Source organism: Acanthochromis polyacanthus, chromosome 19, assembly GCF_021347895.1.
Source record: "Acanthochromis polyacanthus isolate Apoly-LR-REF ecotype Palm Island chromosome 19, KAUST_Apoly_ChrSc, whole genome shotgun sequence".
Lineage (NCBI taxonomy): Eukaryota > Metazoa > Chordata > Actinopteri > Pomacentridae > Acanthochromis > Acanthochromis polyacanthus.
Window position 1 is genome coordinate 2,008,238 of NC_067131.1, and position 142,830 is coordinate 2,151,067.

The 142,830-nt window shown below is 40.8% G+C and overlaps 6 protein-coding genes and 1 non-coding gene across 14 annotated transcripts in view; 2 read left to right on the top strand and 5 right to left on the bottom strand.

The window, feature by feature from the left end:
- Nucleotides 1-6,652, bottom strand: part of rpl38 (ribosomal protein L38) — a 1,167,099-nt gene extending 1,160,447 nt beyond the window's left edge. Inside the window, exon 1 of the mRNA XM_051939342.1 lies at nt 6,642-6,652. The gene's annotated coding sequence lies outside the window, so the exon portion shown is untranslated. The remainder of the gene's footprint in view (nt 1-6,641) is intronic.
- Nucleotides 6,653-41,179: 34,527 nt separating this feature from the next.
- On the bottom strand, nt 41,180-49,577 carry fbxw10 (F-box and WD repeat domain containing 10). 6 transcript variants are annotated; one of them, XM_022191360.2, is made up of 12 exons: nt 48,999-49,562; nt 48,515-48,661; nt 47,989-48,119; nt 47,410-47,514; nt 47,202-47,308; nt 46,885-47,088; nt 46,674-46,795; nt 45,442-45,596; nt 43,090-43,235; nt 42,858-43,016; nt 42,471-42,751; nt 41,180-41,888 (listed from the first exon to the last, which is right to left on the bottom strand). In XM_022191360.2, exons 1-12 carry the CDS (start codon nt 49,498-49,500, stop codon nt 41,275-41,277), a joined length of 2,673 nt encoding a protein of 890 aa, XP_022047052.2. In that variant the 5' UTR covers nt 49,501-49,562; the 3' UTR covers nt 41,180-41,274. The 6 variants fall into 6 exon arrangements, 5 of the variants coding, with proteins under 5 accessions (XP_022047052.2, XP_051795040.1, XP_022047053.2 ...); XM_022191361.2 differs by having other exon boundaries at nt 41,717-41,888; nt 42,574-42,751; nt 48,999-49,571; XM_051939080.1 differs by lacking the exons at nt 48,515-48,661; nt 48,999-49,562 and adding an exon at nt 48,205-48,417.
- A 1,716-nt stretch (nt 49,578-51,293) lies between these two features.
- Nucleotides 51,294-51,364, bottom strand: trnag-ccc (transfer RNA glycine (anticodon CCC)). The gene has a single exon. It is a non-coding gene; the product is annotated as a tRNA-Gly (tRNA).
- A 227-nt stretch (nt 51,365-51,591) lies between these two features.
- On the top strand, nt 51,592-57,766 carry prdm9 (PR domain containing 9). Its single transcript, XM_022191365.2, has 7 exons — nt 51,592-51,751; nt 52,100-52,207; nt 52,298-52,390; nt 53,424-53,701; nt 53,810-53,877; nt 55,323-55,513; nt 55,598-57,766. Exons 2-7 carry the CDS (start codon nt 52,111-52,113, stop codon nt 57,550-57,552), a joined length of 2,682 nt encoding a protein of 893 aa, XP_022047057.2. The 5' UTR covers nt 51,592-51,751; nt 52,100-52,110; the 3' UTR covers nt 57,553-57,766.
- Nucleotides 57,767-57,768: 2 nt separating this feature from the next.
- Nucleotides 57,769-89,831, bottom strand: ppp1r9bb (protein phosphatase 1, regulatory subunit 9Bb). 2 transcript variants are annotated; one of them, XM_022191366.2, is made up of 11 exons: nt 89,692-89,831; nt 88,042-89,425; nt 71,620-71,752; nt 69,017-69,137; nt 68,632-68,736; nt 64,296-64,428; nt 61,873-62,025; nt 61,732-61,785; nt 61,423-61,652; nt 61,241-61,337; nt 57,769-59,290 (listed from the first exon to the last, which is right to left on the bottom strand). In XM_022191366.2, the coding sequence occupies exons 2-11, from the start codon at nt 89,326-89,328 to the stop codon at nt 59,240-59,242; spliced, it is 2,364 nt and encodes a 787-aa protein (XP_022047058.1). In that variant the 5' UTR covers nt 89,329-89,425; nt 89,692-89,831; the 3' UTR covers nt 57,769-59,239. The 2 variants fall into 2 exon arrangements, with proteins under 2 accessions (XP_022047058.1, XP_051795044.1); XM_051939084.1 differs by having other exon boundaries at nt 88,042-89,828.
- Nucleotides 89,832-89,972: 141 nt separating this feature from the next.
- Nucleotides 89,973-99,441, top strand: sgca (sarcoglycan, alpha). The gene is made up of 11 exons (XM_051939085.1): nt 89,973-93,616; nt 93,850-93,978; nt 94,073-94,224; nt 95,381-95,447; nt 95,529-95,727; nt 95,804-95,972; nt 96,632-96,840; nt 97,214-97,240; nt 97,685-97,864; nt 99,094-99,120; nt 99,219-99,441. The coding sequence occupies exons 1-11, from the start codon at nt 93,580-93,582 to the stop codon at nt 99,223-99,225; spliced, it is 1,203 nt and encodes a 400-aa protein (XP_051795045.1). The 5' UTR covers nt 89,973-93,579; the 3' UTR covers nt 99,226-99,441.
- A 1,657-nt stretch (nt 99,442-101,098) lies between these two features.
- On the bottom strand, nt 101,099-122,675 carry col1a1b (collagen, type I, alpha 1b). Of its 2 annotated transcripts, none has more exons than XM_022191367.2 (51): nt 122,453-122,675; nt 120,955-121,149; nt 120,282-120,301; nt 120,099-120,128; nt 119,246-119,338; nt 118,671-118,739; nt 118,526-118,570; nt 118,331-118,384; nt 117,950-118,003; nt 117,685-117,738; nt 117,402-117,455; nt 117,263-117,316; nt 117,122-117,166; nt 116,949-117,002; nt 116,748-116,792; nt 116,508-116,561; nt 115,445-115,543; nt 115,302-115,346; nt 115,118-115,216; nt 114,959-115,012; nt 114,749-114,856; nt 114,503-114,556; nt 113,039-113,137; nt 112,899-112,952; nt 112,074-112,172; nt 111,751-111,804; nt 111,589-111,642; nt 110,864-110,917; nt 110,702-110,755; nt 110,415-110,459; nt 110,237-110,335; nt 108,385-108,492; nt 107,805-107,912; nt 106,876-106,929; nt 106,660-106,713; nt 106,449-106,556; nt 106,241-106,294; nt 106,100-106,153; nt 105,846-106,007; nt 105,629-105,736; nt 105,378-105,485; nt 105,227-105,280; nt 105,000-105,107; nt 104,854-104,907; nt 104,629-104,736; nt 104,344-104,397; nt 103,949-104,056; nt 103,577-103,856; nt 103,309-103,493; nt 102,538-102,780; nt 101,099-102,438 (listed from the first exon to the last, which is right to left on the bottom strand). In XM_022191367.2, exons 1-51 carry the CDS (start codon nt 122,532-122,534, stop codon nt 102,292-102,294), a joined length of 4,332 nt encoding a protein of 1,443 aa, XP_022047059.2. In that variant the 5' UTR covers nt 122,535-122,675; the 3' UTR covers nt 101,099-102,291. The 2 variants fall into 2 exon arrangements, with proteins under 2 accessions (XP_022047059.2, XP_051795555.1); XM_051939595.1 differs by having other exon boundaries at nt 118,671-118,766.
- Nucleotides 122,676-142,830: the final 20,155 nt, after the last annotated feature.

Below are 142,830 nucleotides of genomic sequence, written 5' to 3' on the forward strand. Positions count from 1 at the left end.
TGTGTGTTGAAATGCCTGCGTCTAGACAACATGGAATAGTAAAGTGGTGGCAGCGGGCCAGGTAAACATTAACCGGAGCTCCCAACACACAACCTAAGTTTGGGTCGGCCCAAAGACTGGAAAAGTACTTATCTCTGTAAACGGCACAATATCATTTTCCACCATCCTGGGAGTTTTTATTACAGCTCAGGAACTCTGGGGCGCTAATTACAACAGAGTCCAGTCAGCTGATTTTTTCTCTAGTCGTGTTGTCTTCTTGTACGTCTGTGTTTTCTCCATTACCCAACATAAAGGTCGCTTTTTAGCTGTATATAAATATATGGTCCATGGAGATGTTTATAATGCTTTGAGAGCTCATGAGCGATGCCACGAGTTCCTTTAATGAAGCTTTTTGCTCTGACTTTCTTTTTATAGGAAACAACCAATAGCAAATAATTAGCTGAAGGACCATCAAGGGAACATCGTCCTAACGGCATCTGTTAAACTTATCAAAAACAAATGATTGGTTTTAGGACGTTTTTACAGATAGTTTGTAGCAGAGCAGTGAAGTAGGAAGAGTTATTCTGGACGTCCTGGAATAAAAGTGCCCTCTTTCCAGTGTATAAACAGAGTTAGGCGACTGGAGGTTTAACTACTTCTAAGGTTCTCTGACTGAATCAACAATATAAAGGTCGGGCAGTAGAAAGTACTCATTTCTTTGATTAAAGGTGAAAACTGAAGGCATGTGTAAACGAAAGCATGAGGACAGAAATCAACTGTGGCCAAAAAAGGCAAAAGTTTAAACACAAGTGCAAAAGCTACACATTAGATTATAGAAACTAAATTAAACATTCAGCAGCTTCAGTCATGTTAGCTCAGTTTTGTTTTATTGAGCTATTCTACAGAGTTTTGTTTCTATTTCCATATGAATCATGACTGGTTTCGTCTCTGTATTGTTGTATATATGCTCATTTATTACACCTATCTCACTGATTCAGGTTCTGCTCTGAAGGAAAACCAATTATACTCCATCTTAGAAGTATTGATACTGCACTGCAAAAGTAAAGTAAAAAATTCACATTTTTACTAGATAGATTTTACTAGATAATGTCTGCAATTTAACAAAAAAGAGGTCATCTGTTAAATAACAGTTTAAGAAATATTTTACTTTGTTATTTACTTTTTTGAATAAAGGCAAATATTTGTACAATAACTATACATTTTGCTGATTTAAGTACAGTAAAAATAGTGTAAATTTGTGGTAAAATTTTGTCAAAGTGCAGATTACCATTTTCAAAAACACAGATTTTTGATGTGGAAATTATTTACGTTTGTTGTTTTACAATTAACTTGTCAATTGATGATTTTTTCTGGGATTTTACTAGATTGTATCTGTAATTTCACAAACAATTGGATTGCTATAACACACCAGAACATTACACTTAAAACTGTTAAAGCACTTTCACTTTTTAGATGTAAAAGTTCATAAATAAGGTTTTGAATGACACTCCAAATATGAGCCGGCGTTATTTTAGTCTGTTGGATATAAAAAGGGAACATTTTCCACTGCTGGCTCCACTGCTTCTGAGTGTTTAAAGCTATTGCAGGTTTAACAGAAAGTATGAACCTTTCAATCCCATAATCCCTTTTGTTGGTGATTCTTTTATTAGGAAGTCTGTGCTTTTGGACTATGCTTTCCAAATTTTCAGGCCTGAGAAGCACAGCTCCATAAATTCACACTATTTCTCTGTAAACACACTGTAAAAACTTACTGTGGGGAGAAACACTTCCAGAAAAAGTTGATTTCATTATCTGAAAACGCACTGACTGAGGCAGAGAACGGGCCTCAGACGGAGGAGGTGTTTATGTGAAAGAATGGTTTTCACAACGTCATTGATTTAAAAGCAGCCGTGGTTGTGCCGTTAAGAGCCTCGGGGCTGAATCTTTTACTGCCGCGTGAGATAAAAGGATGTGCCATTAATCTGTTCCATCTCCCACTTCTAGGTCATGAAAAACAGCGAGCTCTACAGCGGCAGTAAATGAGCAATTACCCAACAGCCTTGTTTAGACAAGACCTGCATATGACTGACGTTAAGTTTATTAGGCCGTCCGCAAATTAAACTGTCAACAGTTTAAAAATCAAATCACCCACAGCGACGATGAAAAAAAAATAGAAGATTTTCAGACATAATCGCGTGTACGCCGAACACGCAGAGACCAGACAGCTGTTATTATATCTTTCCTGTGATCCAGAAGCTTGTGGTCTGATGAAAACTCAAAATGATCTCACCTGTGTTTGTTTACACTAATAGGACCTTTTTTTGCAAAATGAAATCTCTCCCTAAAGTTGGTTTTCTGCACAGGCAGTCTTGGTTTTCTTTGGTGGGTTTCTTGTAGCTGCGATGAGATCAGAGCATGGATTAACAAATCTGTCTCTGCTGTAGGGCTGAAGCAAATCCTCGAGTTATTCGAGTAATTCGATTGTTAAAATTCCTTGAGGCAAAATTCCCTGAATCGTGGCTTCGTTTAATCAACTACATGCTAGACCCCAGGTCACGAAATGGAGGACCCAGACTTCATTCGATATAAACCAGGTCCTTAAATTTGAAGGGACTCTCCAATTTAACCAGCGCAGCTTTTCTATTGTTTACGGCAGGAGTGTCCAACCAGTCTGCGGTCTAAACGGTCGTCTAAACTAGCTGTCGGTGATCTAAAACCAGGACAGATTCAGCTGCTGCACAGATTATTTCTCACCTCATATGCTTTCAGAAATACTTTTCCCTGAAGTGTTTTTGAAATAAAAGAGAAAGTTTGCAGCCAAGTTGTTATGTTTATCTGATGGACTGTCAAGCTGAAAGCTCGGTCACGTGACCACGTAGCGGCCCGCTGAAGCTCAGCGCTGTCATGTGACCATGCTGTGGTCCACTAGTGACCGCCCAGCATGCGTGTGATTTCAGATGTGTATAGAAGCGGGAAAAACACATCTAGCGGACCTTCACTGTGTGTTTTCTGTAAGTATTCAGGCACCGTGCCAGAATTCCAGCGCCGCATGCCGGACTACAAGATTGTCAATCGAGTCCATCTACCAATGGGACGAGGGGAACGCAGCTTTTGTCCTCAAACAAACTAGTATCAGTAGCCAATGGGAAGTAGAGTGGGGGCGGATCTTAGAAAGACGTTGAGATCCAGCTGCATTTGAGTCCAAACCGACACTCAGAGAGAGCAGTATTCCACCAAGGCTTCTTAGTCGTCGTATAATTTCCGATTGATAAGTCCACAGTCGAATCCGATTACTCGATTAAGCGCCGGAGTAATCAATAGAATACTCGAGTACTAAAATAATCGATAGCTGCAGCTCTACTCTGCAGAAGCAGGTCAAGGTGTAACCTGTGGAAAACAAGCCGTATTTATGATTCTGTGTTTTTGTCAGGTGGAGGATAATGAAACCCTGATCTGTTTTATTGCTTTATTACGCTCCTGTCCGTCTCCTGCCGGTTAGCCTGACATCATTTGATTCTTTTTCACATCACACACCAGCTGCTCCATTTACTGTAAAAACGCAGAAACACCGACTCAGAGGATGCAACCGAGCGATTAGAAGGGCAGGGACACGGCGTGATGAGGGGGATGACAGGAAAAGGCTGCTTCCTGTCCAGACGGCGTGGATGTGCTGGTGTGGAACAAGCCTCCGAGGCACATCTCAGCCTCTCCACACGGCGCCCATTATCTCCCATAGGGTACAAAGCAGCCCCGCTATGGCGAGCATTTCCTGCTTCCTCTCCTGCAGCACGGCCAGGTACATGAACGAGGCGGTTACACGACTTCCCGCTGTAACCCAGCTGGACAGCAGAGGAGCATCTCGCTGGGTTGAAGCCTCCAGATTCAGAGGGCAGGAAGCATTGTTAAAGAACAAAGCTGCTCTGTTCTGGAGATGCAGCGCTGCGAGGAACAGCCTCAGCGAGGGAAGTTCCCTGAAGAGTCCAGTAAAAGTGATGCTGCTGTTTGTGGTTTATAACTGAGATTTACTGGGATTATACAGATGTTCCCTGATCTGATAAATTTACAAAAAAAATAGTAAAATCATAGAAAAAATGTAGAAATTTAAATGTTGATTGACAAAAATGTAAATGGTATTTAATTTTTCTACAAGGTCTGACTGTAAAAATATTTGATCTTTTATCTAAATCACCAGAAAATTGTCAATATTTTACAGATATTTGCTTTTATTTGACAGGAAAAAAAATGTAGATGAAGGATTTAAAAATGGTAACTAACAAAACAAGGGAAATCTGTAAAATGGTCTAAATTAAATTATAGATAATATTGAGCAAAAATAGAAAAAATAAAACCAACTGTAAAGAATTCCCATTTCACAAACTGTACATTTACAAGTGGTATTTAGTTTTTGTTTTACCATAAAATTATTATTTATAAATATACTTCATCATATTTAAATCAGAAAACATGTCATTATTTGACACATATTTGGCTTTATTTTGAAAGAACAAATAAGGGTATTAATAATTTTTAAAAAAAGCTTAAAAAATGTCCTTGTTTTGAATTTCAGGTAAGATCACAGACAAAGATATTCTTTTACATGCTGGCTGCAAAAAACAACTGTATACAATGTTTATATAAAAAAAAGTATATTTGAAAATTGTATTTACTTTTATTTCACCATAAAATTACTTTATTTTACATTATACATATTTTCTCATATTTAAATCAGCAAAAATGTCACTTTATTTGAAATAAAGACAAATATGACTCAAATAGTAAGCATATTAATCATTTATGTTGCTTAAAAAATGTCTGTTTTAAATTACAGGTCGTATCACAGAAAAAAAATAATTTACATGTTGACTGTAAAAACAAATAAAAAATAAACAAACAGGCCAAAACTGTAATTTTCACTTTAAAAATCTGTATTTTTACAAAAGTCTTTTCTTTTGCAATAAGTGACTGTAAAATAGCATTATTATGGTTTTATTATATAATTTAAATCTGCCAGATATTTGTCAGAATTTATTTATTTATTTATTTATTTTTTACAACTTTTGTGATCACATTCCATTTTTTTGTAACATTTTCTGGCACCCTTCCTGCCAGATTTCAGTGTTTTATTTCTAATCTAATTCTCTTTTTAAACAGCATACTGGATTCAGTATTTGCAGATACAAAAATGGGCGTTGTTTTTATTTTACGGTGTCCGTTTCAGCTGAATTAACGAAAAAGAAAACACTTCTCCATATTGACTGCTGACATAAAACTCAAACTGCTCATCTTTCCATCTTCTAGATGACGGCTAAATAAATAACGGCTGTTGTGTGCGGTTCAACTCGTGCATCCGAATCGCAGCAACAAATCTGAAGAACCTCTCCCAAGCGGGAGCCACAAAGAAAACTCAGTTGACCTTAGTCGCCTCCTGCTCAGTGAGTTCATGTGGTTTCTGTCTGGTCGCAGATTTAATCCCGTCAGATGGAGGACTGATAGAGTTCTGCTGCAAATGGACCTTTAAATAACATGACGAGGGCAATCGAGGCTGCTTAGTGGTTGAAGATCATGTCATGTGGGAGCGAACGCCCTGAGAGGAGGATCTCCGGTTTGGTTGGATGTTATTCTCAAACTGTCTCTCCCAGATTCATGTCTCCTCTCCACTGTCTCTGCTACACAAACATCCACGTTTCTTAGTGTTTTAATGTTGGTCATGGCTGTATTTACCACTAGCTGTGCATCACATTGTTCCTTGGAGATTATAAAGTTTGTAAAGTAATTTTGTAATTCGCACAACAGTGTGTAAACCAATGGAAACATACAGGCGGTTGTGTAGCCGCTGTCATAGCTCAAAAAATGGCCATAATCAATAATCATGTCACCTATTGGTTTGCATTGGATTTAATTTAAAAACTGCACAGTTGATGCCTTATTTTCCCATTGGAGTCAAGACCTTCTAAGTTTAGAACAAAACATGAATCAAGGAGAATTTCACCTAAAAACTGTTCATAACTCAATCAGATCAGTCAAGTCAGTCATGCCCCAAGAGATGGCTCACATCAACCCAATTCTGGAATTATTCTCAAAATGATCACCTGTATGCTCATCAGAGGTCATGATGATGGTGTATAAAGTGTATTTTTTGGTGTTTTATTTAGCATTTCATTGGAGAAAGACATTTTTAAAATTAAAATCTATTGGAACCAGAGAGTTTTTGGAGCCTACACCACATGATCCTCACTGGACTTGAAGTTTCTTTGACGTTAGCTCGAGTTTGAAGCCACGGCTGCCACTCAGTGACAGCGCTGGTTTAAGAAGTTTCAACTCCCATTCATCACCGTACAATAGGAAGAGACACTGAAGTTAAAGAAAGAACCCAGGAGAGCACGGGAACTTTAAGAAGTGTTTGCAGAAGTAAGAAAACCTCATTAACCCCGTGAACCCCCAACTAGTTTCTGGGCTTTTATTGTTCTGTCACAGTTTGACTCATTGTGGGCTCATTTTTCACTGCATTCAACACAAGAACTCAAAATAAATCATAAATAAAAAAGAAAATTTTCATTTCTGTGATGGTGTATTTTGCATCAATCGAAAAAACAAATCAAACTCTCATGTGAAACTTTTTTTTTCTCCAAATACTGGAAACACTATGGTTTTAATTTGCTTTTTCAGTCTGCAGTTCAGTCAAAAAGTCCATGAATTTTTGTCACTTTACTAGTGGTGGCAGTTGAGTCACTAATGGCTCTACGGTTGTGTTAAGAAGCGCAAAATTTTTTGTTTTATACAGAATCTGGACAAAGCAAATGGTTTAATTTTTAAATGAGATATCTAGAATACAATGATTTTACTGAAATATTACAATTTTAAGCTAAGTTTTATCATTCCCAACAGACCCACAAGTAATTTGTTAAAGTACTGCATATTTTTTGATAAGAGAAGATTAACCTTTGTGAATCCTAATGTCTACATACTATGCGGGGTCCGAGACTTAGAACCAGTTCCTACGGTGTGACTTAAGTCGATTTTCGGCGTAAGTCAGGAATCTGGTGAAAATGCAAACCAAGCCGTTACGTACATCACGATATCGATCGGTTTACATATTTGTGCAACTACAGCAATGAAAACAAACAGTAGCTCACACTGAAACACAACTCAGTAGGAAAATACCGGCAAAAATGTAAACCAAGCCCTTATGTGCATCACCAAATCAGCTAGTTTATTTGTACAACTACAGTAACAAAAACAGTCATGAGCTCACACTGAAACACAACTACCAGCGAAAATGTAAACCGTAAGTCTGATTTATGCTAGGGAGCCGTAATGAAGTTAGTGGATGTAGCATAATCCAATGTGGCGGCAAATGTAAACAAAGCCGTCTTACAGCGCTGTGTGACGACTCTACATACAGTATTCATCCGCCCCACTCACCAACTAGTTCCACTGAACCAGTTCCAACGTAACGGCAAAACGACATAAGTTAAGGACGTCGTAAACCGAGGGCCTTCTGTATTGTTTTTAAAAATTCTCTATAAGAAATTGCAGTGAGATACGCAAGTTAGAGGAACAGAAGCTAACTAAGATATGAAGTCTGAACTTTGATTATCAATAGCAGAGATAATCGGAGTTCCTTGCCAGTTAAAACTTCCGCATTGTGTTTTGCATTAAAACTTAATTTGTTTCATACTCTTTCAGGTTTTGTGATGCTGGTTGTGCTGCTAAACTTTTGGGAGGTTAAAGGGGAACTTCGGTTTTTTTCAACCTGGGGTCTGTTTTCATATGTAATTTCATACACGTGAGTGATGGAGAAATGAATTTTCGACATAGCTCCAGTATTTAGCCAGGCAGGCAGCTTAGCAGCTCAGCTAGCAGCTCAGCTAGCAAAAAGTATGGGGCAAGTGGCCCCCCCCGCGTCAAAGTCCGCCCTAACGTGCTTTTTCCCCCCACACTGACCGGCTCAGATAGTCTCAATGAGTGTCCCACAACATACTAGAGATGAGAAGTGAACGAAAACCTCCACATTACCTGGCGATCGCCATTTGTCGTTCACTTCTCATCTCTAGTATGTTGTGGGATACTCATTGAGACTATCCGAGCCGGTCAGTGAGGGAAAAAAAGCACGTTAGGGCGGACTTTGACGCGGGGGGGCCACTTGCCCCATACTTTTCGCTAGCTGAGCTGCTAGCTGAGCAACTAAGCTGCCTGCCTGGCTAAATACTGGAGCTATGTTGAAAATTCATTTCTCCATCACTCACATGTATGAAATGACATGAAAACAGACCCCAGGTTGAAAAAAACCAAAGTTCCCCTTTAAGCTTCAAAAGTTTTCAATGTACAAGCTGCTGTACCTGTATATGATACAAACTTTGTGGATGCCTTTAAAACAATTAACGTGATTGTTCTTTAACCCAGAAGGTTTAACTGTAGAGGTGCTGCACATCTACCGTGGTGCAGTGGAGGTGTGTTAATAATAGAGGCTCCTGGTGCTTAATTTGAAGTCACTAATGATGCGTTTTGTTATTTCGACGGTATTTTGCATGACTGTGTATTTCAATTATCCAAACTGTCAGAAATGTGAAAAGTTTTTTTCTCCGTTCCCAGGGGTTTCAGGTGACTCAGTTCCGCCGTGGAAGCAAAACAAAGAGGATGAGCTGTTCTGCCGAAAAAAATGCAAAACAGTCACTTTGTTTAAACACTTTGTAAAAAAGCACGTCTCTCCCAGATGCACAGCTTGGGACCGAACAAAACATTTTTCTTTTCATGCATCTGACGCTGCCGTCCGTCTGCCGCTTGGCTCGGCTTAGCTTGATGCATCTGTTTGTGGAGGGGAAAAAAAACACCTGCATATCTCTCTCCCAGCTGAATTGCTCAGAAGCGCTGCCAAGTAGAACCGGACAGATGTGGCGACTGGATCTGCAGTAGACAACTCCATCACTCTCCCCGCTCATCCCTGCACATAAATCTCTGTCTATCACGGCTGCTGCAGTCGTCCTTTGAATCCATTAGTGTTTGTCTGCTGCAGAGGGCGTTGGGGAAGGGCGTTGGGATGCAGAGTGGAAACGTAAAGGCTGCTGTACATGCTGTGCTCTATGGGTCTGGAGCAACATGTGTGGTCCATCAGGAGTTCAAGGATCCTGTAATGATGTGCCTCCTCCTAAAAATGTGCTCTCCTTCAGCAGGGGACTGAGTCACAAAAGGAGTCAAGCTATCGAAGGCCATTTCCTCCAAACCGCTCCCGCCTCTGACCGTCCACCGTCACCAGTTAAATGTGGTTTTTCCTCTCGTGCACACAGTCCAGAGGAGGAAAGTGATGTCCACAAACGTTAGAAGTGGGTTTAGGTTTCCTTGGCTTTCTCTCTCAAACACAAACCTACACATTGCAAGTTTGCTAATTAGGTCTAAGTATTTGCTGGAGAGTTGTATACAAAACAGACAATCTCCAAACAATATATGTGATTTTATTGTCTTTGTCTGACCCATCCTGCATCTCTGGCCAAAATTATTTCTCAGGTTGAGCCATGAACATGTAGGTAAGATCTTAAACTTCATTACATGCATCTTAAAGCGAGTTCAGGGTTATTAGGATTGCCATCCATGCTTATTCTTTTACTTTTGGATCAGTTCTGACAGTAAAAAAATAGTCTCCTCACTTGTCTGAAACAGGAAATAGAGGCAAAATATAAAATTATTTATTGCCTTAATTGTCAGTTGCATTCTCTTATTGTCCTGCTTCAACTTTGATGAAACACGTTTTGATTTCATAAACATTTGGGTTTGTGGGTAACTTTTGTTTTGAAGGTCTATGAGCTGGAAAACCATAATTTCTCTTTTAGACCAGTAGCATTATTACATAACTCATTTTTGGAGTGGTTTGACCTGTCACACCTGCTCAATCCATGTTCAGATATTGGCTATAAATGCAAAAAGCATCATTTTTGACCATACTGAAAATTAAGCTTCTATGGTTGGTGGAACAGAAAACAACATTGGCATTTTTGCACCGTCATATAACTGGTTTGTATTGTTCTATCAAAGTGGGGTTTTACCGTTAAAGACCATGTGTGCATATTAATGAGCCTGCAAAATTCCAGGACTTTATATTATTTCTCACATTCTGGCATTTTAAAAATATTGTGCCACAGATTGGTGACCTAAAATCGACATGACCCCACCTTCTTTAAGAGGCTTTAATTCAAAAACTAATGTTCCCCATAACCACAGATTTTACACATGGTCAACTTAATCAGAATTTAACACTACAAAAAAATCTGTCAAATCAAAGACAGTCAGGCGTGGGGCATTCGGTGGATTGACCCACCTGTACTAACAAATATTAATGGTGTAAAACACTAACACTTTTAGATGAAGTTTTTAATACCTCTATTTAAAGGCCTGTCAGTCTGAGGAGGACGACAGCTTATAGTGTTGTGTTTTGGATTTGGTGGCAGAGCAACACTTTTGTTAACCACGCCTGACGTACATCAGTGGGGTTACTGCATTCGCTTCGGTATCTGGCTGGCTGGGTAAGTATGTATGTGTGTGTGTATGTCCGTTCAGATATCTCTGCAAGTGCTGAAGTCAGGATAATCAAACTTGGCACTGAAGATCAGTCTAAGGTCCCCTGCTCAGTTGTGGAGTTAGAGGTCAGCAGATCAAGGTCAAGGTCACAGGGGTCACTTAGCACATTTCTTGCCTATTGCATCATTTGTATAGGAAGGGATATACATAGGATGATCAAAATTGATACAGAGTATCATGCATGGGCGTGACTCTGCCCTCTACTGAGGGCTTGTCTAGTTTATATTCAGATCACAGCTTTTGCCTTTAACCTCCGAGTTCTCCGACCTGAACCATTTCACTCCTTCTCCTGGACCCATGGAGCTGATGGGATGTTTGATCATGTGAACCAGATGTGTGAGATGGGAACACGCCACCGTTAACGCTGCTCACCCGTGAGCCTGCGCAGAGGCTTCGCCAATGAGGTGATGCATTTCACATTTTCTGTTTCACAGTCTATTTGTGAGTCAGTAGGTTTGGCTTTCTCACTGGTAAAAACGCACTTTGGCACTAATAGGGTCCCGCTGGGGCAATAGTTGAAACTCAGTTTCTCGTTACAGTCCTGTGAATTTGACAATGACATTCTTCACGTTGTTGTGCTCCGTTAAAGACACGATTACTTCTCACAAGTTTGGTCACAGCTCAGAAAAGTGTCCGACTCTTTGACCTGTATATTGGTTCTCAGGGCCAATAAGTGGTGTGTAACAGTCTTGGTCACTTCCTTGGCTTGTCACTCAGTACATATTAAATATTGTCCGTGAAGGGTGTGTGTGGTAGGAAGGGAGTGACTACAAAGGCATTATTCACTGTGAGAGACATTGAGGGGGAATGAAATCCAGATTGGACAGAGCCAACGAGGGGTTGTTAGGCAGAGCAGCAGATGAAAGCCCGTTCGACTGGTTCAAGTGTCCACAGAGAAGTGCTTTTTGGACAGATTTTAAATGATATGCGAGGCAATGAAAGTCACAGCTACGGCGTGTGGTTCTGGTCACGCTCATTTTAACTGCCTCCTCCCTCCATGGAGCATGAAAATAAAAATAACACGTCGGCTTTGACAAGAATGTGGGACTAATCAGTGCCAAAAAAGTTGCCGTTCAACACTAGCTGCCTTTACTTAAATGCATAGGAGTGGGTTTTTTTTACCATTACCTGACTGTTTTGCATTTCATATTTGACATTCCTTGTTTTATTCATGCTCATGGGTGGCATAGAAAGGACATTTTAAAAGAATACCAAAGACAGTTCATTGAAAAGTGAAATTAAAACAACAAGTCTATTGTTTAAAGTGATTAAATCCAAATTTAACTGACTGAGCTCTAACTGTACCTACTGTTAATTATCATTGTATATGACATTAATTAACAGGATTTTAGGATACTAACAAGCAAAACCCCAAGCAAAAATGTAGAAGTGCCAAAAACTTCAGTTCCTTGAATGTCCACTAGAGGCTGGCACCAAAAACGATTTATTTCTCATCGACCCCCATGTTAAAATGCCCAACTTTACAATGGAAATAAACGTGTTTACACCTGAGCACAAACGTCATTTTGGTTTCTACAGCTACTTTTCTTGTTAATGACAACTGTGCAGTTGGTAAGTTCTGTTAAGGTTTAAAGTTATGTACACTAAAGGGAACACACAGTTTAAATGACAGATGCATGCTGTTGTAACACAGTCCACAGCTTAGATATGCCTGTTTAAGACGAGTTTTGCCACCAACACTGCCAAAACATTAGTAAAATTCCAACTACTTGCTCATTTTTGAATTAGGAGTCCAGTATTGCCACGACTGTGATCTGAGGTGATCAGAAAAATACTACAAACTAAACTGGTTTTGTTCAATTTATGCAGGTCTGACAAAATAAGGAACAAATCTCTAATAATTAACAGGATGATAAAATGCTAGTCGTAAAACTTGCTAACTGTTAACTTTTCCTGCTAACTAGAACTGATGTACAGTAAATGAGAGCTGTTGCACCTAGTAGGTTTTGTGTGTTTTTATAGCTAGAAAAGTGCATATTTACTCAGTTTCGCACCCATGCACCAATGAAGAAATGTCTCAAATTTAGCTCGAGTCAAGGTGTTAGTCTAGTTTTATTTTTAATTACGAACAAACCATATGAAAACACCAAAACTAAAAACAGCTGACTATTTTCAGCTGCGGAATGATACACATTTGATCCACTAATGAGTATTTAAAGCAGCTGATGACTGCATGTTTATATGGGATGGAATTGAATCAAAACAGACTATAATGTGCACAAAGTGGTTCACTATGGCATAGAAAAAATACATCTTATTGATAGATTAGTTTTTTATACCAATAAAAACACATGAAATCATTCTAGATGTGTTATTTAACTGAAGATCTAATTTTTCAATATCACATTTTTACATTCTAATAATGTTGTTAAAACAGAAGAAACATTTCTATTATGTAATCATTAAGCCGTTGAAGTAGCGCCCTGCTAGCGGTGCTACAAATCTGCGGGACCCAGAACACATTTTCTGACTCACTTATGCACAATGCAAAGAGAATCTACAGCCGAGCGAGGCCCGGGTCCACAGAGCATGTGTAAATCTCATTAGCTGTATATCCAACTGTCCGAGTCGTGCAATTACTAAATTATAAATGTGAAATTAATCAGAAAAAGGGCTTGGTGTTTGTGCGAGGGGATTAATCTTGTCCTTGTTACGCCAACGGCAAGAGGCATTATTCATGAACCCTCCATTTCTCACTTCCACTCCCCCCGTCCTGGAATGAGAAATATAACTCCGAGCCAAGAGCAGGCATTTACTCTCCAACTCCACAGACCCTGACAAAACAGAGTTGTAATTATGTGAAATTATTGATATAAACAAACTGATGAATGGCCTTTGCACTTGGTGTGCATATGTGTGTTTTTTCTGTGCGGAAATGTACAGTATTTGCATGTTTGCATGTGAGAAAGTGATTTTTTTTTTAAGGATAAAGTGGGTGTTTGGCCCGGAGTGAGTGAGGAAATGAATGAAAAGAGCAGGTCTTTGTTTGAGTGAGAGGAATTGTGAGTAATGTGGTGTGAATGTGGGAGCATTTCTGCTTCCAAATCAATAGTAGGTAAATATTATTTCATAGCAAGACTATTATTAGCAAACACAAAGGAGGAGGGAGGGCGGATTACTCATTAAATGTGAAAAAAATAAAGTCACAAATGAAGCATACTAAAAATGTCGAGGTTAGGAGGCACTCGAAACTGTTAGTAGCACTTAATTGAAACCGTACTGTTCTCAAGAGAAAATATCTGTGCCAAACGCAAATCTGCTTGGCAGTAAAGAGGAACAGTTAGGGAATCTTTAACGGGGCACAATCCATTACAGAGAGTCATAAATGTCCTCGGGAATATACACATCATTGCAGAGTGGGATGTGACTGTACTCTTGCAGAGACTCATCCACATTTATGTGTCCATAAGCAGAGCTTTTATGAGGACTCTATAAGTTTGTGAAAGTAAAGCTGGAGCCGTGTTATGAGCTTTTTAAATCTGTGTATCATGTCGTGCACGCTCTTTGGCATGAAACTCCTCGGAACACAAAGTACTGCTACCTGTTTTCTCTTCTTCCAAGAGGCTGTAATTCTTCCATTTCCCGTACATAATAGGAGAAGATATCTCCCATTCCTTCCTGTGGAATGCCGAACATAAACAGTAAGCTCATTGGAGTCCATGTAAACCTCAATCTTTGACTCCACTTCCATCCACGTCAATCCTGGTGATAAATTCAAACCTGTAGCAAATTACTCACTCCCCCAACGCCCCATGGAGGACGGGGGCGTCTCTCCTCTGATTGGTGGGCTTTGCTCTCATTTGTCTTTGACACCCAGCGCTGGTCAGCCAACAGTACCATTCATCTCATGTGTCATTGGCAGAGCAGGGAGTCATGCTGTGAAAAGAGAAGTCTGGTCCTCTTACAAACCACCGTCGGTGCCAAGTATATTTCTTTGTCTCAGTGGTGTGTCAGTTCTGCCTACAGTATCTGCTGTAAAATATGATTGGCAGATTTGTCCAGCTGTCAGACTAAAAAAGACAGGGCCAATATTTGTAAATGCCGTAACAGATCGTAGATATGTCTGTTAAGGTGATTTAGACTTGGTGTTTTCAATAAGCAAAATTCTCCACTGCATACGAATCCAACACTGAAGTGCTAAAAACTGCAATTCCTCAAATGTCCACTAGAGGCGGCCTCAAAAGGCGAGTCAATCTCAATCATAGACATTCATGCTAAAATACCAACTTTACAGCGAAAATTAACACGTTTATAGCCTGGTACAAAAACTATTTTGGTCTCTATAGCTACTTTCTTCAACGATGACAACTGTACAGGATGTGACTTTCTAAATAACTTGCTAGTTCATATTATATTAAGATTTAAACATATACCATCATAGGCCTGTGTCTACTCCAGTTTTACCCACACTCAACTTTATACTCATTTTTGGATTAGCTAAGACTTAAAAGGAGCCAGACACCCAAAGGAACCCACAGGTGACGTTACAGAAGGTTTGTCTATGTTTATATACACAGATTTTTACGGTAATACTTCAAAAAAAATTGCTACAGTTTGATTGCCAGATTCGGCTATACATTACATTTTTGTCATAACATTTTACACCCATTTATTCTAAAAGATTATGAATATCTTATGAGGATATTTCAGCCACTTCATACAGTTGGAAAGAACCGTTAGAAGACAGAGGTTTAGCATCACGTTTATACTGAAAGGATAATTCATGTTAATTACAACTGCAGGTTTGGTCCAGATTCTTATTGTTAATAAAAATAAGAAGAGCTGAGATCTGGAAGGTTGTGAAATCACTAAAAAGAAGACCAATATGGCCAAAAAAAAAAAGGGGGGGGGGGGGGGAACAATCAGGTAAACAAACCCAAGTCGTGAAACATGTTTTTAAAGATGAAAAGTGGAAAACAGTTAATTATTAAACTAAGCTATCTGTTGCAACTACTTGGTTAAACTTTAATCTTGCCGTGGTTGCATACCTATTATTTTATTGATAATAAGAGATTAATATCATAATAATTTACATTTAGATTTGCTATAATGTGATGAGAAGTCCACATATATGAAGGTATTTTTTTAAATTAGGTTTTCTTCATTTGTTCTAGAAAAAAAAAATCTGTTCACATGACAATGCAAAGACACAGGTACAGCAGGTGGTTATATTCCCCAAACCTAGACCTTTGTTGGCCTATCAGAATCCTGCATAAAACCTATTAGGAGCTCCAATGGGCTACTGTGGAACAAGGCTCTGTTTTCAGTAACCTAAAACTATGCTTTTGTGTTAAGGAAAGGTCAAAACACATAGATTTTTTTGATTGATTGATTGATTTCTTTATTTTCGTGTCATGCACAAAAGTGTGCCCAACCCTCATGGGTTTACAAGACACCAATATACCAGCACTGCAGCAGAATACATCCAAAACAACACAATATTCTGCTGCTCGATCCTCGAACAAAATATGTCGCCTTTTATCCCAGGTCGAGCAAAGAAATTCGCCATGAAAAAAATTCATGTTGAAAAAATTCAACATAGAAATGCTGTAAATGTGGACACGGTCCAATCTGTTTTTCTTCCACATTTAGCTACATCAATGCTACACTACATACATGCATGTCTCAATATTTGCTTCTATAAGGAAAATGTTACAATAACTAAGCAAAACAACAGTCAAAACTATGAAGATGTGTGTCTAAACGGAGTAGGTAGGGTTTGGGTTCTACCACTGATTTAGTGTGTGTTTATCTGGTGGTGTGTATGGGGCATTAATAATAAGTCATATTATGTCCTGTATGGCGTTTTTGACCCCGTGACCCCACCCAACCCCCATCACCCAGAGCAGACAGTTTGCCCTTCAGCAGTTTCCACTCTAAAAACCAAACAAATCCAAGAGTGATTCTGAGTCGGTCGCCATCAGACCGCACTCTTGGGCAAAAAAGACGGCTGGAAAAAAAAAAAGGGCAAGTCGCCAAGCAATTCCTCATTCAGCCCCTCATTAATTTTTCATAATAAATAATGTCTTTTAATGGTGACCTTTGGAAATATGGGGGGAAAATGACTAAAGAGACCTTAGCGTGTCCCTTTTGTTCTTTTGTCGTTTATGTGGCACGATGACACAACGGCTCACCACAATCTGAAACTGCCCAATGCTGGAAACGCTGTGAAGCAGCATTAAAGGATCCGTCTGCCTCAGATGCATGAACTGAACATGACTTTAAGCTTAAAAATTAATAGAAAATAACTCTCTCTTTGCTAATCTTATTGCCGTTGACGTGTGTCTGTTCAGCATTATTCTTAAAGCGTCCTTTGATCCCTTCCTGGTGGGGATGCCAACTTTCACAAAAGCATATTTGGGGTTTTTACAGGCGCTTTTACAGGCGCACCTGGAAATCGCCCCACAGGAGTCACAAATTGAAATATTACGAGCGTTACAAACCTGCTCAGCACCTATCGCCTGTGCCAAACAACAATTCCATTGGACGCTGAATGATTTTAACCCTCCTGTTGTCATCATTTACTGGCACCGAAAAATATTGTTTCCTTGTCTGAAAAAAAAAATCAAAAAATTCAGCAAAAAAAATTCCCCAAATTAATGAAAATTTGCTAAACCTTCAGGAAGAAAATTCTAATAATTCCTTAAAAATTTCCCTTAAAAGTTTTATTTTAAAAAATCCCCCAAATGTGGCAAGAAAATTCTTGTAAATATTTTCAAAAAGTGAGTAAAATCTTCCAAAAAAAATCTTAAAAATATCTAAAGTACACACACACACACACACACACACACACATCAGTAAAACATGTAATATTTTAATATTTTCTTTAAGAACATTCACCAAAAAAAATCAACCAAAATCCAGCGAATTTCGCTGGATTTTGGTTGATTTTTTTTGGTGAATGTTCTGAAGAAACACTTAACATTTCTTTTCTTTCACCAAAAAAAGTTTTCCCAAAATTTTGAAAATGTGTTCCACTGTGAAAATATACATTTTCCCACATTTTCAAACTTTAAAGCGGGTCGAGTTTAACCCGCAGGATGACACGAGGGTTAACCGAATTTGTCTCTGACATCCGTGAACAAAACACACCACACCAGCCTCTCTCGCTTCTACTTCAAACCGTTTGCGCCTCCTCATTCTCACTTTGTCTCTGTACGAGGTGACGAAGACAAACTTAAACTGCCCCTCTGGTCTCCCTGCGTCCACTTGGCTCCGGCTCTTCAGCACATGCTATAAAAAGACGGGGTTATCTGTCCTTTTTAGCTGAGTAGTTTATGGTCGCAGCAGTCAGTCGCCCTGGATCTCTGCCACAGACGTCTGAAAGGCTCCACGCTCATGAGGACTTTCTACACAGCCAGACAGAGCAAGAAGTGCATGTTAACATCTCGTCTCCAACACTTCAAAGCTCTCTGTGCATTTAGCTCTGGCTTCAGGAATTCCCTATAATAAATGAGGTTGTGTTGTTTGCAGTGCAGCTCAGAAAGAGTCCAAACAAACATCCCCTGCATGAACTACAGTCCTAATGGGCTGTCCATTAATCTCCAAACCCTATTCATCAGTGGCCTGTTGTCATCACTGTGAGTGTACTGTATTATGGCTCTGGTGTCGCACCGCTGTGGAGCTGCTGATGGCTGGGGAATGATAAGTGGAGGGGGAAACCTTTGTGGGGCTACACGACCGCAAACAAACCCTCAGCCGTCGCTGGGCGTCCAGTTTCAAAGCTTCAGAGGCGCACAGAGTCCCATTGAAAAGCTCTTTCTGCCACAGACTCTCCATGTAATAATGATCACGCTCGTCTTTCACGTGCACAAGTGGCTCAAAGCTGGGATGTCCTTCGCAAGCCGTGGATTAGTTCAACTCTGACTCCCAACAATGGCGTGCATGTAGAGCTAAACTGCTTATGAAAGAAACATATTCTCTACCCGAAAGGTAAGACTGTATTAAAGCGGGAAAGACTGATGGCATCATAAAATAGGAGGGAGAATGATAATATAAGTTAGCAACTGTATTTTTACCCAGAAGAACAGGTCGTTCTTTGGTTTAGGAAAATATTACGCTTTAGCTGACACTTTACAACAGCAACTACTTGTTAGAAGCTTAGTAAGGTTTAAAGGTTATGTTTCAGTAATTATCACTTTCTTTGGAGTTTAGATTTTCCTCAGTTTTTTTGTTACCATGGTAATGAGTCTTGTCCCACCTAATAAATGATTGGTGAGCTCAAAAGAAAGGACAGTAAAACCCTGAACTAAATGCCATGAATATGTTGATATGTAATGCGCTTTTAATTCATGTCACACATTTCCCTCAAACAATATTCATTTTAGTTGCATGTCAACATAATTTTAGGAAACAGGCCTGATTTGGAGTGTTGTTTTCTCGTGAAAAGTGTGTTTTATCTTACGCCATGAAGCTTAGATACAAGTTTAATAAGGAAGATTTGATCTCATACAAATTGCTTTTTTTTTTAAAAAAAAAAGTGAAAATCTGGTAGCAGAGGAGGCCAGAAAATCACATTAAAATATAAAAAAATGAGGAATAATGTAATATTCAAAGAATGTAATAATAACAGCAATAATCCCTAAAAAATAATGGCATGCTCAGATGATTCAAACTGTGAATTTAACGTCACACATGGTGAAACACAGATTTAATATTTAGAAAAATACTGATTTTAGACGTCCACATTACTGACAGTTCTTACGTTGTTGTTTTTAAGTCAATGTGTACATTTAGACTTTTTTCTGTGATTTTGCTTGATAGACAAAAGGACATCCTGAAGCCCATGTGAGTTAGCCTAGCCGCGCTAGACCCATGTTCTGAAGGCGCAAGGGTCTAGGGCAGCTCCACAGGGAGGGAGGCGGGCTAAAAGGTTGTCTTTCAAATCACTCTGCAGCAATTGGGTAGGTATACAACCAATCAGCGCAACGAATAGACTGACGTAGTTCCTAGAGCGCTGGATTGTGGCTAAGTCCCATTAGCTTCCCAACCAGCGGAGCCAACTGGTATATTAATGATTTGCCATATCCCGTCGGCATAAGTCCAAATACGTCTTTCTTCTCAATGAAACACTTCAGTGCCGTCCTTTGTTCATCGTTCAAGTTGAATTTTAGCTTCAAATCTTTAAGGGCTGTGGCCAAAGCCGAGTCGAAAGATAACTGTTTATTGTGCGCTGGTTGTTTCTGTCAGAATCGTCACGCCTCTGTCGTCACTTAGTTACGCCCGCCTTCTGACTCTACACTTCATGGTGATTGGTCCGGCCAGTTTTAGGAGAATCCAGCCTCCAGCCTTATGGAGGGTAACTAGACCCACCCTGGCAGAGAATTAAATTCGTTGCCGTGGGTTGTCTAGTGCGGCTAGGCTACATGTGAGTCATGAGAAGATTGACTAAATAACACCTGACTCTTACTTCCCTTCAAATGACTGCAAATTTTACAGGTTTGCATACTTTTGCCACTTACAGAAATGTAAAATCTGATCATTTCTGCCTGTAAATAAATGACCAAGGATGATACTGTTGAGTCTTTGTTTACCTGCAGTCTCTTTATCTACTTTTAGGGCTTGTGTGATGATGTTTTAGGTCATTTTTTTAATGCAGAAATCTAAAAAATTCTAATGCTTTTATGAACTTCTTGCTACCTGAGCTGACTGGCTGCTGGTTGTAGCGTTCTACTTCCATCCAGACATGAAAATGATACTGGCCTTCCTATCAAACTTAGCAAAAAATGAAAATCTGTTCTTATCTTTTCTGATTCTCTGAGATCTCATTGACAAGCGTGGCTATAAAACATCCATTTTTACATTTAGATGTGTAATGAACCAAAACTTTACTTCTAACAGTGAACAGTCTCAAAGCCCATTCAAAGATTTATGTGTGTTTGCTATTGTTTCATCATGGCTGATTTTGTGAGAGAACACTGCTCTGTTTGGTCCTCCAAGATCTCTGATCCTTACCCTGGGACTTGAGTGCAGCCAAACAATTAAAATCTAGATCTGGATCATCACTTAGCCTAAACAGCTAATCCTTTAAGCCAAGGACCGTTCTCCAAACCAGTCCTGTTCCCTGTTTCTTAAAAAATACTTTGCAAACAAAGAGACAGATGTGAAAATTGAACCTCGCTCCAGCGCTGGAAAAACATTCATTAGGAACCAGATTGATCTTTTTGTCCTGTGTGTTTACCGAGAGAACGGGGAGTGTTCTGAAGAAAAATTCATGACTCTTAGAAGTGACAGGTTTTGCTAAATAAAAGAGCCGAGAAACTCACACTCACTGTTTTTCTACTTTTTTGTAATATTCTCGACTAAAAGGCTAGATTTAATTTTTTTTGTCAGCTGGTGGTTGCTGATAAGCCAGCGATAGATCACAGCGAGACACGTCAAAGTACATTAACTCCGGCTCTTTCATGGACTTTCTCCAGAGTTCTGTTTGGACTTCAAAGGCTCGACGCCATATTTACATACAAAATCTCCAGGAGTATGAAGCCCAAATCTGCATTTACCCACCCTTTCAAACACATGAAAATAATAAAAATGCTAAAGGAAAGGTGGTTTTAAAGTCCGTACAACATACATATGGTAAAGGGTCATCTTCATGTGAACATGCCAAGTTTATCTCCTCATCACTCAGACAGCATCTGATGCCGATAAAGTCTAAAACGAAGCTGGAAACGGGATCTCTCATCATCACCTTTTTAGTTCCCAAACGGTACAACATGCACGTTAGCAATCCTGTCCCCAAAGTGATGCTATCGGAGGCAGTTGAAGAACCATGTCTGCCTATTGTCACTCCAAGTAACTACATTAGAGAATCACTTAATTGGCATTCGCTCTGAACCTCTCCATTTCCGCTCCCGTTGTTTGTTTGTGTCGCTCAAAGGGCTCCGTTGCCATGGCGCCTATCTGCATTTTTCATTTGGTCGCTTTATCGTGTGGTCGTTCCACCCTTTGTGGGTCTGCAGATATAATTTCCTTTTATACAGTCCATTTTATGGTTGACTTTGCTCTCGGCTCCAGCCAGAGGGGTTGTTCCCCTCAGAAAGTGATTGTGACTGTGTTTGTCAGCTGGCTATCTCTAAAAGGAACTGAGCAGGCCGGAAAAGTCGGCACTTAGACAGCTTCATCTGCATAAATGTTAGGGAGGACATGGAGGTCCAGGTGAGGTTCTTTGAAAAAAGTTGGTCTCTGTGACTGCAAGAAGTATAAAGCACAATGAAGAGCCACAAGCATGTGCAACTTGAAATTCTTCAAATTTAGATGTTAAAACTAGGGTGAAGGAATATAAAGGCTCTTTCTAACCCAACTTCTATATTTAATGTTGTATTTAGGGTGCTTTCACACCTGTAGTTTGGTTAATTTGATCCCAGTCAAGGAATAAAATTAGACATTGTTGTCTTTCCGTTCTGGTCTGGTCCAAGTCCAAAATCAAGCCTGACAGAGTAGCACGCCTGGCATCACATTACGCCACTTTACGAGCTTATGCAGGCCCAGCTCCAAAACAAAATGACTTGGGTTCAATCTGAAATCCGTTGGGGTGCACAAGTGCAAACACCTTCAAGTGATTGTCTTCTGCCAAAAACTGGTTATCGCCCAGTTTAGACGTGTCTACAGCTGCTTTTATCCAGATCAAACAGTCATAACGTGCAAATACACACAACTTTTCATCCAAAAGTAAAGTTTTTGTGAAACCAACATTTCTTGGATCCAAATAATCAAAGCCAAAGAGGCTTTATGTGTTTGGAGCTCCTAATATTCTTGTTTAGGGCCTTCTATATTTGGAAGCTAGACGGTGATTAACGTTATTTATGGATGGGTTCTGTTTAAAATCTGACTGGCAAATAGGAATGAAAAATATTGTGTTATGGGTCCCCAATGAGCAGATTTCACCAAAACACAGCTGGAAAAAGTTTTGAATGATAGTGAATGAACACAGAGTTTTGAAATGTCTACAAGCACAACAAAGTACTATAAAGCATCGAGGACTGTCCTTGCAATGCAGTGTTTTTAAATCGCAAACTAATAAATGAACACTTTACCGAATGAGGTGGGTATTCATTTAGACACCTGCACAGACTCCTCTTCACCAAGGTAGTGGTTGCTAAAGCTGAAATGGTTAGGCGAGCTATGGGTGGAGTTTTTATAACTGCTTTGCTGCTGGTAACATCACTATTTTCTCTAGGATTAATCTTGGTGTCTGCAGCTGTGGAGACAGTATTTCTGCTAGTGTTCAATGTCAGCTTCTCCAACCATTTTTGAATATTTATGCAACAGTATCTGGACAATTAGCAAAGACTTTAACACCAAAGATGTCCAGCTGTAGTTGGAGGCACCCAAGCATAAGACAAACACAACGAAACAGGCCTGTGCATCTTCAGTTGCTGTTTTTTTAAGAGCATTGCAAGATGGTGCACTCTACAAATTCATTATTAAAATTTCGCCTGAAGGTGCAAAAGATTAATGTGAGGAGGCAGTGCATGGATTTAAACCCACATAAAAACACACCTGATTTTAAGTATGTTTCTGCTGCCACAAAAAGCTCAACAAGAAACACTAGAGCTTTAATGTATATCAAAAATACAACAAGGGTAGTTTCAGTCATTTCAATGAGTTCTGAGACAAGCTGACTTTAATTCCTAAGGTAAATTATTCATTACAGTATGAAGAATAAACTAGATTATTGACCAGCTGAATAAATAACTGCACCAAAAATATTCAAACGAAATCAATCCCACTTTAATCAAACCCCAAATATTGACTAACAAGCCACAGCACTGTGCTCCCATTACCAATTATCATTTTATTACCATTGTGTTTATATATTCCTTTCCAGATTAAAATTTCTGTATATATTGTGTTGTATTTAATGTTATTACTGCTATTTTTTCCCCTCACTGTTCCCCTTTTATAGATTTTTAGTAGTAATAAAATTCAATATGAATCAATATACACAGAAATTTACAACTAGAAAGGAATATATGAATACAGTAGTGCAAAAATTTATTAGCTAAGTGAGTGGCTAAGCTAATTAGCGTTATAACTGGACTGTGGCTTTCAGTTAGCTAATGCAGCTAGCCATAGAGCCTATCCTGAATTGTTTTCGAGCTGAAACGGCTAAAAACCCCAAGATGCACGCCTGATCAGTTGCCCGGGATTCTACAGAGCAAACTCTTATTGAATGAAGACTGAACAAGACGACATGGTCATCAATATCCCCCGCCACATGTGATGTCTATGAGTCTATATCCAAAATAGTGATAAAGGGCCATAACTCTGTTAAATATTATCGCACAGGTCTCATTTTCGAACTTCATCGAGGTGTCCATGGTGTGAAGCTACACACTAAATTTCGTGATCCTAGCTGTAATAGTTTCTGAGAAAAGCTGTCCCCTTCATCTCGGACGGAAGCACGGACGGACGGACGGAGGGAGGCCAAACCTATATCCCCCTTTTCCACTTCGTGGAGGCGGGGGATAATAACGGGCAAAACCAAAATAAAGAGAGCTACACCTTTGTCCAGCGAACTGTAAACGTCCAGTGACTCCTGCCGTCCTTTAGCCTTAGATGGATGGACACACAGCAAACCCCAACAGAGCTTTCCTCTTCTCTTCCCACGTTGCCAGAGGAACTCTGAGCTTTCCCGGTCACTCAGAGTGATATCTGGTCTCCCTCTCGCCGTCTTCAGTCGTAAACAATCAGGATAGGCTCTGTGGCTAGCTGCGTTAGCTAACTTAAAGCCACAGTCCAGTTGTAACGCTAATTAGCTTAGCCCCTCACTTAGCTAATGAATGAAAGGGTAAACGACAGCACTTTTTTAAATTATCTGTCGCTTACCAAGCGGTCTCATTATATGTCTTTTCAGAGGCTATCTCACCTACAATCTATAGTAGAGAAACATGCAAACATGAGCTTAAAGCTCCAGCATTAGCTCTCACTGTCAGTGTCCCTCTCCCTGCAGTCCGCTCGTCTATGGTCCGCTCTCATGTACGTCACTTCCCCAATCACAGGTCAAAGAAAAAGCGGGATTATATTAAACATTTTAACTATGATATAATATATTCACAATTAAACATTTTAACCATGAAATAAAATATTCACAATTCAACATTTTACCCGTGAAATAAAATATTCACAATTAAACATTTTAACCATGAATTTGACTATTTTAATCACAATGAAAGTTATGGATTTGAACAACCATTTACTAAATTGTTTATTGTAAGCTATTTATTGTTTATTAATTATTTACTCAAATGTACTTTTTATCCCTAAATTTATAAAACCTTAGTCCAACACCATTAAAATATAATGTTTTATTTTTAACCTGGCTAAATAAACAAAGCACTAAACAGCACCAGAGTTCAGTTGAACTAAACTAAACCGGTGGGAAAACACCCAAAAGATATCAGTCGTTTGTTAAAGTACTGTCTGAATACGTCTACACAATAGAATGTATACAAAACATGAGCTCCAATTGTCGATCTGAAAAGTGAAGTCAATGCAGAAATGACTTAAACTTGCATTATCTCCATCAGCCAGCAGGGGGTCTATAAAAGAACTTCAAACTGCATAGAAATCTATGACAAAATGCCACTACTCCTCAAATTGTTTTTTTTACCTTAGTACATATTTTCTGAATTATTTTATAGTTTTATTTAGTAGTTTGAGTCTTCTTCAGCATAGCATTCATGTTAATCATCTTAAAGCACTGTATGCTTCAAGATGGGTTTATCTATGATCGACTAGTGGCTACCATATGAGCTGTTTGGGCTACCTCATGCTAATCACATATGGTTTCAAAAAACTAAGGTGAACACAAACATATTCCAAAAGTTCAGGCTTCAAAATTGTAGTCCACAACCAGTATATTGGTGATCACATGTTCATCTTTATATACAGTCTGTGGTCTGAAGATGAAACCGCCACTTGAGATAAAAACAGGTGAGATGTGATGAATCATACTGAAGAGGATAATGACACATTTTCCTGACAGCCTCACACCCAAATGTGGAGGTAGCTGTGTGAAGGATAAAACACCCAGCCCAGTGCTGTTTAAAGTTGGCGTGAATGTGGGGGTGTTAGTTTAAGAATGTTACAGAAATTGTCAGTTCTTCCAATTACAATGTCGGAAAGGTGTAGGAGGGGGTTTTCAGACTGTGTTCAGCCATCCGACAAGCACTTTGTTTGAGGCATAATGAGGCCTCAGCCTCTTTCTGTCCTATTTTTGCCTGTCCTTAAGAGCACATTTGCTGTCACAGAATATGTGAACTTCTGTACAGTAAGCCTCCTTGGAGTCTGCTAAGTCAAAGCTGCTGTCTTTATCTACAGTGCAGCAATCTGAAACAGTAGTATCTCAGTTTTACAGTTTTATATTGAACAGCACTAAAAAAACAACAATTTTTCTCAGGATCATTTGACTGTAGTAGCTGTTCTGGAGCTTCCAGTCATTTCACGTGGTCTTCATCAGGAGATAAAATTAGAATGTTCAAATCTCCATGTTTAAAAAGTTTGTTTTCTTGTCAGAGTTGAATAAAAAGATCAATACTGCCCTCATATCTGCGCTTTAAGTATGCCAGCTCCCAGGTAGCTTAGCTAAAATGGACCTTAGGCTTTCTGTAGTCTAGGAATTGCTAAGCGCCTTCCATAAACTTTGAGGAACAGTCTGACACATAACGTCCAAAAGCCAAAACCTGACACTATTCTTGCATATATTAAGAAAACAAGATAACCTGTTTAATGAGTTTTATTGCTGCTAGTGGGTGCTCTGATAACTTTTGACTAGTCTATTCAGATCGTTCACAGTCCTCTGTCAGTGCTGGAGAATGTTCTGACTACACCTTGTTATCATTCTGCTAAAGGCTGAAAAACACATAGGCTTGTTTGCATATTTTTAAACTGACGATAATTGTTTTGGGCGGTGCTAAGCAAAGAATATAGCTATGGTGACCTCTCAAATTAATGAACGCAGGAAGGTAAACACTGCCATTAACATGGATAATTCACCGAAGGGACTTCAAAATTTTCCATTTTCAGTGTTTACGTTGCTGTTTGCAGGGTGTTATTATTTCTTATTGTGAAATGTTTTGAAAATTAACATACAGTTTGCAAAAGTGGAGGGGAATTCTAGAATATTACCTGAAGTTTCCCTCTGTCTCCATGTTAAGCTAAGCTAACTGTCTGCTGAACTCATATTTTACAGAAAGCACTTTATGTGGTACCATTTTTCTCATTTCATCCCAAAAAACATGAGCTTCTCCTGTATTTCAGTATATCATAGCAGTAAATCGGCGTCGTGGTGACACACTACTTGTCCAGAGTTTTGAATGGCTTGAGACCAACTGATTGTTGTTTAGTCTCTCTTTATCTCACGGTACAAATCTATGATTTGCCCACAGCAGAAATGAGAAAAAAACCTGTCATTGACTGCTCACGCTCTCTTTTCATGCCCTGGGCCCTGTTAGCACCTTCTTCATCATCCCAGGCATGTTTATATGTGCTGTAACAGAACAAGTGCTGTAGCCACTGACCTACAGCTGATTGTTTACATATCAGAATGGGAATGATAAGTGATTCTTATCCTTCAGTCTGGTCTTGTATATTGCTCGCTGCGGTTTGATATTTATATGATGTGTTATTCTTCGTCTGAGTGTTTGAACCACACGGGTGATGAAATGCCAGCGGGCAACGGTAAAATAAATTAAAAATGATAAGACTGTAAAAAATAATTAAAACCCCGAGTTTTATTTCTGTTGGCTGCCATCAAGGTCATATTGTTTGTGGAGCCATATGGGAGTGAATGGCATGCGTGGCACGCCAAAGCCATAAACACTTCCAAACTAACATCACGTCCTGCCACTGAGCTTTCAGGGAAAAGAGCACTGTTTGAGCGTGAAGTGGATGTGGCGCTCTTCCCTCTGAAAATAAATGGAAACCACAAGCATCACATCAGCGCACATGAAAAGGCTGCGAGGCCTTACATTGTTCTGAACACTGAGAACAGGAACTTGTTGGCACAGTGGTGTTATTGCTGCAGAGAATGAAGAGGGTGTGAGCCAGGTATACAGACTTAGTTCAATAAAGCTTCGACCAAAAACATCAAATTGAGCCGGAAAGACTGAGATCGAGCCAGTTCTGTGTCTGAATGTGCCCTTGAATATTGTTTCACAGTGTATATTGAAGTGCTTGAATGAACATTTGCAGGTATGCATGCAGAACAGCAACAAATGAACAAACTGTGGACAGATAAAGGGTCAGTAGAATTTATCTGATTCCATAAAAGTCAGACTATGGATAATTAAGCTCGTGGCACATTCAATACACTCCCAGTCCAGCTGAGGAAGCAGGAGGAGATAGGAGGAGTCAGTGTCGTGCCAACAGACAGTATCACTCCAAAAATCTCAGGTTTGACGCTTCAGTCGATGCCAATAGTTCCCGGAATGTCTTCTCATTCCATGTGGGAAAACTTAACCTCGCATGAGATTCGAGGGGGATTTGTTTTCACCTACTGTCACATTAAAGTCTCGCCCATTTGGGATGGATCAAGGCTGATGCCAGATCCTGCTGTCACGTCTTCATGCCACTTATGAGACGACTATTTCCAGAGGTAAACACTCGACCCAGTGGAAGCCAGTCGAATATGGAATATTCACATGGATGTTTGGTAGGAACATTGCGGGGCGCCTGCTTTCGTACGGATATCTCGACATCTCCCGAGTGTTTTTCACGACACAGTGATCCCAGATGTGGCCTTTGAGTCGTCGTCCAGCCCTGCACTCTCGCTCTAACCCGACTGGGACGCTCGCCACTGTTTTCTGAGTCCCGAGAATCATGGGTTCCTTTTTTAGGGCAGCAGGCTGTTTATACGGGCCATGCCAGCTGGATCCGTGATTGCAGGCCACTGGTTTATTTTAATTAGCCATGCAGAGCAGTTCCGATGGGTTTTAGTGTGACTCACCCCTTTTTCAAAACATTAGTCTCCACCAAGTCCCACTGTTGGCCTTTGAGGTTGGGTTTCATTTCAGATTAGTAAAAAAATTAGTGACGCTGCACCATGTCGACTATGTGCGCATGTTAGTGCTTTTTGCAAGTTAGAAAGTCAAGAAAAATGCAATGTAAGTGAAGAAAGCGTAATTAATTGGACTTCTTTAAATATTTTCTCATTAGTTCCCTTCTTATCAGCTGTGAAGAACTTTGTTTTGTTGGACAAACCAGACCTCCAACAGCAGCACGGTTTGGTTTCGTAGAAATATTTTCATGTTCTGTGAGGCTTAAACTGCACTCTAGACTGATTCTACTGTGATATCGTTTGTATAAGGAGTCAAAAAGCACTCAAATGGTTGTGTGGACAGTAGAACTTTTCAAAATTTTAGCTTTCTCCTCTCACAAGGCAAAATCTGTGGAGTTTTCTGTTGCTGTTCTTGGATAAATGCACCTTTAATGCTTGACTTTACTACATGCAAGGTGGTCGTCCAGCTCATCCACCACAGCTGTGAGTGTGCAGCTACCCCCTACCCTCTAATCTATGCGTCAGACGTTCACACAAGACCAAAACCAGACCAGCTGTGTCACCTCTTTGTTTTACCATCTCATGTCAAGAACAAAAACAGATTTGTGCCCTCCTTCTGGGTTCCGTTTGGCAGATACCACGACTCTGCCGTGTCCTCAGCAATGCATTTTCATTGTGAAGATGATGTGATCAATAAGTTGTCTCCACAGTAGTTATTCAACCATATTATCTCAAAAACATAACTTATACTGTAAAAATATCAACAATCATTATTATCAGGAGATATTGTCTACATAGAGGTCCCGTATGGTTTGAACTCCATTTTTATTGTGTTTTGTGGTTGTTCCACTCTTGAAGGTGTTAAATAAAAGCTGTTAAATTATAAATACACAACAGCAGCTTTATTAGCAAGTAAAAATTCGACTCAAATGCTGTACAACACCAAACCAACCATTAGTCAGTTTCATCTGTTAATCACATGTCACAGACATAGACAGTTTTCTTCCTGAATAGGAACAAGATCAGCTGGAGTTTATTAGTTTTTAGAGGAAATAACCTGTTTAGAACAATCCTAAAGCCAGGTTTTATACAGTCATGATGAAATGAACCATTTTTCCAGTATTTTGAGCTTAAAAAAACTAAAAGACACACTACGTATGAAGACATGTGAGACTTTGAGTAGTTTGCTAAAAAGAAGCACAATTTTGAACCTTTGAAAGACAATTCAGCCTCAGATTTCTGCTGTTCAGCTTCTTTCCTTTACATCGTGTTCATGTCATGTTTGAGCTAGCCTCCTTATTTGGATAAAAAGCACAATTATTTGCTTCTTTATTGTTGTCTTCATGTGTGATGTGTGATAGATAGATAGATAGATAGATAAATTAAACCTTTATTAATCCCACAGCGGAGATGTTGTCCAAGCAAAGCTGACATTTCTAAATCACAGCACTACAATACCATAGTTTTTTGTGTTTTTTATTTTAAAATGATATTTTAAATGAAATTCAGGCTCAAAAGTATTCTACATATGAAACTCAAGCTCAAAACTACACTATATGTGATTGAGACAGATTCTCAGTGCCTTTTTGTGTTTTCATTGCTTGAAGTGTGACATAACTTTTTCCCTGTGATTTTTACACTTAAAGCGCTCCTGAGTGTTCCTACATTCTTGAAATCACTGGAGTCCACCTCCTGTCCCGTGACACTGGCAGTTCATTCTGGCTGCCTGTCTGGCAGAGCGTTTTAAGTAAATCTAAGTTTATTCAAAACACATGAGCCGCATTGGAGAGACTAAGCCGCGGCTTCAAATCTCGCAGTAAAGACGTCTTTTGATGTCGCCACATCAGTACGCTGAGTACACAAACGTAGACACTTTGGAGAAGAAAAAGTGTGGTCTGACATTTCCAACTTATCACATCAGGTATCGGGTTTCCTTTGTGTACATATGCAGTCAGGGACTCTGCTTTTATTTCATCAGCCAAGAAGATTACATCTGATATCCTTCACTCCTGCTGTAACTTTAATTCCTGCTCTCTGCATCTCCACCTCTCTGCGACCTTCAACATGTTGTTTAGGCGTTTGCTGAGCATAACAGGGCTGCATAATGAACCCTAAACATTAAATTTAGCTTTTTCACAGCCCCTGCGAGGAGTTGTAACTGGATGACAGTCCCGTCCAACACACACTTGCTACGACCAGCAAAATGTGAGATATTGTGTGCAGCTTGTGTGGAGAAAGACAACTCTGGCTGTGTCATTCTTACTTTGTGCTTTTATTGTTGAGGAAAAACAGCAGACCAACCCTGAACACCTCTGCAGAGCACCTTTTACGCTCTCGTAACCGTTAAAAGCTGCAGCTGCATAAGGATCGGTTACGTTCTTTATCTCACCTTATAGTTTTCCAAGCGAGAACGATAAATTTTCAGGATCTGCAGCCATCGCGTTGGCTCCAAATTAATTTTCTTGCAGCTGTTAACAGATGTTGAAAGAAAAAAGGGATTGTAATTATTAAAGGTCTGCAGGGGGACGTTACATAAAACACCGATGTAGTGCGAAAGCGGCCAAAAACCATGGAGTCATTGTGCTACGGAGAAGAAAAAAAGAAAATCACTGGCAGACAGATTGGTAAGAAACGGCCAAGAACTCCAACTAAATCTCATTTAGTCGTTAAGCAACATAAACACCTTTTAAAGATGTAAGAAAACACTGATTAGCCTCTAATTAAAGTTACACAGAGAAACTGGTGATTGAAAGGGAGAACACTTGATAAGCGCATTTCTTTGGTTACCTGTTTTGGAAAAACTTGAAACCAAAAACCGTGAGTCACTAAACACGCCTCATATTGAAACCAAAGGGAAATACCGAAGAAACACGTGTCCTGGAGAAGCTGCTAATTCCTATCAGTGCGTGAAATCTGCAAAATTTCTGAGAAAAGCTGCATGCGCTTATGTTAACTTCATTTTTCCACTCAGTATCCATTTCACGCGTTGTGAAATGCAAATCAGACAGGTCCAAACACATGCAGCGCGGTACGTCTTACCGCAAAAGGAAGGAAAAAACTGCACAGACATGTTCAACGTAGTGGATCAAAATGTGATGAGGAGCCCAGAGAATGAATCTGTGGGTCAACTATAACGCTTTTTACGATACCGCTCCTTAAGATTTGTTTGTTTAATACAATAAAAACCTGATAATGAGGCTCCCTAAATGTCAGAATTCAAACAAGAATATGTCAGTAGTCAGAGAATACTTGCCTTTTGTGCCACAGCAGCTTTCGACTCATCCAGCTTGGCACATTAAAATAACAGCCCACACACTGAAACAATTATGGGAATAATATGGGGTGTTTTAACAGCTGTAGACTGGGGGAGGGCAGGGCGAGAGGCTGCGATGAATCGTGGAGTGACAAGAGAAGAGAATAGATCCATCTCAGTGCTATCCGACTCACTGACGGCATTTCAGTATCGAACAAGCGGAGAGTAAAACTGGGCCGTCTGGGGTTCTGGAAAATCCAGAGACGCACTTGAGCCCGGTGATACTGAAATGGTTTGTATTTATGAAGAGCTTTCATGCGTTTATAAAACATTTTATAGTTCTTCTGAAGGTCAGAGGTCGGGGTTTTTACTCAGAGTGGGAGATTTCTGAGTCTAGACGTGAATCTGTGCTTATAAGCAGCTATTGTCAGTATAAAATGAGAAAATGACCGCTGCTTAGTTTTACCACTATTACAGTGAGTTTTAGCTCATTTTTTAGCCATTTGACCCACAGTTTTAGCGTTTGGGTGTATTCTCACCCACTCTTATGGTTTTCAGTTGCAGCAGGCCGCTGTATTCAAACAAATGGCAAACAGATTTAAACAGACACAGCTGGAAAGGAGGATGGATGTTTTTATCATGTGTTAATCAATGCTAAGAAAGAACAAGAGAAGAGTGAATATTTGACCAGGCGTAAAGAAACATATGTAGAATACAGTTTTAATTCAGTTTTTTCATATATTCACGACCAGTTAAAAGTTTGGACACACCTTCTCATTCAATGCTTTTTATTTAATTGTGATATTCTTTACGTTGCAGATTAATACTTAAGATTGGCACTTTTTTGTTTACAGTATAATTCCATGTGTTGTTTTGTAGGTCTGATGTCTCCAGTATTAATCTATAATGTAGAAAATAATAAATAAAAAGCAGTGAATGAGGAGGTGTGTCCAAACGTTTGACTCGCAGTGTATATACGAAAAATCCTGAAAAGTAAATATGTAGCGGCAAAAGTGCCAGAAAACAATATGTCCTGTTCTGTAACATTCAAAAACTGCATAAACTGTCAAAATAACAGCCCAAATTTTAAAATATATTCATGTTTAGCTGATTTCAGAATAGTAAAACCTGCAGCAGAACCAGGTTCAGGGAGGGTGGATATCTGCCTCGACCTGTCGGGGTTAAAGAAAAACTCATTGCTGACTGATTGCCACAAAAGTCTGCAGAAAAAAAAAATCTGTAATTGTGTGTTTTCAGGTAAAGAAAATCATTTACTACCCCTTCATGTCTGCTTGCTAAACAGGAAGACTGAGCAGATGTTTTAACAAGGATTAGAATCAAAGGACCAGAATGTCTTTTTACTTAAATGTTTTTTTTAAAGTTGTATTTTCCTACTTTCTGTCTTCATGCTAAGCTACAAAAGTCACAAATGGATCCAGCTTCATATTTAACCAACAGACATGAAACTGCATCAATTTTGTCCTCTAAGTCCTTTCAGGAATACAGTTAAGCCCTGATATTTATAACTGTTTGTCTGAGCTTAGTAATTAGCCATGTGGATAATCAAATGTAGTTACAGGTTCAGTGTTTTGTTTGCATGCAAATGTTTGTCTGAAACAAACCATAACAAAATGTAGAAACAATAGTTTTCTAAATCGAGATCAACAAAAGTCAAAGCTACTTTAAATTCTAATTGAACCCAGTGATAGTTGATGCTTTTGCTGAGGGTCTGCGATGCATTTTGACCTCAGATGTTAGCATGCTGGATAGCAGCTGCTGATACAAGAACCTTTCACCTTTCCCCTCCCACATTATCCTGACTGGACGAGAGTTTACACTCAAGTTAAAAGCCTTCAGATTGCGACCGCTCTTCTTCTTCTTCCTCCACCGGCTTCCCCAGAGCTCCTCTCACCACGAGGCCTCGACAAAAGCACAAAACACGCTCGGCTCCGCGACCCAAAACATCTGCTGCTAATATGGGTCAGTTTTATCCACAGGTCTCCTCGGGGAAAAAACCCTGCACATGACAACTAAATGAAAAACACAAATGGCATGAATCGTGTTATTTCCCAGCACTTGTATCAACACGCTAAGGCCCCCGCCGAGCTGTGAAACATCTAAACCGGGACGCCCGTCGCTTCTCCTCGGCTCCAAAAAAGGCTCTTCCTGGGCCGGGGTCAAACGAGGAGAGAGTGAGAAGCCCACAGAGTATTTACTGAGCAAACAGCAGCGAGTTATCATGTCTGGGAGCTGCTATTTGTTGTGACGGTTACAGAAAGATGATGGAGGTTTGATTTAAGCCGCCTGAATCGCTTCTTAAGTTTCAGTAATAATGCGAGTTAGAAATGTGTTGCTGGGAGACGATCACCTCCTGAGGGGAGACGACAGCGAGGCCACATCCATCAGAGTCTCCATCCATCATCACGCAGCAGCAGGTAATTCCAGGCTGCATCGTCGTCCTGATTAATGCAAATGAAACAACTGACTTATATACACAAAAAACAAAACACTATCATACATTTCAGAATCAGAACCCAGCTGGTAGAGAACGTTCCCACAACACTGGATAAGTTTACCTACAAACTCTAACAAAGAAAACACTTCAATCTATTGTTCACAGAACGTTTTAAGAAAGAGTTCGCTTCAGCACAGATTTTGTTTCCACGTTCTCAAACCAACATTCAAAAAATGTTTTCCAGATGTTACAGAAGCCTGTGAGGATTTTTGTAAAACGTTCCTGTAATGTGATCTATGAACAAAGGTGGAACATTCTGCCTGTAATATTCTGGAAATGTTGCTGTTGAGAACGTTCTTCTAGAAAACGTTGTTACATAAGAACAAAGGAAGGCCGGTTTTTAGAGCTCTTTAGAGAACTTATCCTCAGAAAAACGCTACGGGAACTAAAACCTGCCAAAGACGTCACTTGAACACTGCAGAACTTTCTCTAAACAGTCCAGCCAGGAGAGTTCTCAGAACGTCACCTAGAAGGTCTACTAATGTTTGAGAGAAAAGATTTTTATCTGAAGCTTCAGGAACATTAAGAGTACTAAAACGCTAAATAATGTTCCTATGAGGTTAAAAGTTAACTACGATGGAACATTTTAACATACAGACGATGTTTTAAGGATGTAGTCAGATTATGTCACAAGAAACAAGAATGTTTTCAAACCGACTTTTAAAGAATGTTCTTAGGACGTCATCAAGGCCTCATAAGACAGAAAACATTTTCTGTCATTTTAAGTATTAACAAAGGTTGAGTATTTTTCCTGCAACGTTCTTAAGATGTTTTGAGGACGTTCTTCTATGAAATGCTCCCACAATGATACCACAGGAAGAACTTTTTAGACTGTCTTTAGAGAACTTTATCCTGCCTTTAAAAAGAAATTTTACTGGGCCATTACACAGCTTTGCAGAACTTTCTCAAGTAAAATTCCAGCTATGCTAACAGTGTGCTTTCACCATGACAACTCTTTCTTATCACCGTGACTTCTCTAAACAGTCAGAGCTCTTCTGCTATCAGGACTCAGAGGAGAGTAAACATCTGTACTCGGTCTGAGCGAGCAGCTAATTGTTTGTCAGACTTTGATGAAGTGCTCGAGGAAAACGCTGATACAGACGTCCATTAGCTCTCTGACACCGTGTCAGCGAGTCGGTAAAACCCCGAGCTTTAAATAGAAACACTTGTAGCCACTCACAATTAACTGTATGTGACGGAAGATATTGCTAACAGGGAAACGCTGTGACTCTGCTGCTTCTCTGTGCTCACTTTGGGGTTTTATTCTTCTTCTGTGGGGCATGGAGACCTTTGTAGTCGCGTGTTACAATTAATTTTCTGTTCGTTTTGTGGCCGGAAGTCGAGTCAGATGCTGTTTTTCCTGACTTTGTCCTCCGTGAATCGCCTTCTTGTTCCAAGGTGCCACTCTCCCCCCTCCGGCTCAGACGATACGCGTCAACTGACCTCTAAATAGGGAAGTTTTATGCAGTTGACCTTTGACTTTTACGTCTCTGTATTTACGTCTGAGAAAATAGCGAAATTATGACACTTAATGCTGTCGCCTGCGTGTGTCTGGAGCAGCTCTGATGACTGGAGGCCATTGAGCCGCGGGTCGATCCATGACACCCTTCAGTCTGCTTTAATAGCTCAGACACAGTCACGTCGACATGCCATGAAAATCTAAGAAATTCCTGATTCGGATGAATTGTAAAGCCCATGCAGCGGGTTCAGACTTATTTCTTTCTCGAGGGTTTAATTACGGCCGTATAGAGTGAGAAAAATGGTGCAGTGCTATTTTACAAACAGTTTACACTAATTACAAGGTGACTTTACCCTCTGAATTGTTCGCAGTTTGGGGTGTTTTCGCCTCATGTCATGCTTTTCCTCTCTGGAACATAAAGTCCTACATGTCAATGGAACCAGCAAAACCATAGACTAGAAAGCAGAGAGAATTTAAAAATGTTTTTGGGGCAGTTTAACAAATGTATAACTGTGTAAATCATAAAAAAAACTTCTTTGATGATTTGTTTTGCAAAAATTTCAAACCTGGTACAACATTTTTCTAAGCGTTACAAATACTATGGAAAAATGTCAAAACAACATGCTATAAATATTTAACCACTTACATTTTTTCCCTTTTTCTCTGTCGAAACACTGCCTGCAGTTCAACCTAGCTGAGCTGAAAACGCCCAGATTTTTTATCATAAGAATGTTAGTCACAGTTGAGTCATAAACTCTTTTATGGTTGTACCAAGGAATGCAGAATTTTTAGATTTTTAAAGAATTTGGTTAGAGTAAAGGATTTATTTTTGGCAAATTTGTAAATGAAACATGTAGAATAAAGTCATTTTGAATAAATATCATGATTTTAGGCTTTCATTTATTTGACCCTCCTGTTGTCTGTTTGGGTTCTGTAAAGCGTCTTGAGACAGTTTGACTGTAATTGTCGCTACATAAATAAAAACGAATTGAAGTGAACTGTCTTCATTTACGGGCACCAAAAAATATTGTTTCCTTCTCTGAAAAAAAATTCTAAAATTCAGCAAAAAAATTTCACAAATTTCTGAAAATTTGCAAAAACCTTCCGGAAGAAAATTCCAATAATTCCTTAAAAGGTTCCCTTAAAAGATTTATTTTTTAAAAATTCCCAAATGTGGCAAGAAAATTATTGTAAATATTTTCAATTTAAAAAAAAAAATCTTCCAATAAAATCCTAAAAATATCTAAAGTGATTACATAAGTGTCAGTAAAACTTTGGATATTTTCTTTAAGAACATTCACAAAAAAATCAACCAAAATCCAGCGACTTTCGCTGGATTTTGGTTGATTTTTTGTGAATGTTCTTAAGAAACATTTTTAACATTTCTTTTTGTCTGCCAAAAAATGTTCAAAGATTTATAAAAATGTTGAAAATGTGGACATCAGAAGTTTCACTGTAAAAATAGATTATTTTTCCCACATTTTCAAACTTTTAAATAAATCCGTTTTGACCCACAGGATGACACGAGGGTTAATTATTCAAACTGAATCACACATCACACACGAATAGCTCAAGAATGTGGCAAAAATACGATTTTTTTTGTTGTTTTTGCAGTTTCTGACTCGAATAAATGGTGTTATTTTGCCGATTTTTAAAAAAATACAACGTCTTCCAAACCAGCTGGCAGGTTTTGGGGTTCAAAGGGTTAATAATTAATAATTGATGATGATTGTCAGCTCATTAAGTGAACACCAGACATACAAACAAAGACTAAAACGTCATTTAAAAACACATACAAGAGATGAGACTTGAAGTGCAGAAGTGCTGATAATTGGCTGAATCTTCCAGGTGTGTGTATTCCTACAGACGGTGATAGTCGGCCCCCCAGAGGACGAGAGCTATAAATCAGCGCTTCCTGTGAATAAACGGCACAGAAAACACTGACACCTTAAACATAACATAAGCTACAGCCTCTGGTGTTGAAGCAGCGGTGTGTTTAATTTTGTTTTTGTGTAGATCTTTTGCATGGAATCGCTCTCACAGATAGAAAATAATCTCTTTGCAATTATCAGAATACATTCCAGATGCCACGCTATAAAGACAGATGGTCGCACGGAACAACCAGTCGATTCATGAATGAGGAAAGGAAGTCATTTAAATAAACGCAAACAAAATCAAGACTGGTACCTTCACACACAATGAGTTTTTCTATGGATGCAGCGTTTACATCCACTTACTCCGGTGTCACCTCGGCAGCACATATCACACGTGTTAGCATCTGCTAGCAACAATCAACCGCTGGGGTTCGAGGAGCCAGAAGCCGGCGGTCGCCTCTTTGATCATCTCTCCTGATGTGTGGTCACAGTGGTTTCGCTCTGCTCCTTTTGGCCCAATCAAGAAGCCTTGATCTCCTCGAGGTCCAGCTCCAGAAAACGAGAACCTTCCCGCTGAGGAGGCGCCGAGCTAGACCCAGCCGATGAGCAATCAGATTCCCCTCTTATCTATTTGGCTCGGCTGGACGTGGACGTTAATCAGTCCCATATCTCAGTAATGGTGTTCCCGTTAATTGCGCTGCCTTCGTTGTGGCTGTATTCCCTTTCGCTTATGATCTCTATCTGTAAATGAGGTCAGAAGAGGCATATGGATCTTGTTTCCAGCCTTGGCTTTGCTGAGTCCAGAATGCTGGCCGTGTGGACCGGCGTTTTTAAAGCTGTCCTCGGATCAAGGCGCTAGTTGTAGCTCCCATGTGTTGATGTCACTGCCGGGCCTTGAACTCATTCCTGAATATCCTTATTTAACCCTCGATTTTCTTCAACGGTTTCCAAGACACGGCGCAGAACATGGCCGCATGTTTCCCACAGTGGGGGCTTTTAACACAGGTCTCCGTCTGCATATTCATTGAGGCTCTCCATCTCATATCGTCTGATCCGGTGACGGTGGGATGTCTGAACGGCCTCGGGGCAGGTCGGCCGCCCGTCTGAGCGACATGCAAATACAAAAGCGATGGAGATTCGGTTAATCACATTCTATACTTCCACTGACCTGGTCGAGATAAAGTCGAGAGCTCAGACCTGCTCCTGACGCAGCATGACAGAAATGGAAAAATTAATTTGACAAATGAACTATGATGCAAATATGAGCCTTTGGAGATGGAGATCCACGGAGCTGGAAGGTCAGCCGGGGCGAACAGAGTCGTCTTTTGTTGCCTCCTCCCCCCAACCTCCAACCCCTTAAAACCTTCTTTCACTGTGGGGGGGGGGGGGGGGTCAACTGTCATTTCTTTCAAGCTTCTCCTTGTGCATAAATAAACCTGTACCCTCCTTTGGGTCTTCTCAGGGGAGCAGAAGGGCCTAAGAGCATTCCTGCATGAAGACTTTCCCTTTTTTTTTGTACTTTGCTTTGATTTTACGCTAGTTATCCCCCCCTCTACAGCTCTGCCGGTCCATACCTGATGAAACAATGGGGGTGCTGTGCGGCCTGATGAAGCCAAACTGAGCTTGGACGAGCAGGACGGGGTTGCATTGTCCTTCTTCACCGCAGGAGCAGAAAAGGAGGGCAGACGCCATTCTCCCCAGTTCTCTGCAGACCAAATCAAATTAGCTGCAGAGCGCCGGTGAAAGAAGAGAGTCTCCAAAGCGGGACGTCTTACCCGGTCAGCTCTCCTCAGAACCCCTTTTGTTATTCACAAGTGCCCAGCTGTTGTGCTGCTGCCGTCAAAGCAGAGGACCTTCCCTGCCTGATCTTCAACCTCGTCGCTCCTAATGATGCCCCGGAGGCAGCGAGGCCCAGAGGGCAGGTGGCGGGGTGGAAGGTCTCCGTGGAGAGGACAAACTCTGCTCACTCTGATGACTTCACTCGTCTTGTCTGAAGTACCAGAGGAACTAAAATCCTCATAGATCTGCGGTGTGATTGGTCGACGAGACAAGAGGGTTTTCAGATTGTTTAGCTGAGTGAAGGAGAACTTCATGATGTGGTGATACATTGAGAGGTGATTTGACACTTAATTCTCAGTGTTTCTCAAGAATAAAGTACCATCTGAAAGCTTTCAAAGATATTAAAACATTGCTTTTTTTAACCTACAAACTAAACTTAGAAGTGTAGAAAAAACTGAACCATGACTGTTGGGAGAGCTTCCTTTTAACACAGGAATGTCAAACTCATTCTAGTTCAGGTTCCACATTCAGCCCAATTTCATCTCAAGAGGAACATCACAATATAATAACCTATAAATAACCGAGAAAAAAATGCAAAACAAAACGAGAAACAAGGCGACAAAAACAAGAGACAAACGATAAGTGTAACAAAAATAAGACAAAATATTACAAAAGCAAGAAACAAAACAACAGAGACAAACGACGCGAAACAAAAAAAGGGACAAAAAATAGACAAAAATGTTACAAAGCGATAAAAACAAGACAAACTATTACAAAAATGAGACACAAAAGAACAACGAACAATCTAGTATTTTACTTTATGATCACAACAACTTGTCATGGTCTAGAAATGATTTCAAATTTAGAGTTTTATTAATTTACAATCTGCACTTAATGTCTTCTCTGGAGTTTTTACACTTTCATGTCCGGATTGGACCCTCTGGAGGACCACTTTTGGCCCGCGGGCCGCATGTTGGACATCCTTAATTTAACCCATTTTGATGCCCTGAAATGGAAAATATCACAGTTTTAAAGCGCTAGATTTAGCTGTTATTTATAACCATGCCTATTAATCAGAAAATTAATTAGAAAACCATCAAAAAGAAGCTGCTGCTGCACCTCTGAGGATCAGATTTCTTCTGTTTTCTTTTTCATGACATTTGGCATCAAGAAAGTAGTTTTTCTCTCAGATCTTTGAGTTGCAGTGAGTGAAGTTTATGATTTTCCACCATCACAGATCAGTGAACTCGAGACGAATCGCCCTCATCTATGAATCATACGTTAACAGCAGTCTAAGTTCACGTATGATCCACGATGGTGAAGACACTGGAAAATGTAAAGTCACGGAAAAGTGGTCATGATTTGGAAAACACCCAACCGCCAAAAAAAAGAAAAAAAATTATACATCACAAATCAGGATTTCAGTGGGTTTTATGCATTTCTTCCTCCTTATATAAACAGTTTCCTGGTATGTAGATGTAAACTTCTGATAGAATCACCTTAAGAAAATGCAGAATTCTTTTTAAAAAATGAACAGTTAAAGTGACTAACAAAAGTTGCATGACAAATCTACTTTAATAGTACGAATGATCCTTAAAGAAACCCCTAAAAGACACTTCAAAACTCCGACTTAACAGTCCAGTTGTCCTTATCCAGCTACCAATCAGATGATACAATACTGACCCCTAGTGGACATTTAATGAAACAACACTTTGGATACACAAAGCAATAATTGTGTAGCAATGATAGTCTTTATTATAATCATTGGTATTGTATCCTTACATACAGGTAATAAATGTTAAAACACAGTTGACCTTACTCTTGGTGTCATCTCGTCTCTCTTGACAGTTTTTGCTCAGATCTCTGCAGGACTTCCCTCCTGGTTTGGACTGAGTCTTTGTAATGTGTCGCAGTGAGCAGCCTCGACCTTCCCTGCTTATTAAACGGGTTAATCCAGGGCAGGCTGCTACAAGGTTTTGGATTAGATAGTGATCTCATGCAATCAAGAGTCTGCAGCGCCACTGAGGCACTTTTAATGAGTCCGTCCACTGTTTTGATTGGCCTGTGTGGCTGGATGGGTGGCTGGTGTTTCCTCATGGTGGCGGGGGCAGTGGACACATTTCTGGCTGTCATGTGTTGGCTGACTGTTTGCTTCGTAGTTGGGATGCAGGTCTTGACCTCCCTGTGACGACCCTGACCTGTGTGCTGTGGCTTTAGGGGATCCTGAGGTGTTTGAGGACCCCACGAATCTCGCAGTCTGGCGTTTCTCTCCATGTTGATGCCGACGTCATCCATGCACTGCGCCTTCTGCACGGCGTTCACCCTGAGGAGGATGTAGTCCCGTGTCAGAGGATGATGAGGACCCCTCTTCTTCATCCGTTCTCTTGCTGCCTTCTCGCTGAGCCTCACCGATGGTTTAACGGCTTCACAGGAAACTCTGGCTGGAAAGGAAAAGCTTCACTTTCAACAAGGATCCATTGGTTTTAAAGCACATTTCTATTATGATATAGAGGAGCAAAGAAAAAAGGTTCCATACCCATGTAAAGACCACGTACATCATGGCAGCCTTAAGTTTCCAGTGATTCAGGACTTTGGAAAGGCGAGTCTAAAACCCTACTTCTACCCCAATTTAACCATTTCTTTACCACTTCTGCTGCGTGTTTGGGCTCATTGTCTTGTTGGAACATCTAATTTCATCCAAGATCAACCTTCTGACTGATGATTTTAGGTTTTCCTAAAGAACGTGGAGGTAATCCTCCTGCTTCATCATTCCATGCCACTACCATGGCAGCAAAACAGCTCCAGGGCATAATACTGCCACCACCATGCTTGATGCTAGGTTTGGTGCTCTTAGGGTTAAAGGTCTCATCTTCTCAGTAGCTACATTTGTTTCTAAAATGCATGATTCTTTTTTGTGATACGTGTGTTCCAATGACTCCATCATAAAAAAAAGTAATTTAAGACTCAAGACTGCCATGATATGCATGGTCTTTGTCCACAGCTGTACTCCTCAGCATCCTTACTTTGTGTTTGACATTTGGTAGGCAAGCAGGTCTGGTAAAGCAGCTCAGTTCTTCCTGGTTTCCTGCTTCTACAGCTGTGAATCTTGTGGTTGAGTGAAGATACCTGTGCTGTGTCTTTGGAGGTAAAAGGAATCCTTCTGATCAAAGCTGGAGATTTCTCAGAAACCAAACCGTTCCGAGTCGCCACAACACCCCGATCTCCTGGTGGTGAATCTGCGTAATCCCAGAATACTTTGGCAAACTGGTAGAGCTTCACACTGGTGGCCGAGTTCACTAAAATACTAAATACAATGAGACAAAATAAAATGGCAATTAGTAGAATAACACGAGCTAAATGCCACAAAAACAACAAATGACACTTTCATGGCTTCAATGCGTGTGACTCACCTGTTGTCATTGAAGTGCAGGGATAGTATTCGGCCTGTTTCAGCCTCTGCAGTGATTTCTCTCAAACAGTCTCCAGTGAGGAAGTTAAAAATGCGAATCTTTCCGTCCACACAGCCGGTGACAACACGGAGGTAAACCAGAGTCAGAGAACTTACCTCCCTGCAGGAATGTCGCCAAATTTAAAATACTGAATGAATGAACAGCTTTGCAACTTCTAAGGGTTCTTTCTTACTTTGGGTGGTTGAACGTCATCAGACATAAGTCCTTCTCATCACAGTTGGTGCTCCATGCCATGACCTTTCCGGACGAGTCGCCGGATAGAAGATGCCATTCGTCGAAGAACAGGCATTTTACTGGACTTCTGTGAGCAGTAATCACCTTAGAAAGGGAGCACATTACACAGAAAAGTAACCATTTCTGAGCAAATGGAAATGTCCAGTAAAATTTAAAAAGCATATACAGTACTGTACATACAGATGGGTGACAAATTAAAGGAAAAACCTTTCAGTAAGGTGTTACATCATGACCAGAACGGCTTCAAGGATCCTTTCCATTGATCCTCCAAGTCTCCAGAGCATCATTTTCCAAAGAAATATTCCATCATTTGGTGTTTTGATGATGGTGACAGAGTTCCACTGAACACGTAAGTCCAAAACGGTCACAGATGGTCATTTGGGTCGAGCTCTAGTGGCTGTGACGGACATAGTTTATAATTCATGTCATTTTCATCAAAGCATCCAGTGACCCTTAGAGGCCTATGGATGGAGACACCATCATCCTGGAAGAAACCACTCTCATCTTTGTACTGATTTCAAGTCATATTTCGCTCTAAGTTGACCCAGACCACTGGACCCTCTCACTTTAGGGGTCACATATTCAGGTTTTTCCTTTACACACGTGGACAAAATTGTTGGTACCCTTCAGTTAAAGAAGGAAAAACCCACAATTCTCACTGAAATCACTTGAAACTCACAAAAGTAACAATAAATAAAAATTTATTGAAAATTAAATAATCAAAAACAGCCATTACTTTTGAATTGTTGATTAACATAATTATTTAAAAAAACAAACTAATGAAACAGGCCTGGACAAAAATGATGGTACCTCTATAAAAGATTGAAAACTATTTGACCAGAGTGACATGATTAACTCAGGTGTGTCATTTAATTGACATCACAGGTGTTTCCAAACTCATAATCAGTCAGTCTGCCTATTTAAAGGGAGACAAGTAGTCACCCTGCTGTTTGGTGAAAAGGTGTGTACCACACTGAACATGGACAACAGAAAGCGAAGGAGAGAATTGTCCCAGGACATCCGAAAAAAAATGATAGACAAACATCTTAAAGGTAAAGGCTATAAGACCATCTCTAAACAGCTTGAAGTTCCTGTGACAACAGTGGCTCATATTATTCAGAAGTTCAAGACCCACGGGACAGTAGCCAACCTCCCTGGACGTGGCCGCAAGAGGAAAATTGATGACAAATTGAAGAGACGGATCGTCGGAATTGTATCCAAAGAGCCCAGAGCAACCTCCAAAGAAATTAAAGGTGAACTCCAAGGCCAAGGTACATCAGTGTCAGATCGCACCATTCGTCGTTGTTTGAGCCAAAGTGGACTTCATGGGAGACGACCAAGGAGGACACCACTGCTGAAAAAAACTCATAAAAAAGCGAGACTGGAATTTGCAAAAATGCATGTTGACAAGCCACAAAGCTTCTGGGAGAATGTCCTTTGGACAGATGAGACCAAACTGGAGCTTTTTGGTAAGGCACATCAACTCTATGTTCATAGACTCAAAAACCAAGCATACGAAGAAAAGAACACTGTCCCTACGGTGAAACATGGAGGAGGCTCAGTAATGTTTTGGGGCTGCTTTGCTGCATCTGGCACAGGGTGTCTTGAAAGTGTGCAAGGTACGATGAAATCTGAAGACTATCAAGGCATTCTGGAGAGAAATGTGCTGCCTAGTGTCAGAAAGCTTGGTCTCAGTCGCAGGTCATGGGTCTTCCAACAGGACAACGATCCAAAACACACAGCCAAAAACACCCAAGAATGGCTGAGAGAAAAGCGTTGGACTATTCTAAAGTGGCCTTCTATGAGCCCAGATCTGAATCCCATTGAACATATGTGGAAGGAGCTGAAACATGCCATTTGGAGAAGACACCCATCAAACCTGAGACAACTGGAGCTGTTTGCTCATGAGGAGTGGGCCAAAATACCTGTTGACAGCTGCAGAACGCTCATTGACAAATACAGAAATCGTTTAATTGCAGTGATTGCCTCAAAAGGTTGTGCAACAAAATATTAAGTTATGGGTACCATCATTTTTGTCCAGCCCTATTTCATTAGTTTGTTTTTTTCAATAATTATGTTAATCAACAATTCCAAAGTGATGGCTGATTTTGATTATTTAATTTTCAATAAATTTTTATTTATTGTTACTTTTGTGAGTTTCAAGTGATTTCAGTGAGAATTGTGGGTTTTTCCTTCTTTAACTGAGGGGTACCAACAATTTTGTCCACGTGTGTAATTTGTCACCCGTCTGTGTATTTATTTTCACTCCAGAAACTACTAATATTCTCACCCTGTGCAGTGACGTATTTTCCATGCTCCACAGTTTGACCTGGCCCCGAACACAGCTGCTGCAGACGGTCGTTTTGCTGATCTTTACGCACTGGACAGGGCTGACGTGTTTGAAATTAAAATCCTTAAATTGCTTCCCCGTGTCCAGACACCACACTGGCAAAACGGGCAGCCGATTTTAGGTTACGTGCACATGTCAGTGCAGAAAGAGTTAATGAGTTTTAAACATTACGTTAAGATTATTCACGGTGCTTTACAGGAAAGAGCGACGATAAAATGCTTTCTAAAACAAGAAACATCTGAAAAGAACATTATATAGAGGAACACAAGTCTGTACAGAGACACTCTAAAAGTCAGTAAAAGCATCGTTGCTCCCGGTTTTCAGCCTGGACTGTCAAATTCTGAACAAAATTACTGATCTGAGGGCTCTAAGTGCAGAATAAGGAGTCAAGAGTTGCATAAGAGTGAGGATGAGTTGTTCAGTGGAATTTGCTTTGAGATTAATAAAGTATCAATCTATTTCTATCTCTAACTTTCTATATTTCCATCACTATATCTCTGTCTATCTATACCCATCTCTATCAGTTGTGATTTGAGGAGCACTAGTTTGACTTTAAGTATTGATTTGTAGGTAGCAGGTTGAACAAGAGTCATTAAATGCTCTTTAAATGTAAGGCATTGATGAAGAAAATCTCCCAGATTTATGACTTTGTGTTGATTTTAAGTGGTCCAAGTTGAGGAGTGATACTGTTAGAAACAAAACCAATAACCAGGACCAATAAAACTGGATTCCAGTTGATTAATAGGTAAATAATGCAGGGAATCCAAGTTTTCACAATTTTCAGGGATAAATAAGACATAAAACTGGGAGTTATCGGCTAAAACAAGTATTAAAAAAAAAATCCTCCGTTACAACTATTGTTTTGTTCCAAGCAAAGAACATTTCTGTTTCTGCGTGAGTATGTACAACAAAAGATGTGAAAATACTGTGAATGCACAAAAAATCCTCTCAGTGGTGACCTATTTCTTTAAAAAAAACAGGTTGTTTACCAACTCAGTGGGAGCTGAATTTGAGATTCACACATCAGAAACATCTGTATGGGAGAAGTTCGCTGAATAAAACCCAAAACAAGTTATTCAATGTTCCTGACAACAAAGTGAAACCTGCTTCTTGGAATAAGATGTTGGCGACTCTGAGTGAAAAAATGAAACTGGCCTTCAAAGGCTGCTCACCTTTCACTAAATAATCTCTGGATCCTGATGCAAGTCTACCAGCGTGGAGATCCAGGCAGCTGATGGCGTCGGTGTGGCCGTAGAAAGTCATCTCACACTTGTCTGTCTTCAGGTTCCAGCACCTGAACACAGATTGAAACCCGTTTTCATCTTTCCCCACAATTCGGATCATAACCCGGGTCATCTGAGGACACCAGCAGCTCCTCCTCACCTGATACTGGCATCGCGGCTCCCGGTTATCACCAGATCTCTGTCCTCGCAGAGCAGCACCGCCCGAATGCTGCCAACGTGTCCTCTCATCGTCGCCACCTTCGTGGTTTCTGAAGCCACATAAAGCAGATTCACCAGACTGTCCTTAGAGCCGGTGGCCATCAGCGATCCTCCTCTGTAGTCCAGCACCCGGTGTGGGTCTTTTCTGCCAGACACAAAAACACAACCGCCTCAGAGTTACCCCGTCTGAGCACACGGTGGACGTTATGGACTCTAATTCCAGTGAGAATGAGCTGCACAACAAACAGAAGGACTCACTTGCTCAGCAGGACTTTGGTAAAATATGCACCACAGTAAACATTTCTCTCCTCCATTTGCAGTGTTTTGGTTTTGATTTTGGCATAAGCGGCTTTAAACGGCCTCTCCTGTGAAATAAAAGAAAGAAAAGGTCAGTTTATATAACATATGACATTTATTTGTAATCCTAGACTTCCAGTTTGTAGAGCAAAAGTATTTATTTATTCACCTTTTGCTCAGTAGTAGAATGAAAATCCTCTGGATCATCGTCCTTCACGGGTACCAGAACGTCAACTATGTTGGCATAAGTACAACTGACTACATTTCTGCGCCTCTAGAACAGGAAAAAACATCACTTATTGTGAATTTCATTACTTTGAATTCATATGTCGGAACAAAATATGTTAGTCTTCATCACCCTCAACATTAAAAAAGTTAAGATTTAAAATGTTTTATGTTATAATTATCAGTGTTTTATACTGTTTATGCCTTGTGTTTACTGCATAGATCCTTCATCTTATGTTATATTCATTATCGATCCTGTATATATACTGCATATTTACAATGTTTATACTGTTCAAACCCTACATTATCTATCTTGCGTTGTATCTACAGAGTTTATACTCATATATTAGTGTGTTTATATCATTCTATCCATATTTATACTGTAACATTCTGTATAAAACACACTTTACGGTTGTTTTTGCACTTCTGGGTCGATGCTAGAACACATTTCTGATCTAATTTCTTGTCCATCACCAAAAACTACAGCAAATATTCACACTGATAAATCAAGCAAATGATCGACCTTCATCGTGGACAGAATCTGATTCTGAATATTCTTTCTGAACTTGACTTCCTCCATGGTTTGCTGAGCGAGATGCTGCCAGTAGCGACAAACCATCCTGCAGCATCTCAGAGTGTCCTCCTCTAACAGACCTGGTAGGAAACACATGAGCAGAATTATATCTACATGTATGTCACAGTAACACCAGTAAATAATACAATTAAAACACTTATTTACATCTCTGTCATCTCACTGTAACTTTGCCTGGATGCCTTTCACTTGTCTTTCAGCTGCAGACTGATGATGCTTTGCTTGGCAGGACTTTGTTGTTCTCGTATCCAAGGGCTACCCGCTTTAGTGGGATGGATTTAACAAAAGCATTCTCCAGTAATTAAGCGACATCCCCCTGGAGCCATTAGCCAAGCTCAGCAGCTTTATACTGTCAGTTAAGGACATGTCAGTGTGCAGACCTTCAGACTACAGGGCTGATCCACCACAGAAGACCACGCCACCAGAACCTGACCCGTTAATGTACGCTCTGACTGACCTAATATCCTCTTGGACAGGTGGACAGGTAGGCAGCCGATGAAGTCTCGGTACAGACTGACTCCTGACACTGACTTTGAGGATCCAGGAACCACCATGAGAGCAGGATCTTCTGAATCCACGTCATGACTGGAGATGTTCCGACTTCCTGGAATGGGATTCAAGATCAATATTCAAGATTAGTTTATTGTCATTTCTGGTGTGTTTGCATGTGGAAAAAATGAATTTCTGTTCTCCCAGAACAGTGCAAAAATAATAGCTATAAATATAAGTAACTATAAAAAACAAGAACTATAAACAACATATGATTTTTACATTATGGGACCAGGCAAATTTAACTATTTAATTTTCTTCTGGCGCCCTCTAGTGGTGCGCAGAGGGACTCCATGCAGCTCTGAAGTGAGCTTACATAACTTAAAATTCAGCCAGGGTAGCTTTGTAAACTAGTGGCATTCTCTAAATTTTGTTTCCCTCCTTGATCTTACCATTAAACTGCAGAAACCCTCGCTTGTGTCTGACCAGAAGCACGCTGCTCAGGTTGGAGATCATGCGTAAAAGTTCTGCGTCACACCGAGAAAAGATGTGGCACAAGTAGCTGGACTTGATCCAGTCCGGGCTGCTGTCGAACCAGCTCCAGATTTCATTGATGTCTGCTGGTTTTCCGTCCAGCTCTCGGTGTGAACAGAAGTGATCCTGAGGAGGAGTGGAGCCTCTGCATCTGCCGTAAGTGAACAACGTCCACGATGTGACGCACAGAGCGCTCTGGACGCTCTCCAGCACCTGGACGTTTCTGCAGCGTAGAAGCAGCTTCACCAGGAAGCTCCTCTTGAATTCATCCGACACTCTCCACAAACTCTTGCTGGAACTGGACGGTTTTAGAGCAAAGACGCAGGAAGGACAGATCCCACACAGGTTGAAGCATTCTGTCACAGTTTTAGAGCCGAGTTGACCGGATGAGAAACTTTTACTGACTTTAACGGACTCCATGCCGATGATGTACGCAGTTAGTGGCGCTTTATGTTGGTTACGTTGTTGCCAGGCAACGGTTGATGCTTTTTTCTTTTATACCATACAGACCTCATTCAGGAGTTGCCAGGCAACAGATTCCACGCGCTAGTAAGGAAGGGATGCTGTTGACGCAGTGACGTAGGTTTCCTTTAACCTTCCTGTTGTCTTTATTTATGTGCACACAAAAATAGTACTGTTTCCCTGTCTGAAAAAAAATCAGCAAAAAAATCCCCCAAATTTCTGAAAATATGCAAAACCTTCAGGAAGAAAATTCCAATAATTCCTTACATTTTTTTTTCATTAAAAAACGATAAAATAAATCCCCCATATTTGGCAAGAAAATTCTTGTAAATATTTTGAAAAAATGAGTAAAAAATTTCCAATAAAATCCTAAATATATCTAAAGTGATTACATATATATCAGTAAAACTTCTAATATCTTCTTTAAGAAATTCACCAAAAAAATCAAACAAAATTCAGCGAATTTCACTTCAATGAATAAATTAGAAGTTTGATCTGGCAGTGATGTATTTATTTAAGAGGTGTGTTTTTTAGATCTCGCTCTAGAGTGAAGGCCTCACTGTTTTAGCTTCAGTCTTATATCACCAGTCAGTCATACAGAATACAGGTGCGCTCCTAAAGGTGCAGCAGTACAAGCTGCCATTGGCAGGGCAGCTCAAATGAAATTTCATTGTATATGAAAGTGTGCAATGACAATAAAGGTTTGATTGATTTTCTTGCTTTTGCACTCTGAAAACTTTGTGTAACATCCTTACTCACATCGAGTTGGCCTTGTGTATGAAAAGTGCTATACAAATACAACTACCTTACTGTTACTTTACTTTCCATCACCATCTGTACTATTATTACTTATTTAGTATATTATATATTTGCTCCAGCTTGACTCAAACAGCGTGGTGACTAAAAAAAATAGATTTATTGTAACTTAAATAATCAACCTGGTGAATTAGAGACAGCAAACCAAAGCAAGAACCTTGCAGCTGGAGCTCCTGTCAGAGAGAGTTGAAGCAGGAGTGAGAAGGATTAAATGGAGCTGAGCCACGTGATCACAGGTGTGGCTCATCAGCTGATGACCAGACAGGAGCACCTGTCCAGGTGGAGGGTTGTCACATGGTGCAATAAATCAATACATTTAACTAGAATTGTCCATTTTAAGTGTCAGGCAACATGTTCTATCACTAACCAACCAAAACATACTTCCAGCTAACAGTTCCAACTAGTAGGATGATGAGAAATGAACATGTTTATAATTTTTTTCAGGATATGTATGGTTTTGTTGAACTTTACTGTGTGCACTTAGATTGTGATGATCATTTTAAGACCACCTCCTGCCTCATCCAAGACACCATCTCTTTGATCCGTTGCCCTCTGGTTGGCACTTCAGGTGCATTAAATCACAGACAGACTCATAAACTGCTTGTAATCAGAGCAATAAGATAACTGAACTCAGCCAAACACTGACACTAAGAAAAACGGTTCTGCATCTTCTATTTATGTACTGAACCTGCGTCTATGTTTGCATACAGCTGCATTTCATGTGTGCTGGTATAACAAACTATAGTTCTGCAAATGTCCAGCAATGTGCAATATGCATGGTATAATACAGCATAATACAGAGTGCATTATCTCACTGTTTTCATAGGTTATATATTATTAGTACTATTTTTTTATTTGCTAATTTCTTGCTGTACTTTTATAGACTTCTTATCTATTATATACGTTGTTATTCAGAAACAAGAAAGAAAAACACGTGCGCCGCCCGGGAATCGAACCCGGGTCGCAAGAATGGGAATCTTGCATGATACCACTACACCAGCGGCGCCGTTGCGTTTGAGTCATTCGGCGATCTCTATATCATCAGTCAATATTCGTGTATGACAGACTTGTTTTGCGTTCTTGTGTGATTAGTCGATGCTTAGCTGCAGTGTTTGGCGATTAGAGAAACCTGTAAATGGTGTAATGCCAGATAAACCGCGAATATGTAGTTACAATCAACATTAACGCTTTTATTTTGAAAAGAACAACAGGAACAGTGTGCTCTTGTGCTGAAAGGCTGCTTTATTTACTACCGGGGGAGCGTCTTCTCTGTTTGGGATTGTTTAGTTTCTGCTTTTAGGTGTCAGTCTCATGTGCTAACAGCTATAAACTTATAGTTTCAAGCAGAAGTTGGGGAACAGTCCGAGGAAAACATCCGCTGAGAGTTGACGAGGTACAAAGTTTATTTACGTTAGTTTAAAAGTGGAACATGGAGGTTTAATCATCTGTTTTATAATTGAAGTATTCATGGTGCTAACTTTACTATGACAGCTATACTTATTAAAGCAGCGTTATTAGCCACGACAGACTAACTCCACAGCCCTGTTTTAAATAAATTATGTCACAACCCCATCTATATAACGTATATCTAAGATGCTAGCCGGCTAACTAGGAATATATAGCTAAGGAAGCGAGGTTAGCATGCTAGCTGTTAGCTGCCTGTCTGTTGGTGTAGCGCTGCTTTTTGTGTTTGAGTTTTCAGCTGTCATAAAGATTTATCCTTTCCATAAACTGTCCGCAGAGTTTCTCCTCATGTCGGCCAGGAGCAACGGCGTGGAGTGGGTCGAGACCACCGAGGAGGTTGTTGTAACGGAGGAGAGCCTCCCAGCTGAAAACAGCAGCCCTGCAGGTGCAGCATGATAGCTCCACAAACCACACTGATATTTAACCCAGAGAAATGTTTCACAAAGTGTTTAAACTGGTGTCTTTGTTGTTGTAGTGATACCAGTTTTCGAAGCAGCAGAAACACCAATTCAGAAGTTACTGGACACTGTGGGACATGGAGACAACCCAGAGAGTGAAAATGGCTTTTGTAAGCAAGTCTTTCCTCTTCTACATAACCTCAACTGTCTGTTTAGGAGCTGTAGTAATGTAGTCCAGCAGTAAATCCTACCTACACACGTCCCACAACCTGAACAATGTGCTGCATGTTTTGCACATATAAGATTGTTTCTCACATCTCCTGCCATAAGTAGCTTTTAACTGACTTTTAACCAGAACCAAGAAAAATTGGCTCATTACTCGTTTAAGACTCTTTACACTGGTTCTCTGTATGTTTTAGGACAGATTTAAAGATTTTACTGATTACTAAGAAATAGGCTTCTTACTGGTTTTAACCGTTTTAGCGACATCACATCTCCTCTATTCTGGCTTCTCTTCAACAGCTCCCTGTCCTTTTTAGAACTGATTTTAAGATTTTTCTGATCACTTTTAAAGCTCTCCAGGGCTCCAGGCTATATTTTAGACATGTTAACCCGTACGTCCCTACAGCAGCCTTAGATCCTTGAACAGGTCCCTCCTGATCGTTTTGAGGTCGAGGCTTAAATCCAAGGATGACTAGACCTCCTCCATCAGGACCCTCAGCTTTGGAACGACCTGCCTGAGGAGATAAGGCTCACCTTATCTTTTGTCTGCTTCAGGGCCCAACAAAAAACTAGTTTTACTTTTTTAACACTACTGTTTCTATAAACCATGGTGGTTTTTATCTGTTCTATAAATTCTGATTGATTGCTGATTTGTTTTATTTCACTGCCTGCATGTTGAAAAGTGCTCTATAGATAAAAATTATGATTTTTGATAGTAGTATTACAAGTGTAGGGTTTGACTGATTGTTTTTTTTTTTTTTTTGAGGGGCTGATATTAGCCAGGCTTGAATGTCCACAATGTAGCAATTTGTCCTTTTGAACCAATATTCAGTAAATTTGCTGTAAAAAAAATGTAAATCTTGTCATTAAAATTAACTTCAGTTTGATTGTTAATGTGTCACAGGGTTATTATGTGTCAGATAATATTTAACCCTATAGGCATACCAACTGATTTCTTCTGTTTCCCTCTTTTTTCCCCAGACTGTGAGGAGTGTCTGACTCTCTTCCAGGACCAGAGTGATCCTGATAACATCAATGGCCCGTCTTTTATTATTGACTTTCCAACGTGCATGGGCGTCCCGCAGAGGGCCCTGCTCACTTTACCCTACGGCCTGATGGTAGGCAGGTCCAGCATTCCCTGTGCAGGAGTTGGAGTCATAAATCATGGACCCATAGTGTTTCCTGGGATGCATTTTGGGCCGTATGAGGGGGAAATGACGACACGGGAACATGCCATGTCGAGTGACTTCTCCTGGGAGGTGAGCTTTGATCCTAAAACCAGTAAAATGACAATAACTTGAAGTTTGAACTCCCTCTTTAGGTTATTGTGTGTGTGATTTATGTCCTGATATGCTCATTTTCTGCAGATTTGCAAAGGGAAAGATGAGCATGAGTACATTGATGCTGCTAAAGAATCCCAGTCAAACTGGATGAGGTACTGAATTTCATCTCTTTGTTTCATTTAAACTGTTCGTCTGCAGGGAGGCAGTGAAAGCAGCAGTCAGCTTTATTCTCTACACAGAACTGATGACGCTCAGAGCCCAAAACACAAAAACCGAAGTAAAACAAACCGTTATTCGGCTTGTGTATACAGCTGTATTGATTATAGCAGAACTTTGTCTGTTACGTCAGAAACATATGCGACAGAAAACTTTAAAAAAAAAAACAAAACGTGGCTGAAATGCCTCCTGTACAAACAACCCGTCAGCGATAGCTTCTGTTCAGTCCATAGTGTTTGAATTGGCAGACAGGTGTAGTATAATCCAGTTTTTATTGTCAGAATTTCAGTGTTTTACTCATTTTTGTGTTTTGTAATTAAACTTGTGCTATTTTAGTTCACACTGAGAATGATGTTATAGAGCAGCTGCAGGCGATTCAGAAAGTAGATTTAAAAAATGTCTGCATTAACATTTACGGTAGTTTCAGCCTCAAAAACACAACTTGGTTTCAATTTCACTGCGACAATAACGGATACTAAAAGCAGTTTTGACACTGGAGACGTCAAAAATGTTCATTAATATGCATATAATGGATCACAGGTTAAAAATTTGCGGAAACATACACGTACCGGAGGAAATAAATTAAATTTGTGTGTTGTTAAATCTCATTACTGTAAAGTTTGCTCTCTAGTATCGTCCATTTAATTCTTGAGCATTAATGTGTCCATTATGTGCAAAGATCAGCCGATATCTGTCTCGCTTTAGCTAACCTTAATACATTTTATTGTGCCACATAAAGGAGAAGTGGGAGAGAGTTGATTAATTTATAAGTTTGCAAACATAAGAGAAAACTTTCAGTGCTTGGTTTGGATTTTTGTCCAGCGGAATCAGATCTGTAACTATTGATCCCATTGAACGAACTGGACCAGAAGATCAGCCTCACACTGTCATCTTATCCTCAACAACGACCTCCTCCAGTCTAGAATGAGTCCTGCAGAAAATAATGTCTTAGCTCCGCCCACTACCTCCCACCCTCCACCAATGGGGAGAGAGAGATTAAAGAAAGTGGATTTAATGGGAAAAATAACAGCAAAACTCCATCTGAGGTTTGGTTCCTTTATGAATTTATGGACTCCTGTTACTGCTTACTTTAATTTAATTTTACATATTTAACAGACTGGGGAAGATGTTTTTTTGATTTGCAAATGGAGATGCCATGATATCTGTGTCTGGATTGCAAAGTAATTAGCTAGCCAGAAAGACAAAATTCTGAGTCACAGCCGCTCAGATGCACCTCCTCCTGCTATTACACGCTGCACTTAGGTGTTGATGACTCCTTAACAGGACAAGTTGTGAAAAAAGTGCTCAACATGCCGATTTTACATCTGAATCTCTGCTTTTATGTCTCCTAAAACTCTTACTCCCTTCTGTTTTCTGACAGGTACGTCAACTGCGCTCGCAACAAAGACGAGACAAACCTGTTGGCCATCCAGTACAAAAGCAGCATCCTTTATCACTGCTGCCGGACCATTCACACCGGAGACGAGCTCCTGGTGTGGCCCAGCAGCAGAATGCTCACTCATTTTAGTGAAGCTTGGACCCAGATGTGGTTTCTGAAGTTGAATGCAGCAGGTGCGTTTACATTCCTAGATTCACCTAAGGATCTGTTGTTTTTGTTACATTTGAGTTGAAGTTATTTCCCACTGTCTCCTGCAGAGAACAACTTCTCCTCCACATCTCAGATCTTCCTGTGCTCCCACTGTCCGCTGTCCTTCACCACCGAGGCCTTCCTCCAGCGACACACAGAATGCTTCCACGCTGAGCCCAAAGCAGCTGAAAATGAAGACCAGACCTCCGGTGCCGACTCAGACCAACCTGCAGCATCTTTAGTCGTGCTGTCTGTCGATTCCGTCGATGCCAAAACGTGCGACGACTGCGGGAAGAGTTTCAAGCAAATCCCTCACCTCAGGAGACACAAGCTGTGCGTCCACTCCAACAGACGGCCCTACTGCTGCCCACACTGCAGGCGGAGTTTCAGTCAGGCGTCTGGTTTAATCAGACACCAGCTAGTTCACAGGAAGCAAGCTGTGGTGAAAGCTCCTGATGAGGAAGAACTCCTGGACGAACAGGAGAGCGAGACGCAGAGGTTGGAGCTTTTTAACGCTGCAGATCCGGCTGTATCCGAGGAGATAAAGGAACTGAACGCAAGTGAGAATCTACAAGAAGCTATGGATGTAGCTGACGTTGCAAACACTTCTGCAGACGAAGCAGGAACACCCCAGTGGAGCTGCTCAGACTGCAGTAAAAGCTTCACGAATGAAGCGTCCCTGAAGAAGCACAAGGTGACCGTCCACGAGAGGCTGCGTCCGTACGTCTGCACCGTGTGTCAGAAATGCTTCGGCCAGTACAACGACCTGACCAGACATCTGCAGCGTCACCAGAAACAGAACAAGAGACAGGGGGCAACGAATGAGGATCCAGAGGAGTCGGCCACCATGATGCCCTTTAGCTGTGCTGAGTGTTTGTTAGCTTTCCCTTCTGTGGAAAACCTCCAGCAGCACATAAACGAGCATCACTCCGAGGACGCCGCAGCTGAAAACCAAGAAGAGTCGATGCTTCCCACTCAGAGACCCCAGCGGCTCGGAGCTAGATCGAAAGTTTCTGCCATAACAAAGCTCATAGCGCCAAAACGAAAGGCGGCTAGTCCTGGTACTGCCGAGAGGAGCTCAGAATCAGAGGCTAAGCTAACCAAATACAAATGGTTCAGCTGCAACCGCTGCAAGAAAACGTACGGAAACCCAGACGACCTCAAAGCCCATAAGTGCACTTTGAGGCAGCACAAGTGTGGACAGTGTGGGGCAACTTTTAGCAAATCTGGTTTCCTAAAAAGACATGAGCAGACGGTGCATGTGAAGACCAAACCTTCCAGCTGCGAGCGCTGCGGTAAAACCTTCACGACGTCTGGGAACCTTAAGCAGCACCAGAAGAGCAACACGTGTATGAAGTATCACTGCACGTCAGAGCTTTTCCCATGCTCCTTCTGCCAGTTCTCCTTCACCGTGAAGAGCTACCTTATTAAACACATCAAGAGGCATCACCCGGTCGAGTTCCTGTCTCACTGCGATTCAGACAGTTTAATGGATCAGCTGGAGGAAGAGGAGGGCCAGAAGGAGTTTACGTGTCCTCAGTGTGGAAAAACGTGCACAGACACCAAAGCTTTCAAATCTCACACGTGCTTCAGGCAGGTGAAGGTTCTGTATTTGTGCACCGAGTGCGGGAAAGGCTTCACCAACCACTACGGCCTGAAGCAGCACCAGCGGGTTCACACGGGGGAGAAACCGTACAGCTGCCCCCACTGCAACAAGAGCTTCTCCTACGTGGGCCAGCTCAACGTGCACCTGAGGACTCATACCGGGGAGAAGCCCTACCTGTGCACCCACTGCGGGGAGAGCTTCAGGCAGTCTGGAGACCTGAAGAGACACGAGAGGAAGCACACGGGGGTGAGACCCTACAGCTGCCCCGAGTGCAGCAAAAGCTTCAGCCGGCCGCAGAGCCTCAAAGCTCACCAGATGCTTCACCTGGGGCAGAAGATGTTCAAATGCACACAGTGTGGGAAGAGCTTCTCCCGGAGCTACCATCTCAGGAGACATCATCAGAAGATGCACATGTGATTTGGAACAATCAATCATCACCATTGAATTGCACTAAATACTTCCAGACTGCACGTTATTTAAATTTGCTTAAAACTGAAGCATTTAAGATCCAAATAATACATATTTATGTTACTGAAAACATTTGATATCCTGCAAGTAAGGAAAAAAAGTAAAAACAGATCAGCTTTTTGTTTCCGTCTGCTTGCTTTCAGAATAAAAACACCCGCCTGGACATCACTGTTGACCATTTATTCCACAAAACATACAATGCAAAGCATGTGCACTGTACAAGCCTTAATATTATGAAAATACTCATAACCATGCCTGTTTTTTTTCAATTAAGTAAATTTTGTTTTTGTAGTCATCCAGATCTACTACTGCTTTTTTACATGACACAGTATAACTTTGTCTATTGGACGTTACTCTTTGCATTGCTTTTGTCAGTTTTTGTCCTTTTGTTAGCTCATATTTCCACCTTGACTATATTATAAATATTAAGTAAAATTAAAATATTTCAGTCCGACCTGAACTATACAAACATACTGGTATGACAGTTGACACAAGAAAGACTCAATTCTCATTTGAAACTGTGCGTAAACTGAAACAGGTAGAAACCTGGCAGTGTTTTCCGTGTGCTACACACAGCGGTGTCAAGTGCAGCTGCTGGTTAGAGACGAGCTTCGGAAATCTGAAACTTGCTGCTGGTAACGGCTTCTTCGACATCCCAGTCCAGTAATGTTTCTTATATCAGTAGTCCTAACTAATAACCAGTTACACAAGTTCCTTGACAACATCCACTTGAAGAGAGGGGGAGAAAAACAAAAAACCAAAAAAAAAGAGAGATCCATTGTCTTTAGTGGCACAGCAGTCGTGGAGGCTTGTTTCCGTGGTCCTTTTTTTTTTTTTTTTTTTTTTTTAAAGAAGGAGTGAGGGGTTGAAACCAGAGGATCGGTCGCTCTTTTATCGAGTCCTAAAATGTGTAAAAAATACACAAACACTTCTGAAAGGTAGGCAGCAGGTGGTTCTCAAGGTTATGTGACAAGATCCCTATGAAGGTCGGGTTTTACCGTTTGTACAAAGACAACCTCCGACGTGTTCCCGTTTGGAGTTCCTTCCGTTCCAGTGAAGCACCGCGTTCCATGTCTTCTCCGTCCGATTTACACTCATCTTCGTCGCGCAAAATATACAACAACCCTCGATCTCATTAGTCTTATATTATGTTAAATGTTATACACATTAAAATTTTTTACAAACCAAACTGATTGTTAAACCACACGGTATCACATCTGTACAAACTCGGAAGAAAAAGGAAAGAAAAAGGTCACAAAACTAGGCGAAAGAAACAAAGAAAAGGAGTTTGTTTTTTTGGCAATTAAAAGCAACAGCCCGGTCTGTCACAAAACCACAAATTAAGGGATTAAATACAGAAAAATGATATATTAAAAAAAAAGGAACAGCGCATCTAGAGCTCAACGGTAGAGTCTGTTTGTGGTGATAAAGCTGTTCTCCTCCCTAAACAGAAAGACACGGTTAAAACGGGTTAAGTGGCTGAAACACGAAGCCGGAGGACACAAACAGAATGCGACCACAAACCAGATACCCTGCAGCTCCTCGCAAGTACGACAACACGCCTTCATCCGGTGAACCTCCACAGTTATATGTAATGGAAGAAAAGAAAAGAAAAGAAAAGAAAGAAGAAAGGCTTTTATAAAGGTTCAGATTTCAGCTCCTCCACTCGGCACTCCAGGTCTGCCACCTGGAAGAGACAGAAAATACAGGAATGACACGAAAGAACCGAAGAAGAAGTTTGTGTTCTCAGAAACCAGCAGCAAAATTCTAACAGAAGTTCCCAAATTACACAGGAAGTTAAATTAATCCAACTTAGGTCGATTTAACCCTAAAAAAATCAGCACAGCATCTAAGAACACAAGTGCAAAGAGCTTTAAAATGATGATTTAACCCTCCATACGCATTTTAAAGTTTGAAAATGTGGGAAAAAATACATACTTGTATATATATTTTTGGTGCAAAAAAAGAAATGCTAAAAAAGATGTTTCTTTAACAACATTCAGAGAGAAAAATCTAAGGCTGCACATTTATTCAATTACACTAAAAAGCAGCCGTATCAGCCTTTAATATGAAAAAACTTGAGCATACTGTATCATCTGATGACAGTCGAGTCTAAAATTTGGCTCCCAGACTGCAGCAGAAGGCTTTTAATCCCATGAATCCTTTAAAATGTGTCAGTGCAACACGTTGGAGACCTCATCAGGGTTAAATCTGCTGCTTTTTAAGAGCTTCTGCATTAATAGCCGTTTCAGGATCATACTGTCAGTCAGTAATTAACAGGAGCACAACCTCCTCTGACAGCCCGCAATCAGTTAAAAAAACATTTAATAACTATCATTACTGCCAACACCCGACAAGAGGAACGATTTAAGACTTAGACGTTAAATTTACGGCTTTTTAACGGATTCATGCGGATTGTTTGTGTGCAGATGTGGAGCGGAATTTATGTTTTGACCGAGTACAGCTGCATCTACGGTGAAGGACAAGCTTTAGGTTTCTTTTTTTAGTAATATGTTAACATCTACAGACAACAGGGATAAACTTACTAATCAACCATCGGCTTGTTTTGGCAAAATAAATACTGATAAAGTGATCAATACTCCAAAAAGGAAGCCCAGATTGATGCACTTCTGTATATTGTTAGTTTAATCTGATAAATTATAGATATTTTATGACACTTTCCTGCATAAAAGTCCCGCACGCATTTTATGTAAAACATATAAAGAGAATTCTGGTATGCTTGAATTTCGCTGGATTTTGGTTGATTTTTTTGTGAATGTTCTTCAAGAAAATATTACAAGTTTTACTGATATATATATATATATATATATATATATGGGATCACTTGAAATATTTTTAGGATTTTTTTTGAAGATTTTTACTCATTTTTTGAAAATATTTACAAGCATTTTCTTGCCAAATATGGGGGATATTTTTTAAAATAAAACTTTTAAGGGAAACTTTGAAGGAATTATTGGAATTTTCTTCCTGAAGGTTTTGCAAATTTTCAGAAATTTGGGGAATTTTTTGCTGATTTTTTTGGGGCTTTTGTCAGACAAAGAAACAATATTTTTTGGTGCCTGTAAATGAGGACAACAGGAGGATTAAAACAACACATCTTAAATATCTTAAGTCAAACAATCTTGAAATTCTCTTGTTTTGAGTTGTATTTTACAAGAAAAGTCAAAATAAGGTTAATACATCTCAAATTAGGAGGTTACATCAAAGTAAAAATCTATTTTGAGTGAAAAACTGCTATTTTTTTAGCTTATTTTCAGACACCTAAGCTTGACAATCCTTGTAAAATAGAGCTTAAACAAGTTTTCCCAGCTAATTTTAAGATCTCAAGATTCTAAATATCAGATCTTATTTCATGAAATCATACCAAGACATTTTGCACGTGCTCTATTGGCAGATTTATTTCAAGGTAAAAGTTTCTTGAAATAAGTTTTTTTTCTTGTTTTGAGAGAGGCATTTTCTCCAGTGAACTAAAATCTTTAACGTCACCATTTCCTTCTGCGGCGTCGACCCAGCACAGCGATTGTTGCGGATGTACAAACTTTGTGTTTATTATTTGTCTGTAAAAGTGTCACCTGAGCACATTTTCAGACGCGTAGAAGCCAGCCCCCCTCCATACCTGCTCTTGAAGTTGCCCCGACTCCTCCTTCAGCAGAGACGCCTCGGCCCCGACTTGTGCACAACGTTGAGTCTCCTTCTTCAGATACTCGATCTCCCTGTGGACACATCACAGCGTTTAGCTCCAACCTCAGACACACCACGGCTCCTTCAGCTTCCACATGTGCAGCTAAAGCCTCTCACTTCTGCTGATACTCCTTGATCAGGCGCTTGGCTTTGCTGTATTTGCGCTCCAGGGCCTGATACTGGGACTGCGTCTCCTTCAGGTGCTCGTCCACCGCCTGGCACAAGCTCTGGGCCTCCATCCAGTAGCCCTCCAGCTTCTCCATGCGCTCCTTGTTCTCCTGCAGCGTTTGCTCCAGCTGGGCTTTATCCATACGCCAGCGCTGCTTCTCCTGCTCCGCGTGGTGCAGCTGGAAACACAAAAAGCGTCCATTTCAGCCCCGTGATCACAGAAAATAAGCAGTAAACATCTTCCTAATTCAGCCGTACCTTCCTCTTCAGCTGCTGGATCTCCGCCTGGGTCACGGCGTGTTTTATTTGGAGCTTTAACACAGAAAGAAACAGTTTTAAACACACGTGTGAACGTTAGCTACATCAGGGTGATTACAGAGCAGACGCTCCAGTTTTCACCTCTTTGTATTTATGGGCCAGCTTCTCAGGGTCCGTCTCCAGGGGCGACATGTCCTCGTTCTCCGCCAAGTCAAACACCTCGATGGCGCTGGGATACGGCGGACTGGCCTCCTCGTCCTCATCCTCCTCTTCGTCGGTGCCGTATTCCCCGCCCTGCAGCGATCAGAGGAAGGTCGAGGCGAGGGAATCGGTCAGAGGAACGAAGAATGAACATTTTACGTGGAACTCTTCTTTCTAGTATCATTATGAAATTCCATCCAGCTCCGTTTTTAGGGAGGTGACAGAAGAAACGTTCAACTCTGAGAACTCAGAACTCTGCTCCAGAAAATAAGGGTTAGTAAAAAAAATGTGGAAATAAAAGCAGCAGACATAAAAACTCATTTATCTCCCCTGCCGTCGTCCTTTGAACCCTCGTGTCGTCAAATTGACTCGTTTTAAAGTTTGAAAATATTTTTAAAAATATATTTTCGCAGTGAAACTTCTGATGTCCACATTTTCTACATTTTTGAGAAATCTTTTATGATTTTTGTTGGAAAAAGAAATGTTAAAAATGTTTTCTTTAAGAATATTCACAAAAAAAATCAACCAAAATCCAGCTAATTTTGCTGGATTTTGGTTGATTTTTTTGTGGATGTTAAAGAAAATATTAGAAGTTTCACTGATATATACAGAATCACTTTAGATATTTTTTAGGATATTTTTAGAAGATTTTTACTCATTTTTTGATAAATATTTCCAAGAATTTTCTTGCCAGATTTGAGGGATTTTTTCAAATAAAACTTTTAAGGGAAACTTTAAAGGAATTATTGGAATTTCCTTCCTGAAGGTTTTGCAAATTTTCAGAAATTTGAGGAATTTTTTGGATTTTTTTTTCAGACAAGGAAACAATATTTTTTAGTACCTCTAAATGAGAACAACAGGAGGATTAAACAGCCTCATGTGACTTTCTATAATTTTATTCATTTGAGTGTATTTCTTCATGTATTTTTAATCACATATTCTTTTGTCTGTGACTGATGGTTGTTTCTATTATATCTGTCACATCTTTGATCTGTTGTGGTGAAGTTGTGTATTACAGACTGCAGGACAAACAGCCTCTTGGGGATACTAAAGATTACATTAAACCTTGAAATAAAACAGATTTTTTCATCAGTTTTTCAGGCAAATCAACCATTTATAGTCTTTTTGTAATGCCTGCAGTGTGAAAAGTTTGTTTTTACACACGGATCTCTGGATTCTGAGATGTATTTGGAGATATGTGATGCATAAATGTGAACAAAAATGACATTTTTTTAATATTTATTGTTCAATGTTTGGATGAAAATTAACAGAAAAAAGTTATTCCACAGACTGAGGCTGAATGGTTTGCAGAAAATATCGAATTGCAGTTTGATTTCCAGTATAATTTGTTGAAAGTTAAGTTTAATATTCGATGTGTTATAGATTTAAAACATCTGGCACTTTTCTATCACTGCCTTATTTTGCTCTCCTGAATTTTAGACTTATCCTCCCTCTGGTGTTTCACAGTGCTACACATGAATTACTGTTTTCCAAGAGGCATATGATCGACTTTCATAGGACTACTGTCCAATATTTGGATAAAATGTCACAGAAAACAGCCAGACAAAGTCATTTTACTGTTTACTTCCATGCAGTTCCACCAAATGGCCACTAGGTGGTGCAAAACTCCCACTCTCCCATTGCACTTCCTATTATACAACCCTACTGCTTTTCAAGAACCACCCATCCTTCAGCATGCTCATGGATGGGGCAACTTCCTCCCTGTTATTGCAGTGAAACCAAAAGGCCGGTTTGTCAGCACATGCTCCGTACGACCGTTCGAAAAACCACAAACACGATTCAGAAAGCAAAGCGGAGCGCGAGCCGACGAAATCTGAATCGTCCTGATTTGTCCCCATTTCAGAGGTCAGCTTATTGTTTGATCGTGCTGATAGTACATGCGGGATTTAACGGGGTGGCTTTCTGTCAGAAGCACACACAACACACACCACAGCGAGGACGGTCAGCGCTGTTCATGACGGAGCTGAGAGAAATTTCATAATCCTAAAGGGGAAGCAGGAGGGTCAAGCAAGGACTCAGAAAAAGTACATTTTAAAGAAGTATTCTAGCTGGAGTGGTGACTTTAATGCAAGTTTTTAGTCATGTGTTTGCTCTGTGCTGAGTTTTGTGTATTCCTGTTTGAATTTAAACATATTCTGGTGCAAGATCATAGAATAATAGGTATTTGAGCAAGAAAGTAGCCTCAAAACATTCATTTTAAGCTTTAAAAATCTGATAATTTGCAATATTGTGTGCATGTAAGTGGACAAGGATGGGAGAAGATGATTAGCATGGCAACCCTCACCCCTCTACTGAGCATGTGCACCATCTCTGATTGCAGAGCGCTAGTTTGTGGCACTGACCTCCTGCTCGTCCATGTACTGGTTGTAGCGCTGCTCCATCATCTCCCGCTGCCAGCGCTCCTGCTCCAGGGTCTGCTGGATGAGCTGGGCCACCTCGCTCTGCTCGCCCGGCTTCTCCCGCCCGATCACAAACCTGGATGTGGACAAAACCCAACCGTGTTCAACATCTGTTATGGTTTCATACTATACGTGTAAAATGAACAGGGATCGACAGACTTGGGTTTTCAGGGTCGATACCGATTGTTGGGGATCTGATGAGGCTGATAACCGACATGTGCCGCTGATATACATTGAATGTAATGTTTTAACAGCATGTGATAGCAGAAAACCTTCTTTATTAATAAGAATGGCTGTAACTGAATATGTAATTCTGTTTATGTGGGATCCACTGAGATTGATCAAGTGAAACCATTCATCTGTATCGACTGTGGGAAAAAAGCTCTGTGAGAACTTTCAGATCAAAAACCCACAAAAACCCCAAATTGAGTTTTATATAATTTCTGTATCATTTTATGGTCTAGATTTTAGTGGCAAAGCGGTCTAACCCACAACCCAAATGTAGCGTCACAGTGGGACTTTGAATGATAGAACCATTCTTGAAAAGAGTCAATATAGAATTGCGGGACTTTTTGTATCATAGTTGACATTTTTGCTGTTTTCAGGCATAAAATCAACATATGACCAAGCACACATGGCATTTTAGACAAAGATTCTTCTAAATATTAGATATACAATTGAGTAAAATTGAAATGTCAAGTTATTTCTAAAGATATTGTAGTAAACCTGTTGACTATTTTATATTAAATAAGTCAGAAAGCCTTGGAGTCTGGCCAGTCTTTTCTTCAGGAGGAAATGACATCATGTGGAGCAGGTCATGTGATCTAGAATTAACACACTTCCTGGAGAGGTGTTTTTGGAACGGGGAACTTAGAGGAAAGGGATTTAATTTTTTATTTTCCATCTAAAATTTGACATATTGCCAAAAAAGAAATGTCTGCCCTGTTTATCTCAACTTAATAAAAGAACACAATCCAAACTATTTCTGAATCAGAAATATTTATTGTTTAGCTAATTAGAAGGTGGTTGGTATTAAATTCAGACAGTTATTTAGTTGACATTTTAGTGATATCCAGTCATTCATTATTAATAAGTGATTGTTTCCATAATAAATAATGACGGAATTTGTAAAGACATGATCATAACAAACATAAAAAACATTAGTTTTTTTGTACTTTTATTAAAAATGTATGCAGATATCTTTCTTTCTTTTCTTTCTTTCAAGTTTATTTGAAAAAGGACAGCGTGCAGTTACATTAAAAAGATGGCTGCACCAGATTTAGCTTCAAGCTAATTTCCATCTGTAGTCCTTGGTCCATATATATCCCATGGAAAGTCCCTCAGTTATATATTGACCCAAATCACACGAATTTGAACCCATTTTTCTCAAAAACGACAGAAGGTGTGTTATATCACTCTGCTTTCAAACCCTTCAAATGTCCTGCAAAGCCGCTGTTTGCATATCAATTGTTATAGAAATGAGAGACATTTATATAAAGTCTAAAGGAGCTCTCGAAGCTGACGACAGTGATAGCAACTTCTTGGGAAAAATCAGGAAACACTGGTAAGGTTTCCCTTCTAACAGGAGTAAAAAAGGCTTAATCTTTCACTGTCTATTCTTCTTTTATTGTCCACTAAAGTCCAGATCTTGAAGAATAAATAATTTTTGTTATTCAGATCCTGCTTCGGGGTAGTTTGTTGCTACCTTTTCACTTAGCCGCTAGTCGTTAGCATAGCTTTAGCCACTGTGAGAAGCTAATATCCTGGTTTGCGTTTCTTGTTCAGTTTTTGCTGCTCGAGAGACATTTAGATAGAGAGAGGAGGCTGATCAGACCTGAAGTAGCACATTTAATTTATCAGTAATAAGCCAATAGAAATACAGATAATCGCCAAACTGCCAAATATCAGCCACGATAATTGGCCAGGTTGATAAACAGTCTAATACTACATAATGCATGTTGGCCTCTGAATAGCATGGAAAGCAGCTCCTTGCGGACCTACAGAGTGTTTTCATGTACAACACGCTGCTTACGCCCTTCTTGAGTGGCTCTAGTGTAACATATTAATGCAGTCAGGAATGTGCTCTCGCTCTTATGGCAGAAAATGGCTTCCTGTTTACCAGCCTCCTCTACAAAGCCTCTTCAGAAATCAAACCCTCAACCCTGCCTCTCTCTTAGCTCATTGTGCAGTTCATTATAGCTTCCTGATTGAGCCTCCGTCCAATTACAGCCAGCAGTAAACCGGGAGACCAAGTACGGTGAATCACAACGAAGCCACAGACGGTTATTAAGCCAGCCGCTGCGGCCTTTCAATTTCTGCAGCGCTTAACAGGTAATTAAATGTCCGCCAACACACATCCTGTCCCAGTCTATTTGTCTGCTTTTTTTATGAATAGGTCGGAGCTCTTATTGGCCTTCGCCGTCACTGCAGCCGATCCATAATGTATGAGCTATCTATGGAGGCCTCTGATCTTCACAAGTCACACAACACTAACAATTATCCCAACAGCGCTGACCACCAAACCCTGAATTATGAATGAGCTCAGCTGACAAAAGAATCTCCACAACTCCAAAGAGCAGAAGAGCTGCAAATAGCCCTCTGGCATTTTAAACATTTCAGGGCCAACTGTATTTGTTAGTGATAACTGTGTTTTCCTGCAGCCCTCCTGTGGAATCTCATTCAGAACGTCTCCAAGAAGGAGCTTTTCAGTGCTTGAAGGGTATAATCATGACCCTGGGAGACTTGAGATATAAATCTACAGTCTGGTGAAGTGAACGGGCAGGATGTGGCGTCGAGACGGGCTGTGGGTAAATGTATCAAAAGAAACCATCTCGAGGAGGAAGAATGCTGGATGTCATTGCAAGCTGCACCGACGGAAGTGAAGCAAAACACATGTAGTGGTCAGAGCGAAGGCATTCAGAAAACCACAAGACGACTGCAGAAAGAAATGCACAGAGAGGCTCGGAGGTGAATGCTAATATCATCAGGCTAACATGCTAACAATGACGACGCTAACATTCTAATGTTTAGCACGTAATGCTCTTCATGTTTGGCTTACTATGTTAGCATCTTCTCATTGGCACAAACAGAAAGTACAGCTGAGGCTGATGGGAATGTCTGCAGATTAGACTACAGCTGAATGATTTGGGGAAAATATCTAACTGCACTTTTTCTGATGAATACTGCGATTACATTTATAATTTATTTTAAAGTCAAGTTTTAATTCAATATTCGCTATGTAACAGATTTCAAATGTTTTATTATTTGCTGATTTATTGGAAGATTTTAGTCTGTTTTTACACAGTTTACTTTTCTGTCACTGCCATATTTTGTGATTCTGAATTTTTCACTTATTCTGCCTGCGGTGTTTCTTCACTGCATAAATATAGGATAGATTTGTTCTCATTGTCCTTCATTTTGTGGTATTTGTAAGCCTACACAAACCAAATCTGATTGGTTGATTGATTACCACATGAAACACTAAATCACATGGCATAAACTGGTATAACAGTCTAAACTTTGGGTTAGACACGCTACATGGTGTATATCCTAAATTGCATCCTTTTCTAGCTGCATTGTTTCAAATTGTATTTTTGATTTAAAATGAATTGCTCAGCCTCATGTTAGAGCAGGCTGGGTTTTGGTATTTAGTTATAAATCAAAGTACTGCACACATTTAGACCAGGTGATGGTGCTAGACGAGGAGTGATTATCACAGTAGACCACCAGTAAAACACCAACATGGCAGTTCATCTACACAGTCACTATGATTTATCCTCTTAAGGTCGCAAAAGACTCTGCAAAATTTCCCAGCAATCCGTCTAATTGTTGTTGAGATATTTCAGTGTCGAGCAAATCATTTGCATCGTAATCGTTCCTGTGATATTAGCTTCTCCATCAGTTTTTGTTGATGCTTTGCTAGCATAGATCATAATCACTATCGTGGCTTATTTCAGCTCATCCATAAGAGAAGAAGTCTGGCCGGTAGACATTAAGCATCACAGGAGACTCTGTCATGGTGGCACTGTACTAAATAAATTACCACAATGCTCTCTGTTTGCCAACATGGAACTGCTGGGACTCGGATTGACTCCCTCTTTAGATCACTACAGTTTCGATCAATTAGCTTTACAACAGCTAATCCACCACACATTTCCCTCCTCTTCTGCCTTAATGTTTTTTTAATCGGTTAAATTGTTACCAAACTGACACTGCAAACATATTGTCTGACCCCTAACTGATCAGCGTTTCCATTTCCTGTATGGTTTGTGACGCTTACTTGACGGTTCCTGAGGTGTTCCTGAGTACGGAGGCGGCGAAGCTCTGGGTGACTCCCACCAAACTGGTCCCGTCCACCTCCACAATCAGATCGTTCACCTGGATCCTGGAGGAGACGGAGTAGATGTTTGCAGAAATGACTCCACTGTGGTCTCTGTTCATTCTCTTTATACTTGAGCCCACACAAGACAAAACTCCATTTATAAGCTCTTGTTCTTGGCAGTGAGGTCTGTCTGCAGCTGCCAAGAATCAAAATAAGCAAGCGGGACAATGAAGCATCCACTTTAAGAAATGAAACTACAACTACTGAGGATGACATATGAGTTATTGACCTGATGTGTTTCCGTTAGATGTTTTTCATAAGGTTGAAGTGTAAACTAACTTACCTGCCGTCTCTGTGTGCTGCTCCTCCTTCTGTAACCGTCTTGACGAAGATGCCCAGTTTCTCCAGGCCCATGTCGGCTCCTGCACCCATCCCAATGATACTGATGCCCAGACCATCGCCATCTGAAACACAGCAGACTCGCTGTCACCAACTGTAATCCATATTTAACAGTGTTTTATTAGTTTAACCGAGTAAAGCATGAGCAGGTTGTATGTTTGCTGATACTAACGTCCTCCATAAACCTCTGGCAGAAAGACCTCCTTCCCTTAGTCACAGATGAGACCTACTTAAAGGTGCCTGTGGACTTGTCTTCTAAACAAAGTTAAGTCTAAATTCAACATTACTCAACAAAACACATTGTACAGTATGTGTCCCTGATGCCTCACAGAGCATTTGCTTCTTCTTAAAACATGTACAAAGCCAACTATTATTGATTTGTGTACATCCATCTCAGCTACCAGTCCTGTTTGTGTTTCCATGGCATATTTTTATGTGCATTTTGGAGAATCTCATTAGAAAAAGTTTATGGAAACAGTAAATTTAAAGAAAAAAAAGTGTTTTCGATTTTGCTAAAATGGTTTTACTTTTGCTTGACAGAAAAAGTTAATGGAAACACCTTTACTAAATAAGTTCTGACATGGAGAACACTGCCTGAGTGAAAACGTATCTCCATTTCTCAGTGGCGGTCAGAGATTTTTTACGCCTTGGCTGCATTCCAAATCACGTACTTTTTCTTTTACAAATGCTTGTTTATATTCACATTGGACACCGTGACACAACTACGCAGAGGATTGTGGCTAAGAATGGCTTGCATGCTGCAAAATCTAACCAGATGTAGTAGCACATCCGGCTACATTTGGCAACCTACAATCTGTGGATCAATGTTGGAATTTGCCACAACCTGAGAATGCAGCTCCTTTTGTCATTTATGACATTCCCTGAATATTTCATCCAAATCCGTTTGTCCGTTTTTGAGTAACGTTGCCCACAGTCAGACAAACAGATTAACAGAAAGACAACCTATCATCATCATGCGTTTGACGTCCGTTGGACCCCTTCCAGGATGTTGGACGGTCTTCTGGCATCTCGCAGTCTCTTTCTCCAATCATCCCTGTTATCTGCCATGTCCATAGAGAGATTCCAGGCACGCAGATCCTCCTTCTTCATGGTCCCTTTCCATAACTTCCTAGGCCTTCCTCTAGGTTTGCTCCCCTCTACTTGAAGCAGCTGACATTTATTTATCCAGGATGTACTTCTATGAACATGCCCTGCCCAGCGCAGACGGTTTTGATGCATAACAAAGTCAACGCATGGGATGCCAAGCCTTTCATACAATGTGTCCATGCTAATCTGATCTTCCACTTTCACTCCGCAAATCCACCTCACCATTGTTCCGTCATTGCGGTCCAGCCGTACACTGTCCTCTTTTCTTGATGGCCAGCATTCGCTTGAGTACAGTAGTACACTTTTACGCAGGCAGAATAGATACTCCCTCATATGCCGATCGTCACATAACTCTGCCCATAAAAACACGACTCCATAGCGCAACTAGTGGCCAAAAAGCTCCACAGTGTACCTTTAAATTGATTTCCCACACAAGGCTTAACAATAAACTGCAGCTCAAAGGGCTTGACTTTAAGCAAAACTACAAAAAAAGAGCAAAAACTTTAAGGAGTTAAACTTTTTCAAAGCAGAAACAAAAAGTAAAGTTAAACAATCAGCATTTTAATGGGGCAGAAGCTTCCACAGCGTTGGATTAACAACAGCAGGTTCAAATCAGGACTAACTGGAGGCCATGTACTGATCAGGAATGATGCGAGTTTTATTTTTTCTTCGCTGCAGATTTTAAAAACAGACATCGGGGCTCTGAGCAAGCTGTAATTGATTTACAGCCGCAACAAAAGCACGCACAAGCTTCTTTGTAAATCGGGGATAAAAAAAGATCCGACTTTCATGTGGTCTGGAAATAATAAAACGCTATTTTAGTTAACGTCTGAAAATGTGACTTAAAAGTGAAGATCAGAATCGATGTAACACCTGGATTTCCTGCCTGAGGTGGAAGATGCTGAGGCTGCGGATTCATTGTGTGAGCAGCGTTTCTTTCTAACTGGAGCTGATGTTTAATCGTGATTAAATTCATTCAGACAGTACACACACACACACACACACACACAGCAGTGCATCATTTACTGTACATGGTCACATATGGTATCCCTTGTAACCTGCCCTGTACACAACTCTAAATATAGCCTTGCATACATATATTAATGCAGCATAATGTCGAAGGGATGTTGTGGCTCACAGGGGAGAGATGGGAGGAAGAACTTGCACCATTGCACTTAGTTTGCCCTGTGGGAAGCAGGAGGGCTGGCAGAAGGCAGCTGGTGACCACTACAGGCCTTTTTACATAACTAAATGTAGGATTTTTCCATTCATCTTCAAAGACACAGACAGAAAGACGTGCTAAAACCGTCCAGCGTGAGGTCAATCCATCAAACACCTTCCCATGAATGTAAAATTCCTTGTGCTGTTTCCTGATATCAGCCACCTGGAGCACTTTAAAATACTGGAAATGCTTCTTCACTACTTGATAACGTTCAGTACCTTTCTCCAGCTCCACGGGGAACAGGTCCAGCCTCTCCACCCTTTTCTCCAGCTCGTACTCAGCAGATGCCGCCATGGGATCCACGTCTTCATTGCGTCTGTCGTAGTCCTCGTTGGGGTAGGTGGCAAACACCTACAGGAGGAGACAGATTCTGGATCAGCCCAAGGATCACACTTAAACCTCTCACTCAAGCATGAAAAGGAAAGTGTAAATGTTTGCACGGTATTTCTGACTGTGGATAGCTTGTTTTTTTTTTGTTTCTTGAAAAGTGGTATATTTGTGAAGTCCTAGTTTTGTTTTTTTTAAAGTAACAGTTCAACAGTCAGTTGCTTTCTTGGCGGGAGACCACTTCTAGTCAGATTTTCCCCTTGAAAATGTCCTTTAACACGAGCAAGCAACATTTTTTTATATGCTAGAAGACACATAATGAGTAAAATAAGCCATCGAAGTCATGACTGAGTAATTTCAACTTGCAGATCCAGACAGCCAGAGTTTGTTACATCACAAACCGAAGGAACCAATCACATTAACTTAACACTAGGGCCCAACCTATTTATTGGCCAGCCGATTAAATTGGTAGATTATAGTCCGTTTCCAAGTAATCGTCATTGGCTGGAGTTTTGCAGATTAAACGCCGATATATTCTTAATTTCTCATAAAACAGTAAATGCTGTTAAGTGTCGGAGTTGTGCAGAATGATGTCTTTGTCCAAAAACATGGAGCTCTGGCTCCATTCAGCCCCCACTGCTGTCTTTACAGGAACTAGCTACAGCCAGGCTACAAGCAAAAAAAATATTTCAAGGTAAAAGTTCCTTGAAATAAGTGAAAAAATCTGTCAATAGAACAAGTGAAAAATGGCTCGGTAAGATTTCTTGAAATAAGATGTGATATTTAGAATATTGAGATCTTAAAATTAGCCGGGAAAACTTATTTTAAGCTTTATTTTACCAGGATTGTCAAGCTTAGGTGTCTTAAAATAAGCCAGACATGCTAAAAAATAGTAGATTTTCACTCAGAAATAAGATTTTTGCTTCCATGTAACCTCCTAATTTGACGTGTATTGCTGCCTTCATTTACGGGCACCCAAAAATATTGTTTCCTCATCTGAAAAAAATCCAGTTTTCAAACTTTGAATCAATTTGACCCACAGGACTATGTCAATATACCGTTCGTATAGTGATATGTTTGTAAATATTGTAAAACTGAAAATAAAACAGTCCAAAAAAAAAAATTTGACCCGTAGGACGAAACAAGGGTTAAACTTATTTTGAGTTTTCTTGTACAAACAAACTCAAAACAAGATAATTTCAAGATTGTTTGACTTAACAAGATATTTAAGATGCGTTGTAATAAAACGAGTCCATCTGATGAAATGTCTCTTGTTAAGTGAATTTACCTAAAATCAAGTGGGATGAGACATTTTGACCAAAAATAAGACAAATAGACTTGGTAAGACTTTGCGTTTTTGCGGTGCAGCCTGGCAAACACTCAGATGTTGTGGAAATGCGTGCAGATGCAGCTTTGACAGCAGCTGACCGCCCCTCTTAATGTAATGCAATTCATTTTTTATCGACTGCTTCAAGTGAGACGGCCGCAGCGTTTCCTCTGAGCTGTATCATTTCACACTGGCAATCAAACACGCTGGGAGGGGGAAAGATGAAGAAAAATCAATGAGGACCGCTGAAGTTGCTCTCATGAAGACAGAGGGCTCTGTTTTCTGGGGCTCGACTTCCCACATTCACTGGGCTCTAACAGCATGACAGTTTACATAAGCACCTCCAGCATGCTAATGGAGGCCTTCTGCAGCTGCTGCTCACACACACAGAGCAGGCTGAATCTTTAAAAGCCTCACTTTCAGTCCTTCTGAGGTGATTATGTATGCAGCACCGTGCACGCTCCACTAGCTCCACTAGCTCCACTAATTCACTGCTGGACCTTCTCCTTTCACACATTCTTTAATACACTCCACTCCATTTCTCAACTTTCTTCTGCCTCCGCCGCAACATTTCTGCTTCCCCGAGTCTTTGTTTTCTGTCGTGCAGCTTCTTCGTCTGTGCGACCGCGGCGTCAGTCGTACAGTATCGGCTCCGTCTCCATGGCAACCCCACAGTTGAAGAGCCTGTCAGTTTTGACAGCTTTCTTTGAAATGCAAGCGGCTCTCTCCAATGCATTCGGCATCATTGTGTTTTCATGCATCGTTGAATGCGCTACGAGCCCCTGCCTCTGCTCTTAGGCTTTACTCCGCCTCGAGAATAGTTTCAAGTGGCGTCGCCTCGAGCCAAATCGCTGCCATCACTGTCTGCTCACACGTGTAATGACTAGGAAGGGTTTAATCTTGAACTGTGGCGTGAAAATTGCACGGCGCTTCAGAGCACGCCTGGTGACATTCCGGTTAAAACGCAAGCAGTTATAATCCGGGCATCTGTTTTTGTTTTAATGTAAAAATGATCTGAGTTAAAGGGGCACCGAGGAAGATTTTTATGCTCGTAACAAAGTCTCATATTAATGTGGATGAATCTTCGTTATTTAAACTTATTAATGCGCCCATTTTCGATTCATGAATCATTTTGGTTTTGTAAATATTTGTATTTTATTAATTTTTTGTCGACTCGTCCAGAATTTCCTGTGAGAGACGGAGCGATTTACAGCAAATACGGTGCGCGTGCGCTGACGGGGCGTAGCAGAGCGGAGCTAGTTGTTTTTAGCAGTAGCAGAGCGGAGAGTTGGTTGAGAAGACAGCACACATGGAGCGCAAAAGGAAGCGAACGGAGCAAAGTCTGCAAGCAAAAAGGTTGTCAGATCGACAAAAAAGCAAAAGAAAAGTTCATCTTGGACAGGCATTTCAGAGGTAGAGAGAATTCCGGGAGCAAAAAGGAATCAAAACAGATGCCGAGCTGGCTGTGCTTCTCCTAGACAGGTACGTAACTTTAGCTCTTTGTAAGTTTGATGCAATTCTTTTGTCTTTTGTGTGTGTTGCTTGCGATGTGTGGTTAGTAGACGATGGGATTCGTTTGACTGTGACTGGTTTAGTTGACTAACTTTGTGGCAAAAACACTGTGTGGGTATTGGCTAATGTAACGTTAGCTCGGAGCTAGCTAACGTTCGGTTAACTCCGTAGCTCGGAGCAGCTTTGACAACATTAGACCGCGGAGTCATTTACACACGTTACTGTTCAACAATGATTTCAACTCCGCTGGCTTTCCTGAGGCTCGCTTGCTCGTTTATGACGGTTTGCGACAGTGCGCGCCGAGGCTCACGGGAAATGTAGGCAACGGTACATTTCTGCTAAAATCTTCCTCGGTGCCCCTTTAAATGATTTGCTCACAGAGTAATTAATTCATTTGAGAAATTCGCTTTCTTAACCCTCATGTCATCCTGTGGGTCAAATTGACTCATTTCAAAGTTTCAATATGTGGAAAAAATTACTTATTTTCACAGTGAAACTTCTGATGCCTACATTTTCAACATTTTTGAGACATTTTTGAACATTTTTTGGCAGAAAAAAATGTTTAATAAAAAGCGAATTCGCTGGATTTTGGTTGATTTTTTTATGTGAATGTTCTTAAGAAAATATTAGATGTTTTACTGAGATATATGTAATCACTTTAGATATTTTTAGTTTTATTGGAAGATATTTACTCATTTTTTGAAAATATTTACAATAACTTTCTTGTCAAATTTGAGAGATTTTTTAAAAGAAAAACTTTTAAGGGAAACGTTTAAGGAATTATTGGAATTTTGTTCCTGAAGGTTTTGCAAATTTTAGGAAATTTAGGGATTTTTTTTCAGACAAGGAAACAATATTTTCTGGTGCCCATAAATGAAGAGAACAAAACTCTGTGCATTGAGTTTAAAGCAGAGCCCGACTGATTTATCAGCTGGCCAACGTTAACAGCAAACTTTGAAAAATCAGCCCCAATTTTGCAAAATATCAGCCGATATTGGCTCAGATATAACAATATCTGTACATATGTTGTCACAATGTGGAATTTATTTTTTGTTTTTGTCAAAGTACAAGGCAGGAAAAGATGCTTGCTCTCATTTAAAAATGGTGTCATCACAGTTGCACTCAGCACCGTCTGCAGCACATGTAGCCGAGCACACAGTGGTGCAGAGTCATGTGGTGATTTCGTAATCAATTTATACCTAGTTTGTGAAATGCATTGCAGGAAACTTAATAAATAATGACTCCATCTTTGTTTTTCAATAATATTGTAACATATATGAATAGTAGGGATGTCCGATATTGGCTTTTTTGCCAATAACTGATATGCCGATACTGTCCAACTCATAATTTCCGATTCCAGTGTCAACCGATACCGATATATGTGGACCTTTGAATAATTTTAGCTAGCATCACATTTCTCCTGTCGTGGAATTAACATATCATGGCTGATTTTATTGTGATGCCCCACTGGATGCATTCTCAAAGGCTTTCCAAATGCACAACACTGTGCAAAACAAGAAAATAATTTCACATTCACCCTCCCTTCATGAATCGAAAAAATCCTCCTTCCACAAATCCAGGCATTATTTTATCGGTTTTCATGATAGGCAAAAAAATTATCACGATATTGACCAATATTACATTTTTATGCCGATATCGGGCCGATATTATCAGACATCACTAATGAATAGATATAAATAATATCGATCAATATATTAATATCAATTCAATCATATTTGGTTCTCTGAAAATCAGTATCACTCCCAAAAATCAAGTACCAGGCAGCGTCTAGTCCGATAACAAAAGGGCTAGAAAGTGGAGGAACTAGAAGTCTGGCTCTGTCAAAAGATAATAAAATGTACCTTTAAAGCTGACAAATCAACGCAGCAAAAGAAATACATTTTTCTTGGATTGTCCTGGAGACATTACTGTCCACCAAACAGTCCGGCTCACACATCCACATGTGGTTTTCACACTTTGGTTTTTGTATGAATCATACAAACAAAACGTGGTGTGCCAACCAGTGATTTTAGGAGGAGCTGGCACACAGATTTTGTTACCTTCAAACTCAGGCTGAATGTTTTGTACCGTTTCCAGTCTTTATGCTAAGCTAACCGTCTCTGGGCTGCAGCTTCATAATTACAGTGCAGAGCAGCATCAAAGCAAATAAGCAGATTTCCTAGTTTTGTGTCCACAGATGCAAAGCATTTATTACTTTCATCTTCTCATATATAAAGGAATTCATTTCTGTTTTATATCACCGTAAACTGATCATCTCTTTTGAGCCGACTTTAATGTGGGTTCTGGGAAATTATGGGCATTTCAACTCTATTTTTTTTATACTTTATGGGCATAATAATTACAAAAAAAAGAACTGACATATGATGAAATAATAATTAGTTGCAGAGCGGCTGATACTATTATTTGAACGGCTGTTTCCGCTGTGAGCCAAAACCCCGCTGCAGATGACAGATAGCATGGGAGCAGCGCTGCAGCCTAATGGCTTTTGATTTAGGTTACCTTTGTATTTAGACGGATTAACAGGACGTGGATTACAGACGCACAAAATACTCTGTTTGCATACTAAGTTACACAGCATAAAACGGCAGCGGCGCTCCAAAGCCGGCCGTGTCCGCCGTGACATCCTCACGTGGTCCGGCTGCCCTCCTTGACTTCAAAGATCAAGAGGCCACAGCTGCTGGCTTCGACGGCCTCGTTTCTACGCCCACGGACGCTGCAGAAGATCAAACAAGGGAGACGTTTAACGGGAAACATATTAATGGTCATGTGACGTTTGTCGTGATCGACAGCTATGGGAAAGTTCAGGACAGGTACCGGGCTGGAATTCTGTCTTCACTGACACAGATTCACCACTCTCACTTGCAGTGGGAAGATTTCCTTCCTCCTTATAGCTATATGAGCGCTCACAGGTCAGATGGACTAATTGGGATCCTGCAACCTCTGACCCCGAGCTCACCTAAGCAGACGAACTCCTCCAACGGTGAGGTGGCTATCTTTAGGAGGTAAACATTGGGATTAAACGCAGTGTGGCTGAGCGAGGAGAGGGGGAGGAGGTGGGCAGGGCTGGAGGAGGAGGAGGAGGACGCTGTTCCAGTTGTGGCAGATAGTAGGTCAGAGGAGCTAACAGATGGCCAGGAAACTCCCTTCCTCCCTTCCCTCTGCAGCAGCAGCAGCCTGGGATGTCCTACTAAAGCTCTGTGGGCCGCTAGCTGCAGCCACTCACCAGCTAACAGATTGTGTTTGTGTCCATAAAGAGCACGCACTTGGGGACAGCCAAGGGGTATTAAAAGCAGCCACTAATTGACGGCTACCGTTTTACAATCGCTGTTGTCATGACAGAGAAGGAGGAGATATTGAAATGATGCACCGCAAAAACGCTAAATCTTACCAAGTCTATTGTCTTACTTTTACTCAAAATGTCTCATCCCACTTGATTAAAGATAAATTCATTTAACAAGTGACATTTCAGCAGATGGAGGGATTTGTTTTAAGACAAAGCATCTTAATTATCTTGTTAAGTCAAACAATCCTGAAATGATCTTGTTTTAACCCTCCTGTCATCCCGCAGGTCAAATTGACTCATTTTAAAGTGTAAAAATGTGGGGAAAAAATTCACAGTGAAAACTTCAACATTTTCAATTTTTGGGGGGGAATTTTTTGAACATTTTTTGGTGGAAAAAAAGAAATGTTAAAAAAAAAGTTTCCTTAAGAACATTCAGAAAAAAAAATCTACCGAAATCCAGCGAAATTCACTGGATTTTGGTTGATTTCTTTCCAAATGTTCTTAAAGAAAACAGAACTTTTACTGATATATATATATATATATATATATATATATATATATATATATATATATATAAACTTCTAGATTTTTTTTTCTTTTTTAAATTTTTATTTCTTGCCAAATTTGGAGATTTTTTTAAAATAAAACTTTTGAGGGGAAACATTTCAGGAATTTTCTTCCTGAAGATTTTACAAATTTTTTTTTTATAAATTTGAGGAATTTTTTGCTGAATTTCTGGATTTTTTTCAGACAAGGCAGCAATATTTTTTGGTGCCATAAATGAGGACAACAGGAGGGTTAAGACACCTAACCTTGACAATCCTGTCAAATGCAGCTTAAAATAAGTTTTCCTAGCTAATTTTAAGAACTCGATATTCTAAACATCAGATCTTATTTCAAGAAATCTTACCAAGCCATTTTTCACTTGTTCTGTTGGCAGATTTTTTTCCTACTTATTTCAAGGTAAAAGTTTCTTGCAATAAGTTTTTTGTTTTGTTTAGAGAGGGGCATTTCTTCCAGTGTAGAGCAGCGGTGGAGGCCTCTGCTTCCATCTTCGTTGCCCTCGGGCTGCATTGTGATTGGGTTTTACGCTGCGGTGTTAACTAGCAACCCCCCGTCGCCCACAGCGGCTCGTCAACTGCTGCGTTTCTTCCCGTCTTCACTCCAAAAACAGATCTAAGTTTGGATTCAGCCAATGGGACGCGTAGAGGCGGTGCCGTTGGTTTTCTCACAACAGAAATAGTCTTTTCCACTCTCCCTACATTCTCCACCAACCAAACTTTCCATCATTTCCGTGCCGTTCCTGTCACTATTTCAACTTTTTTCTGCACGTGAGGTTCACCGTCGCTCTAAGTTTCTACCTCCAAGTGAATTAACCGGCATTCTTCACGTAATGATGCTTGATCAAGCTGTCAGATTTAAGCATATGTTGCACTTTTTCCTCTTAACGGTTTAATGACACCGCCGGTAATTGCTTCCCTCACTGCCACAGTTTAAACAAGCGGCAGGTAATTGCTTCTAAATCCTCCTAAAATTGGGGGTTAATCCAGATTCCAGATGTGCAACGCGCAGACAGAAAAAAAAAAAAAAAGAAAAAAGGCTTCGGCTGCCATGACGCTAGACCGGTTGTTTCCGAGCCAATAAAATGGATATGGCGGGTTTGTCATGGTAACAGTCGCACGGCACTGAAGCCCGGGTATTTTGGCAGGACAGTTTTTGGTCAGCAGTGGCGTTTAGGCTTAGCGCTGACCCTGTGGAGAGGCACGGCAGCACGAGAATAAGGTCAGAGCAGCACGGAATGATAAAATGTTTTTGATGCTCGTTAAAATGCATATTACCATCTACACCCTTTAAATATTCATATTTATCTCCTGTTATACTCGCTGTCTCTAACATTACAATTTATTTCCTCTGTATGACTCCTAGTCACCGTGCTACATTAATGAGGTAGTTAAATATTTATTTTCTTATAGAATTGCATGCTATATTGTGGTAATCCTGTGTACACATACCTAGTTTGAGTCTATTTAATTCTGCACACTTCTTCTTATCTGCAGCCTCCCACCCACGTCTTTCTCTTTACCTTTTGAGCTGCTGTCATTTTGAAAGAGGCTGGGATGTTCTGTGCTTTTCTTACCGTCAACAACAAGCCTAATACAGTTTATTCCTCTGTGCCAAAGACTCCAAAAGCTTTTAACAACAGATAAATAAGCAGCACCAATAACGCTGGTGGTCATGGTCCTTAATGTAGAATTTATTCCAGTTTGAGTGAAGTTTGCTGCAGAACTACAGCGCCTATATAAAACCAAATAAACATCTGGCAGCAGAAATGTTGGTTTAGTGTCCCAGACAGAGTGATAAAGTCTTCAAAGTCAGACTAAAGCCTTGATGATGCTCCCCGCACACACATCTACTAACATGGATACGGAGCTGTTGTTGCTATTATTAGGCTAGAGATATATTTTACTTCATTGTAAGCTTATTATCTGCAGAAGTCTGTGCAAGTCAGCAACAGTGCCTCTGTGGACAAACCCAAAATTAGTGTCCAAACTATGGCACGATGCCAGCACTGAGCATGCAAGGAATAAGTAGACGTCAATCTACTAGTCCTCTGAGTGTTGTATACCAACGACTATGTGTGCAGCTTGTCTACAGTTGTCCATGTGTGCGTCTGAAATGTAGTACAATCCAAGCAAAAGGCATAAATTCTGTCGTCTCCACAAGTCGGTGAAAGTGGTCATTCCCATGCAGCCCAATACTGTTGTCCATGCAGACAGCGCCTGCAGCAATGACGCAACAAGGTCACTGGTGCACAGAATCTACATAATGAGCATGCCCAGAATACATAAACACCCATCTATTAATCATGTATGGAAGAGGACGAAAAACTAGTGCAGCAAGAATTACACATCTGTGGGGTTTGAGGTCAGTGTTACAAACTCTGTGTCCACGAGTTCACCAGAGTCCATGTGATGTAAATTTTATCATCTTTTCAAGCCCCCTAAAGTTCCCCGCAGCCCAACTTGTGCACACAGCAACAACATGTCAAGGGCAGTGGTCTACTGAGCATGGAGCAGTTTTCCAAGCAACCAAAAGCAGTACAACAACAACAACTACACAGCTGTGGTGTTCACAGCCGTCTGTATGCATGTCCACATGGCGGTATAATCAAGGTTTAAAGTCCATGCTATCATTTCTGTGTTCACAAGTGCACGAGGGTCCACAAAGATTCATGCAACATAAACTTCATCATCTCCCCAAGCTCCTGAAGTCCCAATGCAGAATAAAATTTGTGTACAGAGAGACAGTGCATGCAGCAACAACACAACACAACTTCACACGGTCAGCATTAGTTTGCATGAGCAGATCACACAGATGCCGATCTAACTGACACACGTATGGAATGGAGCTTTCCAAGAGGACCAACAAGTAGTGTAGCAACAACTACACATCTGTGGTGTCCTCAGCTGTCCATACACCCATCTGTAAGGTAGTATCATCTATTTTTAAGGCCATTGCTATATTTTATTAGCCTAGCCGCGCTAGACCCAGGTCTGAAGACACAAGGGTCTAGGAACTCTCGACAGGGAGGGAGGCGCGCTAAAAGGTTGTCTTTCAAATCACTCTGCAGCAATTGGGTAGGTATACAACCAATCAGCGCAACGAATAGGCTGACGGAGTTCCTAGAGCGCTGGAAATCAGAGGATGCGGGAGTTTGGTGAAGCCTTATTTATACAGTCAATGGGTGAAGCTCAAGTATATTACAGACATGTTAACAGAAAGATTATTCAGAGTCGCTGCTAATGGAGCTCAATGACTGTTGTCGACCCTGGCAGAGAATTAAATTCGATGCCGTGGGTTGTCTAGCGCGGCTAGGCTAGTTGTTTCCAGTTGTTTCTGTCAGAATCGTCGCACCTCTGTCGTCACTTAGTTACGCCCGCCTTCTGACTCTACACTTCATGGTGATTCGTCGGCCAGTTTTAGGAGCATCCAACCTCGAGCCTTATGGAGGGTAACTAGACCCACCCTGGCAGAGAATTAAATTCGTTGCCGTGGGTTGTCTAGCGCGGCTAGGCTAGTTGTTTCCGGTTGTTTCTGTCAGAATTGTCGCGCCTCTGTCGTCACTTAGTTACGTCCGCCTTCTGACTCTACACTTCATGGTGATTTGTCGGCCAGTTTTAGGAGCATCCAACCTCGAGGCTTACCAAGGGTAACTAGACCCACCCTGGCAGAGAATTAAATTCGTTGCCGTGGATTGTCTAGCGCGGCTAGGCTAATATTTTATGGATTCACAAGTATACATGGGTCCATGAGGGACCCCCATGCAACCCAAAATGTGTGTCTGCAGCAACAATGCAACAAGGGCAGTGGTGTACATGCATTGAATATGTAGATGGCAACCGTCCAAGTATAACGACGACAATGCATCTGTAGTGTCCACAACCGTACATGAGCATGTTCGCAGGGTACTATTATCAAGTTACTTTCTGCATCCACAAGTAGCATGGGTCCACAAGACGAAAAAAATCATCAGCTCCAGGTCTGCAAAACTCCATGTGGCGCCCCCTGCAGACATTTCTATTAATTATTGTGCATGTACCGAACAGATTTCTACAAGGAGACTCCAAAAGTAGCATAACTGCAGCAACTATGTGGTTCTGGTGTTCGCAGGGACGTGTAATTAAAAAACAATACAATGCTGGCTTTGGTCTTTCCATTTGTTGAATTAGATTTAACGTAGAATGCCACTATAATAAATATCCTTAATAAGTATAGCATCTTAACAGTAGAAGCAGTAAGTAAACCTCCAACGCTTCAAACAGAGCAGTCAGAGCCTCACAGATCACTGCAACCAGCGTCTGTTATGTTTTTTGGCAGGTTGATGGCAGGTTGGACAGGACGAAGTAGCACCCTGACACGATGAGCGAGACGTTGCATAACGCGGCTCGTCGCAGCAACCTGAGCGAGTGGGCGCTGCAGGGACGGCGAAGTGGGGCAGCGTGACCTTGTTGGTAATCTGTCTGGTCTCCCACCCCTTATGGCTGTGAGTAACGCTCGGCATGAAACACGGCAAAGTAACAGACAGTTTGAGGATACCTTAACATACGGTGATGTATTACCTCCCTCCCCTGGGCCATTCCTGAGCACCAGCCGCCAAAAAGGTTGCATTTTAGGGCCGTTCTGCAACCTCAAAAACACCCCGTTCTATGTTTGTCAGAATTCAACGCTCTCGGTTTATTATAACTGCAGCCACTGTTTGTGTTAATGACACGGTGTGGAAGAAAATCATAGGTGTTCTTGGAGCTGGCTGGCAGCGTAGGCAGCAGAAACCCACGAGGAGGAGTGTGTGATGGTGGTGAGGGGTGGGCAAAAAAAAAAAAAAAAAAGTGTAAGAGTAGGCTAGGTGAGGAGTGAGCAAGGTGATTCTGCCGGCTGCATGAAAAATAAATCTGATTACTTCTGGTTTGGAGAGGAGGAGGAGGGAGGGGACAGGGCAGCACAAATCCAAGCAGAGATTATCTTTAAAAAAAAACTCTCCCTGCACAATGGGATAAATAATTAAAAATCACAACATGCCAGGAGGCTACATCATGAGCGATACGGAGCGAAAGCCAAAACAAACAAGCAAAAGCGAATAAATAAGACATGAGAGGCAGCTTCCTGTGTTCGACAAGGAGGCGAGGCGAGTCTGTGACGATAACAATGCTGCTATTTTTACTAACAGTAGCAGACTGGTGACAAAGACGAGAAGAAAAAAAGAAAAAACAGGGGGAGAGAAGAAGAAGAAGAAGGAGCGAGAGGAAGAGTGTCAGGAGGAGCCAAAATAACAAAGACTCCAGTGTGAACTCTACCCGGAGCTGAACTGCTATTTTTTGCGAGGACAGACAGACAGACAGACAGTTCAGTGTGAAACGGGGACAAAGACAGACATGACGTCTGAGCTGCCTTCGCCACAAGACTTAATTGTGGCCGAAAGCTGAATTGTTGCACCAAAGGAGGGGGGAAATATGCGCTAAAAACGGGCTCACCGAGTCACACTAAGAGCCGTACAGTCGCATGACATTTGAGCCGCATAATAACGCCCCTCCCATCTGACCTCACACCCCCTCACCCGTCTTTTACTCTCATCCACCCCTGCATCCATCTCCATAACAAAGGCCGCAGTGATACAGTGTGAAAGGCCTCAGCGGGGGGGTTATTCTCCAGCCACGGCTCCGCGGTCAAAACTAAATTTGGGCTTTTTATCGCAGCAGATGAGTTCTGACTTCTTATCACACCATTCATAAAGCTTCCTCCCTGCATCCACCTTTGATCTCATGAGGATGAAATAATGCTTTTATTTTTTTTTAGTCCTATTACGGTTGCATGAGAGGCACGTCGCATGATTTATAAATGACGCAAGAGATTTGCTCTGTGTTTTAGACTTCAATATTTAGACATGTTAGCATGAGTATAATTAGTGCACACACGCACAGGCAGCGCTGTGCGTACATTTTTAAAAGGCTTCAAGTCTAAATTAACAACTCAGTCTCTAAATATTGCATTTATTGTGTAGAAATGAAACTATTTCATAAAGTTATTTTGTAGATTTGTGTATATATTCAGTGTTTTTCAGTCTAACCATGTAAAAATATTAGCAAAACTGTACTCTTAGTAATTTTGCATGTTTAGCTGAGCTGCAATGATTAATCGATTAGCTGTCAACTATAAAAATAACATTTTTGAATCATTTTTTACTGTTTGGATATCCAAGTATACTTATGTTTACATTCAGTGTTTTTCAGTCTTTCCATGTCAAAATATTTCAAAACTGCACTTTGGCTAATTTTGCAAACTGCATTGTTTACATCCACGCTTCCATTGTTTAGTTGAGCTGCAAGGATTAATTGATTAGTTGAAAAATATTCAATTAATCATCAACGAATTATCGGTTTGAGTCATTTTTGAAGAAAAAAAAGTCAAAATTCTCTTCTTAAATTTAAATACTTTCTGTTTTCTTTCCTCCTCTATGACAGTAAACTGAAAATCTTTGGGCTGTAAACAAAACAAGACGCCATCTTGGGCTTTGATTGACAGTTTTTAGCCTTTTCATTAACCAGACGACCAATTGATTAATTGGGGAAATAATTGCTAGCAATCATCTCAGTGTTTAGCTCGCACACTTCTACATTTTTAAATTCAGTGCATTTCAGTGTTTCCGTGTAAAAATATATGCAAAGCTGCCCTTTTTGACTGGTTTCCAATCTGTTTACATCCACATTTCCATTGCTTAGTAGAACTCCAACCATCGAAAACTGTTTTGATTATCAACTGATTGGTTTGAGTCATTTTTAAGAAAAGAAAGTGAAAGTTCTCTGATTGCAGCTTCCTAGATTTGAATATTTTATGGTTTTATTCCACTTTTATGACAGTAAACTGAGTATCTTTGGGTTGCAAACAAAAGAAGACATCGTCTTAGGCTTTTGATTGACATTTTTCTCCATTTTAGAGACCAAACAGATTAACTGACAATGGGAATAATTGGCAGTTGCAGCTGTATTGTTTGGTAATCTTCTGTCTTTAACTGGCACATTTCCTGGTGGTTTACCATGACCATCTGCTTCTCAGTGCATCCGTTTATTAGAAACTGCTGGAAATGCTGAATATTTCAACACTTGTGATTGAACAAAATAGGTTCCTGGTGATCACAATATCGCTCCACAGCAGCTCTGGGCATGAAAAACTCTCCAGGGGGCTTTTTATTTTCTGTGATGCTTACTGTTTAAAATTCCACATTGTCTTATGTACCATTTATGATCCAGAAAACCGATTTTCTTGCTTCTCATTCTCTAACTATGAGCAGTGGGAATCCACATACACACACTTTAATCTGCCAAAGTCAGAACACGACTGATTTTACATGCGATATGTTTTTGCTCTGTCTGGTTTCTCCTCTGATCTGAAGTGATATCTGCTAAACAAAAATGGAAAAAAATGCTATCAAATAGTAACTTACTAAAGAAAGCAACAACATTGTGTTTAGCTTTTGTTGTTTGGTCACAAATGTGCTTCTAAGGGCATTAAATATGTCCGTTTTACCATTAATTTCATCTTAGTTAAACCAGATGTGCATTAAAGGAGCAGTTTGACATGTTGTGGATTGAGCTTCTGATGGTTAGCTTAGATTAAGTGAGGACTGCAGCTTCATGTACATTATAAAAACTTGAATCCAAATTCTCTGAAAGAATGCAAGCAAGCATATTTCTCAAGCACAACAAGCAAACTATTTCTTTTGCCATTCAGTTATCTTGAATTAGTTCCTATCTTTGTGTTTTGTAGCCAAATGTGAGTTCATTAAAGCTGCAACCCTTGGGTATATCATTTTCTGCAATTATTCTCTCAATTAGTCAATTAGTTGTTGGATCTATGTCAGAAAATGTTGACATTCGGTTTACTGTCAGAGGAGTAAAGAAACTAGAAAATATTTATCTTTGAGAAGCTGCAGTCAGAGGACTTCTTCAGTTTACAATAGTTGCCTAAAAACTACTTAAACTTAGAAATTGTTCATCAAACTCTGTTGGTGATGAATTTAATAGTAGTGTAGCAATAGAATAATCATTGCCGCATTAGTGTTGATGTCAAAAGACCTTAGAGATCTAAAATATTTGCGTGGAAAAAGCTCTTTATCCATAAATCGATTAGTTGTTAGGTCAATAAAATGTCAGAAACGGTTAAAAAAATGGTGACAAAAGTTTCCCAAAGCCAAGATGACAAAGGTCTTGTTTTGCCCACAACCCAAAGATCTTCAGTCTGCTGTCATGGAGCAGTAAAGGAACCGTTTCTCAGCTGTAGAACACTGGAATAAAGCGCTGCAGGAACCAGACACCGCCGGATGAGGAGCAGCCACGAGAAGACAACAGCAGCAACTTCTGACTGGACCAGTCCTGATGTGGGACAGGAGTGCTTAGTCACCCGAATGGGAGATGTGTGTGTGATGTACAGCGGCAGAGTGTGTGTTCGCCTCAGACCTCTAGGCAGAAAAAAGGCGAGCAGCAAAGACTAGAGCTTCTCCGGATCATTACACCTCCAGACACACAGAGACACTTTACATCAACTCCTCCTCGTCTGTCCTTGTCTCTCATCTCACTCATCCCACATCTCACTTCCTGTCTCTCTAAAACACTCCATTCCTCACCCAGATCTCTTTAAACCAGGGGTGTCAAAAATGCAGTCTAAGGGCCAAAAGTGGTCCTCCAGAGGGTCCAATCCGGCCCTCAAAGTGTAAAAATGACAGAGAAGACATTAACTGCAGATTGTAAATTAGTAAAACTATAAATTTAAAATTATTTCTAGATCATGACAAGTTGTTTTGGTTTTTTTTTGTCTGACGTTTGTCGTTTGTCCCGTGTTTTTGTCATTTTGTGCATCGTTTTTGTCTCATTTGTGTCGTAGACTTTTGTTGCTTTGAAACTTTTTTGTCTAATTTTGTCTCTTTATTTGTTGTTTCGTGTCATTTGTCTATTTTTGTCGTTTTGTTTCTCGTTTCTGTTGTTTAGTGTCTCATTTTTGTAACATTTTGTCTTGTTTTTGTCTGATTTTGTTGTTTGTCTTAGGTTTTTGTCATTTTGTTTCCTTTTTGTCTCACTTGCGTCTGTCTACTTTCTGGTCGCTTTGTTTCTTGCTTTTGTCGTTCTGTGTCTCGTTTTTATAAAAATCTGTCTCGTTTTTTGTCTTTTTTTGGAGGTTTGATTAAAAATCATTGATCTTTTGTCATTCTATGTGTCATTTTTGTAATATTTTGTCTTGTTTTTGTTCTTTCTGTCTGACTTTTGTCATTTTAATCATAAAGTAAAACACTACATCAGTCAGTTCCAGATATCTGTGACTAAATGAGTTTGACACCCCTGGTTTAAACTGTCCACTGACCTTTCGTTTTTGTTTCCATCCACTTCTCTAAAAATAAATAAATACTCAGACTGTACAATTATTTACAGCAGCAGCTCCCAGTGCAGTTTCTAGATCAGGATCTCCAGTGAGCTGCACAGGAGGAATGCTGGCTGTTGGTAGTGCGCAAAGCCCCGTGTTGGAACAGGAAAATTAAAGTGTCAGCATCAGTGTGACAGCGGTGCTGGGCTAAGGTCAACAGGAGTCTAACCCCCGGGATAAGAGCCTGAACTCCGGTCTCCTCACCTTGATGGGCTCGGTGCTGAAGCGGATCTTCCTGGACGGTGGAGGGTCTTCCTCTGCGGGAAGCCCGGAGATCTCCACGCAGCTGGACTCGGGTTCGTACCGGTCGTCCTCCTCCTCCTCGTCCTCGTCCTTCTGGCTCCCCCCGAAGTCCTCCCCCACGGCGCTGTAGGTACTGATATCCACAGAGTCCCGGCCCGACTGGTCGTCCCTCAGAGTCCTGTCCTCCTCCTCAGCGTCCTTCCCTCCGTCTCCCTGTGAGCAGCTCTGCTTCTCGGCTTCTTCTCCATTCTCCACGGAGATGTGGATGTCGGGCTTGCTGACCTCGGCCCGGGCCTCCACTCCTGCATCCGAAACTGTCTTTTCTCTCGGTTCTGCAGCGCCACCGGAGAGTTCGGTGTTTGGATCGACGCTCTGCCCGCCGTTGATGCCCTCTGAGGGGGGAGACACCCTCCCCCTGGTGGCCCTCTGACCTCCCTCCTGGTTCTTCTGACCGCCGTCCTCCTGGTTGCCCGAGCCGAAGGAGCCGACCCTCTTGGTGATGATCTTGGAGTTCAGGACCCCCACCTTGGCGCTGACCCCTCTGGACGGCAGAGGGGGCGTGGAGGAGAGGCGGTGGAGGTTGTTCCGGAGCTCGGCGGCCCTCTCGAACACTGCGCTGAGCTGGCTGACGGTCGGGGACACCGCCTCGCTGGTGTCCAGGCTGTCCAGGGACTCGGTGCTGCCGTTGAAACGCGCCACCACGTCCAGCCGGCCGTCCTGGAAGCCCGAGGCCTTGTCGGTCTTGAGCAGCACCCTGGTGGTGGCCAGCTTCTCCTGGTGCTGCTTCTCCTGCTGCTGCTCAAAGATGCGGCGGGTCTCCTGCAGCTTGGAGTAGCTGGGCGACGAGGCCCGCTGGTGGCCGTTCTCCGGCTTGGTGTCGAACTTGCTGACCCGCTCGGACACGGTGGAGCCGAGCTTCAGGAGCGCGCTGTGGTCCACGTTCTCGTTGAGGCTGCCGGCTCTGGGCAGGGACAGGCGCACAGATTTGTCCGCGTTCCTGGCCGCGTCCTCCCCCTCCGCTTCCGCCGGGGCCGTGGTCTGCATCTGCTGGAACATGTTCTTGATACGGTGCACGTTGGAGCCGTACCTGCGCCCCCGGGGGCCCTCCTGCACGTCCCCGTTGGCTGCATTGTCTTTGACGGGCTTCAGGGCCTGCATCCCCGCCTCGTACGCGTTTCTGTGCGGGGATGGGCTCCGGAGCGTGGAGCCAGAGCCGGTGCTCTTGGATGTGGATTCGGTCTTCATCATGGTCGGTCAAGCGTCGCTACGGATGCTCAGCGGCTTCATGTCCTCTCCGGTTCCACCTCCAAATCTGCGTTGTTCTCCACCGAGGAGGCGCCCGATGCTGGAGCCGGCAGATGGAGAGAAACAAAAACAACAGCTCGCATTAAAGGCCTGCCGCCTGCTGCCGCTGCTGCATCCGCTGCAATTCTCGTCTAGTGCAACGGAGAAAGTGAGCACGATGCATCTGTCATTAGCTCGCCTGCAGTTGCAACAATACGAAGCCGAGCCCGCGCCGGATAATTGCATTAGTCATTGGAAATGTTTGCAGAGAAAAACGGAGGAGTAACGAGGCGCAGATTTAGCGGCAGCTGACGACAGATTGCTTACGTTTAATCCCTTTTTGCAGGCAGCAGCATCATTTTGATCTCTTCATTCCGGGAGCTGCAGATTTCTGGTCCTCTGGTAGACTGCTGCTGCTGCATGGAGGAGCAGCCGCTGGGTCCTAGAGCCCGCCCGGGCCAGTCACATCAAATGTCTGGTGTGGCCTTCAGCCTGCAAGACCCAAATATAGGGGAAAAAACAGCAAAAAAAAAAAACAAGCATTAGATATATATATATATATATATATATATATATATATATATAATGTTTATATATGTATACATATAATATTTGCACTGAAGTTGTGACTCTCGCAAATCTCCTCAACTCTAAAACTAAACCTTTCTTTTCTTTTGTTTATCCAACAATCACCTGGTAAACTGAGGAAAATAGTGCATATCAATGAAAGCAAAGTCTGATCATGCATTAAATTCATGTCAGAATCCATAGAATTCATACTGGTTTATAAGAAAGGCATTGCAATCAGAAACTTGAAGTTCCTTCCAAATTTTTAGCCTGTAGTGTATGTCAAGATCAAGATTTTTTATTTGCCATTTGTGCACAAACATACATTGAAATTCTTGTGCCTGGCTCTCTTATAGTTGAGTAAAAAGCACTTAATCAAAATAGGAAGTGAACATTTTCAAAACACTCCACAAGAGCACTCTACAAAATAAATCTGAATGCTGTATGTGCATGCAGTGCTGTGATTTAGTCACCTCTACAGTATAAAAGCATTCCCAAAAAATACTTTTATTGCAGGAGAAGGCTGCACGAGGAAGTGGAGAAGATGTGGAGAAGCTCAATATGATTAGAAATCGCAATAATAAAACAAAAACTAGGATTTTTTTGGTCACAAATATGTCTTCAGGTGCTTTAAATATGCCAATTTTATCCTTAAAGTCATCTTATGTAAAGTTAGTTTGCATAGAATGACATCTTACAGAGTGCTTAAGGCAGGATTTTTTACTCTGAGGAAGTGATGGATGTAGTTTCACATATGTCATAAAAAAAATAATGCAGCTGCAGCAGTTGAATTCTGTGGATGAATGCAAATAAGCATCCTTTAAAGTTTTCTTGCACTGCTTTATTTATTTTATCATGACTCTTTCACTGCTTAATTTAAAAGGTTTTTGAAATATTAATTTGTTAAAGTTGCAACTAGAGGTTTTTTTTCATTGTTTACTGATTATTTCCGTGATTAATCGATTAGTTGTTTGGTCAGAAAATGATGAAAAATGTTCACCAGTGTTTCCTAAACCCAATATGAAAAATGTGTTGTTTTTTCCACAATCCAAAGAAAATCAGTTTACTGTCATAGAAGATGGAGGGAAATCAGAAAATATTCAAATTTAAGGAGCTGGAGCCAAAAAATCCCCTGTTTTCTTCAAAAATGCTTAAATCAACTGATTAATGAGTTGTTTAATCTATAATAAGTCAGAAAATGGTGAAAAATGTCAATAAGTGTTTCAGAAAGAAAGACAAATGTCTTTTTCTGTCCACGACCCAAAAATAAAAGTCATAAAAGTGGAATAAAATCAGACAATATTCACATGTAGGAAGCTGGAATCAGAGTATTTTTAAAAACAAAATACAAAAACCAATAAATGTGTTCATTATTTGGTCCATAAAATGTCAGAAAATAGTAAAAATAAATATAAAATAGGTGTGTCCCAAAGCCCAAAATGACGACTTATAACATCTTATTTTGTCATAGTCGAATAACAAAATTGAAAATGTTCACATTTAGGAAACCGGAATCATAAAATTTTGACTTCTTGCAAATTAGTTAACTGATTATCAGAATAGTTGTCAAATAATCCAATAATTCACAACTAAATGATTATTCTCTGCAGCTCTAAAAAAAATAAAAATCAGACTGCATTATATTTTCTGCAGTATGAATTGTATATTAATAGCATTTTTTTTGTGTGATTATGAGGGGAAAATGCACATATTTATGGCCTTGTGTGTCATTTCTAATGCATTATGTGTTCCTGGCAGCTTTACACATTATAAATTAGTAAAATGAAGTGATGGCTGTAGCACAAGAACAGAAGATAACAGAAGAATCCAGAAAATGTTCAAATTTTGGAAGCTGGAATTAGAGTATTTCTACTTAATTTTCTTACAAAATTGCTCATACAGATGAATTGAATGTAAAACAGATGAAGAGTATTGTTATTTTAACTCCTGCAACACCTCATTTACAATTTCATAGGGTGAAGGATGGACAAAGAGTTTTATTATGTGGATTAAAGATACCTGCCTGACTTCACTGAGGCATTGAATTAGATTACAGTCCTTGTTGATAAGTTTTGGTTGTTCAAAAAATAAAGAAAATTTGGGAACAACTGCACCAAAAAATGAGCAAAAGAAGCCAGATTTAACTGCTTTCATTCACTACATGAGATTAATTTCACTTTCACTAGTCTATTTCTTTTTAAACTTCACTAAACATGCATGATCACTTACATGTAAGTCCTGATGGTGCACCTCTGGAGACTGTCAGGTAACCTAACCAGCACTAGGACCCGGTGACAGCAGGCTCACGTCAGCCCTCCTCTTCCAGCACATCCGCTCTCTGCAGCCACATTGCTGCTTCCTGCATTCTGCATCTGCGCCCATAGAAACATGAAACACTATCAGAGGAGGCAGACAAAGCAGTTCCCTATGTTTTAATCTCCACACAAGGTCTCTGTTTACCCCCAAGGCCGACAGATTCCCACAGCAGCTGGATAAAACACAGGAAACAGGCACTAATTATTATGTTTTCTTAACTGTCACCTGCTTTCTCCTTTATCAGGTTACCTACATGTTCTTCTGAGCAGCTGAAGGTCTGGTTTGAAGGACACAAGTGGAGGAAAATCACCTCAAAAGATTGAGCTGCTGTCAGACAGGATGTACATCAGTTTTCAGTGAGGCTGCAGCGCCATCTAGCTTGTATTCTCATGAAAATGTCGAAGCAATGTCCTGTCCTTGAGTCAGCCACTGACAAGAACTGTTTAAATACTAGTTTTTTAGTCTTTTTATGATCTAATTTGTACAATAAATGAAGAGTAAAATAATTTATTTAATAAATTATGTCAAATTAATTACTTAATTGAATATTTCTGCTATCTGGCACTTCAAAACACATTTCCTCAAGAGCAAATTTCTGTATTTACTTACTATAAAGTAAATAAATACAGAAACGTATTTGATGTCTTGTGCTTTAATTCACTTTGTAGCAACTATTTTGTGTAGTGTAAATGTATTTTGAGACAAAACATGTTGAAAAAAAACAGAGAGATACAAAAAAAAGATTTTAAAATTCAAAACTCCAGCAAAATTTGCTGGATTTTGGTTGATTTTTTGTGAATGTTCTTAAAGAAACATTTTTAGCTTTTCTTTTTTCCACCAAAAAATAGTCAAACATTTCACAAAAATGTTGAAAAAGTGAACATCAGAAGCTTCACTGTGATTTTTTTTATTTTTTTTCCCACATTTTCCAACCGGCTGAGTTTTGACCCACGGGACCACATGCAGGTTAATCAAATAGTCAAAAAGCTTAATTTTGGTCTCGTCAGATAGAAACAATTTTCTTCCAGTTCTTCACGGGAGTGTTTTGATTTTAGTTTAAAGTTTAATACTTTCTACTGACATGTAGTGGAGCTGACGTGTAATGCAGCTAAAATGGGAATGCACAAGTTGCTAATTAATGTTTTTAGTCGGTTTAGGCCTGGAAATTGAAAGATGTGACTCTATATCAACAGTAGGAACAATACAGCTTTAGATTCCCTACACCCTCCCAGACACCACTTCGGATGTTTTTAGGTGACTGAGGTCAAAAATAACTCGCAGTGACCAAGCCCCTCTCCCCACTTGGCTCCGTCAATCACAGGCCAAAGCAAGATGGCAGGCTGCAGGAGCTGGGTCTTCCTTCTAACAGGCGAGTTTACTGCTTCATTTATTCAACTTCCTGTAATATTACAACACCAGCTGACTTTCCTGGTGTTGTTGAATCGGTCTGTGTTATTTATTTCAAACACTCTGGCTTTATGTGAGCGTTCAAGGCCTGCAGGACCAGCTGTTAACATCAGGAACTGTGTGTTGTCATGTTTAAAAGTCAAGTTGAAGGTTTAAGGTTTTGACCAGTTGTTTTGGTGTTGCACTTCTACACAGTTTGTGCTGTCAGTGTTTTTGGGGCCAAAGCAGAGATCAAATTCACCATTCCTGTGGGGAAGCTGTTCACATACGAACTGAAGAGAGAGACTTTCCAAAGCGAGTTTGAGCCTTTGTCAAAACTCTACGGTGAGCCTGATTTACACACATCACCTCTAAGAATAACACTACAGATTGTCTAATTGAGCTCACTTCTCCGCCCTTCTTTTTGTCCGTTATAAAGCCGGTCGCCTGTACGATGACCCCATGATTTTTAAATGCAACAGGCAGTATTTCCCAGACCTCCCAGAGTGGCTCCGCTTCACCCAACGGCACCCCTTTGATAACGGATTCCTGTACGGCACGCCGACGTCTCCAGGAAAAAGTATAATTGAGGTGTGGAGTTAGCAGAAGCACCAGCCAGCATGCTGCATGAAGAATTAGAGGATTTCTACTCTAATTTCTTCTTTAAAAAGTCACTCAAACCAATTAATCAATAAGTTGTTTGGTCTAAAAAAATATCAGAAAACTGTTTTAAACAAAAGGAAGAAAAAAAAATGTAGATCAGCGTCTTGTTTTGTCCGCAACCCAAAGATATTCAGTTTACTGGTATGAATGAGAGATGAGGATAAATCACAGAATTTGTGCTTTATTTTCCTCAAAGAACTACTCAAACTAATGGATTGATTATCAAAACAGCCACCAAACAGACTGTAATCCTTTTTCTGCATTATTTATGAGTATATATTGTACATTTATGCCATATTTTGTGTGATTATGAGTAGAAATTTGTATATATTTCTGGTCACATGTCATTATGGGTTCCTGACATCTTGATACTTTATAAATTAATGTGATGTAGCATCTCTGGCTTTCCTTTTGCACATTTTGTTGTTCATGTAGGCGACATTCTAGTGCAGCTACAGGGGAGTAAAATCTTAAAAACATCCACTTATCAGAAACATCTCCGGTAAATGTCAGGATTTGCTGTCAAACCCCCAGAGACAAAAGCTTTGGGCGTCTTTGTGGAGCTGCTATTTTGAACCGACATTAAATATTCAGGAAGTAAAATGTCTTTGAAGAGGAAGAGATGCAGGTTTCTGAGGTGTCGCTGAACAGAACGTATTCCAGCTTGAAAGCATGTTCCATTCTGGGTGCAACCACAGATTACAGACGTTCCTCTGATTCAAAACACTCCTCATTATAACAAACTGCTTTCTGGAAGTTTAGCACCTTTTTACACTAATGGCATGACCTCACTTTATTCATCTGTAAAGTATTAAGCTGCCAGGAACCTACAAAGTTTGAAAATGTAGGAAAAAATTTACATTTTCACAGTGAAACTTCTGATATCCACATTTTCAACATTTTTGGGAAATTTTGGAACATTTTTTTCTTAAGAACATTCACATAAAAATTAACCAAAATTCAGTGAATTTTGCTGCAGTTTGGTTGATTTTTTGTGAATGTTCAGTCACAGTATCTCAGGCTGGACTGTTTAAATTTGCAAAAACATACAATTATAACAGCAAAAATTCATCTTTTCACACAGATCTATGCCGTCAACAAGCGCAGCTATGAAACAGCCAGACACATCCTGGTGATCAAAGTTACTGCAGGTAGGCGGGATTTAAACGATGTGATGCGTTTACATGACGGATGGAGAAACGGTGTGATAGAATCACTGATGTTCCTCACAGAGAAGATGCTGCCCTACCAGGCCGAGTTCTTCCTCAAGCTGAGGGAGATTGAAAAGGTGCTGCCCTCTACTGTCCAGACTGAGATAAAGCAGGACCTACAGAAGCTGTGGGACACCGAGGCCTTGGAGATAGTCAACATCTCCAACGCCCTCGACCAAGGAGGCCGAGTTCCTCTTCCTCTGGCGGGACACTTTGAAGGGTAAAACGGAGAGACGTGGCGCAAAGTTAGCAGCTGTGGAATAACTGTGTGTTCAGTAAAGTGTGGTTTGTGTCAGGGTGTACGTGAAGGTGGGCTCGGAGCAGTATTTCTCAGACTGTCTCCAGAGGGTCCTGACTCCGGAGCACCAGAGGCAGTGCACGGCAGGAGCCAAAGTCAAGGTTCCAGGAGGATGCAACTTCTGCAGCATCCCCAGCAACTGCATCACCTGGTGCAAGACGGAGCTGGTGAGGACAGAAAGGACACGTCCGAGAGGGAAAAATCACACTTTTTAAACCAACAACTAGTCATTTAAGAGGAGATTTTGCTACATTTCTGTACATTTTCAGATTCTTTTTGGTATTTTGACTATCAGGCAGCAATGTGAGGATGTTAACTTCAACTTTGGCTTAATTTAATTGACCCACTGGTTGACAAATGTTTACCTTTAGACCTTAACATGAAGCAATGGCAACTTCTGATTCCTAGGCACATGTTTGATATGTCAAAAAAAAAAAGTTAATCTGTGAAGAAAAAGGCAAAGATGAGAGAGGCGATTTCTGGTGAACTGGTGACAAATTAAAGGAAAATGTAAACCCTTGGTTGCCAGTGGTGGCTCTCTGTGCTGATTTTCTTTTAATTTGACACCCATCTGTGTGTGGTTTCTTATACTGTTATTTATCTTGCAGAAGGGCTGGAGTGGTCTTTCTGCTTAGGCTGTCAGTTACTTTCTCAAGTAAACATTTCGTCTATGAAACGTTAGAAAGTATCTAGATGTCTTTAACATCTGTCAAATGATATAAAACCTAAAAATATTAAATTTACTTAAATATGGTATAAGTTTAGCTTGAAAAAAATGACTTAAACACTAAATTGGTGCCGACTACTCATCTTTCTATCACTGCAGTTCGACCTGACCAAGCTGGAGCCGGAGCCTCCTGCTCCCACCATGGGCTCTGGGATTCTGGACGCCGGGATCGACTTCGACCCTCCCGAGTCGCCCCCCAGCAGAGACTACCTCCCCGACTACTTGGTGACGGTGATCGTGCCGCTGATCCTCGCCGTCATCCTGTGTGCTCTGCTGGCCTACGTCATGTTCTGCAGACGAGAGGGAGTGTACGTGTCTGTTTTTAATGAAGCGAGTAACAGAAACAATCCTCACTGCGATAAAGGATCAGTTCACCAAATTCAAATTCCTGCCACTGAATGCAGCAGATTTCAGTTAGATGTAAGACGGAGGTTCTGTTATGTAGTCGATGACAAATTAAAGGAAAAACGTTAACTCTTGGTTGCCAGTGGTGGCTCTTTATATTGGTTTTCCTTTAATTTAACACCCATCTGCTTGTGGTTGTTTATCTCACAACAAGGCTGCAACAAATGTTTATTTTCATCATTGGTTAATCTGAAATTTAAAAAAAAAAAAACTCAAATGTACACTTTTGATTAATCGTAATAACCTCTGATGCGTTACTCTTTTTTTTTGTTACAGTGCAAAAAGGAACGCAAGAACAAACCAGTAAGTACAATGAGCTGTTCACTGACTCCACAACGTTAGAAATTGTGGTTATTTATTGGTTATTATGCTGTGATTTTACCGGTGCGACCGGTGAGATCAGACTGGGTTGAATGTGGAACCTGAGGTAAGATATAATTTGACACCTCTGATTTCAAGGATCAGAAGTCAAATGTTAAACCTCATTTAGAAAGACAGCGAGTAACTTTCACCATCAAATATATGCAATGGTGTAAAAAATATGACATTTCCTTCAATTTTGCGGAGAAATAGTGCAGCGGAAATAGAAAAGTAAAGCAAAAATCGTGTATTGAAAGGTAATTTAAACCAATTTTCATCTGTTTGAATAGTTAAAACCCACAGAGAACTTTACATTTTAGTCTCTCAGTTAACAGTAAAATGGACTGAGTGGTAGAAAACACTGTACACGTGTGTGATGTTCTGCAGGATCCAGCTGTACCACCAACACACCATCCACGGGGACACCGATGAGCTGAGGAACATGGCGGGAAACCGAGGCGTCCCTCCTCCTCTGTCCACGCTGCCCATGTTCAACTGCAGGACCGGAGAAAGAGCTTCACCGCTGCAGTCGGACAGCCCCAGCATCCCCCTCATCATGGCCCAGCAGTGAGAACACACGCTCAGCCACCAGTCTGTTAGGTCCACAGTTACACAGCTAGAGCAGCACGACTCCAATACAGCATCCTTCAGGAGTTTAACATAAAAATTTTGATTATTCATCTTTTAAGTCAGTAATTTTTACAAAAAAAGTGACCATATTTGTGCTAATTTAGATATTTTGTAGCTAAAATAGAGGAAAAGCTGTAATAGTGACACTATTTCTAAAATATCTAAACCATACGTTGTTTAAATTTCTTGCCAAATATGAGCAAACAACAATAGATCCCAGATAAGCAAATATTAATCAACTTATCAGCCACAAAGAGGTGTTAGTTCAAATTTATGGTAATTTTAAAGCCGTGTTTTGGATGTTGAACTGTGTTTGGCATCTAATATTTTTCATTTATAGCTCAGATTTTAATGTAATTTATCTGCTGATTGCCCTGTAAAACACTGTGACCTGAAAATGCTATATAAATAAAATTATTTAGTATTATTAGATGTACGTCGCTTTGGATTTCATTGCTAAATGAAATAGTAGAATATCAGCGACAGTAGATTAATATGCGACTTATTTAGACACCTTTTAAAATAAAATAATAATATTCAGCAACACAACAAACTACATCCTCCAGAATAATAAAAACCAAAGTGTTCAAGTGGAACACAAATTTATTCTTAAAACCTGGTCATACAGTGCAGAAAAAGGGGATTTTATTATTATAGATTTTTTAATTGATGTATGTATCAACAATTCTCTAAAGAAATTATTAACTTGGTAACCTCAAAACACCATAAAACAATAAAACCTGTTTACTATTGTTGTTGTTTACTGTGCTGATTATTTTCTCCATTAAGAAATGGATCATTTGGGATGTAAAATGTCAGAAAAATGTACATTACAGTTTCTCCAAATTCAAATTGGAATATTTCCATGTGTTGCTTAATCAAACCAACAATCCATAACGCAATAATATTCCATTTAGTGTCATTTATGAACAATAAAAGCATCAAATAATCCCATTTCAGATTCTGGAAATGCAAAAAAAAAAAAAAAAGGTATTAAACGGGCTTTAAAATAAGCTAAAACTGTTTGTCAATGATAAACAAATACTTTAATTACTTAATAAACTGCCAACTGATAAATCTGTAGGAATAATATTTATGTTAGTATTATTCTGATGTGTTTCCTCTGAAAGTCTTGACTGATAACTCATTCTAATCTTGTTTTCTAGTGATCCCTACAGCGACACGCTGCCCAGGTAAACATGACGTCCTCTTACACCACCACACATTCATTCTGCTCAGAGTTATTGATAACTGATAGACTGATTGATCCTCGTGTTGTTTGTATTTACAGGAAGTGAGAACAATGATGGATGAACTATCTTTGCTCCACTGAGTTTTATTCATTTGCTGCCACACTTTATGCTTCTGTATTTGCAGTGGAATTTTATGTCATTTCTTCTTTGGGTTTCCATTAAAATAAATTAATAGTGTGTAATTTAAATCGTTATTTGCCGTTTATGATTTTCTGTTTGCAGCCGTCTTCACTCCCAATATAATAAATATATCATATCTCATATTGTTATCAGTTGTAATCATTTCTCCTGTATTTACTGCTTATGTAAAGAAGTTTTTTTAATGTGCTCACACTGAAACAGTCCAGGGTTCTGTTTCTGAAGCTACTGCAAGGCTTTAGTTGTTCAAATCAGAGAAAATCAAATGTTAGGATTATTTTTGTAAAAGTTGTTTCACTGCAACTCAACAGGAAAAAGCAGTTTAAGGAGCCACAAAGAGGAAGTTTTACACTTAAAGGACAAATTCTGGAAGATATTAGTTTGATCCAAGTAACTCACTCTTAAAACGTCAAATCAGATTCAAATAAAGAAATTACAATTTCATTTAACTTCTATCTAAAGCGACGTCTATCTGGGAACAGATACAATGTGAGGTAAGTAGCAGGGCAGCGATAAGGACCTTACCTAAGGGTCACTGGAAAACTGTGCCTTGACTGGGATTGAAGCATCAATCTTCTTCCATGCCAAAGTCATTAGGTGTCAGTCAATGAGCTATCCAGCTGCAAAAGAATTAGAAATTTTAAAAAAGGAAGCGAAGAAAACACAGAAAGGTTTTAGAGAGAAACAGCTGCACTCTGGCAATGCTCTTGAAATGATAAAATGCATCTTTGTTCCGTTTCTAAGCTCCAAACTGAGACAAAGATGACTTCAGATTTTCACTTGACATGGTTTTAAGGTCAGTGCTGCAGTTTCACATTGTTTCATTGCTAACATTGTACTAAACTGTTCTTATAAACTTCATGGAAACACAATGTTTTGGTCTCTAGAGCTTCATCAGGTAAACTGAGGAACAAAGAACTGCCAGACGGATACTACTTCCTCAGGTGAGGCCAATCAGGGCCTGTGAGTCATCAGGTGAAGCGTCTTTTAATTGGCTTAAAGCTCACAGTTGCTGATTGGCGTCACCTGAGGGAGTGTTGGTTATATCAGTGTGTCCTGGTCTTTGTCCCTCTGGTTCTTCTCATGAAGGCCTCAGGACTGAAATGTTCTGGAAAGTTTGTTGCAATGAAATGGAAATCTTCCTTTACATGTGAATGTTTCCTCCTGCACAGCTTTCTACTAGAAAGAGTAGATGCGCATTAACATTTACTGTCAAAACAAATCAATCCATCCACCCGTCATTTATACGCCGCTTTATCCTCATTAGGGTCGCCAGGCTATCACAGGGTTCAAAACGTCCAAGTTATCTCATCCTGTTTGATTCACTGCCCCTTTAAAGCAGCTGTTGATGCACTACATTTCCACAAGGGGTCGCTGGTGTATCTATCTGATTTGGGTGTTTTCATAAGTTTTGGTCAGAGGATGAACTTTATCCTCCTGCAAACCCAAACGCTTATTTGACGCCAACATCTACATGTTTTTGGTGGTCTGTTCCATTTTTACAGTGATTCAAGTCTGATTTCCAAACAAATTCAGCTGCAGTTTTGTGTCGGATGCACGAAAAGTCAGACTGGGATGTTGGATTTTGGCCTCGTTTTCACTGCTGCTCAACAGAAACGTGTTCAGTGCAACTGCTGTGGAACAGTTGATTCTTAAACGCGTGAATGTTCGTGTATATCTCTCTCTAAAAATGTGAAATGCAGCCTCAGTGTTCGGTTGTGTTTTCTGACTCCTAAAGTTTCACAACAGTTGCAAAACAGGACAGTGAAAACTCCGCCACTGAGTAGACCACTTCACATGCTTTATTTCAGCACCCAAAATAATTAAAAACATCTCGATTTATTATACATGTACAAAATAAGTACAGAATCTCTCTTTTTAAACCATGAAAGTGGGTCTGCTTCAAATTCTTTTTTAAGAAACCCTTCGCGAAAAAGACATCAACAAACAACATGAACAACAGGGTGGGAGACGTGTGCTGTTTTTCTCTTTTTAGTGAAGAGGAGTTTTTCCACAGGGGGGTTCAAACAGACAGAAGGATCAACACTGAACACATGGGCAGGGAAATGATGTCGTAACCAGAGTCACTTGCTTGTTTTTTATATATCTACAAAAGACATGATTGCATGCATTACATCTGCAGTGATCACCTTTCCAGAGGACCTTTAAACCAACACTTAAGAAGAAAACAATTGCACTGCATAGACAACAAGACAATAAGTCGATTGAGTAGCACCAAAGGTTCTGCAGGCATTAGTGGCATCGATTACAGTATGACAGCGAGTTTCACCATCAAACACCAATAACTGGACCTCATTGAATTGGTAATAGCACCGTTGAATGTTTAATGTTCCCCCAATAGACGGCTTGTGTAAAATATCCCCTTTTTCATTAAAGAAAAGCTGGGGGTGACTTCTTGTTATGAGGTAGCCATCTACAGATTGCAATGAAGGTGAGCTTGGTTGTTTTGCTCTTTTGTCTGACCAATGTTCAGGTGTTTTTTTTTTCATTTTTCTTGTGAATTTAGAACAAGAAGACACTTCACACTTTTTACAATTTATTTAACACCAGAAAAATGGTACATATCATTTGTTGTTTTCAATGTCCTTCTGCAGCGGTAGAAAATGGCAAAAGTCACCTGTGTTTCATTGCGTGTGCAGATCTTTTTCTCTCAATCTCCAGGGGGGAAATTTTTTGTTTACACAAGTATATATTATTTTCTTGTTGCCAGTGGAAACAAAAGATTCTTTTTAAAGTGTCCTTGCGGTTGGTTTCGGTTGAAGTAGCAGTCCCCCAAAAAAAGAACTTCTCATGACTGGGAAAAACACAAACACCGTCTTCAGTAGAGTGGTTTTTTTTTAAAGCATGTGGACCAATGGCAGCCGAATGTGAGTTTTGAATGCATAGAAAAAAGGATTTAGAGATGACTGCTAGAAAAAAAACAACAATGTCATGTCCATATTTCTTTCATTTTTACAAGAAGCAAACGGGGCCAACTTCGACGCCAAATTCCTGATCAGGTGCACCAACATCCATAGGAGCAATGTCAATGATGGGCAGGCGGGATGTTTTCGTCGTCTTGTAGTCGATGACTGTCTTGCCCCATGCGCCAGTGTGTGACTGTAGAGGGGGAAAACAAAGAGAACAAGGTCAGAAACTGCTCGGTGCTTCCTTGGAGGATGGTTTTGCAGGTGTAGCTTTGCTCCAGCGTGAACTCACCGTGCAGCCGTCCTCGCTGACGCTGTACGTGAAGCGGCTGTTGCCCTCGGCTCTGATCTCGACGTCGTTGGATCCCTGCAGAAGCAGAGCCTTCTTCAGGTTGCCGGTGGTGGAATCCATGTAGGCGATGCTGTTCTTGCAGTGGTATGTGACGTTCTGAGAGGCCTGGTTGGACATCAGGCGCATGAAGGTCATCTGGATGTTGACGTCCTCGGAATCAGCTCCATCGGTGCCATACTGGAACTAAAGGGAGGGAAGAGAAGCAAACATGGTGTCACTGCTGTTGTAAGGCAGAGGGGAAAAGATCTGGACAGACTGCACACACCCTGGCCAGAAGCTGCTCAGCCTGCTGCCATCAGGGAAGAGACTGAGATCCTCAAAATGCAGGACAGACAGGCTTAGGAACAGCTTCTACCCATGGTCCATCAGACTCCTGAACTACCTCTCTAACTGAATGCACAATGTCACTGCTGCTGCTTTCCTAACATATTCCTTATCATATTCTACTGGTTCTTATTCCATTGACCTTCCATATTGTATATATCTGCCCTCCTTTGCAGATGTTGGCATTTTTTATATTGTTTTGTATATATGTGCATTTGATTTTATTATTTAATGTTGATATTATATTTCTTATTGCTTGTTTTTGGGCACGGTCCAGCAGAAGCTACGTATTTTTTCATCATGCCCCTTATGATGACTACAAAGCCATTCTAATTCTAAGTACAGAGTGAATGTGGTGGGTGCATTTCTTTGGGTCTCTTTTCTCACCTGGAATCCACCGGTCATGGACTCGCTGAACCAGACGTGCTTCTTGGAGTTCTTGCTTTGGTACCAGTTCTTCATGGGGATGTTGGACCGTGTGGGGGGGACGCAGGTCTCACCGGTCTCCATGTTGCAGTGGACTTTGATGGCGTCGAGAGCGGAGCCCTGGTTGGGATCGACCCAGTACATGCCTGGAACGAAGGGACACCTGATTAAACCCAAGCTCTTCGTAATGTTGATCTAACTTCTCAGTGGAACCAGCATCTCCACTCACCGCTCTTCCACTCAGGGTGGCACATCCTCAGGTCGCGGCACATGCGGGCGGGGCTCTTCTGGGTGCCGTCGGGGCTGCGGATCTTCTCAACCTTCTGAGTCAGGGTCTTCAGGGTGGTGTCGACCTCGTTGTCACGATCGCGCTGGACGTTGGGGTCGTCGGCACGGTAGCCTCCACGCAGGGGATCAGGGGCCTTCTCCTGAAGAGGCTGGCTGATGAAGTCGAATCCACCACCGGGTGCTCCAGGGGGTCCGGGAGGTCCAGGAGGTCCAGGAGGACCCTGTAGTAAGACAGCAAGAATTTAAAAATGGCAGATTCATTCAAGGAGTCAGAGGGTGGGTGGATAGAAGTAAAGACAGCAGCACAACTTACAGCAGGTCCCATCTCTCCGTTGCGACCACGAGGTCCAGGGGGTCCGATGGGTCCGGGCATACCATTCATACCATCCTTACCAACAGTACCGCTAGATCCAGAAGGCCCCTACGAAGCCAAGACAAGCGATTACTTCACATCAAAGCATAAAAGTTCAGACTGGTGTTTGACTGAAGTGGAAACCAGCAAAGGTGTCTGAAACTATGACATGTTCAGTCTGGCTAATCGTGTTTATCATAAAAGCACTAAAAGCAGCTGAAATGATATTTTCCTCTTGTCTCAGTGGACAAAATTTAAAGAACACTACAAACAGACTCTCTAATTATGAGATTTGCTGAGATTTGTGGGCGTAAATAACTGCGTAATGCAACAAATGGTGAATCATTTGTACTTACTCTAGGTCCAGCAGGTCCGGAGGCACCAGCGGGTCCTCTCTCTCCAGGAGCTCCCTGGAGGCAGCAATGGAAAACAGGAAATATTCTATCAGCAAAGGCTAAAGGAAGGCTATTGTCTGATGAAGTAAGATAGAAAACTTTATGAATATATCTACTCTTGTTTGTTTGTTAAGGAGATCAAAACATGTTGTTGTAAAAATCAAGTTGAATCCTGAAGTGTGGAAAGGGATTGATGCTAGTTTTGTCAGATGACAAAGCTTTGATTTCTTCCTAACAGCTACTCACAGCAGGTCCGGGCAGACCCTGCATGCCGCTGAATCCTCGGTGTCCCTTGTGGCCTCTGTCTCCAGCCTCACCAGCCTCTCCTCTGTCTCCCTTTGCTCCAGCAGGACCCTGGAAAAAAGCAACGAGAGGTCAAGATGCCGTCTTCAGCAAATGCTGTGAGATTTCTGCAATATTTCAGAGTCTGTTTGTAAATCAGTGTGAGATGTTATGTGGTGTCCAACGTACAGCAGGACCACGGACGCCAGCAGGGCCAGAAGGACCAGCAGGGCCAGCGGGACCCTAAAGGGAAGAAAGTGAAAACTGGTCAAATCACAAGTTATCTGCACATTTCTTTAAAAACAAGATCAAGATTTGCATGTAGGGGGACTTACACCCTCTCCACGGTCTCCACTCTTGCCAGAGGGGCCGACAGTTCCGGGGGCTCCGGGAGTTCCAGGAGGTCCAGGGGGTCCAGGCATACCAGACTCACCACGGTCTCCCTATGGAAGCACATTCCCAGTGAGACTAGCAGCTAAAGGCTCATTTTAGAGAGATGGGTTTCATATTTAGGTATCATCAGGGGCTCAAATATGAAACATGTCCAGAAAAAAAGCCTTACCTTGGGTCCAGGAGCTCCGTCGCGACCAGGTGCACCATCGTGTCCAGCAGATCCCTTTGGAGAGCAGAGGAGGCGGTCAGTCATCACTGTTTACCAGAGAAAGGCTGAATATGCATGTGAGACCATTCTGCCCTTAACTGAGACCTCATACCTCACGACCAGCCTCTCCAGTAGCACCAGACAGTCCAGGGGGTCCAGCAGGTCCAGGGGCGCCACGCTCACCAACAGGTCCAGAAGGTCCCTGCTTTCCAGGCTCACCCTGAAGGAAAACAAGAGCGGTCAGTGCTCTGGATGCAGGTGGAAGAGTTTTAGTAGCCACACACGTCTTCTATACATGAAACGATGATAGATTCAAGGAATATTGTCCTGTCTCGTCAAATAAAAGAATCTAGGAAGACTTACTCCGGGTCCGGGCAGACCAGTGAAACCACGTTCTCCACGCTGTCCAGGGAGACCTACAACACCACGCTGTCCAGCAATACCTTGGGGTCCGGGCAAACCAGGACTACCCTGCATAAGAGGACACAGCGGTCAGTTAGCAACATGAAAACAAATCCCTGCAGGACGTTTTTTAGTTTGAAAACCTTCAAAAAGCATCTGTTGCAGAGCGGGAACTCACAGGGGCACCATCAGCGCCAGGAGAACCCTTCTCTCCACCAGGTCCTGTGACTCCAGCGGCTCCGGCCTCACCGGGACGACCAGCAGCGCCGGTCTCACCACGAGCTCCTCTTGCTCCATCTTTGCCGACAGGTCCGGGGGGTCCGGGGGGTCCACCAGCTCCCTGGGAACAAAATGATGGTCATAAACAAACAGCTCTGAAGATGATTCATGATGACAGAAAACAGGTGGTTGTGTGCAGATGATGGAACTCACAGCAGGGCCAGGGGGTCCGACTCTGCCTGCAGGTCCAGGGAAGCCAGTAGCACCCTAGAAAGATAAAATAATGAGAAATTAAACTTCTCACCAGGAGTCTCATCTAATGCTGTAAAGCTGTTGTGTTTAATGAAGACTCACAGGGGATCCAGCGCCACCACGAGCACCTTTAGCTCCAGGAGGTCCAGCAGGTCCCTGATGACAGAAAAATTAAAGCACAATTTAAAATTAATTTCCCAAAATTGGGAAAATATGATCCTATGAAAGAAGTTCCATTCATAAAATTCATAGTCGTAACTACCCGACATCACTTTGATTAGTTTATTTGTGTCACATGTGGTCGACCTACCTGAGGTCCAGCAGCTCCGACAGGTCCACCAGGTCCAGGAGCACCAGCGTCTCCCTTGGGTCCAGTGTCTCCGGTCTCTCCCTTAGCACCAGGCTGACCATCAGCACCCTGAGGTGGACGGACACAAGACACATTAGCATCTTCACTCAGTCTATCTGTGCAGCAGTTTTACACAACTGTAGGCATCTAAACATAAAAATAAAGAACTTACAGGAGGTCCAGCAAATCCAGCAGGTCCAGAAGGTCCAGTCTCTCCACGCTCACCCTGGTAGAGTAATGATTGACATTTTAAGCTCATTCAGGTCATATTTATTGCTGTGTCACGGAGCAAAAATGCAAATCTGTCTGCTTTAACCATTCAACTCTGTTTTATAGAACATTTTAAGCGTTTTTTTAAATCAAGTTTTGTGTTCAGAGAAGAACTTACAGGGGAACCACGAGGTCCACTGGGTCCAGCGACTCCCATGGCACCAGGCTCTCCCTAAAAACAGAAGTGAAGCAAAAGAACAGAAGGTCAGCAGACAGGTTGGGTTGGTCATCCTAGACATTTATTTTAGAGTCAAAGAGTCATTTCAGCCAATGTGCAGATATCTCAGTCAGAAAGTAAAGAGCTGAATATCTATTCTTATTGTATTTTTGGATATATATATTCATGATTTTCTAGGAAATATGTGAAAGCTTGAAGGTTCTGTTCATATACACCCCCTGTCAAAAGTTTTAGGACACTGTCTCATTCAAATAAAGTAGAACCTGTCCTACAACTTTTGACAGGGGGTGTATTTCATCACATGGATGTGATCAGGGCAGGACTCTGATCATACATGTAAAGTTTCAGGCAGATTGGAGCATGTTCAGGGCATTTACACAGCATTTGAAATTTCATGGAGAAGGATCAAAATTCCAGAGGCCGCCACGGACACGCCCTTTGACTTTGGAAAAAGGTTTTAATAACTTTGGATCATTAAGGCCTCCTGTATGTACTGGCCCAATTTGAGGTGAATTGGAGTTTCCCCCTAGGAGGAGTTCGCTCTAGAAAGAAATGAAAAATGGGCAAAATCTGACATTCAATGCAAAATATCTCACTTCCTGTTGGGTTTGGAATGTGGCTGTCACTGACTTTTTTGTTCAGCCTGATGTGCTGCATATGTGTACCACATTTGGTAGATACACCCCCTGTCAGAAGTTGTAGGACAGATTCTACTTTATTTGAATGAGAAAGTGTCCTAAAACTTTTGACAGGGGGTGTATGTTTGCTCTATGTGCAGTGAAAGTAGTTGACTTCAGGAGAAGGAGGAAAAGATAAAGCAAGCTCATGACAGCTGATATTAGCAGGTCCAAACCGACGTCTGATCTCACCTTCTCACCCTGAGCACCAGGAGGTCCAGGGACTCCAATAGCACCAGTCAGACCACGGACGCCGTCTTTGCCGGGGGCACCATCAGCTCCCTTGCCACCACCATCACCCTAGAAAAGAGAAAGATCATTAACAGTTAAATGAGATTGAAAAGTAAACCTCGTCTCAGCTAGAACCCAAACATGTTACGTCCTAACATTTGGGTGATCGATAAACTGAAAGTAACCATTGATTGCTTATAGTTTGGAACCACTTTTGGTTATTTATCAGGAGAAAATAAACACTCAGGCGTCTATCCAGAAGACTGAAGTGGTTTCCCTTCCTGTGTCAAAACTTTTATGCATTTATCACATGTTAACTTCTGACTAGCAAGTCATAACTCCTTTCTAGGTTAAGTAACATGAAAACTCCACTAAACAAGAAATTAAATGAAGAAATTAGGTGTAACTCTTCAGGTGACACTAAATATATGAGCCGTATTGTCTTTTTTGAGCTTTGAAGTAACGATCAGTAAATCAGTCAGTCCTTTTATGTCTTTAACCAATGGGAAACAGCTGCTAACGGAGTTGTTCTGACACTTACTCTCTCTCCCTTGACACCGGGGAGACCAGATGCTCCACGCTCACCAGGCATTCCCTGCATACCGGGGGATCCGACACCACCGGGGGCACCACCAACACCGGGCTCTCCCTGTACGGGCACAAAAACACAAAATAGCCACGTTAATACTACTAATAAAAGAACAATCCATAGAGAATAACCAGTGGACGATGCCAGGTAAACTGTGACACAGAAGGAATAAAAACAAGAATATAAAGTTGACTTTTGCAGTTTTATGAACTCTGACGTTTATTATCTTGTATTTATTATTTGTACTGATGCTCGGCAGATCCTGTCTAGCAGCTTTAGTTTTTAGAAACCAGTGCAGCAGTTTGTCTGTGATTTAAAGCATGCACATGTGGATCAATACTTAGAACAGATGTGGAGTACGTTAGCTATCTACTTTGGATTGTTGGGTTTTCTGCTCTGTTTATAATTCGTCAGGTCTGGACCTTTTATAAATACATATAAATGAAACTGAATTGAATTGAACTGGCTGTAACTCACTCAGATCTGCAGAATACATCCTCAGCAGCAGCAGCAGCAGATTATTAATTACTGCGTTTTCTTGTCTGTTTCACGCTTTGAATCAGCAGCTGAGTTTGCATCTGGAATCAAAACTATGCTATTTTTGTTTTTGCATAAATTCCTTTTTTTTCTCTCCACTCTCCCCTCACCCTAACCAGATGACTGCCCTCCCTGAGCCTGGTTCTGCTGGAGCTCTGTCCTCCACTTTACACTTCTTGCTCGCTGGGAATCGATGAGTTGGTCTCAACAACGTCCCTCAAATAGGAAGCACTCTGAGCCAACTTGTGCTGTATAAATAAATGTGACTTGGGAGATAAAACACGGCATCGATCTTGCTACTTAAGTTGATTTTAGACTATTTAAAATGAACGCTATCTGATCTTTAGCTGAGGTGAAGATGCACAATCAGAATACATAAATAAACACGTTTACTCCTCAAATGCACCATATTATTCACACTTGAACCACGACAGAATAAGGCATCTACAAGCACTTGAACAAAATCAGTCTTATTAACGAGGTAACTAAGGTAAATAATAATATCAATAAATGATATTTCCTTTGTTTTTGACCGGCAGTGGGTGTGTAGCCTCCAAAGTGACTTTTCTTCCAGCCTTAACATAAATGTCTATATTCTGGGCTGGCAAAAGAGATTTAAAACTATCATTTTCTCTTAACTATATGAATGACGGACAGTAAAATCAAAGCAAATGGACAGCACTGTTTGTTTGTTTGCTTTCTCATCTGTTATAATTAAGGTCTGGGTTGAAAAACAGTAAAAGGTAAATAATAAGCACTAAAGGATGATGAGGACTTTCCTTTTATCCGTTTCTACCGACCATGTCGCCTTTAAATGCATATTAGAAATGTCTTGTATCCTAAATGTAACGATGTTTTTCTGGTTTCAGGACAAAGCAGGGTGAGAAAATATTGCGTAATCAATTACATCCTCAGAATGTATTTAACCAGTTGTATTTTACATATATTAGTGAAATGAAGAGCCCTAAAACCACACCTCCTTCTTACAAATTTAGGGAATTAAAAAGATTTAAACCCCCAAATGGGGAGCTAAAATTCCAAATAGATTCAGAGTTTCAGAGGGAAGCAATACGAAACATTTTGATTCACTTTTATTACTGTATTCAGTTTTATTCTGGTTAAAACTTTCCAAACCTTAACTGTTTAACTGCAATGTTAAATTTCAACTGCTGCTTGAATTTTCTTAATTTTATGTCATGTGAACATAACCATCTTGTTTAAGAAGAGTACTTCTTAACGAGAACGTATTTCTCTTTGGTGAACCCACCTTGGCTCCATCGTTACCAGCAGGACCAGGAGCACCACGAGCTCCAGCTGGGCCAGCAGGTCCAGGGCCGCCACGCTCACCAGGGAATCCTCTTTCACCCTGAAGGAAAGGAGGGACACGTCAGTCACACCAGACCAACGGCGTTTACCGGAGAAGATGATGTGTGGGAGATACTCACTCTGGGTCCAGATGGGCCAGGGGGTCCACCCTCACCGGGAACACCCTGAACAAAACCAGGGAGGGGAAAGAAAGTTATCAAGACGGAGGATTTCAGAATGATGTGCAATGACTCAGTGTCTGCAGGGGTATAGTGACAAAATCTCAAATCATGCAGTTGTTTGCTCTTTTCTGTGCTAACTGTATGAGATGTCTGAACAGGACCTACATTCTACACTTCATATGAAGCCTGAGCTTAAAATTAATCACAGGTTAGGGGGAAAAAACTAAGATTTGTGTGATCCATACCTGCTCTCCAGGCTTGCCAGTCTCACCAGTAGCACCTTGGGGTCCGGGAAGACCCTGCACAGTTAAGAAAGGTAGAAGAGTTTAGTGCTGACGAATATAAATCATATAAAAAATAAATATAAAAGACAGAACACTGGCTGCTAGAATAAACCTAAAACCCACCTGGAATCCAGGAGGACCAGCAGGTCCCTGCTCACCTTTCTCTCCAGCAGGTCCCTGAACAGAAAAGAGGAAATAAAATGATGAGAAACTCACCTGGAGCTCATCATGTGAAGTCAGCCTTAGAAAATACACAACTATGATTTTAAAAGTACTGCCTGCTTGTGTTTTAACCCTCATGTCGTCCTGCTCGTCAAATCGACCCGTTTTAAAGTTTGAAAGTGTGGGGGAAAATATATTTTCACTGTGAAGCTTGTGATGTCCACATTTTCTACGTTTTTGGAACATTTTTTGGTGGGGAAAAAAGTTTAAAAAATATTTCTTTAAGAACATTCACAAAAAAATCAACCAAAATCCAACGAATTTCGCTGGATTTTGGTTGATTTTTTTGTGAATGTTCTTAAAGAGAAAGTTTTACTGATATATATGTAATCACTTTAGATATTTTTAGGATTTTTTTGGAACATTTTTCTCATTTTTAAAAAAAGTATTGACAAGAATTTCTTGCCAAAGTTGGGGGATTTTTTTAAAATAAAACTATTAAGGGTTACTTTTAAGGAATTATTGGAATTTTCTTCCTGAATGTTTTGCAAATTTTTAAAAATCTGGGTCATTTTTTTTTTTTTTTTTTGCTGAATTTCTGGATTTTTTCTGACGAGGAAACAATGTTTTTTGGTGTCCATAAATGAAGACAGCAGGCGGTTAAACAAAGCAGAGGAGATACGTACGGCAGCACCAGAAGGTCCAGGAGCACCAACATCACCATCTTTGCCAGGAGCACCCTGTGAGCAACAACACGACCAAAAACAAATGACCAACTGCTCTTTTGGCATTTTCATTTCGATGGAACACTCTCAGACTTTTAGTTTCAGAAATACAGAAGTACTCACGACAGCGCCGACGGCACCACCGGGACCTCTCTCGCCAGGCTTTCCACTCTCACCCTGTTAAAAAGGCAGAAATCCACACTTAGATCTTCTGTATGGAGGATTTTACACCAGTATTCCTACTTGATCTGAGTTTTAGGAGCTATAAAAAAGACATTTTCCACAATATTCCTACATTTTCTTTTAATTTCTTAACAAAATGTGTGATTTTTCCAGTACTGGACAGGCTGTGCTTGCTAGGAAAAATGTGCCAAATGTGTAATTTAAATAATGATCCTGTTTTTACATTTGAAAACAAAGTGAGTGGAGGAGCTGTGTCTACTCACAGCGGCTCCTTTGGGTCCGGGGAATCCCATAACTCCAGGCTGTCCTCTGGATCCGGCGGGGCCAGCAGGTCCGGTGCGGCCGTCTTGTCCAGGAGCACCCTAAAAATATTTCCATCAAAAAAGTAAATATCAGAACTTGATGGCTTGGAGAGTCCATCATTCTTCCCATTGGTATATTCACGGAACCAAAAAACACAAAAAACGAACCACTTACAAATACTGTTCTAAAAATAAATCCCTCCAGTCACAGCAGAGAATCCTTCATCTCACTTTCAAGTGTAACAAATATTCACAAATCCCTTAAAGCCTCATTAACTACATACAACTTAAAGCAAACGCAATTGTCACATCTTAAATCATTCAGCCTCAAAAGCCTCCGAGACACCAAACCACGAAGACAACAAGAAACGAATCGGGTATTTATGGAATTTACAACCTCTGAAATGATAATACTGCTGCAGATATCAAATTAAATGATCCACTGTTGAGTAAAACTCATCAGGTTCACCGTAAAATATTCTTCTGTTGACGTAAACTGAATGAGAGACTTATTTTAAAGTACATCAGCGCACAAGGTAGCTTGTGTTGAAGTGGAAGTAAGAAATAATAAGAACTTCCAGATGCATCCTCATTCCACAACTTTCTATAAGTTCCACCTACGCTCTCAGGTAGCAGGCGAGAATGACCTTAACAGGAAAAAGTCCATTTCCAGGGACAGCCTCCTCTAATTAAAATACAGGAAACACTGAGAATAGATCCAGATTCCCTATCATTGCATGGCATATTTCCAAATACTTAAAACACCCTCTGAGGCTCGGTACTTACAGCAGGTCCAACTTTGCCATCAGGGCCGGGGCTTCCAGGGCTACCAGTCACACCCTAAGGAGACCAGGACACACGTAAGAGTCACTGGATATAAAGAGCACAGAAACGCTCCATGTGAAGAAACATGCTGTAGATCTCACCTTGGATCCAGGGGCGCCAGGAGCACCAGGGCTGCCGGACTCACCAGTGGCTCCCTGAGCTCCCATCGCTCCGGGGGCACCGCGCTCACCGGGGGCACCCTGTGGACAAGAGTCAGGAGAGACGTCCGTAAGATGTTCTAGTTGGTGAAAATTAGGATTTAAAGACACATCAAAACCTCTCCAACCTCCTACACCCCTCCCATAACAACTACCACCTGTAATCCAAGGTTCTATCTCCGAGGTTCGCTCTGTCTTTAGCTGGAATTCCTTTCGCTTTGCTGCAGCGATCGATTGGAATTTCCTCCAAAAATCTCTGAAACTGTCATCACTTCAATCACCTTACATCTTTAAGCAGAAGCTGCAGCAGACCCCAGAGGACCGCTGCACATGCTGACTGTTTTCATTGAATTGCTAGCATTAGTTTAGGTTGTTGTTAACTGACCCATTTTAAAGTTTGAAAATGTGGGAAAAAAATGTATTTTCACAGTGAAACTTCTGATGTCCACATTTTCAACATTTGTGGAAAGTTTTGGAATATTTTTAATGGAAAAAACAAATGTAAAAGAAAAATATTTATTAAGAACATTCACATAAAAATCAACCAAAATCCAGTGAATTTCGCAGAATTTTGGTTGATTTTTTTTGTAAATGTTCTTACAGAAAACATTAGAAGTTTTACTGATATATATGTAATCAGTTTTATGATTTTTTTTGGAATATTTTTACTCATTTTTGGAAAATATTTACAATAATTTTCTTGCCAAATTTGGGAGATTTTTTAAAATAAACTTTTAAGAGAAATTTTTAAGGAATTCTTGGAATTTTCTTCCTGAAGGTTTTGCTAATTTTCAGAAATTTGGGGAATGTAACCAGCTAAAGTCTATTGAGATGTCTCTGCTATGTTTGATCATTTACTTTGTTTTATTTGATCTGCCCTTTTTTGTTTTTGTTTGCTCTTACTATGTGCACTGTTAGGCCATATCTTGCTTGTACATGCTCTTTTGACAGTGCAAATAAAAAGTATAATCACAAAAAAAAGAAATGTTTTTGCTGAATATTTGGATTTTTTTCAGACAAGGAAACAATATCTTTTGGTGCTCATAAATGAAGACAACAGGAGGTTTAATCTCTGTTTCAACACTTGTGTCATTTTTTGTACATATATTGTTTATTTGTCGTCTTTCTTCCTGCTGGGGCCTCTTTCCAGGTCGTCATTGTAAATAACGAAAAAATAAAGAATAAAGAAAAATAAAATAAATAAATAAAATTCTATCAGACTCCCTTAACATTAAAATTAATCTCCAAAAATGCCACTTATGGTGCTTTTCAGTGCTGACTTCATATTATAAGTGACCTCCAATCGAGTTGGGAGTCTGGTGAGTTTGAAGACATTAAGGGGCATAAAGTTTAATAAATTTGCTTCCAATCTGGTCGTGGGGTCTCTGGGTAGATAGACCGACTCACCTTGCCACCAGCAGCTCCATCAGCACCAGGGAAACCACGAGCACCGGGGCCACCCTAAAGGAAAAACAGAGAACCACATCACTAACTGGATAATCAGGTGTCGTCTGAGGCGTGAATCCCCCTGGGAATTTAACATACTCTCTCTTTGCAGAGGCACAAACTGCAGCGCTCTAACGTTAAAGTCTCAAATTGTGAGAGGATGTTGGGTACTTTAACACTTTGTTAAAGTGAAGGAGAAGAACGTACACGCTCTCCAGGGGGTCCACGGGGTCCAGCACCACCAGGCTCTCCACGAGGTCCTCTCTTTCCCTCCTCACCAGAGGGGCCGGGAAGTCCCTGAACTCCAGCGGGGCCCTGGAAAGGAAAGGAAAGTCTGTCAGATCTGCTAGCTTCTTCTTATATCACATAAAGTGGTAAATAAATGGTGGGAAACAGCTGATTTAGTTTGAAACTTACAGGCTCTCCCTTGGCACCGGGCTCTCCCTTAGGACCAGAGGGACCGTGGTCACCCTGTTGGCAGAAAAATGCAAAATCCACTCAGGCCCAGATGTGTACGGCACTGAAGAATGACGCATCTTGACAGGAAAACTTCACGTAATCAGTCGGTCTACTCACAGTGTTACCCTTGGGACCAGGAGTACCAACAGCTCCCTGAGCTCCAGCAGGACCACGAGCACCGGGGAAACCAGGAGCACCAGCGATACCAGCAGCACCCTGTAGGACGGAGAGTTCAGGAGTCAGAGGACTTCATGAGCAGGATTCAAGTGGAACAAACATGATGGATGTGGATGCTACTTACAGGAGAACCCTTAGCACCAGGGGAACCATCAGATCCAGGGGCACCCTGATGGAAAAGGAGCAAAATAAAAGTATTTTAGATTTTTTTCCTCCATAAAAAAGGTGGAAATGACGTGCCCACTGATAAGTCCAGTGTCTACTCACAGCAGGGCCGGCGGGTCCAGAGGGTCCTGGGTTACCAGGCTCACCACGGGCTCCCTGGGGTCCCTCATTTCCACGGCCTCCCTGAGGACCGGTCTCTCCCTGTGGAGGGAAGCAACGATAGTTTAGAAATCTGTGCCTGTAATATCATGTGAGTGGATCTGGTAAATCAAAAATAAATCACAATTTAAATCACAAACACACAGTTCATCTTTCCAGTCTTATCAACATCATATTATAGTAAATACAGACACAGAAATTACACCTGAAAGACACTTTAAGAGTCTCAGAGTCTGTAAAACTGTGACGTTATGATTGTACTGCCATAATTTGTTTATGCTTGTGGAAAATAACACACATTTGAAGAGTAAAATACACAGTTTGCACTAAGATTTTGGGAGTTTAAGTCTAAATACAGAGTAAATGGAGACAAAATAATCCTGTGAATAATCTTAAAATGATGCATTATAGACATGAATTTAAAATTGTTGGATTTTTCTGTCATCACATCCCAGTTTTCTACTGCTGTCACATTTCCAGCAGCTTTTTCTCTTCTCTCCTCCTCATGATTCCTAAAATACCCCAGATATGAGTGACTTCATCACAGGTGAGACTTAAAATAGCTTCTATCAGGGAGGAGGCAGCAGAGGTAAGGCGCTATTAGAGGTCTACTGATGCCATCTGGTGGCTGAAGTGTTTACCTGGAGTATTCAGGATGCTGTTCTGAAATTTGTCATCATGGTTTTTAATGGCTGACAGCAGCAGAGAGAGAATCGTGAATCCTGCAGATTCTAAAATCTCCTCTAAGTAAAATGACAGGATTTCATGTGTAGAGTTAAATTAAACCAATTTTCCCGCTAATAAGCAACATCAGGGGGGTTATGAAGCAGCTACTCGGGTCAGTGAGAGTTAAAAAAAAAAAGATTAAAAGACTAACACAGAATTCTTGGCAACCCTTATATGAAGTTTGACAGTAAAGCAGAGCAGCACTTTTACACTGAATCCATGTGGGACAAACCGATCTGACCGGCTGTTTTGGTGTGATTTATCCACAGTACTGACTTACCTTAGCACCAGCACCACCGGGGAATCCAGGGGCTCCAGCAGGTCCGGTGGCTCCCTAAAAAATACAGAAAAATGTTGTTAACAGCAAATACTGATGCTGATGTTGAATCATTGCGTTTATAGCATCTGCATGGGACCAAACCAACACTGTATTGGAGCTTTAGTTGTGGAAGTGTGTAGCGGTTAAAAGAGGAAGTAAAACCCAAAATGAAATGGTGATAAATAGAGCAAAAATACTTACAGGAGGACCAGCAGCACCAGTGTTGCCATCATTACCACGAGCACCCTAAAGAAGGAGGAGGAGAATACATCAAACATTTGCATCTCTAACCAACAGTAGGAGAATAAATATCATGAGTAAACTGAGCTCCAGAGCTGTTTTAACTAGCAGGGGTTTTAATGAGTGGATAAGATTAGAAGAAATGGAAATGGAAGCGCTTACAGCAGGGCCAGGAGGTCCAGGGCGGCCTCTCTCACCAGGAAGACCACGAGCGCCCTAGAAAAAACACAAACACGATTACAACCTTCCTTTAAGCATGCATAACTCAAGGCCTTGCAGAGACTCTATCCCATCAGTGGCAAAAAATGATTTTAGAAGTGTGGGATAAAACGTACCATGGCACCGGGGACTCCGTTCTCACCGGGGGCACCAGCCTCTCCCTGTGGACAAAAACAGAAGCAGTTAGGTCTGGACTTGGTGTTCAAACCGAAGCATCGTTACAGTTTCTGATTTTACAGCCCGTCCTGCTGTCTTACCTTGGGGCCAGAGGGACCAGAGTCTCCCTTAGCTCCATCCAGACCGCTGAAACCCTGAGGACAACATCAACAAGCGTCATGAAGAGCTCACAGCAGCTGAAAAGGGAAATGTTGGTAGTGATTGCTCTTCCAAACTCACTCTGTGTCCCTTGATGCCGGGGAGTCCGGGGGTTCCGGGGAATCCACGAGCACCCTGCGTGAGGAGAACAAGAAACACGTCAAGTTTCAAAAACGTGCATGAAGAGTTTGTTGAATAAGATTCAAGATCTGCAAATTAGGAGGAAGAACAACTATGAGTGGACCAAAAAAAGGTGCAAACTGTTGCGGCTTTATGTGTATTCTGACTGTCAGCTTTCACATTAACGTCAGTGGAGGGATGATTCTTTCTGATCGTGTCCTGACCGTTGGTGGGAATCGCTCACCTGAGGACCAGCAGCTCCACGCTCACCAGGACGTCCAGGTTTGCCGGGCTCACCCTGGTAAAAACACACAGAGAGGAGGTAAATATCGATGTGTGCAGACAAGCAACGCACATTTACTCAGGGTTTATGACGTACAACCAAAGAACGAGAACAAAATGACAAAGGTTTTAGCTTTAGCTGTGTTTTTCTGCAGGTTATGCATGAATACACAAAGTACCTCATTAAACAAAGACAGATGTGAATAAACCAGCCATGAATCACTTACATCGTCTCCGTTCTTTCCAGGGGGACCAGCAGGACCGCGAGAACCCATGGGACCCTAAAAACACCAATAACCAACCGGATTAGCATCGAATGAAGTATTTTAGGTGAAAGTCTGAGTAAGAAGGGCACTGGGACAAAGTGATGTTGTGCAGATGTGTGTCAGTGGGTCAGCAGCTACAACAGCAGGTGGACTATCTGAAGTTTATGAAGAATTCCAGCAAAAACAATCCTGCAGATTTCTGAAACTGACTTTTAAACTAATGAAAACTGAGGTGCAACTTTTATGTGGATCAAGCTAGCATTTTCACCCTAAACTCAACATGTTTATCTTTCAACAAAACGGAGAGAAATGCATGTTTAGTAGAACATCCTGTGTACTCACAGAAGCTCCGGGCTCACCAGGCTCTCCGGCGGGTCCGGTGAATCCCTGAGGACCCTGAGAGCCAAAAACAAAGGCAGGTCAATACAACATCTCTTTTAATCTTTAACTATTCATCTCAGATACACAAAAACATTTAGGACAAAATGTAGAGGGGTATGATTAGTAAGTAGCTGTAACTGATAGCAGAATACTTACAGAGGAGCCAGAAGGTCCAGGAGGACCACGGGGACCCATAGGACCCTAATGATGATAAAGAGGAAAAAGCCATTTGATTTTCTCTCGTCTTTCTTGGTGATCAAATTCAGGTGTTTTGAGAGAAAGAGACAGACAAGCTTCTCACCATTGGTCCAGGAACAGGGGGGCCGCTGGATTTGGAGGGGTCAATGTAGCTCATTTGAGGAGAGAAGTTCTGTGAAGTGAAAGGATGAAGAATGGGCTTTGGAGAATGGCACATAAGAGCACTAAGTTACATAGGACATCTGAAAAGAGCATTTTCACTGTTACTCAGTCACTCTGACACACATCATACAGCATAAAGACTTCTATTCCACGTTAAACTATGACATACTAGCATGTTAAAATGATTTTATGTCACTTAAGGTCATCAAACTGAACTGGTGAGGTCAACACGAGACTCTGTGGACTTTCCTCACACCTAAACCTGAGGATAAGGAGCTGTCTGCTCTCTTAGTGCTGAAATAGAAACTGAGAAATGTTCTTTCTCTCTGGCATTAAGTTCCACCTTCTGATCTTCCTCCTCAGTTCCGTCAGTGTAAAGATCTACACGCAGAATCTACTGAAGACTGCAGAGATGACCTAAACTGACATGAGTTTCTAACATGTAAACAGACAACAGCCTTACACAAAGCTTAATATTGACCTTTCTGGATGTTCTGACTCGGTGGTGATACTTACTCCGCCAAGGCCAGGGGGACCAGGGGGGCCAGGAGGGCCGGGGAGTCCAGGCTGTCCGGGGATTCCATCGTTACCAGGAGGACCAACTGGACCCTGCAGAGAACAGATACGATCAATATTCATCACAGGAGCTCCAGTCCTCAGCACATCCATTACACAGCAGGCTGCAAATCTTCAAACAGCTTTACTAGCAGCATTGACAGCGTGATATTTATCATTTCTTTTTGTAAAGTAAAGATGAGATGCAGTTTTTCTGGATAATAACAAAATAAATGCTGGTTTTTAATGTTAAAGTTGGCTCCATTTTGCTCCCATTTTAATATGTAATCATTGTTTTCTTGACCTCTGAACTTTCAATGACCTCCTGACCTTGTGACCTAATTATCAAAGGTCACCGGTGACAGTCAGGTCACAGCATCAGCAGCAGCTTCTAGGTCAGTTTGTTGGGGCTCATTTAGCAAATACACAGAGATTTTTTAAAGTTTGTACTCAATAAATGGCAGAATATATCTCAAAGCCAAAACTATTCTCTAAAAACCCCATGAAAACTAACAGAATAACTAAATGCAATGCTGCAAAGATGAATACTGGCACGATTTCCACTAAAATGTTCGACAATATTATTTATGTAAACGACAAAAAACCAGCACAGCACAGAAACAGTGAGGTGTCAGTGTTTCAACAAAAGCATCTCATTTCTCTTTCACAGAAGAAAATGCTGTTTAAAAACACACATTAAGAAAGAGCTGCTTTTAACATTATTCTGGGTTTGTCCTTATAGCACATAAACACAGATATTATGAATAAAAAACATGCAGGTGTCATTGTCATTAAAGGACAGAACAGAACCTACGTTGTCTCCCTTGGGGCCAACGTCTCCTGGCTATGGAGAGACAGAAAAATGGAGTTAGGCTACACTGCAATGTTTCATCCAGACGTTAAAGATCAGTGTATAGTCTAGAACATCAGCAAACTAAACTGCCAACATCTCTAGTCTCACATCGTTTACAATGTCAAAGTTAAAAGTGCAAAATACCTCAGGCACTGGTCCCACGACTGCAAAACCAACAGAGAAAACAACATGTCAGCACATTCATTCAAACTGAACATCATCTAAAAGTCAAAGAGTTGGGTTAAACTTAGCTAAAGGCTGCAAACAGTTTTTATTTATCACTTTCTCATGCTTTTATACGCTTTAAATTGCTGCAACAAGCAAACTTGTCCTGTATTATCAATAAAGTTGGTCTTATCTGTAGCAGGTTGGGCATCAGGGTGGATTAAAGCATGAAATCAGGTATTTTACTTGATTGTTAAGTTAAAAGCAGTCTAAAGCATGACTGCTAAAGAATGTCCGTAGCAGGAAAGGAGGAAAGTGAAAGACAGAAATGTTGTTTGGAAAATGTAAACCCTGTTGCACTCTGCAGCGTCACTGCACAGGTAGGCATGCTGGAAATGGAAATATTCATTGCCAGACTTTGCCAAACAGAAGGTATAATCCATGGCTTAAAGAATGCTTATTGAAAGTCAACAAAACGTAATCCAAAGCGACTCTTTTTTGAGAGAAAATCCTGAAGCAAGCAGGCGGGCAGGCAGGCTGAGGGCCTCCAGTCCATGTGAGGATGGTCAGAGATGCAGCAGGGGGAAACTAGGTGGCGCCACAAAGCTAATCAAACCACAGAATTGGAGACGGGTGGGTGGGGGGAGAGTACCATCAGTGTCGGGGCAGATGGGGCAGCACTCTCCGTCTGGGATGATGGGGTCGTCGCAGTCAGTTGTGTCCTCGCAGATCACCTCGTCGCACATGACGGATCCGCTGTCGCAGACGCAGATCTGGCAGGGCTCTGGTTTCCATACATCCTTGTCGTTGTACAACTGTCCGTCTAATGTGCAGCTGCCAAATGTTCCTGAGACAGAACAAAAGCATGATTAGTTTGGTGGCACTGACAGAAAACAACATAAAACAGTGAGGATTTAGATAGAAATGTTGTCTTATGAATGCTTGACGATTAGGTTTGGCATCAGAATATGCAGGTTTGCGGGTGTGGATGGTGGTGGGTGGGAATACAAGACAAAGTTTATATTTTGGGCTACATCTGGAGGTGTCCAGAAATGAGCTTTACTCTGATATGTGAGCAGGAGAAAAGCTTCTAATGAGTCCATGCATGTCTATACTGAACTACAAGTCATTTTTTGGGGTTATTTTCTATCAAAATTCAGCCTAAAGACAGAACTAAGTGCTCTAAAGTTACTGTCCAACATTCCTGCTCGGGTAAAGTTCAAGAGTTTCCCCTTTTAAAACCAGGAGGGGAAAGTTGCACTGGGCCTAATCACATTTCAGGATGCAGTGGGAGGCCCGAGGTTTGCAGGATGGACGCGCAGTTCCAGAGTTGGCCACAAAGCGGCGCTGCTACCCTGAAGAAAGGAGGCCTTCCGCACCCTCTCCTGGCTGGGGATTAATTGATGTCTAGACCTTTTCACTGACGACGTCAGACTTGAGCGATTTTTCCGTTGTCACTTTTTCAGCTAAATAAAATCCAGTTTTATACAAACTTGAGTGTAAAAAACGTTTCATTCTTTGTGACATTCATCCTAAGCACTGTTGCACAAGTTTAGCCTCAAAACGATTTTTAAAAAGTCTCAATTCTTATGTTTTATTACCTAAATAGTTTAGATTTGCTCCGTTTTGGTGCGAATTTGACGAAACTGTTTGAAAAGATTAAACTTTTGGGATGTACAGGGTTTGGCACACATATGTGAACTGGGGAGAAAGTTTCCTAAAACTTCTGGAAACTGCTTTCCGAACCAAACTTATTTAAGAAAAGACTTAATTTCACTGATTTTCTGTCTCAAATTTCTTTCTGCCTGTGCTCCAGCCCTCTTTGAACTCAATGTCCTGTCATTGCGCATCAGAGCGCAGCTGCGCCCCTCAGGTTTGCTCTGCAGCAGGAGGACGCACACTGAGCATGTATCTGCACGTCAGTGAGGCCAGCAAACAATAAAGAAAAAATCCAGTCTATAAATTCCTATTCGCCTCCAGATCTCCAATAGAAAAAAACACACAATCACAGTGGAATCAACTTTTCACCATCACTCTGCCCCCGGAGTCCCGCAGAGGATGATCAGTTCCAGCAAAACTGCACAGCATCCATCCACATCCTGAGGGTGCCAAAAAAGACTCAAGAATCAATGTTTGAAAGTGATACTTACTATCATCCTCGCCTTGAGCTCTCGCCAAAAGCACTGTTGCGCTGAGCAAGAGCGCTAACCGAATATCCACAAAGCTGAACATGTCTAAATATTAGACATGTAGATTCTTTGCGGAAAGGGGAATCCTCTTTTTCTCCTCAGACACCACTCATACACGGTAGGGTCCGGTCTGCGTGTAACTCCAATCCAGACCCTAGCAGAAACTCCCTACTGCCTAAACAAATGACTTAGCTTGGCTTTTATATGCCAAAACTTTTGGGGAGGTCCTGTGCGCACCACATAAACTTGTACATGTTTCAGCGGCTGAGTCCCTCCTTCATCAGAGAGAGGGGCCGTCTTAAAACATGTCAAACAAGTTCACGTTTCAGCTCAAACGTGGACGGTGAACACGGTCACCATTTACGCACCGGCTCTCCAGCGTTCAGAAGAGTTTGATCATTTACACGCTTTCCACGGATTTTCTTTATTGAGACGTGTGTTTGGGGCTGTTTTGTCTTTACGCCGTACGAGCTGAGAAACTGCGTCGCTGAGTTCGATTTTAGCTGGATTTTATTAGTAGATCCCCAGTTTATTAGGGATGCGCTGAGCAGCTGGGGTTTGATTTCAGCTGTGAAGGGAGTTATTTGGTTTAAATGGTTTTATTTCATGATGGGAAAATAATTTTCTCTTAAAAACGACGTGATGATCTAGTATCAGCTGAAGTGACGTGTGCGTAATTACGCACGGAGAGCTATCCAGATGGAGACTTAAATGTTGCTCAGCTGGTTTGTGGCTTCTCAAATGTTTGGAAGATTAAACGATTTTCTTATTAAAGCTGATTATGTGCTTCTTCCCTTTATAGACATTCTTGAAATCAAATCCTTTCGTGCTAATGTGTATTTATTTCTCTTTTTCTGGGTCTCCAAACCTTCTAAGTTTCAAGCATTTGCAAGGAGCTGCAGACTAACAGCACACTGCATGTGCGGCACAAATGCAGAACTTTACACGCACATGGCATCCAGTCACAGTCATCTTTAAGGAAACTCCAAACCAAATGTCATCTTGAAATGTGCAACATATTCCCATGAATGAACCTTTTCACCTCATTATCTGAACCCTCCCTCTACAACTAATACCAGTGACAGTGCTTTCAGTTTTATCATGAATAAAAGCCATCCAGCAGACACATGAAAAGAGTTTAAACTCATGCACAACTATCTGTGTTAAAATCCATTTTTTTCCCAAAAAAAGAGACATCCCATGATGTTAGAGATAGAGAGAGAAAGAGAGGGAGGGAGAGAGGGAGAAGAAAACCTGGCAGATCCACAAAGCCGTCTGGTTACACGTCGTGGACACGTTGCAGCTTCTACAAACTACAGTATGGCCCAATCTGACCTCTCATTTACTCTCTGCTGCTGTCTTCTTCTTCTTCTTTTTTTTGGTGACATTCAACCCAAAGACGTTGCCATGTCTTCACTAGCTGGAGACGACGACAGACACGAGAAATGATCACATACATACAGGCATGACAGACAGAAATGGAGCATTCAAAATGAGAAGAAAAAAATGTACAAAAGAAGAAATACTCCGGTGATTATGTCTTGCAGTATACTGCAATGAAATATTTCTTATAGTCCATCATGCAGCAACTTGTTTAACAAAAACTCAGAAGACAACACAGCTACAAGGACAAACCAGTCACTGCAAATCCATGCAAGATGGGTCTGAATGGCTGTGAGGAAACATTTCTATGCAAGAAGATGACACAAGGGGTCATGAGGGGTCAGTGAGCAGCTTAATGAGGATGAATATAATTTGATAGGCAGTGCTTTCCACCAGCATCATTAAAATTCTAAAAAAACACTTATTTTGGAAGAAGGCGTGGAGTTCCAGATGCATGGAGAATCAATGTCAATCAATGTCCTTTAATCTGTCACCTGTCTGTACATACTAGCTCTTAACTAATTGCATGTATGCCTTGCCAAATGATAAGATCTTTTCCTGTAGTTTACAATATTTTGCCCCGAAAGTAAACAAATATGCTTGTTGTGTAACTTTTCTTGTATCAGTGAGCAAAGAACCAAAAACACCGTGAAGAAAATGTATGAAATCTTCATAACAAGACAACAAACAAGGCAAACTCAAACTTTCTGCAAAATACAAACATAAAGCATCGATCTACTAGACATTAGATTCTAGTTTTATGTAAGCTACTTGGCAGAATCAGATAATTGCAACTTTTGATTGAAAGCTATGGTTGAAAATCCCCAAAACATCTTCAGATCGCTCATACTTTAAAAGAACTTCTGTTCCTGCTACTTCCACAGTTAAAGGCTGCAAAGAACTGCATCGTTTTCATGATATTGCCTCAGCTGCGGGGGAAAATGAATAGTTTCTGGGGAAACTACTAAGCACTAAGCAGGTAATTTTTAGCATCTGTTCCTGGTCTAATGAAAGTCGAGTGTCTGTCCAAACACCCGCCCATCAGACAGACAGCTGTCCAGCTCCCTTTCGATGCCTACTAACATGTTTTTCTCCTCCTCATCACAGTAGGTGGACCTCATGTCATGCAGGGCGATGTGCATCTTTTTTTGATACTGTGAATTCAAATAGGTCTTTACAGGAGGATTGAAACTGTATGATTGTATAAATTTATAAATGTCAAAAAGTGGCAGCTTTGTGAGCAGCGAGGAAGTTTAAATGCACTGTTTTCTGGACAAAAAAGTCAAAATGTATCACAGATTTCAGAGTGTTGTGACTAAAACAAAAATAAGGAAGTCCTGTTTGACAGAGTTCTGCTGTTTGTTTCAGAGGAAACCCATTTGATAAGACTCGAGCCGGTCTGCTGTCTCTGTGATTTTAACCTAAAAAAATAAATGTCTACTGGGTTCATTGTCTTCCTTTCATTCATCCTTTCTTTCTGAATGTGTAAAATGCAGTTCCTCAGGTCACATTAGACCAGGAGGCTTCTAAACGCTACTTTCGGAGTGACTTTCCATGAGTGAAATGAAGCTGAAACTCACAGGACAGTGTTTAAATAGAACCGGTAATTTTCTGGTGTTTGCCTTGGACTGAAGTTTCTGCAATCTATAATATACAGAGTTCAGACTGGTGGTTTGGGGTGGAAGCACTCACAATGATTTTATGGCATTTTCACTGCCTTTAAAAAAAAATTCTACCATTGTAGCCCAAAGCTTCATGTTTTCTCACTGCTGGGGAAGATATTTATCATATTTCAGCGCCCAAACTTCAACTGCTATCAGGTTCCTCGGCCAAGAGAATCCGAAACAGTCGAAAATCTCATTACAGCGAACAGAGGTAATCGCTAGAAATCTCCCCGTGTAAGACAGTCTTTGTGTCATAACAAGAAGGAGTAGAAAAATATTGGATTTGGAGCTGCTGTGCTTTGCAGACTCGGGGGAGGAAATTCCATGTTTGTCATTGGCAGGTTGTGGAGGCGCTTGAGCCCAAGATGTAGCAGGTTGTGGGAAAAGGTGTCTTCACAGCCTCTGATACAGCGGCTGTCGACTCTTTCATGGCCTCTTTCTTGTTAATGAGAACAGAGCAACTGTTTTCCCCAATGAAAAATAACAGGGCTCCTTTGGATGAGCATTTATGAACTGTTGGATCACCCTCAGGAGGGCTCAGTCATACTGGGCTACAGGAACTCTCTAACTTCACTTCAGGCCTCAGCAGTAAAGTACCCTCATGTTTTGGACTCTGCATCTTTGCATAATCAGGTTTACATGCTGCATTATGATGGGCAGAGCTTGCAGAGTATCCACACAGGCCTGAACTGTGCATTCCCCTGCAAGCCTCTGAGCTACAGCCAGCAACACGTAGCATCTGCCTGCCTCGTCCACGTGTTTCTACTTGCAAATCTCTGAGCTTTTTCTGCTCCAAACTCAACAGAGCCAAACCCTCTCACTCTTCTCTGTCACTAACTGCCTGGAGGCCTTTCTCCCACCTTATTTAAAGCTGCCGGGGGACATTTATTTGCTTTTTTTTACTTTTTTAAAACTATAATATCTCCTTCGACTCGCATTGTGCAAAAAGGGCCACCATTACTTGCTGTTAAACCATTGTTCCGTGTCATTATACTGTTTGTTAATTATTTTCAATTATGGGTTTTCACGCGGGCATTTTCATGCTTTGTTTAGGCAGAAGAACATCGCAGGCCCACCTGCTTCAGGCAGATTACAGGGTACCATGTGGAAAATTGTACAGTATCACAAATAAAGTCCGTCAGTGTGCAGGATATCTTTAAATTCTAAGTGGCTGTTATCAAGCGTACTACTGAACTGTAACACTGTTTATCTTTAAACATTTTTCAAAAATTATACGTTCATATTATTATATATTTACCAAACAATCTGGGGGAAAGCGAACTTCTGATTCTTTTATTTTCATGCTGAATTACCTCTATCCAGGTAGCACGATGAAGAACTAGAGTAGATTTACTAAAACTATGTTGGGTAAAACACACCAAGAAATCTGCTTAATACAAGACAAAAAGCATACTGTAGGTGCAGTTTTAGCAGCTGTCAAGCCAATTAGACTTTATCCTAGCAAAGAAATGCTCATTTTTTGTGAGAATCTCACATTTCCTGCACTTTACAGTCAGTTATGATCTGATGTTGGCCAATGATATGAACTTTTAGTGACTGTGTGTGAACCCCATTGGTTTAGAAAACACACACAACATTAAATAATAAAAATAAAACCAGGCACCTTTAAAAGGAACTGTAACAAAACCCATTCCTCTGTGACTATGAAAATTTATTCTGAGGGAGATTAATGACGCATTCACTTCATAAATCACAACATAAATGACTGTCCATTTATAGCGTCATAAGACCAAGACAGTGTCTCTAAACAAAAGCTCTCAGACATTGTAAATGATGGTTGGTGTCTTAATGGTCCCCAATAACCACCTTTAATAGTACAGTCATACAAAGTATAAGTATCTCCATCAGTATCTGTTTTAATGTCAGGACAAATAAAAGGTTTTTGGTGTCATCCGCTGTGTCAAGATCTAAAATAAACCACAACACTTACAACACAGGAATCATACATAGGCAAAGGCTGTTAGATAGCAAAAAAAAAAAAACACACAAAAAAAGAAATTCACTACTCTGGCCATTGCTTTCAATTGGAAACCATTTCAATTTCCCTTTCCTTTTGTCTGCACAATTCATAGTAATAATACAAGCAATTTTACTTATAAGGCAGTTTTTAAACCTAAATTCAAGATTCTTTCCAGATTAATCCTTAGATGCTCCAGTGATTGGACCCTATATTCTTCCGTAAGTGGGTCAAAAATGACCCGTATAAGAATCAATGTGGTTTTTTTCAGGCCATTTTTTGTCATAATTGTTGAGAATACTCATTTGTATTATTGTTTATATTGTATTTTTGTCCAAACAAGAATGATATCATGTTTGAAATATGTTTTTCTTAACTTTATAACAGATTTTGAACATTTTCATGATTGAAAAAGAAGAATATTAAACAGAACAGCAATAGAAGAATGTCAAGACCCATTTTGTTGACATTAGTGCACTAAATCACCTCTTCTATCTATAGTATTATCAGTAATAACAAGCATGGGATAGTAAAACAGATACTACAATTTATTTAATAGCATAAAAGGTAACATTGGAATCATGTCAAAAACATGTTTTTGAAGAATAGCTGGAAGGTGAAATGCTAAAAGCCTTTCTTTACAAAGATATTGCAAGAAAATGACCTCACCGGGTCATTTTTGACCCACTTCTGCATCTATGGGTTAAATGACTGGTAGAATAAATAATTAAACACCACATATGCCCCCCCCCCCCCCCCCCCCCCGTGAAACATACAAAGCTTAGGAACATGAGAAGTACAAGTGTGCAACAAAATATCTTTCAAACATACAATACTCTGACTATTGAGGGAAGCTCATATAAAGCATGGTGGAAGCCATCTTTAAACAGTGCCCACAAACTGCACACATGACTTTTTAGAGGTGCACTGTGGTAGTTTGAGTCTAGTATATGAAGTATAATAATCTCCAGTCACCGTTTGGACCCAACAAAACAAATGGTGAACATACAGGGACAAGAACGATGAAAAAAAAAACGTCTGAGGTTTATAGTACTTCATTACAAATCATCAAACAGGCGTAGGAATCAAGTGAAAGCTATCTCAGTAAACCAGATCTCATATAAGTCAACTCCCGTGTAAACAGCAGGTCTCCAGTGAAGCTCCTCATTCGCTCTGAGGACAGACGGGCAAATAACTAGTGTCACTGCAGCAGTCGCCTCCATGAAAATAAACTTTCCAGCTCTGGCCCACACTCCACCAGAGCACTCAGAGCAGCAGCATGAGTAGAAAAAAAAACAAAAAGAAAAGAGGGACTTCCACACAGCAGTATGGGTAAATGCTCAATTACAGGGTGAGCGCCTGAGCCCACTTCTGACTGCTGCTTGAAGCCTACGTGAACTGCAATCATCTCATAAAGGCCGACTTTTGCCTTTTTAGTCTGCAGGCTGGTTTGTGCTTGCTGGCTGAACACCACTCTCACCACTGCAGCACTACAGAGCTCATTTGTAACCATGGAAACAGCGGTTTGATACAGAATAATCCTGATTTAGCAAAGTCCACTTTCTAGCTTTCTCTGAAGCTTTGACTTGTAAATAAGTTGTCTGTAGCTACGTCTGTATATATGTTTAATGGCTTTCTTAAAGAGAACTAAATGAGAAGCTCAAAGCTACTGCGATATCTGTGTTTTAAGTAAGAAACAGCAAGGAGACAGATAGTGTATCTGAGTACAAAGACCGGAAGTCAAATCCATCAATCATCACCTCTAAAAACTCACTTATCAACACTTTATAACTCATTTGTCAAATACACACAAAAGATGAAGTGTAAAATTGATAAGCTGTATTTTTCTAAGTTGCAGGAGATCCATATTGAAAACTGTAAAACCTATAGCCTCTTCCTTAACGCCCATCTTTCGGTCTGATCAACAGTTTCCTCATTTAACCACATGCCAGCAGCTGTTTCAGGCCTCTGACACACTCTGAGACGTGCTACACAGCTATCTGTTGGCTTTGTTTCTCCACAGAACACAAACTACAGCAAAGGCCTCCCTCCTCTTGGTCTGGTTTTCTTTTTCGACCCGGCTGCATCTGGTTTCCTTCAGCGTCCCAGCCCCCATCCAGACTCCTGCTCTGCATCCCTCCCTCCCTCTTTCTCGCCCTGCCTCCTCTCTTTTCTCCCATCCTTCCACTCCCCCACCAGCGCAGACATCCAGCCAGACGCAGCCAGTGGATGGAAAATATGACTGGATCCTTCCCTGACTTCAGATAATGTGCGAGGACTGCTGGCGAGCGTGGCACCACTAAAAACAGGGGGGAAGGCAAGAGAGAGGAAAAGAGCATACCGGACAGTGAAGAGTTTACCTACAGGCTGCTCTAAGTGTGTCATTAAGAAAAGCTTCATTTGGTCCTTTTAAATTTAAAAGAAGTTACTGCTCTGCTCTCTATAGATGATGTGCACAAGCTCCAAAACATGTCCTTAGACTTCATACTGACAGTGGATCATGGATTCTCAGTGTGTGCCGTCATCTGGTGACATTTATGTTGATTATCGAGATGTTAGCACAACATCAGAGGCCACAACACAAAACCCAAAGAGCCCCGCTGTGCATGGGGGTGTCATATTTCCTCGCCACAATAGCTCAAACTGAGAAAAGTCTGGGGTTAGCACAATAAAGCTGGGATGGAATATTTTATCCTGGATGAGAGAGAGGGACACAGACAAAAAAAAATGAAGGAAAAAGTGACACAGGTTTTCATCTGTGTCTTCAGACTTTTGAATTTTGTGCCATTGTAGCTTCTCCTGATGAAGTTTTCTTCAGATTCCTCTCCGAGAGGTGTTTCTAGTTGACCTGCGGTCTCTTCAAGGCTGGTTTGACGCTGGTCTTTCCCAACATCTGGGGAAGTTAGTCAGAGCTTTTTATGACACTGCCCATTCCTTTTCCTTTAATCTTTATTCTTTCTCTCTCTCCTGCTCTTTTGCATTATTTGCACAGCAAGCTAGCACATAAGAAAGGCTAAATTAGCTTCTGATCAGTCACTTTCTACAGGATTCACACCACTTTTTGCGCTCATCCTTACAATTCTAACTGTGCTTTCCACAAGTCTTAGTCATTCTGTTTCTCCTCTGCGCCACCGGTTGTTAACATTTTACTTATAAATAGTGTCTAAGAGCCGTGATTTTAGGCTAAATTCGACCTCTGTCACAGAGTGAGTTTGAGAGGAATCATTGGGGTGGAAATGAGCTCAGAGATGCCGTCTGGAAATGTCGTTACTCCAGCTGCCTGTCTTCCCTCATAAATACTGCGGCCTACAGAGATGTTCACAAGTGAGGAAAAACAGGGGGGAAAGCTGAACGAAAAGAGAAAAGACAAACAAAGAAGAGCAAGGAGAGGCAGAAGAATGGAGTAGGAGGAGATATGGAGTTCTCAGATGGATTAAAAGGGGAAGTGGGAGCTTTGGTAGCTGCAATAAAAGTGCAATATTTCTATAGTTCTAACAGAAAGAAAGAAACGAGGTAGAGTATGCAGCAGGTAGCCTCAAAATGAGACACTGGAAATGGAAATAGGGAAGCCTGTAACTATGTAGGGAAAAAATTCCCATCTGTCGGATGACTCATACTCTCCCCTCAGCCACAGAAATGAAAGCGTCCTAGTTTTTAGACTGCAAGACAATGATTTTCTGGGGATATTTTTGACACAAAGAAAAGTCCTAATACTAAAAAATTATTAGGAAACACTTTTGATGGAAAGTTTGTATCTTAAAAATGCTCCCATCGAGTCAGTCATGTCAGGTTTTGATCCAAAAATGTATCTACATTGAGATAAATTGAGGTTATGTCTTTGGATCAACTGGATGAATGTTTAAATCGAGCTGTGAATCTTAATGTTTCGTTAGTAGTTGTTTGGCCTGCTGGGTTTTTTTTCACTCTGAGACAGTAAAACACGAGCTGTCATGTTATCACTACTTTGGCAGTCTGTAGGATCTTCCATGTTGCAGATGAGCAGAAGTTAAAGGCATTAGTCTACCTGGGCTGACCTCTGGATGGCTGTTTTTCCTCTATTGCTGCTGAAAATGATACAGAAAGACACTTACAGCTCCTACACATGTAAATAAAAAGTTTTTAAAAAAAGGAAAAATGCATTCATCAGAAAACTGCAAGTGACTTTAAACCTTTGTTTTTATATGGTTTCCACCCAATGCAGAAAATACATTGAGCCAAACTGCATTCTTATTTATCTTGCTCTCTTATGATTTACAATATGAATGTACTTAAATATATAATTTAGCATTCAAGAGTAAGGTAAAGACTGAAATATTTCATGTCATTTTGAGTTATTTGTCATGTGTAAATTCCTAAACTTCATAAATATTGTCACATTTTGCTTTTATCTAATATTGCCATGCATTTCTTTTTAGTGCTCTTCAATTTTAAGTATATCTGCTGGAGGTGTAATGAAATGGTCAACTCACGAAACGATACGAAATACGAAACAGGGCTCACCATACGAAATACTCACGATACAAAATAAAGATTAAAGAAAATCCCCAACAGTAGAAAGTTATGCAAAAATCTCATTTTCTTTATTTTCTTCCTCATGCAGACATACAAAAAATAATGCTGTATCAGTACAAAATAAATGCTCTTTGAAAAAAAAAACTAAATTGTAGTTTTTTCCCCTTATTTAGACTACAGTGCAAACACAAACATAAAATCTCATTAAAAAAAGTGCTTTGTTGTTGTAACAATCAGGATAACTACATTCTTGAATGAAAAGGAAAACAAATAGGAGCTGCAGTCTGGACCTATAAATGTCTGAACTGTGAAGTAGTTGTACTCGCCGCAGCATACAGCGAACTGTAGCGGCATATTTTGCACACGGTTTTTGTTTTATCCACAATTTTCTCACCGTTCTCTTGTCGTTTACACCAGGCGTGAACTAACCGTGACGTCACCCGTTGGTTTCAACGCCGAGAAAATGAAGCCCGGATTTCGCTACTTCCTGGTCGCCGTTCTGGATTTTTTTGGAGCCAGTGACGTAAGAAGTGTCATCAAACAGACTGGACCGGAGAGCAACTAGGGGCAGGATTGGCTGAGGACTCTCTTATCCCGCCCACATTTTACCGCAGAGGCTTCTGTTGCTGTCTATCAAGTATAGCCACGCCCCCTGGCTCCGCCAACTTTAACGATTTATTTAAAATTCAGTATTGATTTATTTTAAGATCGGCCACCTGATCTCTCATTTTGACCATGAAAACTAACGGGGAAAAAATCCTGAGCTGTAGAACATCAGTCTATCAAATTTTATTTTTTCCAAAAATGATTTGGGGTCTATGGAGAAAAAGCTTTTTGGAGTCAACCCTAGCGGACGGCGTTATATTGCAAGTTTTTGACACTTCCGGGTGGTCTTCAAATTTGGAGCCAGATGCTACGTCCACTATATATACAGTCTGTGGTTTACACAGGAAGCCACAACCTCGTCTTCCTCCGTTTTGAAGTGTTTGCTACGGTAGGCGAGGAGGGTCAAAAATCATCAGTCTCGGTGGTGCGCGGTGCCCCTTCCCGTTTTTTACTTCGCGCTTTTATTACGTGCGTCTTTGAATTTTATTTCTCATTTTTTATTTCGCCCGTTACACCCCTAGTATTTTTGAGAAAATCTTTGTTTTATATGGAACTGCTTCACAGCAGGTTTTAAGATTTTTGCTGATAGCAAAAAAGTTGAGGCAACATTTTATGAAAAAACAGGATATTTTTTAAAGCTCGTTGTGAGCATGTTTTCTGATCGAGTGCGTGAATAGACAGTACTGAGACATTTTCCTCAGTAAAAAAAATCAGCGTTGATCTTTTGTCTAAGTTGTTAAACAAGTTATCTCCTCTGGCTGTGCAAATTACGATTCTTTATTGTGTCAAAACCAAATTGAAAGTAGCATAATGGTTTACAGCAGTGGCACAAAACCTCCCAAGGAAGAGGCCTGCATGTCAATTGCGACAGTTGTGAATTTGAGCGTGGAGTGATTTGGGGGTTTGGGGTTGAATTTCAACAATAGTCTAAGTAGAAATATCATGAAAATGTACATTACAGTGTCTGGTAGAATTACAGCAGCCGTCAGTCTCAGGTCCATGATTTGATCCAATGCTTATTCTTTTCATGAGTTCTCTCATAATATGCAGAATGAAAATATGTTAAAAAGACGCTTCATAGCACCCACTTCAGCTAATAATAATAATTAAGTATTCCACTGAGAAATTTCTGTCTGTTTTGGAAAGAGGAAGCACCGGTCGGCGATGTCGCCTCTGAGCATGTGCAGCAGTTCCCTCAGTACTCTATTAGATCAAGCTTGCAGTCCGGCCTGAAGTTTGCTGAGTTCTTCAGAATGGCTGAGAAGAAAAAAGTGACCTCAATAGAAAAGAATGCAGTGTGGTCTGTTCTCCCTCCCCGAGCATCCAGCACGGGTAAAAATTACTTCTCTTAACCCACTGTTTAGCAGAGGCAGTGTATACGACTTGAGCCATTTAAATGGCCACAGCCGTCTTCTCCTCCCTCCTTACTCTTCTTCATCCCTTATTTTCACCTCCTCTTTTCATGGAGAGGATCTGCGTAAAGTTGCCACGTAAAAAGGCTTTCTCGCTTTCCCATTGTGATTGTTCTCACTGTGCAAAGAGATGTTTAAGAAAACAAATAAAGTTGTTGCTGGCAGACACGTGAAGGCACAAAGGAACTCGGATTGCTTAGTCATTTTTTTCACACAGTGCAGTGAATCTTTTGCTCAGGTACGGCGAAGTTTGGTTGATATTTTCAGACCTCGTTTAGTCATAGCAGAGGCTTTCAGAATGCTGCCTCTTTAGGTCATATAAACAAGTTCTGATCACACATACTGATAGCAGTTTTTGCTTCCTTGCTTTCTTTTTTAGTAGTGCGTTGCTTGTAGAAGTACGAGTCATCCTTTCCTTTACAACAAAGTGGATAAATTAACCCTCATGTCGTCCTGTGGGTCAAAACTGACCCGTTTGAAAGTTTGAAAATGTGGGGAAAAAAACATATATTTTCACAGTGAAACTTCTAATGTCCACATTTTCAGCATTTTTGGGAAGTTTTTGAACATTTTTTGGTGGAAAAAAAAAGAAATGTTAAAAATATTTCTTGAGAATATTCACAAAAAATATTAGAAGTTTTACTGATATATATGTAATCCCTTTAGATATTTTTAGGATTTTTTGGAATATTTTACTGATTTTTTTTGAAAATATTTGCAAGAATTTTCTTGCCACAGCTGAGAGATTTTTTTATACAAAACTTTTAAGGGAAACTTTAAAGGAATTGTTGGAATTTTCTTCCTGAAGGTTTTGCAAATTTTCAGAAATTTGGGGAATTTTTTTGCTTAATTTTTTTTATTTTTTCAGACAAAGGAAATAATATTTTTGGTACCTGTAAATGAGGACAACAGGAGGGTTAAAGGTTTTTGTGTTATACTTTCCACGACAGATCTGTATTCCTCAGTAGAGATGTAAAATTTTAAATAAATGTGATTGTATAAGAGATAAGAGACACAGAGAAGATAATAGAAATCCCCTCCTTTCCCCAATTCATGTCAGATTGTGAGAGTGTGTTATCAGCTGTCCGTTTGCATTTAAAGTCCAGGCTTTACAAGAAATTAACCTCATCCTTGTGGCTTTAGAGACTCTAAATTGTTTGCAATGTTGAGATTCTACCTCGGGAGAAGAAATTTCATGCATGATGCGGTCTGCCGGTGCCAGCCACATGTTCAGAAACCACTGCTGCTGCTCCTGGAGGAGGAGTTAAGATTAATGCTTGCCTCCTGTGTCACCCTGAAAGTACACGGCTAACAGCTTTCAGATGTCGACTGGCGAGGAAGTATGGAGATTGGTGTGTTTGCATTGTGCTTTGGCAAATTATTCTAATGGTCTATAGTGATATAGGTATTGAGAATTTCATGGATTTACTCTATGCAGAGATTTGGAAACAGATGCAGGGCAAATTGCTGAATACTTAGTGCAGCCACCAGTCTTTCATCCACATATTGCAGTATGTAAAGTGTCTGTTTGATTCAGTCATTTGTGGGTTTTGTGTTTTGTTGGATTTAACACTTGTCATGTTTCTCTTGACTGTCAAAAATACAGACACCAGTCAGGTTTACTGTATTTTATTACTAAAAAACTTACGTATAGGGATCAGTTTTGGTTGAGACTACTGTGTTTGACTTAAATATATTTGTGTTTTGGCTGCATTTCTAACAATGTCAGCTGTTATACTGGGACTTATTTCTACATGCACTATGCTGTTTTCCACCTTCCTCTGACAAGCAACCTACATGCTAAAAATACCAAGTTTTGATGAAGATTGTTAGGGTAGAGTTGCTTGGTTCTTGTGTGGATTTGCCATTTTTATGACCTCCCTGCGTGTAAATGTTCTGTCAGAAACAATTCCTGGCATTAGCACTGTGATTATGATTGGTTTAAAGAGAAGCCACAGTGCTTTTTCCCCCTTACAGTAGGATAGTATGGTGTGCAATCAGACCATTCTGCAGAGCTGATACTGAGCTGTGGAGATAGGTTTAGCGATGTGACAATAATTAGACCCTCCAGAAAAACGCAGGCTAAAATCCTTGATTATGCGGGCTAAAATCCTTGATTATGCGGGCTAAAATCCTTGATTATGCGAGCAAAAAGCCTTGATTATGCGGGCTAAAATCCTTGATTATGCGGGCAAAAAGCCTTGATTATGCGGGCAAAAATCCTTGATTATGCGGGCTAAAATCCTTGATTATGCGGGCTAAAATCCTTGATTATGCGGGCAAAAATCCTTGATTATGTGGGCTAAAATCCTTGATTATGCGGGCAAAAAGCCTTGATTATGCGGGCTAAAATCCTTGATTATGCGGGCTAAAATCCTAGATTATGCGGGCTAAAATCCTTGATTATGCGGGCAAAAATCCTTGATTATGCGGGCTAAAATCCTTGATTATGCGGGCTAAAATCCTTGATTATGCGGGCTAAAATCCTTGATTATGCGAGCAAAAAGCCTTGATTATGCGGGCTAAAATCCTTGATTATGCGAATAAATATGTGGGGTTTTTATGCCATTTTATGCGGGGAAATTGCCGAAAGTTGCAAAGTATGCGAATAGTTGTGAAATATGCAAAAATATGTGCGATTCACCTGCCGTCTGGCCGCGGAGGGATGTGTCCTCTAATCAGACACTGGGACTGCTGTGGGGTTACTGGACTGACAGCCTGTGCTTTGGGAGGGGGAGAAGCTCACAGCAGCACCTGCTGCTTGTTGAGGACAGTAACTGCAGAATGATCCGAGTTTTCCTGTCAGTCTCCAAAACGGCAGAAAAAGTCGCTAGATTTGTGGCGAGTCGCTTTTGACAAAAGAAAGTCGCTAGGACGCTTTGGAAAGTCGCTAGATTTAGTGAGAAAGTCGCCAAGTTGGCAACACTGGCACCGCGCTCCACATCAGCTCGTGCTTCTAGTGTGTGTGAATGAACTGATGACGTCAGGCCGGGCGTCACATAAAAACTCACAACTCCATTTATATCGGTTATAGTTTTCTCATTTTATGCGGAAATTGTGAAATCAAGCGGGACCCGCATATTTCTCTTTTTATTCGTGGAAATGTGAGATTCTTGCGGGAATTATGCGCTGTTTTGTGGTGATTATGCGGCCTTTTGGGAAATAATTGACCCCCGCATAATCAGCGGCATTTTGGTGATTAATGCGGGAATTCATGCGATCGTATTATCGCGTTTTTCTGGAGGGTCTAAATAATATCTTGTATACAAATGGCAGAAACACAATCTGATCCACATGTCTATTGATTTCTTACACACAGCTGTGAGCTAAATGCTAACATCAGCACGGTAGCATACTCACAACGACAAATGGTATGTTTTCTATATTTACTATTACTCTAACATATTAGCTTGCTGATGTTTGTTTATTAGTATGAAACACTTTTTTTTTTTTGCTGTTTTGAGCAACAGAAAAGCAGGTGAGAGAAGGAACGACGTGCAGCAAAAGCTGGTAGGAATTCAGCTGAAGTGTGACTCCACCAGGTGAGCTACCAGACTGACCAATATGGTGACATTTTGACCTAATAATGATGTTAGACAGAAAGCACCAGCTCCTCACTGTGCATTCCAAATGAACACAAAATACACCAATGATTGGTGCGACTCAAATGCAAAATGTTGTTAGAGTTTACCCTCTAGACCAGGGGTGTCAAACACAACCGGCCCTCCAGAGGGTCCAGTCTGGCTATCAGGACGATAGCGTAACAATTACAGAGAATAAATTAACTGCAGATTGTAAATTTCTAAAACTATCATTTCTAGACCATGACAGGTTGTTTTGATCATAAAGTAAAATACTATCGTGCTCACTGTTCTTTTGGGTCTCTTTTTTGTAATGTTTTGTTTCGTTTTTTGTCTTTTTTTGTCATCTGTCTCATGTTTTTGTGTTGTTTTGTTTCTCGTTTTTGTTGTTTTGTTTTATTGTCTCGCTTGTGTTGTTTCTCTTTTTCGTCACTTTGTAACTTTTTTGTCAATTTTTTTTGTCATTTTTTAATCTCTTTTGTGTCATTTTTTATCTCTTCTTATTCATTTCTTTGTTGCTTTGTACTTTTTTGTCTAATTTTTTTTCTCTTTTTTGTTTTGTTTCATGTCGTCAGTAATTTGGAGTTGTGGTTATTCGTAGATTAATATGCTGTGATTTTGCTCGTCTGACCAACTTTAGATGTAAGAAAAAAGGCTTATAAGAGCATGGATGTGGTAACAAATCGAGCTGATAGAGAAATCGTGAATTTTTGGAAGTTTACATTTTTAGTTAGTTGTATCAGTTAGCAGTTTACATGAGAACAACTGCTGGTACTTTGATGTCATTATTTAAAAATCAGGCAAAAATCGTGACCGCTTTTCTTATAGACTGTTTCTGTTACTTACAAGAGCCTCACTGTCAGTCAAAGTGAAGTTGGAAGCGCTTTCTGACAGCTCACATAATGTTTCCTCTCATTTTTCACCGTCACTGACAGTAAGGACTTGGGCCTTCCCCACTGAAGCCGTGTACTGTCATTAAAACACAAAGCCATAATTTTTCTCTCCGTTTTGTGCACCTGCCTGTGCAGTTAAGGCGCTTGGACACCTGGATAGTTTTGAAACCAGATGAGTTTGCTGATCTGAATACAGATTTTCACCTTTTTGTTTTTTTTTACCATGTCATGTAGCAACTGGGATTTTAATAAAAGCTGCATTACCTCCTGCAATTCTGCATTTAACTGTTTTCATTAAAATGTTAAATAAAGACAAAACAGACCCTCCTTTGGAACCCCAGTTTCCTGACATGCTCTGGCTGTCGGGGAACAAACAATATATGAGACTTTTTCTCTTGTCATAAAAAAGGGAAATGCAAATGTTTGATTCCAGCTACTCAACACATCCTGAAATACTTGTAATGGCGACCTAATTTAATCATTCCCATAGACTGTTTTCCATATTTACTCATCCTGTCCTAGATTAAACTTCAATGTGAAAAAAAACTAAAGAAAAACCGTTCTCCTTCGCCGAGTCAGTCATAGATGAGTGGAGAGGCCAGTGAGTGAACATCACAGCGAGTCCCAGGCTTTTGGCTTTGCTGTGAGACTTGAGCGCAATAAACTTTCATCCTAAAATAAATGTAAAATTAGAGGGTTATAGAATGGTGAAAAAAAGGGGCCACTGGGCTTGGTTCTTGGCCCCACGCACTCGGTTGCTGTGGACTTTTCTTTCCTGTCTCCTATTATTCTTGGTGTGCTGCCTGGATGAGTCAAGAGACGGAGAGAGTAAGTGGGAAGGAAGAAGAGAGAGAAGGAGGAGAGGGTGGAAGAGGATAGAGGCAGACAGACATAAACAGACAATGAGGCTCGAGAAAGACGAGGACGATGGCAGCGAGAGGTGGAGGGAACGATGAAAACTGGCTGAGCTGCCTCCTCCTTTCTGATCTGGCTCGTGTTTAAAGAAACATTTGAATGACAGAGTAAGTGTAGAAATTTTGGGAGGTGTTTAGGTGCAGCCGATTTGTGAGAACTGTAGTTTCAATCCACACAAGCATTAAATCCTTTTTATATGAAAGTTAAGATCTCTGATTAACTCGTGTTAATTTAGAAGCAGTCTCTGGGCATAAATCCATCCGTCCATTCATTAGTTTTCTTCCACTTATCCAGGGTTGGGTCATGGTAGCATTCCAGACGTCTCGTTTCTCAGCAGCATTTTGTAGTTCTTCCTCGGGGATCCTAAGGTGTTCCCAGGCCAGATGAGCTATGTAATCCCTGCAGGAAGTTCTCATTGTACCTCATGACCTTATGCCCAGAAAACCTCCAAAGGAAGACTTTCTGGTGGCATCCTAATCAGATGCCCAAACCCTTTCAGCTGACTCCTTTAGTGTGAAGAAGCAGCAACTCTACTATGACTTCCTCACCCTCTCTCTGAGGCTATAAGTGAATCCACCCTATGGAGAAAACTCATTTCTCTTGATCTTGCTCTTTTGGTCACTACTCAGAGCTCACAGCCACATGTGAGATTATTAAAGAAGGACCAACCTGTAAATAGAGAGCTTTGCAACCCACTGAGCTCCCACTTAACCGTGACAATCTGCTACAACTGTTGACACTTCACTAGTCCGCCCGTCGAGGTATTTAAACTCCTTGTCTTGAGGCATTAACTCACTCATTAAATCCACTTCTTTCTGGCTGCAACCATGGCCTCAGACTTGGAGGTGCTTAAGTAATTGATTCATTGTTGGTGATTAAGCCAACAGAACCTCATCATCCGCAAAAAACTGAGATTTGACTCTGAGGTTCCCAAGCTGGACACCTTCTTAATCCTGCTGCACCTTGAGATCCTTGTTCACGAACACGCCAAACACAGTTGGAGAAGGGGCAACCCTGGTGGAGTTCACAAACGACTTTGACTTTGTGTCGAGGATACGAGCACAGCTTTCGCTTTGGTTGTACAAGGACTGGATGGCCACAATACTCCATATTCCCACAATACTCCCAGCAGGAAGAAAGTTGTAGACCTTCACGAAGTCTACAAAACACATGACATGTGGAATGGATGGTCAAACCCCTATAACTCCATCAGCAATTCAGCAAGGGTAAAGAGATGATCCTTTGTCTTGAATCAGAGCCTCCTTACCTTACCGCCATCAATAAACCTTTCCATGGTGACATAGCAGTGTGATACCCCAATAAGTGGTGCACATACCATGGTTCCCTTTTTTGAAAAGCAGAACCGCGGCCTTATTCCGCTGCTCCACAGGCAATGTCCAAATTCCAGTCCTTGTAATCATTTTTTTGTCATGCTTGTCAGTTAATTCTGATTAATGGCCTTTATCATATATATTATTATTATGCATATATCATATATATTCACCTGCAGTAAGGTGAATTGCTTCCAATTACATTCTGACTTTGAGTGAGTTAACCTGCAAAGTTCTAAGTAAATATTCTAAATTTTTCTATGATGAGTTCAACTTTGGTGAACTTTGACATCCTAGAGACATGACGGCTTCCAAATCAAGAAAAGGTGATATTACTGTCCTGTTAGTGGCCAAACTAACAGAATTCGATAACTGACAGGTGGCAGGCTTGATAGTTTAGTGAGTCGAGCAGAGAACATCCAAAGAAGCCTAGAGATCTGAAAATATTCCTGACTTTCTGGCATGTTAATGGCTAATTACAGCAATCTACCAACTAGCCTTGTAAGTGCCGTTTTCAGGAGGACCACTTAAAGAGTTGTAGCAAGCTCTAAGTCGAAAACTCTGAGGTCAACTTAGTTGTTGATAAGTTGAGTTTTTCATTGATCCACAGAGACTAAAAGCCTTCGACAGGCTCGAAGTAAGACAACAAGAAACAGAAACTGTCTGCTACTTTTTCATATGAATGCAAACTTGTTCCATCTTGAACTAGATCGGTTGAAACACCACTACAGAAATACTCCCAGAACTTTTCCAAACGCTGCATTCTTTTCCTCTTCAACAGTCTCCTCTCCCTGATTTCTTTTCCAGTCACATCCTAGTAAGATGTGTTTAATGGCTGAGCCACGAATGTGTCCAAGAGTGACAAAACCAGATGTTTTTGGACGCTGGTGCTGCAACCTGAGCGAACATTGTCACTGCAGCAGCCAAGTGGAAGATCGATATTCAGACTGAAACAACCGTCTTGCTGGAAATCCTCCTCAGGAAAGAATTATGTAGAATATTCAGTGTGTACTGCCCACCGTTTATCTTTTTAAACATCTCTCATCTGTTATCTCTTATCATAAAAATGTATTCATCATAACGCTACATCAAAGACCAGCTTCTGCTTGTTTGGAGGGAAAAGAACGCTTTTACAGAAGTGTTTTTTGGAGTAAGTTGAGATTCGTATGCAAGGTCCCTCACAGCAGCAAGCCCATGTTTAAAAGAGGCTCCTTTGCTGCCATCATTATTTACTTACTGAGAAGATCAAGGGCTTTTTATTCTAGGTGTTTCAGCACCCCTGGGTGTTTTACAATAGCTTTAGGTGCTGATGTTGTTTAACTGGGGGCCAGAAACCATTTTGGGGCCCTTGCAAAATGTACAGTAGGGGGCTGGGGGTCTCAAAGGCCCCTATTGAGGACTGAGTACTGCTGCTTTGTAATGTTTTATGGCAGGGGAAAATTAATATGGAAAAATGTGGCCCCTTTTATTGCCATTGTTGCAGAAGTATTCTCATACAGTTTCTATGATGCTTTATGAAAAATGCACCATTTTCTTTTAAGCAAGTGTGGGAAATGGTGTGTTTTTAAAGAGTTGTATTGGTTCTGAGGTATAGGAAAGTCAAGAGCATCATTACCACGGTGTGACTGTAATGAAACAGAGAGTAGAAAGTCCAGAATCGATAAGAAGGAGCTTATGCTTTATTTTGCTTATTACTCATGTGATTGAATGTAAGGATGATCAAGACATAAGGTGATTGACAATAAAAGTACAGACAGTTTTTGATTATAAAAGTACAGACAGTTTGACGTAAGTCGTAATCAGTAAAGGACATGAGCGTGTTGTGTGTGCAGTCTCTAATCTTGCTTTGCAGAGGTAAGGTCATTCCTACGTGAGCGATAACGACAAAACATCAGCTGTGACAGTGGAGAGCGGACCAACGCAGCACCGGGGGGGCGGCCAGCAACGTGACCTAGATAGCTACATACGCTGTTAGAGTATAAGAAGACTGGGCCAGGTACAGTTAGCGGTCTGATTCCATCCAAACTGACTGAACACCTGTTGTTGGTTAGGGACAGAGGACTC

Excerpts from the sequence above, each read along its gene's own strand:
- fbxw10 (XM_022191360.2), bottom strand. The coding sequence starts at position 49,500 with ATGGAGTCCGTTAAAGTCAGTAAAAGTTTCTCATCCGGTCAACTCGGC. Across the intron at positions 46,796-46,884 it reads AGCCGCGATGCCAGTATCAG|GTGCTGGAACCTGAAGACAG; the intron begins GTGAGGAGGAGC and ends ATCTGTGTTCAG. Across the intron at positions 45,597-46,673 it reads CAGAGATTATTTAGTGAAAG|TGTGGTGTCTGGACACGGGG; the intron begins GTGAGCAGCCTT and ends CCGTTTTGCCAG.
- col1a1b (XM_051939595.1), bottom strand. The coding sequence starts at position 122,534 with ATGTTCAGCTTTGTGGATATTCGGTTAGCGCTCTTGCTCAGCGCAACA. Across the intron at positions 112,173-112,898 it reads ATGGCAAAGTTGGACCTGCT|GGTGCTCCTGGACAAGACGG; the intron begins GTAAGTACCGAG and ends AAATATTTTTAG. Across the intron at positions 103,857-103,948 it reads ACGGAGAGATGGGACCTGCT|GGTCCTCCTGGACCTCCTGG; the intron begins GTAAGTTGTGCT and ends GTCTTACTACAG.
- prdm9 (XM_022191365.2), top strand. The coding sequence starts at position 52,111 with ATGTCGGCCAGGAGCAACGGCGTGGAGTGGGTCGAGACCACCGAGGAG. Across the intron at positions 52,208-52,297 it reads TGAAAACAGCAGCCCTGCAG|TGATACCAGTTTTCGAAGCA; the intron begins GTGCAGCATGAT and ends TTGTTGTTGTAG. Across the intron at positions 52,391-53,423 it reads AGAGAGTGAAAATGGCTTTT|ACTGTGAGGAGTGTCTGACT; the intron begins GTAAGCAAGTCT and ends TTTTTTCCCCAG.
- ppp1r9bb (XM_022191366.2), bottom strand. The coding sequence starts at position 89,328 with ATGATGAAGACCGAATCCACATCCAAGAGCACCGGCTCTGGCTCCACG. Across the intron at positions 64,429-68,631 it reads AACACCTCAGGAACCGTCAA|GTTTGTGATCGGGCGGGAGA; the intron begins GTAAGCGTCACA and ends GTCCACATCCAG. Across the intron at positions 61,786-61,872 it reads TGGCCCATAAATACAAAGAG|CTCCAAATAAAACACGCCGT; the intron begins GTGAAAACTGGA and ends TCTGTGTTAAAG.
- sgca (XM_051939085.1), top strand. The coding sequence starts at position 93,580 with ATGGCAGGCTGCAGGAGCTGGGTCTTCCTTCTAACAG. Across the intron at positions 96,841-97,213 it reads TTCTGCAGACGAGAGGGAGT|TGCAAAAAGGAACGCAAGAA; the intron begins GTACGTGTCTGT and ends TTTTTGTTACAG. Across the intron at positions 97,865-99,093 it reads CCCCTCATCATGGCCCAGCA|TGATCCCTACAGCGACACGC; the intron begins GTGAGAACACAC and ends CTTGTTTTCTAG.